The sequence below is a fragment of the Eleutherodactylus coqui genome, chromosome 13 (assembly GCF_035609145.1).
Source record: "Eleutherodactylus coqui strain aEleCoq1 chromosome 13, aEleCoq1.hap1, whole genome shotgun sequence".
Classification (NCBI taxonomy): domain Eukaryota; kingdom Metazoa; phylum Chordata; class Amphibia; order Anura; family Eleutherodactylidae; genus Eleutherodactylus; species Eleutherodactylus coqui.
In genome coordinates this window covers 48070978-48215156 of record NC_089849.1, presented here as the reverse complement: position 1 = coordinate 48215156, position 144179 = coordinate 48070978, and the positions used below count along the sequence as shown (strand labels likewise).

General features: G+C 43.0%; 3 protein-coding genes across 4 annotated transcripts; all 3 read left to right on the top strand.

Moving 5' to 3' along the window:
- The first annotated feature begins 14461 nt into the window (after nt 1–14461).
- Nucleotides 14462–38843, top strand: LOC136588468 (protein-glutamine gamma-glutamyltransferase E-like). Its single transcript, XM_066587691.1, has 5 exons — nt 14462–14666; nt 29205–29511; nt 31246–31406; nt 34396–34529; nt 37815–38843. The coding sequence occupies exons 2-5, from the start codon at nt 29226–29228 to the stop codon at nt 37969–37971; spliced, it is 738 nt and encodes a 245-aa protein (XP_066443788.1). The 5' UTR covers nt 14462–14666; nt 29205–29225; the 3' UTR covers nt 37972–38843.
- Nucleotides 38844–69665: 30822 nt separating this feature from the next.
- Nucleotides 69666–104024, top strand: LOC136588578 (protein-glutamine gamma-glutamyltransferase 5-like). The gene is made up of 13 exons (XM_066587921.1): nt 69666–69852; nt 78813–78992; nt 79162–79404; nt 79947–80065; nt 80955–81083; nt 81604–81781; nt 83890–84028; nt 86065–86168; nt 86245–86484; nt 88001–88384; nt 91380–91540; nt 100764–100897; nt 103505–104024. Exons 1-13 carry the CDS (start codon nt 69843–69845, stop codon nt 103650–103652), a joined length of 2169 nt encoding a protein of 722 aa, XP_066444018.1. The 5' UTR covers nt 69666–69842; the 3' UTR covers nt 103653–104024.
- A 5097-nt stretch (nt 104025–109121) lies between these two features.
- LOC136588576 (protein 4.2-like) lies at nt 109122–138379 on the top strand. Of its 2 annotated transcripts, none has more exons than XM_066587919.1 (17): nt 109122–109198; nt 117583–117765; nt 117872–118105; nt 118851–118969; nt 119684–119812; nt 119894–120056; nt 122042–122180; nt 123900–124003; nt 126123–126368; nt 127241–127531; nt 129619–129785; nt 130302–130435; nt 131147–131307; nt 133358–133630; nt 134256–134410; nt 135608–135741; nt 137847–138379. In XM_066587919.1, the coding sequence occupies exons 1-17, from the start codon at nt 109150–109152 to the stop codon at nt 138013–138015; spliced, it is 2850 nt and encodes a 949-aa protein (XP_066444016.1). In that variant the 5' UTR covers nt 109122–109149; the 3' UTR covers nt 138016–138379. The 2 variants fall into 2 exon arrangements, with proteins under 2 accessions (XP_066444016.1, XP_066444017.1); XM_066587920.1 differs by lacking the exon at nt 109122–109198 and adding an exon at nt 109468–109565.
- Nucleotides 138380–144179: the final 5800 nt, after the last annotated feature.

The window sequence follows — 144179 nt, the reverse complement described above, 5'->3', positions numbered from 1 at the left end:
CCCCAGTACAAAACCTGTAACAGGGCCCCCAAATATAATGCTTTATTCATAGGGCTGGGCTCCTTATATGGAAAAGAGGGGAACCTATGGGCCCCCTAATGCCTGGGTGCAAATGCATCCCCTTTATCCCCTATAGTTATGCCACTGGGTGTAAACACATCTTCCATTCCGTTGGATTGTGGCCACTCTATATATAGGGGTAGCTTTCTGGTCATATGTCAGTTTGTTTACAAGCGAGCACGCCATTGACAAGACACAAGTATAAAACAATCTGTGGCATAACTAAAGGCTCACGGCCTGATACAAAAATTGAGATTGTCCTCCCCCCATTCCCAACACAAAGATTTCCCAACACGGAAGTCCGCGACGGCTGTGGGCATGGGCCCTAAAAGTATTAATAAAGGTTGTTTTTTATTATTGTATAAATTGTTCCACATTCAGTGATTTTTTTTTTATGTGGCACAAATGAATTTTCCATATATACTCGAGTATTAGCTGACCCGAGTATAAGCCGAGACAATACGTTTCACCACAAAAAAACTGGGAAAACTTATTGACTCGTTTATAAACCGAGCTATACTCCAGTATATACTAGGTTAAAAAAAAAACCTCCATACTCACCTCCCACCCGGCGTCTGTGTCTGTGGGACAAGCTGCTTGAATTCTCCCCGCTGTCATCCCCTGCCGTCCTCTCTGCTTGGCTCTGTCAGTGCTGTGTAAGTAAGCACTGTGATTGGATTGAGCGCCAGCCAATCACAGCTGGCGCTCAATCCAATCACAGCGCTTATTTACACAGCGCTGACGGCAGGGGATTTGAAAGCCGAGCAGGGAGATGACAGCGGGGAGAATTCTAAAGCAGCTTGATTGGCTGTGAATGATCAAGCACTGGCTGTGACTGGCTGACGTTTGATCCAATCACAGCTCTTACTTACACAGCGCTAATGGCGGGGGATGACAGAACCAAGCAAGGAGGACGGCAGGGATGACAGCGGAGAGAATTCAAGCAGCCTACCACACCGCCGCCGGAGACACAGATGCCGGCTGGGAGGTAAGAGTGGAGGGGTTTTTTTAAGCCTTGCCTGACTCGAGTATAAGCCGAGGGGGGCTTTTTCAGCACAAAAAGGTGTGCTGAAAAACTAGGCTTATACTCCAGTATATACAGTATTTGTTTTCAGTAATATGATCGATCAATTAGCTGCTAAATACTGTTTTGTAAGAAGGTAGAACAAAGGAGGAGCCCCTCATGAATATTCATCAGCAGTTATGTTGTTATCATACAGAGATAAAATGCAGAATGATTGCAGTGTGCAATGTTACTGGAGGAAAATAACAGCCAAGTAAAGCAGAGTATGAGATATATATATATATCCCTAATTCCAGCCGTATATAGCTCTGGGATTAGACATTTTTGTTCCCCTGAGCAGACACGTAACATTGCACCCCCAATTCCCAAGTGATAAAGTCAATTAAAATTTTTAGTGATTGGGTTGTTGGTAGAGATGAGGTAATGGGGACATAAGTGGTGGCACATTTCTAAATGAGGCATTTGGTGTGTAGTAGTTTATGTACCATCTCAGGTTTCTGCACACGAGCATATGTGTTTTTACGGTCACTCAAACGTGCTGTGAAATCACGTGAATGAAGAAAAGACGCAATCAAGTCCCGAGCTTAATTAGCATTTTCTCATCCATTCACATGACTGGGTGCGACATATTAGTGAAAAAGTATGCCGCAGCCCAGAAATCCCTCACTCGGTATAAATCCTCGGAATGACTTCAAATACCTGAATAGAGGCACCTGTAAGCTTGGACGCCACTAAACTGCCTCCCCCTCCCCATTTTTGTATATCAGTCAAAAGATAGAGCAAGACCTATGTTTTCCAGCGGTATATAATTCCAATCACTAGTAGCGCATAAAACCTTTATCCCACCACAAAATTCATAGCGAAACCAGCCTAACTAGACCCCCAAAGAAGTGCGATCCCTAAAATAAATATAGACTCCAAAATAACACCTGAACGCACCTGAAAATACAGACCTGGACTGCAGAGTAAATGCAGACCCCACAGCTAATACAGACCCCACAAATACGCCGTACCAATCTCCCATATGCTCCCATATTGCCACTATCATGAATTGCACGAAATACGAGTGCAAAAAAAAAAATCACGGCATGTTCTATCTTGGTGTGTACAGAGTAACATAGTGCATGGCGATTGGCAGCGCGGAGCCTGTAGGTATCGCCTTACTGAATATTACGCATATTGGGACTTTTAATGTTGAAACATGAAAAGTGACTCAGAGCTTTCACATTTCTATTCTTTGTTGTTTCAGTAATGTCTCCAAAGGCATTTCCACAAAATACAACAGCAGCATTCAGGATGGGAAATACCAAAAACACTGCTCCCTGATTCAGCAGCCGACAGACACACTGCAGACAAACACTAGGATGAGCGCTGCGCACAGCACTGACCAACATACAGTATAATGGCAGCAGATGGGAGGGACCATTCAGGATGTCAGGCAACTCATAGGCCGGGGGGAGAAACATCTGAATGACAGGATAGTAAAAAATATGCTGCGCCTGGGCGTCGCACGGTCTTTTATGGATAACAGTCCTGGAATATACAAAGTGGGCCACAAAACTGGTCCCTGCACTGTTATCGAAGCTGTTCAAAAGAAAATCTGTGTTGCCCGAACAACCAATCATAGCACAGCTTTCATTTTACCTCAGCAGTATAAGAAAAAGCTACCAATCATAGTGCAGCTTTCATTTTACCTCAGCTGTGTAAGAAATAGCGACCAATCACAGCTCAGCTTTCATTTTACCTCAGCTGTGTAAGAAATACCGACCAATCACAGTGCAGCTTTCATTTCACTTCAGCTGTGTAAGAAATTGCAACCAATCACAGCGCAGCATTCATTTAACCTCAGCAGTATAAGAAATAATGACCAATCACAGTGCAGCTTTCATTTAACCTCAGCAGTATAAAAAATAACAACCAATCACAGCGCAGCTTTTATTTTACCTCAGCAGTGTAAGAAATAATGACCAATCACAGCCCAGCTTTTATTTTACATCAGCAATATAAAAAATAACCAATTCCAGCGCAGCTTTCATTTTACCTCAGCAGTACAAGAAATAATGACCAATCACAGCGCAGCTTTCATTTTACCTCAGCAGTAGAAGAAATAATGACCAATCACAGCGCAGCTTTCATTTTACCTCAGCTGTGTAAGAAATAGCAACCAATCACAGCGCAGCTTTCATTTTACCTCACTAGTACAGATAGTCCCCAACTTGCGAACTTCGCAAGATTCAAACAATCTGTACTGCACAGTATGATGTAATGCTATGGCATTACATCATGCTGTGCAGGGACCAGACCGGCTTCTATCACAGCACAGCTTTCATTTTATCTCAGCTGTGTAAGAAATAGCAATCAATCTCAGCAAAGCATTTATTTTAACTAAGCAGTGTAAGAAATAGCAACCAATCACAGCGCAGCTTTCATTTTACCTCAGCAGTGTAAAAAAAACAACCAATCACGGCCGAGCTTTCATTTTATCTCTGCAGTATAGGAAATAGTAATCAATCACAGCGCAGCTTTCATGTTACCTCAGCAGTGTAAGAAATAATGACCAATCACAGTGCAGCTTTCATTTTACCTCAGCAGTATGAGAAACAGCAACCAATCAAAGCGCAGCTTTTATTTTACCTCAGAAGTGTAAGAAATAATGACCAATCACAGATCATCTTTCATTTTATCTCAGCAGTGTAAGAAATAGCAACCAATCACAGCGCAACTTTCATTTTACCTCAGCAGAATGAGAAATAACAACCAATCGCAGCACAGCTTTAATTTTACCTCAGCAGTATAAGAAATAATGGCTAATCACAGCGCAGCTTTAATTTTACGACAGCAGTATGAGAAACAGCAACCAATCACAGCACAGCTTTCATTTTATCTCAGCTGTGTAAGAAATAACAACCAATCACAGCGCAGCTTTCATTTTACCTCAGTTGTGTAAGAAATAGCAACCAATCACAGCGCAGCTTTCATTTTACCTCAGCAGTGTAAGAAATAACAACCAATCACAGCACAGCTTTCATTTTTCCTCAGTTGTGTAAGAAATAGCAACCAGTCAAAGTGCAGCTTTCAAGTTACCTCAGCAGTATAATATATAACAACCATTCCCAGCTCAGCTTTCATGTTACCTCAGCTGTGTAAGAAATAGCAACCAATCACAGCGCAGTGTTCATTTTACCTCAGCTGTGTAAGAAATAGCAACCAATCACAGCGCAGTGTTCATTTTACCTCAGCAGTATAAGAAATAATGACCAATCACAGCGCAGCGTTCATTTTACCTCAGCAGTGTGAGAAATTATGACCAATCACAGCTTAGCATTCATTTTACATTAGCAATGTCAGAAATAATGACCAATCGCAGCACAGCTTTCATTTTACCTCAGCAGTATAAGAAATAGCGACCAATTACAGCTCAGCTATCATTTTACCACAGCTGTGTAAGAAATAGCAGCCAATCACAGTGCAGCTTTCATTTTACCTCAGCAGTGTAAGAAATAGCAACCAATCAGTGTAAGAAATAATGACCAAACACACAGCGCAGCTTTCACTTTACTTCGCAGTGTAAGAAATAGCAACCAATCACAGCGCAGCTTTCATTTTACCTCAGATGTGTAAGAAATAGCAACCAATCACAGCGCAGCTTTCATTTTATCTTAGCTGTGTAAGAAATAACAACCAATCACAGCGCAGCTTTGTTTTACCTCAGCAGTGTAAGAAATAACAACCAATCACAGCGCAGCTTTGTTTTACCTCAGCAGTGTAGGACATAATAACTAATCACAGAGCAGCGTTCATTTCACCTCCGCTGTGTAAGAAATAGCAACCAATAACAGTGCAGCTTTTATTTTACCTCAGCAGTATAATATATAACAACCAATCACAGCTTGGCTTTCATTTTACCTCAGCTGTGTAAAAAAATTGCAACCAATCACAGCGCAGTGTTAATTTAACCTCAGCAGTGTAAGAAATAATGAGCAATCACAGCGCAGCTTTCATTTTCCCTCAGCAGTATGAGAAATGATGACCAATCACAGCGCAGCTTTCATTATACCTCTGCAGTATAAGGAAAAAATGCTACCAATCACAACGCAGCTTTCATTTTACCTCAGCAATATAAGAAATAGTAACCAATCACAGCTTAGCATTCATTTTACCTCAGCAATGTCAGAAATAATGACCAATCACAGCGCAGCTTTCTTTTTACCTCAGTAGCATAAGAAATAACAACCAATCACAGCACAGCCTTCATTTTACCTCAGCAGCATATGAAATAATGACCAATCACAGCGCAGCGTTCATTTTAACTCAGCTGTGTAAGAAATAGCAACCAATCACAGCGCAGCATTCATTTTACCTCAGCAGTATAAGAAATAGTAACCAATCACAGCGCAGCTTTCATGTTACCTCAGCAGTATAAGAAATAGCAACCAATCACAGCACAGCTTTCATTTTACCTCAGCAGTATAAGAAAAATTGACGAATCACAGCGCAGCTTTCATTTTACCTCAGCAGTGAGAGAAATTATGACCAATCACAGCGCAGCTTTCCTTTTACCTCAACAGCATAAGAAATAACAACCAATCACAGCACAGCCTTCATTTTACCTCAGCAGCATATGAAATAATGACCAATCACAGCGCAGCTTTCATTTTACCTCAGCAGTGTAACAAATAGCAACCAATCGCAGCGCAGCTTTCATTTTACCTCAGCTGTGTATGAAATAGCAACCAATCACAGCGCAGCGTTCATTTTACCTCAGCAGTATAAGAAAAATTGACGAATCACAGCGCAGCCTTCATTTTACCTCAGCAGTGAGAGAAATTATGACCAATCACAGCACAGCTTTCATTTTACCTCAGCAGTGTGAGAAATAACAACCAATCACAGTGCAGCTTTTATTATACCTCAGCAGCATAAGAAATAGTGACCAATCACAGCTCAGCTATCATTTTACCCCAGCTGTGTAGGAAATAGCAACCAATCACAGCACAGCATTTATTTTACCTCAGCAATTTTAGAAATAATGACCAATCACAGCGCAGCTATCATTTTACCTCAGCTGTGTAAAAAATAGCAACGAATCACAGCACAGCTTTCATTTTACCTCAGCAGTGTGAGAAATAATGACCAATCACAGCTCAGCTTTCATGTTACCTCAGCTGTATAAGAAATAGCAACCAATCACAGCACAGCGTTCATTTTACCTCAGCAGTATAAGAAGTAGCAACCAATCACAGCGCAGCCTTCATTTTACCTTAGCAGTATATGAAATAATGACCAATCACAGCGCAGCTTTCATTTTACCTCAGCTGTGTATGAAATAGCAACCAATCACAGTGCAGCGTTCATTTTACCTCAGCAGTATAAGAAAAATTGACGAATCACAGCGCAGCTTTCATTTTACCTCAGCAGTGTGAGAAATAACAACCAATCACAGCACAGCATTTATTTTACCTCAGCAATGTCAGAAATAATGACCAATCACAGCGCAGCTTTCATTTTTCCTCAGCAGTATAAGAAATAGCGACCAATCACAGCTCAGCTATCATTTTACGTCAGCAGTGTGAGAAATGATGACCAATCACAACTCAGCTTTCATGTTACCTCAGCTGTGTAAGAAATAGCAACCAATCACAGCGCAGCTTTCATTTTACCTCAGCAGTGAGAAAGAATGACCAATCACAGCGCAGCTTTCATTTTACCTCAGCTGTGTAAGAAATAGTGACCAATCACAGCGCAGCATTCATTTTACTTCAGCTGTGTTAGAAACTAAAGCTGCACTGTGATTGGTTGTTATTGACATAAAAAATAACAGGGGAAGGAGGAGCGCTCATGCAAACTGTCCCTGATATCGGTCAGAACGGTGGATTTGTACACAACACAAACAAACAGATTTTGCGTTTTATACCTAAAATTAATAGCAGTAATAAAAGCTAATCTGCATCACCAAGCGACAGGCGGAGCGACAAGCAGAGCGTCCGGCGGCGTCACACCTGCGTCCTGGTCAGCTCAGGGTTTCCGTCTCTCCGCTCCATTTTTGGAGGAGGGAAACTAATATTAGGGTTTCTACCCGCCATCAGTTTTTCTAACGCTGCGATATCGCTGTTTTTTTCAATGGGACTTTCTAATGTTAAAATCGCATCGCACAAAAAATCGAAGTTTGTGCTTTTGTGGATTTTTGTACGATGCGATTTTAACATTGGAAAGTCCCATTGAAAAAAACAGCGATATCGCAGCGTTAGAAAAACCGCGAGCGGGTAGAAGCCCTAAAATAGAAAAAACTGATCCGTGTTTTTCAGTTTTAATTCAGTTTCTCTCCTCCAAAAATTGAGCGCAGAGACGGAAACCCTGAGCTGAGCCCGACGCAGGTGTGAAAGTACCATCAGAGTGATGGACGCCACAGTAAACAACATGGCAGCCAAGAAGGCAGCAATCCAGAACCCACTTAGATCCACAGTCGGGATTTCACAATTTTTGCTTTAGTTTTTTGAGCCAAAACTATGAGTGGATTTAAAAGCAATGTGAAACATAAATATATATATATACACCTCGCTCAGTAGTGGGGGGGGGCTAAAGCTGCCTGTCCACGGGCGAGTTGTCATTGTGTTATCTGCGGCGACTATCCGTCCCCGTGTAGCACAGTGAACGCTTTCCATAGGAGAACTATGGAAACACAGCCCGACGTCCACGAGCGGAGAATCACAGCGATTCTCCGCTCGCAGGATTCAAATTACGGCATGCCACAATTTTTCCCACAAATCTCCATGATGAGCCTATCTATTAGAAAGGCTCACCGCAGAGACCTGTCAGCTCTCCCCCTCCTCCCCTGCCAGCGATATTCCGCCCCGGCTGTGGGCAGGCAGCCTAAAGGATGTACATACCATAGAGGCAGCACATATGGCTGCTGTCCGGGCCCTTGGGGAGAGTCCAGCTCTTTGGTCACTTCTCCTACTTGGTAGCAAGAACTTATGGAAAGCAGATCAACAAAGAAACTACATTGTTAGCAAACGGGGTGAGAACTTGTCCCAGGGGTCATTAAAAAGACATGGAGGGGGAGACAGACACTAGGCCCTTGTGTCCCGGTGAGGGAACATAACAGTCCTTCTTTCTTCTATGCACCCCAATGTTTACACCTGGCTAAAGGTAACTTTACATGGCATGACTCAAAAGGGTGAATGCAAACAATTCTCTTTCAGTGTAAACACGGCCACCAACAGGGTGACAAGCGATGACTCGCTCACTAGTCACTAGTCATTTTGTTTCACCTCACCTGAAAGTAATTTGCCGGTCGATCACAAGTCACTTGGAGTAACGTAACAGTCATTTGTATGTGAATAACTTGCAAACTAATTTGTATTAAATTTCCTTCCTACGAACGATGTGTTGGCAAACAACTAATGAACAATCCGCTCAGTGTGAGGCCGCTTCCGCACGGGCGACAATGGTATGGACGATAGAAGATCGCAGCAACATCGCATCAGTGGTTTGTGCCATATCGCTGCGTTGGCGATATCAGGATTTTATGTCACTACAAAGTAATGCATTTTGCGATTTTATAGTGCTTTTTTGCTGGGATTTTGAGGGGGGGGGGGGGGGTTGAAATATAAGCACTATCCTAAAAATAAGCTTTAGCTGCCTAACAAAAAAAAACACAATTACATCACCTAAGAAACGCTGTCAGCTCCGCCGCGTCTTCTCTTAGGTCGCCAGCTCTTGTCTTCAAGCATCTCTTCCTGGTCAGGGATTTGAAAAGCCGCGCCTCCAGGAAGCGCTGCCTCTGATTGGCTCTCAAGCGCCGCAGCTCAGCCAATCAGAGCCAGTGCTCAATGAACCAATCACAACCACTCATACTGTAAAAGTTGCATCAGACCGCACAAAAATTACTTTTCATACAATGCGAAGCAACACAAAGGAAGGCTCCATAGAATAAAACATGGGCTACAAAAAAAAACAAAAAAAAACAAATCGCGGCTCTATAGAGCATGCCACGATTTTGTATTCTCACAATGTCGCAGGCTACAAAACATCACTTGTGTGGAAGAACCCATAGGAAAGCATGGGCTCCACATACATGCGATTTGTAGCACTGTCGCATAGCAACAAAATCGCACAATTTAGTCACCCGTGTGGAAGCGGCCTTAAAGTAAACAACTGTTGATCGTTCACTTCTGCAACTTTTCAGCATGACTATCTGAATTATAGTTGCTCAACATAAATGTCCCTTATAGCTAAAACTGCTTGTATAAGCGATAAGAAAATAGTAGTAGTACCACAAGTGACAGCAAGAAACGTTGGTACAGCCATAAGATTTGACACAAATATCATCCAGAAATCCACTAATGAGGAGAGTTAAGCTATCTCTAACCCAAGCAAGACCCAATCTACGGTATAAGTCTGACGCCAACTGCACCACTCAACTGTAGTAGCTCTACCATAGAATCCATCTTTTACAATCTTCTAAGCAAAAAAATGCTGAAAAAAAGATAGATAAGTAAGCAGAATTTGGGTACCTTGTGTCTACCAGAGGAAAGCAATATACAGAGCCCTTGTATACATATGTAACAAACTTCACTGAAACTACACAAGGGCCATATCATAAAGAAATGCTCATCGGCCATTTGTAAAATAACCCTAGAAATATATCAAATCCATTGGGTAATCTCATGTAGTTTTTGGAAGCAGAGCAGGATTAATCACATTGCTGCGTGAACCTAAAACTACCAATGAATTGCCAAGAACCTCAACAATAGTTGTATTGTTACAATGTTGCAGTTTCATTACAAGAGAATACATAGTTAACAAGCAAGTCTGTTCAAGCTAGAGTAGTTGATTAGCCAAGTTCATCCAGTCTCTGGTGTCATCTGTGAAATATTCTAAGGATGCCCTGCCCAGAATATTTGGGTTTCAGTGGTTTTACAAAGAAACTTTAAGGATTTGTATGAGACTAGAATAAAGAGGTTCTACTGATTTCCCCAGATACAGCATCACTCTTGTCTAAGGGCACTCTTATCTTGTCTAATTACATACTGGCCAAGAAAGCAGAAATGATTCTGTCCAATGTTATAATATTTGGATACAATATGCAATCATGGTATAAATAAGCATTCTATTCCATGATGAACTAAAAGAAACTCACTTTATCCAATCTTTATCAATACAGAAATGTTCAATTATTTAAAAGCTCCAAATTATTATGAACATCAGATCGATTTCAGCTCATCAGGTCGGTCAAATCTGACAAAAAGAACAAAGCGATTCATATATGGTCAGACATGTTTTCCAAAAGGAAAAAACCAATGAAGGACAGCGCTCCGCTCCACTACAGATAATTCTGCATGCAAAGACAAGGAAGAGTATAAAATGGGACTTACCCGGCGTGGGTGGGGGGACCCAAGGTCTGGGCCACCCACCCCACACCTCCACGTTCCGGAAGGCGTATAAATGAAACTTGGTGGCAATCCACGTCCTGGTTCCCTTGCCCCTATACTGGAAGGGGAGGAGAGCTGGCCTCGGCTTGTCACATCCCTGGATGGGGATGCGACCTGGAGAATGTGTGGAAAAAAGCGCGGCGTTCACAGGAAACAATCCGTCAGTAACACACAGTGTTACTGACGGATTGTTTCCTGTGAGCGCCGGGCTTTTTTTCACTTTTTTCCACACGTTTTGCAAAAGGGGCCACAATATTACTTACGCTTAACTATTTGCTCCATGACAACATCTATTTGTGAAGGACCCAAATGACAAGTAGCAATTATTCTATTTTTTCAATCTAAACTACATCATGGTGTCAATTTTCAGTTGGTGGGAAGAAATCTGGATAGAGTTGTTACGTCTGAGCCGGACGCCAAAAGACCTCGTCCAGATCAGAAGTAATAGTTGTCCAAAAAGGATGGATAGGATATACATGTAATATAAAACTCGGAGAACAAAAGAGATAATAATGAAAATAAACAATGAGAAAAGGGAGATCTAACCCTGTCCAACCAATATGAGAAAACCCAGCCTAAAAGCAGGGTGATCACCCTGACGAGAGCAACCCAACATCTTGAATCTGGGGGCTAACTAGACTGTCCCTAAATGGAAAAGGGGGTGGGAATTGTCAGATGTTAATAACATTGTTAACATCACTGTGATGAAGCAGATGTAATGCCAGCATGATAAGTATGAACACCAGGGACTTATCTGACTGTGAGGTGGTACCAGTCAAACGTAGACCGAGCCAGAACTCCATCATACAGGGGAATAACCGGCGCCCTCTGAGAAGAGGGACTGACATTTTTATACTACAATACAGGGTAATTGCCCTACTGACATCATGACTTCAGCCCGGATCAGCTTCCATGTCTCAGCCAATGCTCAGCGATAAGATGCAGTTTGGACCATGTAGATAGATCCTGTGATTTTGCGGTTTCAGAAGCAAAATTTTTAACATACCAGAAGATTTGAGAATTCAGTTGCAATTCTCCACTGCAGACCCTTAGTTAATCAGGTAGACAAAAATTAGTTGTGGAAAGGGGCTCTTTTTTAAGGTAAGAGAGAAGCTTTGACAAACATTTGCAACTTTAAGGAAGTCTTTCGTCATTCTTTGAGCCCATAAACCAATTGTAACCCTAGGCTGGTGCTAAGAAGACTTTTTCAGGTCCTCCTAGAAATTGCAGTTTTGCTTCTATGTGTGCTGTATATAGGTGACCTACAAACTGTTTGATGAGCGTTCTGCTTGCCCAGAAGGATCCTGACTTTCTCCTCTCATTCCTCCAACACATTACCCTTTGCCTAATAATTGACATTTTCAGCTCCCTTGAGCTGTAGACCCTACACGTTCCAAATCGTGCGTGTGTGCCGGACTTCCTGGACTAGACGTAGTAACTTGCTGCGCAAAACATTTTTTGAGAAAGTGGCACAAAGAGAATTCATATTAGTCCAGTGGCCTCTTGTAAAAGAGGGGTTACTGTCATGAAGTTACCTCTCCAAGCTCCAGTACCGCATCTTTCTCCTTCATGATTGAGCGGTACATAAATACTGTGAGCTGTCACCTGGGTAATCAAAATCAAAGGAAATTAATACTGATCTCAGTGCCAATTAGGTATTACGCTCCTGGTTTTGGCTTGTGTTTCTCTGAGACCGGAGTTTGAACTTGCCTTAAAATGAAAATTACTACAATCATCTGCATTATCACAGCATGTAAATCCACCATAACTAATACAATCTGCACACCGAAGGAAGAAATCACAAATAAAGCACAGTTGATAAAATCTAATTGAACTGAGTAATTTAATTAAACAGGATAATAAAGAGTCAGTGGAGTGGAATAGATATAGTAATAGCTCTGGAGAGTTTAATCCAGGTCACACACTATACATCCTGAACTTATGGCTTCATGCAAAGCAATACAATAGGATTAACACTGTTGTCATTCCCATAACTGGCATAACCAGAAGCATTGGTGCCTCACATACTGATCTGTCACTGATCTCAAACATGTTCTACTTGACTGAGATACAACTTCTATGGTGTTCCAAAGATGACATCAAATATGCACAAACTTCATAACTTAGCGCTGCGATATCACAAAGTATATGCAAGGAGAATGCTGTAAGGCTGGTTTCACATCTTCATCGAAACCTCCGATCGGAGGTTCTGTCACAGATGTAGTTGCAAATACCGGGAAAAAAAAGTTCTGCATGCAGCACTTTCTCTTCTGTCCAATAGCCAGGCCAGCTGGGGGTCTACCCAGCGCTGTTCGATTCCATGCAGAGATGGAATCATTCAGCCGCGGGGATTCCCCTTTCCTGTTCCCCCAACTGAGCATGAAAGCGGAATCCCCAGCATAGATTTGAAACCACCCTAATTCTTCCTACTAGTTTATTAAGTTGGTGTCTGAGTTTCATACAAATACTCCTAACTACAGGTGAGCGAGCATACTCGCTAAGGCAAACTACTCAAGCGAGTAGTGCCTTATGCGAGTACCTGAGCATTCGTCTCTAAAGATTCGGGTGCCGGCGGGGAGCGGCGAGGGGAGAGCAGGGAGGAACGGGGGGGAGATCTCTCTCTCTCTCACTCTCTCCCCCCCGCTTCCCCCTGCTCACTCCCGCAACTCACCGCTCTCCCCTGACGGCACCAGAATCTTTAGAGACGAGCGGGCAGGTACTCACATAAGGCACTACTCGCTCAAGTAGTTTGCCTTAGCGAGTACGCTCGCTCATCTCTACTCCTAACATCTTTTGTGCAACTAAAAAAATTATCATTATAGGTTGCATATATCCCCAAGTCAACTGGAAATGCTGAAAATGATATTAATGTATTAAGGGCTAATGATCACATTAACGATGGTCCGTCTTCAATGCAGAGTGCACTGGCCTATTTAAAGGCCTTTTAAAAAAATCTTCAATCTTGTTGATTGCCGCGCGTTACACGGCTCAAATCGAGCTCCCTAAAAAGACTCGGAATCAGCAATATCTATAAAAATATTCACATAACAATATCACATATATAAACTAGTCTAGAGGAAGGTCCCTCGGGTGTCATCTACATATGACTCTAGTTATTTACTTACACCCTTTGTGAGAGACAGCATTATTCTTAGCCACCCACACAATCAAAGGGCATGCAATATTGTCTTTCACCCACATATACCAGTTCCTGTAGCCAGAAGCCTGCCAACTCCAAGCTGTCACTAACACAGCCTTGTTAAGCATGTGCCAAACTTCCACCCTCTCCAGTAAATCATTTTCCAAGTATAAAACCCAGTGAATAGGAATCGGAAGACACTGAACCTAATCCTGCTGGTTTGCTTCCCAATACCTATCCTATCTCAACCTATCATGAAGCCAGTCCGGCCTATGTTGCAGGGCAGCCCGCCTGATTCTGACCTCCATGTTGTACAACTCCATATCTTACAATATAGGACACTAACATTTTGGAAAGCGTTTTTTAACAATACTTAAAAATCTTAGTGAAATAGCTTTCGTTAGATGCAGTAGATTAAAGTCATAAAATGTAAAAAAGGATCATAAAGTTTAATTCCATAGCAGAGATAAATACTCTTTTCCCAGTGAGAGCCATATATCACAAACAACTGAAGTCATATTACTAGCTCATTTATTATGCCACTGCTCGTGTTGTGTATTATGTCGTCAGTGCAGGTTTATGTAACAATCTGCTTATTTTGCTTAGTCATGACATGTTTATCTGATCAATAGTGTATAGATCACCAAAACATGTATTTACAATGCAAATGCTAGAGAGGTCACATGACACATGCCAAAAACTTCAAAGGGAGGGAATTGAAACCTCAGGACAATCAAGATGTTCTTGATTTGATCTCGTCACGTACTAGAGATTCAAGTTAAACAGGGTGTGTTTTCCTCCACAAAAGATGCTCGGCGCTGAATAAAAGGTATTATTAATTTGTTGCTGATTGAGATGAAGACATTGGCTAAGACAAAAGTCTGATTCAACTTTTGTTTCACGCTTTCATCCATCACCATTGCTAAAAGGACAACATCCTCAGTGACCCAAGGACAGTGTTATGCTGGAAAGCTGAGGTTTTTCATCAGACGCCAGTGGAAGCCTAAAGGTAATGAGCACTTCTAGTACTGATGTTTTTGTTTCCACATGTCTGCTGGCTGAAGCCCAACTTTATTCAAAACCAAAAAAGCATACACTGACTGGGGTTTACCCTAATATTCTACTCCTAACCAAATTCATGCTCATCGGAATTTGGGGGTAACTTGGCATGGGCATTAATGGGTGATTGCTGGTGATAGTTTCCCTCTTTGACAAAATATTGTTATATACTGATATTTTTGATCCTTTTGGCCCATGCTCCTCATATTTCCAGAACACCGTGAACCCATGTGAATGAGACACTGGTAAATTGGATATTGAGGTATCTGCACTTTCCTAAATATTTAGGTTTTTCATAGAGTTGAATGTTGAGATGTTATGCCAAAGTTGTTGGTCTGTTATTGATGCCAAACTTAAAGGGGTATTCCCATCTCAGACTTTTATGGCCTATCCACAGGATATCTGTAGTTATCTCTAGTTTTACTTCCCACTACCCCAGGGTCAGTTGTACAAGGGGGTCGAGATTACAGAGCCTAAAAATGACTAATAAGATATTCACCAGATCTGACACAAAGGATTCTCTTCTTCAATAGAAAACATATGTAATCAATTAATAGTTTTCTAGGCTGTATAGGAGGCAATTTGTCGGTGTAAGGTCTTTGGCTATGTTATTGAAGAACAACAGGTAGATAAAATACTCAACATTGGAGATACGTAGGCAGGTGTAGAAAAAATGCTAAAAGTAAGAATGCTCTCAAAAATAGTAGTGTTCCGTTTTTTGTCAATTAACAAAATGCAAAGTGCAGGAACAAGAGAGAAATCTAAATCCAATCAATATTTGGTGTGACGATCCTTTACCTTCAAAATCAGTATCAATTCTTCTGGGAACACTTGCACGCAGTTTCTGAAGGAACTCGGCAGGGAGGTTGTTCCAAACATCTTAGAGAACTAACCGCATATCTTCAGTGGATGTCGGCTTGTCCAAATCCTTCTGTCTCTTCATATATAACAGACTTGAGGATGTTGACACCAGGGCTCTGTGGGGTCATATCAGCACTTCCAGGACTCCTTGTTCTTTTTTACTCTGAAGACAGTTCTTAATAACATTGGCTGGACGTTTGGGGTCGTTGTCCTGCTGCAGAAAAGTCAATGAGACGCCTTCAGTTCTTACTTTTCAGCATTTTTTCTACACGTGCCTAAAGTTTTTGCACAGTACTGTGTATGGAAATATTATACATGCAGAATTTTTTTTTTCTACACATAATACACCTCTTCTATCAAAATGAATGTAAGTTTGTAAAATGAGAAAGTCCAGGGAAGAAATATTATGTTTTTGTAGAGCTAAAGGACAATGGGTAGACAGATTAAGTAGTAGTCAGCTGTTCACCGTCGGGATTAGCATAAAGAAGAGAAGCAGTAACAATGAACCTTATAGAAAGAATTAGTAGGATATCTAGTGTTGAGTATTGAGATTTGCATGTGTGGATGGAAAGTAGAAGTATGCAAAATTGGGATTTAGGGGGATGGTCTGAAGATGCCTAGGGCAATTAAATAATTCAATGACCACTCAAAATGTATATCATGCCGAACAAGGGTGAGCCTTGAAAACCAAAACATCCCCTGCCTCTGTTTTTCTATACAACAGACATAATGCAGAGTAAATTATCACAGATTCTGCGGGGTTATGGAACTGTTTCATACATTAGTGAATGTGCAAGTATAATAGGTATGGAAATATAATTAGTAATGTTAGGGTAAGGAATCATCTGAAGATATATTGTAAGTTGGCGAATACAAAATAACAAATCAGGGATATTTATAAAAATCTTCAGAATGGAGCTTAGAAGAATGTGAGACATTTGCATTGGAATCATTGGGCAATGGGGATCTTCATTTGTACACATTAGGTTTTCTAACTTTTTATCAAATTTAAGACCATACAATGGAAATATCTCCTAATATACGTATAGGGGTTGTACCTGTCATGCAGACACCCCAGATGTGGCTCAGTCCCAAAGTGTATGGCAGCAGGTGGCTATGCATGTGCACCACCACTCCATTCACTTCAGTGGGACTTCTGGATATAGTCAACTCAGCCATCTCCAGCGGTCCCAATGATGTGAATGGAGTAGTGGTGCGCATGTGTGCCCGCCTTCTACCATTTACTTTAGGACTGTGTAGGGGCTGGGGTATCAGCGGGAAAGGTAAAATCTGTTGTGAGACAAGCCTTTTAAGGCTACTCAGTGGACGAACCTTAAACCAAAAATCAGATGATTTTCTACTAAGTTAAATTATCAGAAACCTTTTATATGATCATCTCAACACTACTGAAAGCTATTGGTATGGCCTCTATCAACAGTACTGCACAAGTAATGACTAAGGCTAGTTTCACACAGGCGATCGCGATTATGCAGCGAGAAAATTGCTGCAAAATTGCATTTATGTTCCCGCGATTTTTGAGCGTCAGTGATGCCTTTTTTGGAGAACTATCTTCCATCGCATCTCTGTCGCCCGCGATAAAATCGCGTAATTTTTTTTTGATAAGTCAATAGGATTTTCTAATGTTAAAATTGCATTGCAACGGGTGTTTGTTGCGTTGCTATGCGATAAAAGGAAGCCTCCATAGGGAAACATGGGTGATAAAAAAAAATTTAAAAAAAAAAAATCGCACATCACAGAAAGATAGAGCCTGCCATGATTTTTTGTTCTCTCAACATCGCATCAGTGAAAACATCACAGTTGGGAAGGAATCCATTGTAAATCAGTGGTTCCTAATCTGCTTTTTTACTGGCTATTGAATCAAACGAAAATAGCACATTTTTTTTGCTCCTGTGAAACCACCCTAAGAAATAGAACCCTAATTACAAAAAAGTTGGAATGCTGTGTAAAATGGAAATGAATGTAAAGTGAACTAGAATGCAATCATTTGGAAATCTCATATAACCATAATTTATTCACAATACATTATAGAACACATATCAGAAGGTAAAAATTAGACATTTTTCCATTTCAATTTCAAAAACTTAACTAATTTAGAAACTTATGGCAGCAACACATCTCAAAAAAGTTGAGTCAGGGTTAACAAAAGGCTCGAAAAGTGTGACTAATGAAAAACATCAGGAGGGTCAAGTCTCTACGTCACATGACTGAGAGCATGTTAGAGAGGCAGTCTCTCTCAGAAGCAAAGATGGTCAGAAGTTCAACAATCTGAAAAACGGCATCTGAAAATTGTGGAACAATTACAGAAAAATGTTCCTCAACGTAAAAGTGTGAAAGGTTTGAATATTCCAGCATCTACAGGAGATAATATCATTAAAAGATTGAGAGAATCTAGAGAAATTCATATGCAGAAAGGACAAGACCGATGGGAAATATTGGATACTCGAGGTCTATGGCCCTCAGACGGGACTGCATTAAAAACAGGCATGATTCTGTAATGCAAATACAGATGCTCCCCTACTTGCGAACAGGTTCTGTTCCAGGAGCCTGTTCGCAAGTCCAAACAAACGTTTGTATGGAGCAGGATCCCAGGTGGATCCCGCTCCATACAATGTCGGGTGCAGGCTGTTCTTACAGTGGACACCCGACAGCTGCAGTTCCGATGAGCTGCGCCGCTCGTCGGAACTGTTAACACTTTAAATACTGCTGTCAGAGCGGTATCTAAAGTGTTAACAGTTCGGATGAGTGGCGCAGCTCGTTGGAACTGCTGCCACCGGGTGCCAGCTGTAAGAAAAAGCCGGCACCTGACGTTCAGGGGGCCCGTACAGTGTCCCGCGATAAGTTCGCGGAACGCTATGCAGTTGCTAGGCAGCCTGGGGCCTTCTGAAAGGCCCCAGGGCTGCCTATGCAAAGTGCCTATCAAGCGCACAGCTTGATAGGCGCTCTGGCTTTAATACTATATCTTTCTAGCAACTGGAGCTTTGCTTTTCTGATATAGAGCTCCAAGTCTCCTGCATAGCCATAATTTTAAAAGACATCTGCAGTCACCACTAGAGGGAGCTCAACGCATACTCTTTATATATTCATCTAAACAATAAAGCAGTATGCAGTTATCTCCCTCTAGTGGTGACTGCAGCCAGCTGGAATGTTTGATTTTTTAAATCTATATCTATACAAGGGATTTACAAAAGCGTTTCTCAATGTCAGTCCTCAATTACCCCCAATAGGTCATAATTTGAGGATATCCTATAGAAAAATAACATCTGTGGCAATTTCTGAGGCAGTGATAATTACAATACCTGTGCAATTCTAAAGAAATCCTGAAACTATAACCTGTTGGAAATACCCGAGGATGAAAGTCGGAAAAAAAACCACTGATTTGCCATATGCCTTAGGGCAAAAACACATGAGCAAAATCATGTGTGGTTTTTAATCTTTGGGTTTGGATGCACTTTTAACTGCACTGTATGATTGTACTCTTAGTAGGGCTTTGAACAATGGGTTGTGTAAAGCAAACCCCATTTGCACACCAGTTTTTATATGGAATTTTCCAACTTATAATTTTGCCTCTAGGAGAACATTTTATAGCTTGTTTATGTAAAGGAGCAGTTCCTGTTGAGAATAGCAGCAATCTCAGTAATTGGTGTAATTACCCATACTTATGTTTAGGATTATTACATAGAAGGATTATATGACAGCATGCTCTGACCAGCCAAACTATTTACGAAGATGTTAAAATCTTACAAGGTGTATACTTATTATGAAATTGCCTATAATTTCATTTTTACACAATTTTGTACTTAATCTGTACATAACTGTGTACAAGCGGACAGAGGAAAACAAATTCATAAATAGCATATCTAGGAGTCAGCAAATCATCAAAAAAATAAGTCATCAGTCATGGGCTGGAATATAAAATTATTCTATACTATGGCATTGGTGTAACGGTGTCATATCAATGCAAAATTAACTAGCTCCATGGCACATATATTAAGCTGCATCAATCAGTGTTTCTGAAGAAGGAGGTACCTGACCTCCTTTGTGAGGGGCACTTTCTGCTCCTTAAAGAGGAATTCCAGTTATGGGATGAATTATCAGGTTTTCATTTATCCGCTGGATGGGTGAAAACTGATAGACAGATGGGCGTCTGACTTTTGGCACTCCCACTGATCCCAAGAACAGGAGTCCTGTTTCCCCTGTCATTTGCAATGGAGGTGCCGGATATAGCCAAGTACAAAGTGCTCAAGTGGTGAAGGAGATAGCAGAGGTAACTGCTGAACCACTCATTGTAATCTTTGAAAATTCCTGGAGAACAGAAGTCCAAGAAGATTAGAAAAGGGCAAATGTTGTCCCTATCTTCAAACAAGGAAAGAAGGTGGACCCAGGAAACTAAAGACTTGTGAGGCTGATAACTATAAATATTTTTTAACAAAGTATGAAACAGCATGTATGAAAGTACTTGGATGAGAATAGAGTAATTTTCTCTGAACCTGCTCCAGTTTGTCTATGTCCTTTTTAAAGTGGGGTGCCCAGAACTGGACAAAGTATTCCAGATGAGGTCTGACTAAGGGTTCCTGCACACTTGCAATTTTCTTGCGCGTTTTTTTCATGCGATATCGCTGTGTTTTTTTCACGCGATTGTCAATGTGACTTTCTAATGTTAAAAACGCATCGCAAGTTGGTGCTTTGCAATTTTTGTGCGATGTATTTTTAACAGAGATGAGCGAGCACCAAAATGCTCGTTACTCAAGCCGTGCTTTTTGTAATGCCCAAGAGCTCGTTTCGAGTAATGAACCCCATTGAAGTCAATGGGAGCCTCGAGCATCTCTCAATGAAGCCGCGGCAGCTGCCGGTGGCTCCATTGAAGACAATGGTCTGCCAGCACCCCTGAATTGTTTTTCATGGAAAGGCTTTACATATAAGCCCTTCCCTGAAAAACAATAACTTTAGTGTAAAAAAAAAATTTTTTAAACGTACCTCTCCGCCGCTGCCGTGTCCCCCGCGGGCATGCAGAACACATCTGCCGCATGCAGCAGATGTTTCCTTCATCCCTCTAGTAAAAATAATTCCCTGCTGCTGCACCTGCCACATCTGTGACAGATGCAGCAGAGGAATTCTTCAATTCCCTACCGCAGCTGTCACACATGACAGTTGCGGTAGTGGATCCTGCTGTCGGCTCCCTGCCATTGGATTTCAGGGAAGGGCTTTAAATATAAGCCCTTGCTTAAAAAAAACTGTAAAAGTAGTGTGAAAAACAAAAAAATACGTACTCACCTCCCTTCAGCTGCCGGGACTCAGCCGCGTCTTCTCTCCGCTGTACCTGGCTCTGTAGTGCTGATCTATCTGCTGAAAGAGCTGATTGTGAAATCACAGGCAGCTCTCGCTGAATGAATGACAGTACGAGTACTTTCGAGTATGCTAATGCTCGAATGAGCATCAAGCTCGGACGAGCATGCTCCCTCACCTCTAGTTTTTAACACTAAAAAGTCTCATTGGCAATCCTGTTAAAAAAAACGCAGCGATATAGCGTGAAAAATGCGCCAGAAAAACGCAAGTGTGCAGGAGCCCTTAGTCAGACCTTATCTGGAATACTGGAGCAGGTTCAGAGAAAAACTACCAGAATGGGGAGCGGTCTGCAAATCATGTCCTATGAGGAACAGTTAAAGGATCTGGGAATGTTTAGCTTGCAAAAACAGAAGGCTGAGAGGAGACTTAATAGCTGTCTACAAATATCTGAAGGGTGGTCACACTGCAGAGGGATCAGCGCTATTCTCATTTGTACAAGGAAAGACTAGAAGCAATGGGATGAAACTGAAAAGGGAGGAGATACAGATTAGATATTAGAAAAAACTTTCTGACAGTGGGGGGGATCAATGAGTGGAACAGGTTAGCACGGGAGGTGGTGAGTTCTCTTTCAGTGGAAGTCTAAAAACAGAGGCTGGACAAATATCTGTCTGGGATGATTTAATGAATCCTGCATTGAACAGGGGGTTGGACCCGATGACTCTGGATGTCCCTTTCAACTCTATGATTCTGCTAATCTATTTCTATCAGCCCCACTGAAAAGGAATGGAGCGGCAGTACACAAATGCAATCTGCCCTCCATTCAATGACATTAGAGAACCAACCAGGAAGTGAGGAGGACAGGGGAAACAGGATCCCCGTTTTTTGGATTTGTGAGGGTTCCAGTGGTCAAACTGATCTATCAGTTTGCACCTACCCAGTGGATGGTGAAAACTTGAAAATTCATCCTGTAACTAGAATACCTTTTTAAGGTAGAATCTTTGGTGCACTATGATTTAAAACCCCTCTGAGCTCTGCAGAATAGCTGAAATTGCTCACCTACTGGAGGGTCATCAAATGCTGTAGAGAAGTATTTGCCCCCTTCCTTCATTCTTTATTTGTTACACTCATTGATTTATGACCTCTAAAAAAAGAAGTATTGTTAAAGGCTGAAAAAAGAGTTCTCATATGGTAAAAAGAAAACTCAGTCTTGGGGTGCTAGACAGTATGGTCATCGCTAGTAAATGCAGATAATCATGCTTATATGATCTTGAAATAAATGCATGTCAAATGCATGAAAATCCATTTTTTGAACATTATATAAGTTTCATTATCTCTTTTCTGATGGTGAGTGACCATAATGCCTATCTATCCCCCTTTCCCCAGTAGATGAATTTTCTTTTAACCACATCACAGCTATGATTACCTATCATTATAATTGTATAGGTTTTTTTGACTCCGATATATGAATTGATAGATTTTGTAAAAGGTTTGATTAACTACGTCATTCCACTTCATTATGGAGAGAGTACAAGGAACAGGGACTAGGCCCGACTTTGTGACACTTGACTTCTCATTTTCTAACTGCACACCACTAAGAAATATCTATCAGCCATAGCTGTCCACATAACAGCTTTTTTTGAGGAAGAGGCATGTAGCCTCGAAACATGTTATATATGCTAGTTGTTTCCAAATTTGCCTCTATGCCCTCTCTTGTGGAACGGCATCACCTGAGCCGGCAACACTTTAGCCAATTAGTTGGCAACATCACTCTACCTTCTCCTGGAATCAATATCTCTTTAATTAGGGGTGCACCACTTTTTTGGCTCTAGTTTTTCATTGTACTTCATTGGCATTGTAACACATGAACTGGTTTTTGGGCTTCATCCATATTGCGCTCAGAACTCCATTTGAAGGATTCATCCCAGGACTCCTGGATGGCTGAAAAAGGTGCCCAGATGGAACCCTGGGTGGCTCCATATTCTGCTATTAGTAAAACAAAGACCAATGCTGCAAGCTCTGGACTCTGTTTATTCAGGTTTCCATTCGATTCTGACATTTTGGCTGGACAGAATAGTGTAGTCTGGGTTCGAAATGTAGTATGAATATAGCTTTATATATCTCCATTGGTTTTTTATCGTATTCTATTACTTTATTACACAGAACAGAATCCAAATTATGGGAACTTGAGGATATGTGCAGTAAAAAAATTTCTTCTTTATTATAAACTGTGCATATTAAAATCACACATACAGAGGACGCGTTTCAACCCACTTGGGGTCTTGATCACATCTCCCAAAACATTACCAAAACCATTCCTTAAATAACAAGTGTAATTAAAAACAATACATCACCTGATTTTTAACCCTTTATGTACTTCAATTCATTCTTAAAGGTTATTTGTCCCATTCCCTCCGGACAAACACTATCTTTATATGTAATATACATTTTTTTTCCCCACGGATACTTAACTTAGGATTCAGCACGATGAGTCAATATATAGCACATAATACATATATAATGATACAGGTAGATAGAATGGTTATATCTATAGTTAGCATGGAAGCAATTATTTATGATAATATATTTACGGACCATAGATGTAGCTATCATACCACCTCATTTATAATATATACATTAAAAAAAAATTTTGTTTGCTTAATAAATGGGTGAGGCAAGTCTTTTTGCATTACAGAGGGTGGGTTACCCTCTCTAATACATCACTATCGGGGCATATAATCAGAGGTTGAGAAAAGCAGATACCGCTTTGACCCAAAAACAGTGGAATGTCAAAGTGACTCATACTCTACTTGTATAAAATGTTATGGCTGTAAAGTAAGAAAAATAATCATTTTATAATTATTTCAACCCACACCCATGTCGCCAAACCAGACAGAGTGGTAATATAATCATAGTGGTTTCATTATGTAGGTGACTTATCAATATAAAATAAGCACAATCTGTTTTACTGTTAAAGTGAACCTACGCCTTTTAATTCACTTTAAAGAGGTTTTCTGGGACTCTAATATTGATGACCTATGTCGTATATTAGCCTTTTACTCCCCACTTCTACACGAGCCAACCTAAACAACCAATCACCGTGAATCAGGCAACCCAAATAACCAATCACCATGAATCAGACAACTCACATAACCAATCATCGTGAATCAGGCAACCCAAATAACCAATCCCTGGGAATGAGTAAATCCAAACAACCAATCAGGTTGCGAATGGTGTGAATTTGGGGAGTAATATAGATATATGCACTCTGAATTGAGTTCAAGGCTGACCTATGCGGAAGCCAATAACGAAGCATAGATAAAGCAGTTGTGAAAGGGTTAACATGATCACCACATAGACCACTTTCTATTAGGACCTATGTAATAGATCATAATAGGACTATGCTAGCACATATAAAAATAACAGCACATGCCGCTAGATGCATGTTTCTAAGCCAAGTATCTAACTATATGACATTACAGTACTGTCGCAAATTTTGCCATGCGACTCAGGCTACAAGATATGAAGCGGACACCAGAGCTCCTAGAATTGAAAACTTTTATTTCAACAGCCAAATTGAAATGGAAGATAGTTATGTGATATAGAAAACAGAGCACAAATAAACTGTTACCATACTATAGATAATCCTGACTAACAGCTAAATCTAATAATAGTGGTTGTTAGTGTAATGGACCAATGGCTATATTTCCCTCTTAGTGTACACAGATTACACAATCAGCAATACGCACGAAAACGGAAGAATTAAAGTTCACCACAATTAAGAAAGGTAACAAACTATAGAGCTTAATGCTCACAGTCTATCATAGTTCATGAAACCTGTTCTGCAACGGGCAGATTGCGTGGGAAATTGTAACAACAATTCTGTAATGCAAACGTCAAATGGTCCCAGGCTAGTTCAGGCTAGCAATCAAAATCCTAATACGCGGCCGGATGCTTAGTCCCAATGAAATAGCATCAGTCCAGCATCTCTAACAGCAGACCTGCTAAGTCTATAGAAGTTTGCTTTAAGTGCACACACTGTCCATTGTTTCATGAGGCCACTCTCACTTACAGTCCCATTGCAGGAGTACTCCTGGTTCCAATCCGGCTGTCCTGTAACCACTCTGTTGCTATCTCCATTTGTTTTCATTCATCTGGCTCTTAATGTTGGTTCCACCAACAAATGCCCTACAGCAGCAGCAGCTCTTCTCAATTCCACTCACTTTGGGCGCTCTGCAGATCGTTGTACTTGATACCCAGTCAGTTCTTCAGCTGTCCCCTTCTGAAGGCTATCACACCCAAATCTCAGACAGTTGATGCAGCAGGACTATTTTCTGTTTACTGGATGCTCATACACTCTGTGCACTTTACAATCATTGCACAGTCGTGTCTCTTCCCTTGGGTACCTCTCTGTCACTGGATGCAATTCATTCACTGTGCAGCCCCAGTGACTTTATGCTTGTTGTACAGCAACAAATGCCCTTTTATCGGTTGGATAGTGGGAATTCCTGGTTTTCGCACTCGGCCAAATTGTCGCATCTCCGCACATCACCAAGGCAACCCACTTTCCTTTCAGGTAAACCCCTTACAGTAAATCTATGCCTATGATTATACACTGTGCTGCATCTATTAAAGCATAGTCTGAAAAGATCGGGAGTACTTCTACAAACATGGTGGTACTCCTCGGGGTAAGCATTTCACAGTTTGAGAACCTAATGAGACCATACAACTCATACAACTTCAATAGCTGTCATCCATCAGCTATGTCTCCCAATCTTCGGTTTGGCTGAGCATACCTGTATTCTCACTAGGGAGAGAAAATATGCCGCTGCCAGACACATGTTTTCTCCCTTGAGAACTGTAACAAGCATTTTAAATTCTACATGCCTGAACCTTTTGTTCCCCAACATCTCAAATCAACATTGAATGAATATCTTATACATAATAGATGGTCAGCTTGATACCACCAAAATCATCAGGTTCAATAAACCATATAGCCTAATGTGCATGACCACCTGCAGTTTTGGTCTCCATCTTTTACTAATAGTAGCATATTCTTCCATCCAGGGCTCCATCTGAACACCATTTTCAGCTATACAGACCGGACCTCCGATCAGGGTTTAAAATGCTATTAGATGGAGTCTGAATGGAGCAGCAGTTGACAATGTACCCTGCCATGTGGTATTGATGGAAACAGTGGCAGTCTTCTTCCTTTAGGTCTGATATCATCAACCTTCTCCCTACCATTTCTGCTGGGTCCACACCCTAACCTCTCCTTCTTATCCTGTTCTAGGCACTATCCCAATTTACTCTAACTCTCCCCTCTACATATAGCCAATTTGAGGGTCAGTTTTACAGAAAATGTGGCCCTAGGTAACAAGCAAAGTAGGGAACCCCACTTCATTTATTTAGAAAGTTCTTGTAATTTCATCTGACATAATATCACCATATAGTGCCAAAATAATAGTCTACCATGTGCCCTTATAAAGCACCCAAATGATATGCAATTTTCAAAAGTATCCATAAGCGCAGGCATAGCCAGCCTTAGCTACCTGTGTGTTCACACAAGGAGCTGGCCGCCAGCTTACGGGGAGGGGGTGGCAGAACCAGTTGGATGTAGGCTGGAGCTGATCACCTCCTACAGGTTTGCCTGGTCAGATGATCTTCCTGCTCTTTACAGTAACATGTTGTGCAGTTTCATGATTTAGCTTCCTCCTGGCTTCGTCTCCTCCCATCTAACATATCAAGGTGCTGTTGTCAACTCACCAATGGAACCCATGTAACATGATTGCTGAGCTCTGCTACTGCATTTATATTATAAAACTTGGTTCTCGAGTATTTATATTGTGAGCTTATTATGTATTTATATTATGAGCTTGATATTGGTGCTGTATTTATGTCATGAGCTTTGTTCTGGTGTTGTATTTATGTACTGCTGTTGTTTCTTGTGCTGTATTGATGTTGTAAGCTTGGTTCTAGTGCTCTATTTATGATATGAGCTTGTTTCTAGCGCCAAATTCATGTACTGAGCTTGGCTCTGGTGCTGTTTTCATGTACTGAGCTTGGTCCTGCCACAGTACTTATTCACTGAGCTGTTCTAGTGTGGGTTAGCTGCTATCTTGCTATCTGCACAGAGTGCCTATCAAATATATAGTTTTATTCATATGATGGGGAAAGAGGGCTTGGCAAAAAAAAAAGAAAACACTCTAGGTGTTATCTATGCTAAGGCTGGCAATGAGAACAGATAACCATGCATAGGAAATTAAGAAATAACTTTGATATTTTACGCCAACTACACCCAAGAGCTGTTTATCTCTTGGGTGGAGACTGTCAAACTAATTAGCTGTTCTGGTTTCTTTTGTTTATTTCTAATCCAGTGATTTGGTTGAAACAATTTATCAAATGTGCTGCATCATGAATTATTTATCTTTATGCTAAATCTGCATATATAACTTTTGGTGAATATATGGTTAAAGTAATGTGAGCACTTCAGTATCTTCCAGAACTCATTTCCATTTTGAATGGGCAAAGACAGTGCATGCTCTGCCACCCCCATTGAGAACAGCTAAAGCAACCCCCTTATACTCAAGACCAATATCAGCCCAATCTTCTGAAGCTAAAGGGGTTTTAATCCCCTATGGGAATAAATCTACAGCATTAGAAAAAATATGCATCTTATTTTAAATTCCTCAATAAGATGTAAGTGAACAAAAGCATGCATTGTCTACACCCAGTCTTAAAAAAAAAACCTGTCTTGAGCATATCCATAAAATGTGTTTGGGGACAAAATTGTGTCCCAGGACAGAATGGGGTGTATATTACCCGCAGTCGTTCTTCCTTGTAGTCCCACTGATTCACCAGTTCCAGGTCCCTTTCAGCCATACAAGATGCCCACACAAACTTCAGACTACCTAATCCCCAACAGTGCATTGGTAGTGTTAGACTCCCAATATACTATACCTGCTCTTTGATTGGCCAGAATTGAACATATGATCAGCAATGACCAATCAGAGAGCAGTGCACAGTTTGAATTAGGTAGTTAGGAAATTGCTGCAGCCATCTTGGGAGGTGGTAATCAGGGCCCGAAACAGGAAGATGGTTCAGAGGGGTGGCAGAGGACAACTACAGGTAATATGCTCCCCCCCATCTTACAGCTATGTGAAATTTATTATTGTTGCATTGCTTCTTAAAAGGGTTTTTTCAGCTTTAGAGGGGTTGTTCAAATATGCAGAACCATTGCTTGAATGCAGGGAACAGAGCGAAAAGCTGATTGCCCATGGACCCATCTCGGAAGCCTCAGAAATCAGCAGATTTTACACTGTGGCCATCCAAGCATTTCTGCTGCAGGGAAAATATAGTTTTAAAGGATGGTCATTCGATGAATTTGCATCCTGTAATACCAGAAGGATGTAATTCAAATGGATGGTTTATTGATTGAATTTGTGTTAAAGGGGTTGTCCCATAGAACTATGCTATGTTCTATGCACAGAATAGGAGAAAGGTATCTGATTGATAAAGGTACAACTGCAGGGATCTCCGTCGATCACAAGAATGAGGGTCCCGATGTACTCGAATTAATGGAGTGGTGGTCATGAATACACATTAATTCCCCATTCATTTTAGTAGGACTGCCATAAAAAGCTGAGTCTTCTGTAATATAAATACCATATATTTGTACACTATCCTGTTAAAGGGGTTGTCCCGCGCCAAAACGGTTTTTTTTTTTTTTAAACCCCCCCCCCCCCCCGTTCGGCGCGAGACAACCCCGATGCAGGGGTTAAAAAAACACACCGGGTAGTACTTACCCGAATCCCGGCGGTCCGGCGTCTTCATACTCACCTGCTGAAGATGGCCGCCGGGGTCTGCTCCCTCCGTGGACCGCAGCTCTTCTGTGCGGTCCATTGCCGATTCCAGCCTCCTGATTGGCTGGAATCGGCACGTGACGGGGCGGAGCTACACGGAGCCGGCATTCTGCACGAGCGGCCCCATTGAAGACAGCAGAAGACCCGGACTGCGCAAGCGCGGCTAATTTGTCCATCGGAGGGCGAAAATTAGTCGGCTCCATGGGAACGAGGACGCCAGCAACGGAGCAGGTAAGTATAAAACTTTTTATAACTTCTGTATGGCTCATAATTAATGCACAATGTACATTACAAAGTGCATTAATATGGCCATACAGAAGTGTATAGACCCACTTGCTGCCGCGGGACAACCCCTTTAAGTAATAGATGTATAACTTTGTTTAGCGTCATAGTGGGATAGGTGAATTGTTATGTCATCACTATAGATAAAGTAATCGCTTCATGTTTGTTTTCTGTTTTTGTAGGTGTTTTAGCACAATATAATCATGGCAGATAATAAACCAACCCGGGAAAATAAACCAACCGTGGATAATAAACCAACCCGGGAATGTACGTTTCCATGTATTAATGAGCAGCTGGCAGGAGAATTTAAGCTGGTCAGTGGCCAGGCAATCGGCAAGGATGTGGTTCTGAATCTAATACTCACAAACCTGACAACTGAAAAAAAGCAGGTAAATGCTGAGATCAGAGCATGCTCAGTCCTGTACACCAAGAAGGAAGTCAATGAACTCCTCAAAGAAAGCAAGGCTGTCACTCTGGAAGCCTGTAAAGGTAATTATCATCAAGAACTTTATCCATGTGAATTATGGAAGAGGAAGCCACCTCTGCTAGAAGAGGGGTTAAAAAGCCTCTGCCAACCTAAAATTCAAGCAGCTGAGTCATGCCGATTCCTATTCTCACCTGTAAAGTTTTACAAAAGGTAGACACACCCCTAACCGAACATAGGAGACATTGACAAATCTTTGGTTCGTGAAAAGTTGTCAAACATAATTGGTCCTTGTCCAAAAATTTACACACGCATGTATTTATGTACAGATGTAATGGAGCCGAGTTTGCCATTTGACCCTCCTCTTATGTTTATATAGACTATCAGTGGAATTTACCAGTCCTGAAGCTCCTGTATTTATCATTGACAGTCTAATATTTATCCACAACCACTTCTTGAAATGCCCAATATGTGTTAGAAAGAGATTACTGTCAAAAGAGAAACTGTCATAGAGAAATGTCAAACGTTTTAGTGCTGAGACCCCTGCTGCTCCTTGAGGTGAGGGGTCTGCAGCGCTCACTCCAGTGCTGTGCCACTTCGACTGTCATTGTTGCCTGTCGACTCATCTTGGCTACTGAAGATGGATGTATAGATACATCTCAGTGGCTGCAGCCCCTTCATTTTAGCTATTAGCAGGGGGGCTTGGCACCTGGACTCCCATGGATTAAAACTTTTGACATGTTGCTCTGACATGTCAAAAGTTTTTGAAAGTGCTGTTAAACTTTAAAGAATTTAGTGCACCCCAGGCATTGTTGGCTTATTGCTATGGTGGACAACAGGGAAACCTACAGATGATTAAGGGCTCATGTCCACGGGGAAAATAAGAATTAAAATCCGCAGCGGATTTTAACTCTTCTCCCGCGCGCGGATCCGCACCCCATAGGGATGCATTGACCACCCGCGGGGTAGATAAATACCCGCGGATCGTCAATAAAAGTGATTTTTAAAAAAATGGAGCATGAAAAAATCTGGACCATGCTCCATTTTCATGCGGGTCTCCTGCGGGCTTCTATTGAAGCCTATGGAAGCCGTCCGGATCCGCGGGACACAAAAATCATATTTTACTTACACGCTCCGGTTCTTCTCTTCGGCGCCGCGCCATCTTCTCTCAGTCGCGGCCGGATCATTTTGCCTCCGCCCGGCGCATGTGCGGGGCACGTCACCGACGTCATCACGCACATCCGCCGAGCCAAAGAATGAAGATCCGGCCGCGAAGAGAGAAGATGACGCCGCCGCGAAGAGAAGAAACGGAGCGGATGGGAGGTAAGTTTATTCTCATTTATTTGTATTTTCAGCGCTCATGTCCGTGGGGCAGGAGGGACCCGCTGCAGATTCTACATGTAGAATCCGTAGCGGGCCCGATTTTCCCCGTGGACATGAGGCCTAAAAGAAAGAAATGGGCGCTGGAAAGGCACTGCTTTGACTGCTTTAGGTTCTGCATAGTATTTTCCATATAGACATATGGAAAAGGCCAAGGAGAGCTGAAAGCAGACAAATGGACATACCACTTTCCTAGTACTCCTGCAACTTTCTTTCAGTGGTTTTCAATTAGGTACAATTGTGTATTTCCATGTGAAGAACTGTGGAAAAAGAACAAAACTGTAATACAATAGGTGATCATGTTGCCCCTGTATCAAAAGGGCACTAGGCTTTTGCAATGTGTATCCTGTGGGTAGCACAGACTGGGTACAACTTCAGTCTTTGAATTTTCATTTTACTACTTTGCTGTCTTTATTCAGGGACAGAAATCCCGGTGGTTATAACCTACGCTGTGTATGAAAATTTGATGACCCCCGATAACTCAATCGAGTTTACAGCCGCATGCTCCTGTGATCCATATGATGGAATGCTGATTGTCCAAACAAATGTTGTCCTGGATAACCCGAAATTTGAAATTAAGGTAAAACGTTTAACTTTAGAATCTCCGCATTAGAGGCTCCATCAAAAATACAGAAAAATGAAGCTATTTATTCTGGCAAGATGACAGACAGAAAGCTGACGAACCCCAAAATAATCAGTGGTGTCTATCAGGTGCCCTTCGGGTTCATAATGTGACAGATCCATCTAGGCTTACATTCCAGTTTTCTATTACTATGACAAAACTGGAAAATAGAATGTCTTATGCAGATGTGAAAAATGCCTTTTCTCGCAATGCAAGTACATACATGATATTACTGTAAGGGCTCCCACCCACTTGCGTTAGCGCTTTGCATTTTTATAACGCTGAGACAGAGCGCTAAAACTTTCTAGTTTGAAACAAATGAGTTGTAGTGTGGCTATGCGCATTTGCGATTTTTTTTTCGCAGTGCGGGTGCGATTTTTTATCGATTGCGACTGCCCTATATTAGTGCGATGTCCGACTTTTCCCTCGCCCATGCAAGTCAATGGGTGCTGTAAAAACGCATCGCACATCGCAGAATCACATGCGCGACTGCGTTGCAATGCGATACTGGGATTTTTCTCTCAGGCAAGGAGGAGGGGAAGGGTACAGCAGTCAGTGTCAAAAACGCTGCGATAAAAAAACGCAGGACAGCCACAATACATAGAGCTTTGCGATGCGAGTTAAGTGGGGGAAAAAATCGCAGCGCAGTCGCAAAAAAATCGCCAGTTGGCAACTGCGATATCACAGCGATTTTAAAAACGCACTATCGCCCTCGCAAGTGGGTGGGAGCCCTGAATGTCAACTATTGAGCACTAATTCATGGTTTTTATATGAAAATCCAGGCAAAATAATCTGTTGTCAGAGATACAATTGTGACACTGTTACACCACTGACTTCTAGAGTGACAGGAGAAATAATGAAGGAAAGTTAACCGTTGGTTTGAGTTTCTGGCAGAAAACTGCCCCAAAAATATTGCAAATCATCATATGTGCCAAAATTGCACAGAAAAATTCACTTTTAGGCCTCATGTCCACTGGCAAAATCGAATTGCCGATTCCGCTGCAGATTTTCGCTGTGGAATCCGCATTCAATTTTGCCCATAGGGATTCATTGGCCATCCGGCGGCAATTAAATTGTAATTTAGACTCGCGGATGGCATTTTAATGGATTTGCATTTTCTCCCGCACGTGAGAGAAAACGCAGCATGATCCATTTTCTGCGGGTCTCCCGCAGGCTTCCATAGAAACCGGTGGAAGCCATTTGGTCCCGCGGTACACCCGCAGCTGAATTTCTGCTCTCCAGCGCGGGATCGCGGGAGAGCAGGAGTTCAAAAAGAAAAAAGAGTGCCGAGCGCATCCGCCGGGCAGAGAGAAAAAAGATCCGGCCACGACGGACAGGAACCCGCAGCGTCCGGACAGGTAAGAAAAATCTATTTTCAGGCCTCATGTCCCCGGGAAAGGAGGGTCCCGCTGCGGGATTCTGCATGGAGAATGGCCCGAATTTCCTAGTGGACATGAGGCCTTAGTGTTGCACTTACCAAAAGTTGAGACAAGGGTGTGGCTTACTGTAAGGGACAAAGCCTACATTTTAAGACAGATTTATTAATACTAAAGTCAAATACATTTTTAGGAAGTAAAAGCCCCTCTTACAGAAACAAGGGAGTGGCAGGAGAGATGTATACTGAGCCTTAACTTAATTTATAGCTTAGCACTACATTACAGCTGTTATTATATCTCTCACTATTTCAATAAATTCCCCACCACCTAATAATGAAATGACTCTGCTCATTCAATGCAAGTCTGCACAGCAAAGCTAAAAGGTGAGTTACAAAACCACAGTTTTCAATGCAATGATAAAGCAAATGAGTAATTGTCCATTTTCAAGGTACATGGCAGAGAATAGAGTTGTCTTAGTCTGGGCAGAACACCCACCAGAATAGTAAAAGTTTCGGTTTGGATCACTGTCCCAAAATTTTGGAAGCTGAAGATTTTTGAGCATTTTTACTGCAATCCCACTATTGTACACTAGGACATGCTTCTCTACATTTCTATACGATTCATGTCAATGACAGAAATGTTGGCAGAGCAAATCTACATTCAATTCTCCCATAACTAGGGTGCCCTAAATAGCAATAGTGCACATCTGCATTTCCAAACGACCTGGCACCGCTTCAGCTGCCACAGCTCAGAGGCAGTAAGTAAATATATTCCTGGTTGTCTCGATGGTAAATACTGGCTTTGCTTTTATAACTACACTAACAAGAATTTAATTATGGCTTAAAAGTAGGACTCCACCATTCTACCCTAAGGGCTCCTCACGGCCATATGACAGCTGCTAACAACCCCCTTAAATATATATTAACCTGTAATGTTATCATAGTTAATGATTTAGGCTGCAATCTGAGGGATGTTTGATGATCTGTACAACATCCTGGACCTGTCGGCAGCGAGCCAGGGTAAACAGTGTTCGTTCACACGAAAGAACATCAGGATCTCTCCATAGTTTTCCTGTATTGATAATACTAATCATAGGCTTTGCCAATAGCTACATTGGTGACAAAAGAAACCTGTTATCCCAGTAAGGGTGCGTTAAGACGCAACGATTGTCGTTTAAAAAAATCGTTCAAACGAGTGAAAAAAACGATAATCGTTCAGCCTAAACGTGAGCCAACGACTGAATGATGAACGAGAATTGTTTGCTTTTCACTCGTTGTTCATATTACGCACACATAAAAATCGTTGGCTCGTTCACTTCTCGTTCAATATTAAACAGCACTTGTTCAGTCCTTCTCAGTCACTTATACAGCCAATATGAAGGACTGAACAATGCTCTTTGGAACGAGCCAACGATGTGTCTGCCTGTCTAAACAGGATGCACGAGAGTGAACTAGATAGCGGTGACGTCACTCGCTGGTTCATGCGAGCATCGGCTTGTCTAAAAGGACCCTGTGGATCTGTCCGAAGAGTTACTCTCATGTTGGTTTCATGTTTTTCTTTTTTTTTCATAGCCAAAGAGTAAAGCCTGCGTGAACAAACCAGCTGAGGTAGAGATCATCTTCACCAACCCGCTTAACAGAGAAATCACCAATATAGTAGTGACTGCAGAAGGCAGCGGACTGCTCAAAAATCCAGTTTCAGTGAAGTAAGTGGTAGACTGGAATTACCTCTGAAGCCTTCTTTATGGCCCCCACACACCAAGGTATTTGGGGCTGTGTATTCTCCAGGTTAATCGACAGACGGTGCTACATTAGAAGCCCGGTGTGGGTCTCCCATGTCAGGGGAGCAGGTGCTCCGCGGTTGGATGACAGCTGAGCACACAACCCCATTATACCCTATGAGGTTATGCACATCATCGTTTTTTTCCGATGATCCGCGAAAAAAACTAATAGCATGTCCCATTCCGGTCCTTCTTATGAATGCGAAATACAACATGCCAATGTATGTCAATGTGCCGAGTCTGCATATATTGGACGATAAACATTTGGAACTCACATTACGGCTAGTGTGTACTACTGATATTATTATACAGTAGCCAAGCCTGTTGGGTCACCTTCTTTGCAATACTTCTTTCAAGAAGTTGAAAAGTCCTAGGATCTTATCCATGAGTCTTCACAGCGAGTAACTAAAGACAAAACATGCAAAATTCCCACTCATGTAATTTGGAACGGTAACGCAGCACCAATATCCGGCTATGAGCCCGTAGGGTCTTCTTTTATATGGAGGCACACAGAGGTTCTTTCACATGGATTGCATGAGAATCCACAAAAAACATACTCAAGGGACATAGCAGACACTGGCAAGTCATTTGCCCAAGATACTGAGTTCCGAAGAGGGTGCTTCCAAGCCACACCATTCATGTATGGCAATAGCTGTTAGATTCAAGAGCCTACATACCATAGAGGCACTCTATGTGACTGCTATGGGGTCCTTGGAGAGAGCGGGCTCCATCCTTTTGCTACTGAGTAGCGAGGATATATGCTGGACCTTGCTCCAAAGAGGAAGCGTCTGTCTTGTTAACAAACAAGGTGGTAGAGTCATTTTAAAGCGCATGGAATGGGAAACAAATACCCAGCTCTCCTGTCCTCGCTGACCAAATTGGAAACCATAATGGAAGGCCCATTAGAGATGAGCGAGCACCCAAATGCTCGGGTCCGCGTTATTTGAGTCGATCTTTTCATAAAATTCGAGAGCTATACTCGAGTAACGAACACCATTGACTACAATGGGAGACTCGAGCATTTTTGTATGTGGGACGCTGGGTCCCGAGCATGTTTTTTTTTTTTTTCTTGGTTTGTGTCTCTCTCTCTCTCTCTCTTCTCCTTGCTGCCAGACAAAAAAAATTTCAAATGACGCACGCTGCATCGCGGCGAGGAGGGGCCAAAACAGGAACATCACAGCAGGGAGGAGCCAAAAGCTGGGGCGGGGTCAAACATGATTTGATGCTCGCTCGAGTAACGAGCACCATCGAGTACACTAATACTCGAACGAGCATCAAGCTCGACAGAGTACGTTCGCTCAACTTTAATCGTCATCTCTTCTAGGTATACCAGTGGTTAGATTGTTGGTGTCTGGCTACTGGGATTCCCACTAATATGTAAAATGTGGGGAACCCTTCAGTCTCAAAGTAAAAACACATACTGATTTGTACAGCATTGGGTGCTTCTTGCAGTCATCAATATTGGGTCATTGTAGAAAGTTCCTGTGTATACCCTACTAATTTAGTTGCCCCATTGTCAATGTTGTTGGCTGCTAGGGAGCATCTGAAGCAGTTTTAGGTTTTCAAAAAGAATTATCCATGAAAGGTAATAAGTTGAGTTTTGAAAGTCTATTAAAAATTGCAGCACGGAAATTTTTGCAGCTGGGTGCCACTCACCATCATGTCAGAAGATGGCAGTGTTGTCATAGATATAAAGAAGGGGAACCGTCACCTCTGATTCTTCAAAATGTGATTGTTCCCAGCAAGAGAAACCACGTAATCTTGTAGATATGATACCTTTTAATGGCTAACAAAAATACATGATGTTACAGCAAATCTCCGAACCAACGCAGGGTTCTTCTTCAGGCTTAAATGGAATAGATCTGAAGAGGCATGAATATTTATACACACTTATAACATACATACTTATGACAAGGTACAGATATGGAAGTGATTGGTTCGCACTTAAAAGGAATACTGCAACAGCAAACAAACTTGTTTTGTCTAGGCACTGATAGCGGAGAGAAAGTTTTATAGTCCCTAAATTACTGTTGGGGGGGGGGGGGTGGAAGGTCCGCAGGCTAGAAATGCTGCAAGAGGTACACAAACATTTTTAACTAAACACTGATAAGGGAGTGAAAGTTTATGGTCCCAGAATTACTGTTGATGGGGGTCTTATCTGTGCAATAAATGTCTCACACTTCCCATTCACGCATAAATCCTCCCTTATCAGTGTTTAGTTAAAAATGTTTGTGTACCTCTTGTAGCAATTCTAGCCTGACGATCTTCCACCATTTTTGTTAGCCATTAAAAGTTATCATATCTACAAGATTACTTGGTTTCTCTTACTGGGAACAATCACATTTTGCTCTACTGGCTAACACGGTACCAAACGTTTGTTTTTATTATAACCAATCTGATTCTTCCACATGTTGAAACTTACAGGATTAAATAGGTTTTTCCATTCTCAGGATAGTTCATTGGCCAGGTATGCTAATTGGGAATTTGTCCGATCAGGTTAGCGGGCGCAAGCTGTCAGCATCACTATAAATAGTGGCTGTCACTTGTAACTATAGGCTGGGGTCTCATTGAAATCAATGCGAGTTGTGCTTGCAATTACAAGCTTCTGCCACTAAAAAGGAAGAGGAGGAAAAGTACAACAAACACTCATTGGCACCCAGTTACATGAAATGGGGCTGAGGTCATGACGTCAACCCGACTCCACTTTCTGCTTACAACTAGTGTAACAACCGAAACAATAAGTCTCTAGATCCATATCCTAAGAAGTTCTGCCCAGTGTGGATTGAAGCAGAACTATTAATCCTGGACCTCAGATGCTCAAGGGCTCATGCCATGGTTATATTACAGCTCTATACACGTTCTAAGTTGTACCATGACATATGGTGTGCTCCGTCGGATGCCGAATTAAGAAGATATTCTTCACTAAAAGCTTTATCAGTTGTACTGCATAGAGTCACCATAAAGGCAGCGAATGGACTACATATGACTTGGAGCCATAAAGCATTCCATGTGCGCCATACATGTGAGTTGTGATGTGCATGGAGTCAAGGACTCTCTCTGATGCCCACACCTCATGAGTAGGGAGTATCAAATCTAAACTTCTGAGTTCTCATAAGATATTAGTTGCTAAAACATTGCGGCTTTTTCATTTATTGTGTTCCTTCTGCATTTACATGTGAATTAATATGAACGTATATTGCTTTTTTTTAGGACAAACCTAGTGGTGAAGCCACATGCAACCATTAGAATTCCCTTAACAATATACCCATACAAGGATGGCACCAAGCATCTGATGGTGGATTTTACATGTAACAAGTTCCAGAATGCCAAAGGATATCTGGAGATAATTGTTTGCCATACCGCATAGTTTATTCATAACTATTACACGTTGAACACTGCTAGTTAATTTATAATTTACTCTGTATGTAAGCAGGTTTCCACACATTATGTAGAGCACCATCACTTCCCATTCAGGCAGTGCATGTCTTATCACAGTACACTTGTGTTCCCAGATAGTAGGACAATTCCCAGGATGCAATTTAGTAAAGTTTCCACTATGTTGCCAAAATCACTATGGGTATGTTTTGTAGACTGGTTACCGGATTCTATCAACTTCATTAGGGTCGCATGCTGTCATGCAACAGAAAAACCCTCTACTGCTTTTACTATTTAATCACGACCATTTATAAACTACATACATTGAGGAAAAACCAACATTTATTTTAATAGGACTATTATATGCAAATGCAAGATGGAAAAATTCATCTATAATGCCACCTATTGGAAGGTAGTTAACCTATAAGTCAGTCAGACGCTACATCTGACATACATGTACATCAGTTGTGCGCGGACTTTGTATAGAGTCGAGCCCCATCCATACACAGCTGGTATTGGGTGTCTTTGACAGCTGACACCCAGCTACACCAATCTTGAACAGAGTTTTTTCTGATCACAGCTGTTAATCACTTAAATGCCACTGCTAATTGTGACAACGGTATTAAAATGGCCCGATAGGCTTCTAGAAGTTCTGAACAGCCCACCTGTAATGAGATCACAGGATGCCATTTTGGTGTTATAGCACTCAGGGGCATTGTGAAGGCCCTGAGAGCTGCCATGAATGTTTGCCTATTAAGTAATGCCTGTGGCATGTTTAAATGCAATGCCTGTAAAAATATAGTATATTGCAATTAGAGATGAGCGAGCATGCTCAGATAAGGCAGTTACTCGAGCGAGCCTCACTCTTCTCAAGTAACTGCATTCTCATCCGAGCAGGCTCGGGGGGGGGAGGGGTGTGCGAGGAGCCGCGGGGGGGAAGAGAGAGATCTCTCTCACTCTCCCCCTGCTGTGCCACGCCACCCCCCCCCCCCCCCCCGAGCCTGCAGTTACTCGAGAAGAGTAATGCTCGCTCGAGTAACTGCCTTATCCAAGTGTGCTCACTCATCTCTAATTGCAATACTATAGATTGCAGTCTACTGCATAGGCATTTAAACTATTGCAAGTTCAAGTTTTCTTGAATGTTTTTTTAAAAAGTAAAAATAAGTGAAAAACGTTTTTAAATAATTAAAAATGTAATACATCTTAAAAGCTCTAAAATGTTTTTCCTATATTTCTAATTTTAAAAAAATTACTGCCTGCATAAAAGCCTGATCTATTAAAATCATGTATAATTTATACCGCACGGTGAGTGTTCTCAGAAAAAAATGCACAACGCCAGAATTGTTCATTTATTGGTTGCCCCATCTCAAAGAAATAAATTTAGGAAAAGGTGATCAAAAAAATGGTATATGCCCAAACATCGTACCAATAGAAAATACAAGTTGCTGTCAAATGTATATTAATCAGATGTTATTAAATTGTACAGTGTAGTTCGACTTTGGATTGTGTGTCTGTAGCCTTGTAAACCGTCACCTTCTCCTGGCACTTCAGAGGTGTTTATTCACAGGATGCCTGTTGATAAGACCTGTAGGCATTCTAGAGCTATGGGTTGGGCTTTCTCAGTTGGAACGATCTAGGATGGCTTTTTTTTGGCTACCGGATTTCTGACCAATAACAGGGCAGCACTTAGCAGGAACACACACAGGAAGTAAGTACAGAGCACGGAATTGTGGGAAATGTAGTTTCATGCTGCATGTTAGCAGGAATGCAGCAGGTATTTCGAAGAATAGGGATGCGATGCAGGGAAACATCAGAAATGGAGGGCAGAAGAGGGTAATGGCTGCATAATATATACCCATAACCAGCTGTGCATACAGATGGTGTAAAAACCTTTCATATCTGGAATTCTTAAAAATTCTCATCACAACCAGAATACCCCTTTAAAGATATTTTGTTTTTTAACTATAGTACATTAAAAAAAAATTTTTAAAAAAGAGAAAAAATATATATTTATATTTAAATTTGGAATCGTCATAATTGCACTGGCCCACAAAAAAATAAAATTATCCTGTCATTTTTGCCAAAGTCTAAAGGTAGTAAAAACAAAACCACCCAAAAAATGGAGCAAATGCAGTTTTTTTTGCCCATTTCACTCCACTTAGAAATTTTTCAACGTTTTGTAGAGCATTATATGATACATATACGATCAGCGGGGTTGTTCTTCTGGGTCTTACATTTAGGTAGGAACTATAAAAGGTTGATCCAGGGATTTTTCTGATTGCCATTATGGAGTCGGGAAGGAATTTTCCCCCAAATAGGCTAATTGGCTTCTGCCACTTGGGGTTTTTGCCTTCCTCTGGATTAACTAGGTGTTGAAACAGGCTGAACTAGATGGACATTGTCTTCATTCAGCCTAACATACTATGTTACATTAAATGGTACCATTGAAAAATACAGCTAGTCCTGCACGAAAACATACAGCTATGTCGATGGATAAATAAAAAAAAGGTATTAGCAGGCCTTACTAATATGATTAGAAGTGTAAACAAAACCAGAATCTTCCATAGGGTTGCTACCTTCCAATATTTGGTGCTATTGAGGCATTTTTCCATCTGCAAGTTGCATATATTTTTCCTGAAAGATCATTGAGTGCGCTATAAGATTCCCTACAACATCTTAACGTTCTACTCCTTAGGCTCACTAAAAACATTATAAAGACTTCCTTAACACATACTTGTGGTTTCACACATAGCAATTTTTTAAGTAAATGCCTGGAAAAAAATGATACATTTAGGCCAGCTTCACACAAGAGATAAAATTGCACGAGCTTTGTGTGTTGGGAGGCACACAGATATGAGCCCCATTTTTTTTGAATGGGTTCATACACATGAGCAATGTTTTCCCGCATGGCACCAGAGTTCACATGGTGGGGAGAGAAATATGGGGGCTGGATTCACAGCCCCATATCGCACTCGCCCGTGTGTAGTAAGCCTTATGCCGCTTTCACACGGCCAAGAAAATCTGGCACAAATATGAACCCCATTCTTTTGAATGGGTCATATACATGAACGTGGCATATCCTATGTTTGGGCATTCCCTCGGAACACTTCACTCATTGTTTTCAATGAGACCGGCAAAAACATTGCACAGTGTTTGAAGTGCACGTGAGTGCAATGTGATGCGAGGTTTTCCATTGAAAACAATCAGAAACACTGGCCGATCCTCCGGAGGATTGCTACTCCCCTGAAACAATGCCTCAAATTCGCAGGGTATTCGCATGTTTCCGTGCAAGATATCGGACGTGTTTTATGCGCTCGTTCCGTGGGTAATTAGCCTTAGAGTTCTCGGCAATTTTTAATAATTTCTGTTGACCCAAAAAAACGCATGGGCTTAAACAGATGGGCGTGATTTAGTCCTATTGAAAGTGAGGAAAAACTCATAAATCACCCTGTTTTTAATGTGTTTCATCACTCCCTAATGCCCTACAGCTAACATTTGGATACAGCATTTTTGCAGCAAACAAAAAGTCTGAATAAACGCCCAATTTTGACAAAAAAAATGCTGCGTGTGAAACCAGCCAAAGAGGACACCTCCTTCATAGACACTAAAACTTGGCCACTGCTTTATAGATGCTTTTACAGTATTTGCGGAATAATGCCAATTTATTGTTTCAGAAATGGATGTGGTATGCAATAAACAAAACAAAATTTCACTGAAAAACAAGTTTTACCTTTGGATATATTTTGCATTAAAAAAAATTAAGTAACTTTGTAAATAGTCCTAATTAAAACTCTCCTACCTGTTTGTGTCTACAGCTTCTATGCACACCAATATGTTTCCATAGTAACAGACTACAACTCAGTGAAGTCTGATCCTGTAGACGAATTCTCTTCCATCTGACTCTTATTCTTACTCACTTACATTTGGTAGACTATCAATAAGTAGGAGACGGGTGGCAAATTGCTGGAGACACAGAATGATAGGAGATTTTCAATTAAGTCTATTTGCAAGGTAGAAACAAAATATTAATCCATTGCAGCTGGAAGATCCTTTGCAGCCGGATCTTCTTTCTTCAGCACAGCGTATGTGTCCGGGCTCACCGGCTGACGCTCCCGGTGCATGCGCAGTGCTCCTTTTTTTTTCAACTCTCCTGCTTTCCCGCGGATCTGCAGTACATCCACAGTGACAGCTGCAGGCGGTCCGCGGATCAGACGACTTCCATTAACTTCAATGGAAGCCGCCTGCTCAGGATCCACAGGAAAGTGGAGCATGCTGCCATTACTTCCCATGCATGTGATCCCACACTGGGGAAAAAAATCACATCCGTATGCTTTTTTTGCTGTCCTGCGGACACTAATGCATCCCTATGGGCAGCTTGATTTGCGGATTTCCCGCACGGTTTCCGCAAATCAAGTCCGCCTGTGGACATAGGGGCTAAAATAGAGGCAAAACTGCTGCAGAAAAGAACCCAGTAAACATACAAATTTGGGCAACATAATCTGCAGCAGAAATTTTTCACTACACCTGAATGTTGTCGGTTTTGACGGTCATCCTGAAGCACTGCAGTGAAAGTGAGCTTTACAATAGATCCCCTAGGGGGCATCACAACCGATAAAATGTCAGGGTAAAATTTATTAAAATTAATCAGACATTTTATTTAGACGCTAACTATGACCTATATACCTAAGGCCTGAGATGCATAACCTGTGATTGTCTTGTTCTTTTGATGGATTTTTAATGGAAACCTGAATAAAGCCTAAGGATTTTAAAGTTCCAATATTGGGTGTGGATTCTGTTTAGTTCTATCGTAAAACATAATGACAATACTGTAAACCAGCACTCACCTCCACTTCATATAGGCGGAACTATAGTCTAAAATTATCCCCTACACTATAAAGGTGCATGCTTATAGGACTAATGAAAGCACATGGTCCTGGAGATCCAGCGCAGGTATTATATAAAACTGCATTCAGACAGTTGTAATATCATTCCATGTGGGAGCTGTATTTAGAGCCAAAGCTGCACTGAGCGGTTTTATACATCTGCAGTATGGACGTAATTCCATATCTATATTATGGTGCAGCTCCCAGATCCCGTGCCGCTCATCTGAACCAAGCTTAACTCACCATAGGACCTATTTAATTTCAGATAAATGCAAGAGACAAAGAGGGTTTGAAAAGGTTAGCTCCTTCATCCTGCCCTCTTTCTCACACAGTCTGCTCCCCATGCCTTCCTCTTTTTCATGCAGACTGCTCTCCATGCTGTTCTGATTATCACACAGACTGTTCTTCAACCCTGTCCTCTTTCTCACACAGACTGATACTTATGCCCCCCTCTTTCTCACACAGACTGCTCCCCATGCTGTCCTCTTTTTCATGCAGACTGCTCTCTATGCAGCCCTGTTTTTCACACAGGCTGCTCCCCATGCTGTCCTCTTTTTCACACAGATTTATCCTCTGTAGTGGCCCAGTACATGCTTTCCATGCCCCCTCCACAATGTCATACATGTCATGTCTTATGTTGGTACGCTGTGCAAATCTGTCTAGTCATTCTGTTATGTGTATTACACAGGTGCAGCATATGATGGGTTAAGTGTTTGCAAAGCCTGGAGACTGCCTGTGAATGTATCAATTTATGTCCTGTCACGTGGTATGAGTGAGAGTATAAATAGGAGTGTCTGAGAGCGGGAAGAGGTCCATGTCTTCTGGGCTCATGATGAGGAGTGCCAGTTACATGAGGGTACTTTTAACCCTCACGTAGGGAAGAATGGAAAAGGAGGAGAGGTTCCCTGGATTGCCTGATCTAGAATGAGAGAAGAGTGAGCCCCAATTGGAGAGAGAGCGTGAGAGAGAAGTAAGTAAAGTTTTCCCCAAGGCCCAGTGCAGAGGTACTCTTGTCAATTGTTCACACTCGAGTGTCCTGAAGTCTGGGAACGCTGAGTGGAGGTACTTTTCTTCAATTGTTCACGCCCAAGTGTCTTGAAGTCTGTGACCACTGGGTGGAGGTACTCTTGTCAATTGTTCACACACGGGTGTCCTGAAGCCTGGGATCGCCATGTAAAGGTGCTGCTAATCAAGTCTGTCTAATTGTCTACTTTGCCTTGTACTACTGAAGTTTGTCTAAGTAAATTTGTTCCAGGCCCTGACTGTTCCCAGGCACCTGAGGTACGTTATATCTGTTTGCGGCTCATTTATTCTCTGCCGAAGGTCATTCCAGTGTGTATCGGAACTGTGGCATCACACGTGACAACTACTATCCCTGTTCTACCGTTTATTGGGTATCCCTCTCCTGGGGTTGTCCGGAAGAGGCCCAGTGCTGCCCTGGCCTTGGCTACGTGTGTCCCTCCGGTAGGGAGCGTGGTAAGTGCCGCCGTGACAAGCCAGCGTCTTACCCTCCCTGCTCCTCAACGTATGTCCTGTGTCCGGGGTCACCCTACGGGACACTGCACTTCTATCCCGCCCTCTTTCTCAAACATGATAAATGCAAAGGAAAAAGGTGCATCACAACCAAGAGGGTTTGAAAATGTTAGCTCCGATAAATTTGTGCTCTTCCAGTGGTTTGCTAGGTGGTTGGAAGGACAGAGATAGTAACTATGATGCCAACACAGGAGAATGTAAGCATCATATGAGTCAACAGTAAAACCTGCCTATCTAGTATTTTTTTAAAAACAGGGAGTAGAGGACGCATTTTGAGACTTACGCCTCTTCCTAAATGCACTGGAGAGTCCATAACTTTGGCGGGGGGAGTTTTAATTGTGGCCTTTTCAGGTGCAGAGAAAAGTTCAGAAAATGTGACGGCTTCTCTGCAAGTAATGTATTAACACAGTAAGTACCAGTGACCTCAGAATGGGAATTTACTGTAGTAAAGAGACCATCTAAGATTAGTAATTCTCAGGATTTATGATCTAGCCACTATATGTGAAACATGTCATCTGCTACCTTACATAAAAAAAATAAGCAAAAGCAATAAAGTGATAATGAAGAAGAAACGAATAACATAAATAAACACTGAAATCCTGCAACCAAGGGTGTAATTAGGAAGGACTGGAGGAAAATATGCCTCAGATGTCGGGTGCTAGGGGAATGCCAAGAAGCCACTCTGCCTTGGCCCGATTATTTACTATTGGATCAGGCTTAAAGGACCACTCCGGTGATTTGTTTTTTAGTGCATGCATTATTCATCTAGACACCCACTACACTAGTATATAAAAGTTGATTAGTGCTACCTTGGTTAGCTATTTTTTCTGTCCAAAACTTCCAGCCTCCTTTTCCTCATTTGGTCATGTGATCTCAAATTCTGACCAGCTCAGATCTGCTTGGGGGTTATATAATCATTTTGTAATCAGATTTTCAGTCTGTGTAATGTGATTTCATGATCTATCACTGAAACTAGTGTAGTGGCCCAGAGTTAGCGGGCCCCTCCAAAATATGATGTGCCTGTCTTGTACCATTCTCTTGTCAGTGTCTTATGTGTAGTATGCATCTGGATTGTGTCTATTACACCTCTGCAGAACTGAATGGGTTAATGGCTGGGTTATGTCTGGAAAAAGGATCACTTTGTGTGTCATGTGTCTATGTCATATATACATATTTGTGTTTTGCAAGGATGAGGAGGTGGAGTTGGGGAGAGAGTTCGAGTTCTGTGCTAGTCCAAGTGTGCGTTAGTCTGTGCAAGCCAGACAGAGAGTAAGCTAGTGAGCCACACAGACCCTGATCGGTTGTGTGTGGAAGAATGGAGGAAGTTGAGCGACTTTCTTATGCTTGGCCTGGGACCAGTCTACCCAGGATGTGCCAGTGCTACCACTAAGCACTAAGTGAAAGAGAAAGACCACTGCATGGCAAGGAAAAGCACAAGTACTGTGAATGTGGACTGGTAGAGAGTTAGAGAGAGAGAGTCGCCAGGAGCAGGATCACACAGATAACTGGGACTGTAGATCGTCCAGAATACCCCGAGAATTCTCCCTGTCACACCACCTTATTTTGTTGTACCTATGCCAAACTGCTAATGGGAGTTAGATTTTGATAAAGTTACAGTAAACGGACACTACTGATCGTTCCTGGTTTTGTCCAGAATGTTTTCCCTGTGTGTGGACTACTTTATTCTATTGTCAAGATTCACCGCAGAGGATGGAACAGTGGCGTCACATGTGACATTTGGATTTCAGGTAACCTCTAATTACTTTGCCCTGGGACCTACCCCAGCAGTAACTTGGTCAGGTCTCGTGCTACCCCCAGGGGAGGAGATGGTAGAGCCCGGTGACAAGTCCTTTATCTACCTCGCTATCTCCTTGGCTGTGGGCCCACTTCTCAGACGCTGCACCAGCTTACAGAAGGATACAGGAATTACTTTCACAGTTACTGATGATGATCAGATATAATAGAGGAGATCACAGTTCATTCTCCTGACTGTATATACTTATGGTCTGTAGCTTATTTAGGTGAATATATAAGGTAATAATAATTAAACTGTCCTCCCAGCAGGCAGAATCATATAGCCTTAGCTAACTAAGGCTTTAGGAATGCATCATGGGATTGATGTGAAACTGAAAGTAAATAATCAAGATGATGCCTGATAAGCATCAGACAGGGAGTGCACTTCAGGAAAGTGGCTGCAATGCACAGAGGAGATCTCTAGAGTGTGGCAGGCAATCAGGAGAGGGGGGCAGAGATGTGTTTTTGCTGAAGTGGCCCTTTAAGGGAGCAAGCTGAATCTTTTCCAATAGTGTCCCCATAAGTATGAGGATAAGTGCACTGCAGATTCACCACAAATTCAACAATGTATTTTGCTGCAAATCTGTTATATTCTGTATGAGGATTTTCTTCAAGTTTCACTGCAGACTTTACTATCGGAATAGACTTGTAAAGGAGAGCATGCATGGGACTCTAAAAAAAATAAGACGTTTGTGCTGTGTGCGGACTTTAGAGGGGGCGCTGCTGGAATCAGGGAGGTGGTGAGTATAAAAAATACATCACCCAACTCCCTATCATGTCCTCTAATAGTACCATAACTTAGTTTATGGTGCTATAGGAAGGTGACAGGTTCCCTTTAAAATTACACTCACCGCTCTAACAATAGATATGAAGAGATGGTGCAGAAAACACCGCAGAATCACATCGATGTGATTACATATAATTAAGCTGATGGTTCCAATCTACACAGGATGCAGAATTTTAATTGGCAGGAAATGCTAAATAAAAGGATCACAAATAGTGCAGTATATTCCAAACTTGCTTTCACATAAATTTTTTAATCATACTCACAAACGTGAATTAAAAGGCCCTTCAAAAATAAAGGCTTCACACCACCATTAGCACCCAACCCAGGGTTTCACCAACAGGCTTCTTTTAGGGCATGGTGGCAGCAACATAAATGATCCATAAATACTCCACACTTAAAATGCCAAAACACACAAGAAAATCACCAACCATCTATCTATCTAAACTCTAATACACATCATTTGAAATATATAAAAAACATCTAAAAGTTCATGATGCGAGTATAACGGAGTCGTCCTACTGTAGCCTTCCCCCTTTGCCTTCACCTCTGTAAATTACCTACATAACCACGGACACCTTCTTTGGATTAAATTGGCCACAGCAGCCATTTATTACAAACAACATAAAATTAAATCTCAAAACATACTATAACGTTCCCAATCCCCAGAGAAAGGGAGATGCTTGGAGTCCCAAATAATTCTGTCGCCTTACCAACCAGGGAAATATTTGTAATGCCTCCCGCCGCACACCAACCGACTCAGGAGACCTTATTTCCCAAACCACGTCTCCCGCCGCAAACCAACCGACTAAGGAGGCCCAACTCACCAACCAGCCCCTAGTTGCCAACCTCCTGACACTGAGGCCCACTAGCCATACCCAGGCTAGCCACACTAACCAACTTTGCAGGGACTCCGGCCTGTCAAAACAAAGAACCGAGGGACCCACCTAATGATCAATCAAAGGAAGGAAGGTAGCTATCCAGCCCCTGCCTCCCCCCCCCCCACTCCACTTTTGTGTTGACTCCAGGGACCCCCTTACCAGCTGTCATGACGAGAAAAATAATCTCCACCTCCCTTCCAAACAGGCAGGTGGGTGGGACTCTTCACTGCTCCCTCAGCAAGTCCTTCCTGCTTCTTCACTGTTGTTCTGCTACAGGTCTGGATCCTCCCACTTCTTCCCGCACTTTTCCCTCTTTCCAGCGCAGCCTCTTTTCATTAACCCTTTCCGTCCCCATTAACCCTGTCATGCCTGCCTCCACTTACAGCCCTTGGGCTGCAGATCAGGTATTTCTTGACCTAGGTATTACGGAGTTGTCCTACTGTAGCCTTCCCCCTTTGCCTTCACCTCCTTAAATTACCTAAGTAACCACGGACACTTTTTTTGGATTAAATTGGCCACAGCAGCCATTTATTACAAACAACATAAAATTAAATCTCAGAACATATTAATAGAATCATAGAATGGTAGAGTTGGAAGGGACCTTCAGGGTCATCGGGTCCAACCCCCTGCTCAATGCAGGATCACTAAATCATCCCAGAGAGATATTTGTCCAGCCTTTGTTTGAACACTTCCATTGAAGGAGAACTCACCACCTCCCGTGGTAACCTGTTCCACTCATTGATCATCCTCACTGTCAGAAAGTTTTTTCTAATATCTAATTTGTGTCTCCTCCCTTTTAGTTTCATCCCATTGCTTCTAGTCTTTCCTTGTGCAAATGAGAATAGGGCTAATCCCTCTGCACTGTGACAGCCCTTCAGATATTTGTAGACAGCTACTAAGTCTCCTCTCAGCCTTCTTTTTTGCAAGCTAAACATTCCCAAATCCTTTAACCGTTCCTCATAGGACATGATTTGCAGACCGCTTACCATCTTGGTAACTCTTCTCTGAACTTGCTCCAGTTTGTCTATGTCTTTTTTAAAGTGGGGGTACCCAGAACTGGACACAGTACTCCAGATGAGGTCTGACTAAGGAAAAGTAGAGGGGGATAATGACCTCACGTGATCTAGACTCTATGCTTCTCTTAACCCCTTGAGTGGCGGGTTTCCTACCACCCTGTCGTGCCCACCAGGGCAGGTTTTTTAAAATGGTCTAATCATTGAATTTCAACTAATTTTGCAGTTGCGTCTCAAGAGCCATAACTTTTTCATTTTTCCATTGACATGGCCATATAAGGGCTTGTTTTTTGCGGGACAAGTTGTGATTTTTTTAAACAGGGGGGAGGAAAAAAAGAAATGGGGAAAAAAGAAAAAAAGGGGCCATGTCATTAAGGGGTTAAATAATGTATTAACTTCCTTCTCTGGGTCATTACGACGCATGGATACCACATGTGTGATTGTATTTTTGATTTTTTACAAAGTAAAGGGAGACAAGTGTTTTTATAATTTTTTTTTATAATTTTTTACCTTTTTTTTATTTTTATTTTTTTAATTTTTTTTTTGTCCCTTTAGGGGACTTCCACAGGGACCCATCAGGACCCCTGATCACATTCCAGGGGTCCGATGGTGACAGCCCTTTACATGCTGCAGTCACATAGACTGTAGCATGTAAAGGGTTAACACAGCAGAGATCGGAGGTTTTCTCTGATCTCTGCTGTAAGAGCAGGTACCTAGCTGTCTTCTCACAGCCAAGCACCAAGCTCTCCCTGCCACAGAGACCATCGGCTTGCTTCTGACAAGCCGATGGTCTCTATGGCAACCTGTAAACAAAGCAGGAGGTTGCGACATATCGGCAATATCTTCTGCTGCTTTTTCAAAGCCCTTGCACTGCTCTGTGTGGGTCTGTGCAGGCAGAGCACAATGTCACAGCTTGTGGCATTGTGCTCTACAGCTCCCATAGTCATACATAGCCCGGAAATCTTCCGGGCTATGTCACTATGAGCAGTGAAGCTCCTCCCGGAAAATTTCCGGGCGTGCAACTCAAGGGGTTAATACATCCCAGAATTGTGTTTGCCTGTTTAGCTGCTGCATCACATTGTTGACTCATGTTCAGTCTATGATCTATTAGTTTACCCAAGTCTTTTTCACGTGTGCTGCTGCTTAGCTCAATTCCTCCCATTCTGTATGTGCTTTTTTCATGTTTTTTGCCCAGATGTAGGACTTTGCATTTCTCCTTGTTAAATACCATTTTGTTAGTCGCTGCCCACTGTGCAAGCCTTTCTAGATCTTTTTGAATACTCTCTCTCTCTTCCCTAGTGTTAGCTATCCCTCCTAGCTTTGTGTCATCAGCAAATTTGATCAGTTTCCCATCAATTCCCTCCTCCAGATCATTTATAAAAATGTTGAACACCATATTATAACATTCCTAATCCCCAGAGAAAGGGAGATCCCTGGAGCCCCGAATAATTCTGTCGCCTCACCAACCAGGGAAATATTTGTAATGCCTCCCACCACACACCAACCGACTCAGGAGACCCTATTTCTCAAACCAAGCCTGCACCGCACCCCACAATAAGGCACGCTAAATTACTTCTTGCGCTGCCAATAACCACAAATCTGTTCAATAGCCTTTAGATGAACTCCATGATCTCTCCAATAGTTACCATCCTGCAATACCTGACACTACAACATTACCCTTACCCATATCCTCCGGTTCACCACCATACTCCTATCAAAATTCAATTACCAACCATATTCCCTCCTCCCTTAACTAAGGTCTGATGTAAAATTTGCATTGGTCCGATTCCCACCTACCTATCTACTTTACCGTCTCCCCATCCAATGCCTTGTGTAATCGCCTCCGTGGCTCCCCCCACCTGAACGCATGTTTCCCACACTGCGAACTGTCAAAGACTACCTTTCTCAACACTTCCTTAAAACCCATTGTAAACTGGACCTTGATAAAACCTCCCATCCTCATGCCTCAACAAAAGCAGAGTTTCCATCTTTGAAACTCTTACTTTCTCACCCCAAGACTGCAACGGGCACTACTCCGCCCCACTGAACTCCTTGCAATGCTATCCTCTGTTCTTTACCCCTTTTATCAGTCTTGGAGCGCCAAAGGAAAAAATTTCCAACCAACCCTCAACCATTCTAATATCCTCAGCCGACAATCCCCCCCCCCCTTTTCCTCTGCTAGGTGATACCAACTCCCTTACCCTTTGAGCCCCAAAAAGGCTAATGTGAACTCTGTCCTAAACAATAACCTCTCAAACTAATCCTCAACAACAGTTTCTATCACCACCTTCATTATCTGCAGCAAGCTGAACAAAATCGGCCTACACATCTCCCCCTCCAAAGCTTTCCCCACTACAAAGTTCCTTGAATGACCATCTCCCATCTTAACTTGCATCCAAAACCTACACCCGCCATAAGTCGGTTCACCTGTCCCACATAGAATCTTTAATTTTTTTTTAAATAAACACTTTACCCAACCCACTCAATAACACTCCCCACTCGATCCTCCTCTGAACTATCATCTGAATCTGCACTATCCATACCTTCCATTCCCACCAAGCAGCTATGAAAGCCACTTTGATACCCCGAACCTACTGCATCTGTGAACAATTCCTAAATCCCATTCTCACAACCTCCTCCTTCACTCTTGACCTCCCCTTAAACTTTTCCAAGAAAGTGGACCAGACTGCGAAATCTCTTTGTGGCTTCTTCTTAACCGAATGAAATGATGTGGAGCCCGCACCCCCGATGTAGCTGACGCCAGGCTCTTGCAAAACACCCTCACATCTGTTTTTTTCTGTAATCAAAATTGAGCTTTTCCCATAATGACTGTAAATCCCTCAGCATGATCTTATTGATACCCCGAGCCTTCTGCACCTCTGCCTTCCAATCTTACAAATTCTTCTTCGGCAATCTACATTCCATTGCCTCCATGTCAATAGTAATTCCCAAAAATTCAAACACAACTTGGGCCCTTCCATCTTGTCTGGGGTCCAGGAGCACCCCAAATCGATGGGTGACCCACTGCTACGTTCCCAACGTTATCTCACGTATTGGCTACCCCCCAGGCCCTACCAGCAAGGAGTCATCAATGCAGTGACTGAGCGTTTGTACTAATGCGGTATCCTTCACCACCCATTCCCGAAAAGACTGAAGGCTTCAAAGCACACACTTGAGACAGAGCATCCCATGAGCAAACACCAATCCATGAAATAGTTTCCGTCCCCAAAAACACCCCTTTTTAATCAGCTAATGCTTTCCGGCACCACTGGCCGACTCAGCATTGCTTCTGCCAACAGCGCCCCCTCCCCATATTTTTTACCCACCGAAATGCGGAGTCAAACGAAGAGTACACCACTGACCAAGTTCAGGGTCTATACCCTCCTTTACTGACACCCCCTTTTGGGTATGATAAGTGATGAATCAACCAAATTCATTTGGTTCATTGATTTGCACTACCCCCAGTGGCGACACTAAGAATTTCTGCAAAGGTTCCTTAAATGGTCCTGCCATGCGACCTAAACGAACCTCCTTGCTAAGTCTTTTAGGTTACAACAGTCAGATAATTTAGTGTCGACTATAACTTCTTTTGAAAATGTAACTACCTCATCCGGATTTTCATTTTCTTTTCAATTTTAAAAGCATCCCGGAAACCCTCCAATAACAGATCCACCTTGCTCATATACTGGTACTTTCTTAGTAATGGCAGCATCTTACCCAGCCTCACCGGTGTCCTCCTTTTCAGAAACTCCTGTACCCCTTCCTTATTCCTTCCTTAAACACTTTGCGGCTCCATATGAGCTGCATTATAATGGGAGCAGGCTTGTTTAAAACTGCAGCCTCCCCCGAATTGGCATCGGCCTTCGTTAAATTACCAACAAAACCAAGCCTGTTTCCTCCTCTCAGACCAAACTTACCTACTCCCCTGTGTACTACTTTCCGAGGCTCCAGGCCTAACACTCCCTAAAAAAGCTGTCCATATCTCACCGGGGCCATAACCCCAAGCCCCCGCCTAATGGCCTTTTGATTCAATCTCCTAGTTACATGAATTGCTTTCCGCTGCCTGTAGTGCTCGCCATAGCGCAGTCAAGACATTCCCCCGTAACCCCCATATGCCTCAACTATGCAAACTGAATAGCAAAAAGACCAGTGCAATTCTCCAAAGTCTTCTCCCAATAAGCCTTCCTAAGATGGCGAACACGTACTCTTCCTAAGATGGCGACCGTATACCACCGATTAGTAAACATCTGCCCTTCTCCTCATTTTTTTTCTTTATATTCCAACTGTTCACCCATGTCTAAATTAAACTACACGAGTGGGAGAAAGCAGAATATCTCCACATACTCATCCCACCATATACACATGTATACATTGTTTTTACACTCCTTGAAATCGTGCCCCCAAGAGCCCTTAAAAATCCTGTAGACTTCACTTGGCCCAGTCAGCCAAAGTGATACCCCATCCCCCTCCTCCGTCTGCACAGAGACTGCTACCCCAGTCACCTCATCGACCCCCACTCACCCCAGCCAAGCTTCCCCCATAACACTCCCACTGCCAGTTTACACACTAGATGGCGTGGCCCAAGCCGCCACCAGCAACGGACCTATTCCTTTTCCTTCCTGTCTTGCCAGGACTCACACATTTAACCCCAGTATCACCCCAACATCCCCCTTTCCCACCACGCATGCCTTCAGCTGATCACTCACCCCAGCAACTGCCACCCCTCGCTAACCTTTGCAGGCGCAACCTGACTAATGAAAGTAGACAAACAAGCCATATATGTAGACTTACCCAGCTGCATAGGGGCTGTGAACCCACCAGCTGCTGATCCTTCTTCCAGCTGTTCCTTTTCCTCCTGTCCAACCGATCCCATTCCGACTGCAGCCGCCTCTCTGTGCCTGCAGCCACCTCAGATCTTCTTGTGGCCCCCTCTCTTCTGCCCACAGACTGGACCAGCCGCCTGCTGTCCTCAGCTCTCCATCCCATGGCTTGTATAGCTGCTATTCCCTGTGGCCCTCCCTTTTTCTCCTCTGGACCTCAGACATCCCTGACTGCTGCCAGGCTGCTCTCTGACCGACACCACGCCAGGTGAGCAGCCCTCAGCTCTGTTTCCACTCACTGTTGGCTGTCGCACTGCCCCCCTCTCAGCACAGGGCCTCACACCAGACACTGTGCTGTGCTGCCTGGCAGGATTTCCCCAGGCTTGCACTCTCCCCTCCACTGTGTCTCTGGAGAGGACAGGACCTGAGGGACTGGTGACGGGTTCCTTATGCGGTGGCACGCAGGACTGTGCTCTCGGCTGCACCGCGCTGGCGTATGCGCCCTCCATGGCCTTCTCTTTCTCACCGTTTCAACTGCGGGCTCTGTCACCGCTGTCCCCCAGCGCTGCTCCTGGCGTGCCTTCCAGTCATGGACGTCGTCGCTCCTCCGCTGCTATTCTGCTATTCTCCAGGAAGATCTCCATCCCAGGTCAGGTCACGGCTCCTCTGATTTTTTGTCAGACTCTTCACTGTTCCCTCAGCAAGTCCTTCCTGCTTCTTCACTGTTGTTCTGCTTCAGGTCTGGCTCCTCCCACTGCTTCCCGCACTTTTTCCTCTTTCCACACCTCCTCTTTTCATTAACCCTTTTCCTCCCCGTTAACCCTGTCATGCCTGCCTCCACTTACAGCCCTTGGGCTTCAGCTCAGGCATTTCTTTTTTAAATATCCAAACCCAATAATTACCCCAAATCAATCAAAAGTATACATGAATCCCCATTCATAAAAATCAATGGGTCACATGGTAGCAGCCATCCAATAAAAAAATAGAATAAAGATTTCTATGAAGGGCCAAGAGCTGCCTGTGATTGGCTGAGTGTTGTGACCAATCAAAGACAGCACTTAGCTGTCAGTCAATGAATGGCTGAGGGCTGTATCTGATTGGCTGAGTGCCTGCTGAAGCACAGTCAGAGGAGTGCAGGGAGAAGACCCAGCTGGACGCGCCTGAGCTCTGGCAGCTGAGGAGAAGGAAGTATATATTTTTTATTTTTTACACATTCTAGGGATGATTTTCAGGTAAGGTCTTAAATTTAAAGACCTTCCCTGAAAATACCCGCAGGGCTTGCTGGCCGCCCGTTGCTTTCAATGGGACAGCAGAAGTGCCAGTACCATTGAAAGCAATGGAAGAGCATTGCGATCCTCTGACACAGCTGTGGCAGCTGTGTCCCTTTGTCACTGAACACTGTGACAGTGCTGTTACAGTGTTCAGTGATAAGGGGACTCCCCGCTGGGGAATATTTACACGGCAGCAGCAGAGTGGTGAATATATATATATATATATTTTTTTTTTTTTTTTTTTTTTTTTTTTACACAAACAGGGATGATTTTCAGGGAAGAGCTTATTTTTAAAGCCCTTCCCCGAAAATCACTGCAGGGGTTGCTGACAGCCAATTGCTTGCAATGGGGCCGTCGGCAGCAGCCGCAGCCCCATTTAAGGCAATGGGTATGGACCTGCATTCATGCGTGTTTGTGCACTTTTGTGCGCACCTATGTACGCCACATGCTCGTGTGAATGCACCCTTAGAATCCAATACCCTTCATGTTTACTTCTCCTCTCCCCACCAATGTTTTCTCACCAGTTCTATACTTCAGTATTTTAAACCTCTTGGAATTTATTATGCTTCTCCAGAAAATGCGCAGAAACACTATGATCTACTTTGCCTTTTATTATGATGTTGCAGTGCTCCACAAAAAGTGTATTTAGTCCCCAACATGGCACCTCAACCTACAAGGGCACTCCAACATATATTACCCTGTGCTATTGCATGTAATAAAATCCTTGATATCAAAGGGTCTATTGTTTTTTACATCATTAAAAAAAATCAGTCTCACAAATATTTCCCCTCACTTGCGTGGTTTTACACCTATAGGCCTTAGTAAGACGGGCGTTTTTTCGCGCGATTTGCGGATCGCATGACGGATGCGCATCCGCAAATCGCGTGACGGGTGCGTGCAAGTCCCCCGCAAATCGCCCGAAAATCTGCTCCTAGCCGCGTTTCATTAGAAACGGGCCGGAGCTGTCCAGCGCATTGCATTCAATGGAGACGGCAATAGAGCCGTCTCCATTGAAAGCAATGCGCTGCGGGTGAGCCCGGGATGAATTGTCGGTAAGGGCTTAAATATATAAGCCCTTCCCTGCAATGCATCCTAAAATGTGTTAAAATAAAAAAAAATTGTATACTCACCTTCTGCTGGGAGCCGGAGCTCCGAGCGGCTGTCCTGCAGTGGGTGTGAAGGGGGTGTGAGTCAGACCTGCCCCCTGATTGGCTCAGCGCTGAGCCAATCAGAGACATGCCTCACACCCATTCATGAATTCATGAATGGATGTGAGTCAGACCTGCCCCTGATTGGCTCAGCGCTGAGAGGCAGCAGTCACTCACCCATTCATGAATTCATGAATGGGTGTGTGAGTGTTTTCAGCCTCTGATTGGTCAGGGCTGTGACCAATCAGAGGCAGACCATTCAGCAGGCGGGGATTTTAAAGCCCCGCCGGCTGAATAGTGCTGAGAAGCAGTTCAGGAGAACTGACAGCGGCCGCGGCTGGACTCCGGCTGCAGCGGAAAGGTGAGTATACAATTTTTTTTTATTTTAACACATTTTAGGATCAATTGCAGGGAAGGGTTTATATATTTAACCCCTTCCCGACAATTCACCCCGCGCACGCCGGCAGCCCATTGCTTTCAATGGAGCGGCTGTATTGCGCTCCATTGAATTCAATGGGCAAACATCGTTCTTCTCTGCCACAGCTGCTGTTACAGCTGTGGCAGAGAAGAATGATTTGTCTTCTATATGTTCTCAATGGGGTCGGCGCTGCTGCCGCCGGCCCCATTGAGCGCATATAGAGAAGAGAACAGGAATCGCAGATCGCAGATAGGTGCGATCTGCGATTTTTTGTTCTATAATTTATCGGACGAGCGCATAAAAAGCGCTCATGTGTCCGATACCATTGCAAAGCAATGGTTTTATAAAATCGCCGGACGCATGCGCATGCGCAAATCGCAGCTAAAAACGCCCGTCTGACTAAGGCCATAACATGCAAAAAATTATTCATATTCATTTTTTGAATATCTCTTGGTACAATAGAAGGGTGAACTAACTTATCCTTATTGTTAGTACTTCTACAATGTACAATAAATAGTTTTTCTGGAAGGTATTTACCTATTACAGGATTTTGTTTTACCCCTTAGGGTGGCTTCACACGAGCGTGTTTTTGTGCGTGCATACGCGCTCACAAAAACATGCTTCTATTAGAACCAATTAATAGATGAAGGCTTTTAAAAACACATATTGCACCATGGGAATAGGAGGTGATCAAGATCTAAAGCAAAGATCGAAACGCGTACTCCATAGACACCTTAAAACCATGATGTTGGGAACACAACAATTTAATAAAGCGTGAAACTTACTTTTATGAAAGTCCGAAGCTCCTGAGAATTATTGCATACTTTGTACAAGACGCCGGTTAAATCGAGTGGCAGCAGACTGAGGAGCACTTTTCATGAGGAGCTGCTCCCATAGAGAAATGAAGGAAAGGAGACATTGCCTGGCGTGGAGGTGAGCGCTTTTATATTATACACTGCTCCATTGCAGACAATGGTCTGCCGGCACCCCTGAATTTTTTTTTCATGGAAGAAAGAGCCTTACATATAAGCTCTTCCCTGAAAAACAAGAATTTTAGTGTAAAAAATAAATTTAAAAAATTACTTACCTGTCCACCGCTGCCGTGTCCCCGCAGGGACAAAGAACACATCTGCCGAATGCGGCAGTCATGTGAAGTCATGTTACCTAATAGTACTAAAACTTAGTTTATAGTGCTGTTGAAATATGACAGGTTCTCTTTAACCCCTTCCCGCTCCATTACATATAGGTATGTCATGGAGAGGCGGGGTATGTATGCAGAGAGGTCGCGAGACGACCTCTCTGCATACAGTGCGGGCGTCAGCTGTTCGGCCGATCGCGGCTATTAACCATTTAAATGCAGCTGTCAATTCTGAGATCGGGGGAGCCATGCAGGTGTCATGGCAGCCGGGGGCCTCTCAGGGCTGCCTTAGCAAACTGGCTATCAAGCCATCCCATGGGGTGGCTTGATAGACTGCCTGTCAGAATGCAGTATGACGCTATAGCATTACCTTATACTGCAGGAGCGATCAAAGCATCGCTGCTTGTAGTCCCCCAGGGGGACTTTAAAGTAAAGTAGAAAAAAAATCAATAAAGTTTTTTAATTGTAAAAAAAAAAGTTATAAAAGTTTAAATCACCCCCCCTTTTGCGATATCTATTATTAAAAAACCTAAATAATAAAATAAAAATATGTATTTGGTATCGCCGCATCCGTAAAAGTCTGATCTATCAAAGTAGTGCATTATTTTTACCACATGGTGAACGTCGTCCGAAAAAAATAAAGAACGCCAGAAATGCATTTTTTTAAGCTACCCTGTCTCCCAGAATAAACGCAATAAAAAGCGATCAAAAAGTCGTATGTATTCCAAATTGATACTATCAGAAACTACAGAACATCATGCAAAAAATGAACCCTTACTCAACTACGTCGATGGAAAAATAAAAAAGTTATCGCGCGCAAAATAACCACAGAAAATAATTGAAAAAAATTAAATGTCTTTGAAAAAAAAAAGAGTAGTACAGTAAAAAAAAACTATACAAGTTTGGTATCGTAGTAATCATACTGACCCATAGAATAAAGTTATCGTGTCGCTTTTGTTGCCATTCGTGCGCCGTAGAAACAAGAGGCACTGAAAAATGGCAAAATGTCGTTTATTTTTTTCATTTTACTCCACTTAGAATTTTTTAAAGGTTTTTCAGTACATTATATGGTACTTTAAATAGCACCCTTGAAAAATACAACTCGTCCCGCAAAAAACAAGCCCTCATACAGCGACGTAGATGGATAAATAAAGGAGTTACGATTTTTTTGAAGGGGAGGAGGAAAAAATGAAAATGGAAAAAGAAAAAGGGGCTGCGTCATTAAAGATTAAAGATATTGTACCAGCATCACAAGTTATTCCTCTCAGGGTGAAATCAGACTAGCATTTTTTTGCGTGCGCCTATGTGTCTATTAGAACCATGTAGTGTTCACATGTCTGTTTTTTACAGGCGCCAAATCTTTGCACCTGCAAAAGATAGCACATGCGTGCACCGCGAAGGTCCATGCTGCTCGTAAAGAATCCCCGCGGGGAGTCCCCTCCTCACTAAACACTTTGACAGCACTGTCACAGTGTTCAGTGATGAGTGGACTCCCCGCGGGGGCAAAAGAGTCCCCTGCCACAGCTGTGGCAGGGGATCGCAATCTTCTGCTATTGCTTTCAATGGGGCCAGTGCTGCTGCTGCCCCATTGAAAGCAATGGGATGCAAGCAACCCCTGCAGTGATTTTCGGGGAAGGGTTTGAAATATAAGTCCTTCCCTGAAAATCATCCCTAGCTTGTGTAAAAAATAAAAAGAATATGTACATCACTTCTCCGCCACTGTCGAGGCTCCGGCGTGTCTTCTCGCTGGCTCTCTGGCACTGCTCTGAAGCACTTTCTATTGGCCAGGGATTTAGTAATCCCCGCCTCCTGAAAGTGCTGGGTCTGATTGGCTTAACGCTCAGCCAATCACAGTCAGTGCTTAGCCAGTCATTGAACGACAGCAGACCGCTGCCTGTGATTGGTCACAGCGCTCAAACAAATAGAAGCAGCGCTCAGCTATTCATTGAATTCAAATCACGATCTTCTCTATGTGTGTTCAATGGGGCTGGCGTCGACCCCATTTAAGGAAATGGACACGGAGATACAGTCAGGCGCATTTTGCACATCCATACAGCGCAATTTTGTTTGCGCACATAGGTGCGCAAAAAAAACGCTTGTCTGACTGAGCCCTCATACAGGACAGGGAATAACTTACTGATCGGCAGGGGTCTCATCGCTGAGACGTCCACCAATCCAAAGAACAGGGGCTACAGTGCCTCTTGTCCTCTTCATTGCAGACTTATTGCACCCCTAACAGCGAGGAGGAGACTGAATGAAGCGCAGGTTACACAAGCACGCTGCTTCTCCATTCACTTTCAGTGGGATTGCCAAAGATAGTTGAGCGGCCAGCACAGTATTTACATCAACTTTACCTGAACCCTCTTGAAATGAATGTAGTGCCAACCGCACATGCTTGGCCAACGCTCCAAGTATTCTGGTGTCACTGCGGGGGTTGCCTCTTCCCCTTTGTGATCCTGGTACAACGTCTTTAAAGTAGGGCCCCATAAACTTTTGTGGGTGCATTTAGTATGGGTTTATTCCACTTCGGGGTTGTACACAGTCAAGTACATGAGCCCTTACTCTTAACTAGAGATGAGCAGGCATACTCGATAAGGCAAACTACTCGAGCGAGTAGTGCCTTATTCGAGTACCTGCCCGCTCGTCTCTAAAGATTCGGCTGACAGGTGCATGCCTATTGAGTGTGCATTTGCACACCTCCTATAGACTTCTATGGGAATCTTTGGGGCACAAATGTGCACAAAAATAGAGCATGCCGCATGCAAAAAAGAATGATGAGAATAAATCCCTTGAAATCAATGGGTTATGTTCTCGGTGTATTGGGTGCGCAAATACGCTCATATGAAGGGGGCCTTAAAGGGAATGTGTCATCACAAAATTACCTATTACATTTTTTTGTGTTAGGGCTCACTCACACGGTCATATGGCCATTGCATATTATACAGTGCTAAAAGCCCATTGATTTATATTAGGCCACTCACACCTGCATTTTTTTATATACGTGGAAAAAAAGTGAGATGTCTTATTTTGGCGTGCAATATGTACCAATATAGGCTATGTGGATTTAATATACGCAGCAAATATGCATGTTAAGGGCTTATTCAGGCCATCGTATATCGGTTGGGTTTTCACGCCCAACCGATATACACTGCCCCTCTCTGCAATGGTAGGAGGCGAGACAGGACGGGAGCTAGTGCATTGAGCTCCCGCCCCCTCTCCACCCTGTCTCCGTCCCTCACCACTTTTTGCAAATTGAGGGGCGGGAGGGGGTGGAACCTAGCTCTTCCCCCCCCCCCCCCCCCGTGCTGCCCCTCTCATTGCAGACAGTGGCGAGGGGCAAAGAGTGGGTGGGAGGTCAATGTACTAGCTGCCGTCCTGCCTTCTCCCCTTGCAGAGAGGGGCAGCGTATATTGGTCGGGTGTGAAAACCCGAAAAATATACGATCGTCTGAATAAGCCCTACATGTGTATTTGCTGTGTACTACATATTATATGCATGAAAAATAAGCACTAGAGATGAGCGAGCACCCAAATGCTCGGGTCCGCGTTATTCGAGTCGAGCTTTTCGTAAAATTCGAGAGCTCTACTCGAGTAACGAACCCCATTGACTACAATGGGAGACTCGAGCATTTTTGTATGTGGAACGCAGCCCGAGCTTTTTTTTTTCTTGGTCTCCCTCTCCCTCTCTTGGTTTCCCTCTCCCCCTCCCCCTTCCCCTCCCTGCCAGACCAAAAATTTTCAATGACGCTGCGTCGTGGCAGGGAGGGGCCAAAACAGGCACTTCACAGCGGGAAGGAGCCAAAAACTGGGGCAGGGTCGAACGAAGCTCACCAGAGTATGTTCGCTCAACTCTAATAAACACACAATAATGACAATACGCCCATGTGAGTGAGCCCTTAAGCATAATTTTTAAGAATTTTTGGTGAATCTTAAATTTTTAGATCACAATTAGAGATGAGCGAGCATACTCGATAAGGCAAACTACTCGATCGAGTAGTGCCTTATTCAAGTACCTGCCCGCTAGTCTCTAAAGATTCGGGTGCCGGCAGGGGGCGGGGAGCGGCAGGGGAGAGCGGGGAGGACTCTCCCCCCTGCTCACCGCCGCAACTCCCCTGTCACCCACGCCGGCAGCCGAATCTTTAGAGACGAGTGGGCAGGTTCCCGAATAAGGCACTAATCGCTCGAGTAGTTTGCCTTAGCGAGTATGCTCGCTCATCTCTAATCACAAGCTATATTTTTTAAAAATCCTAAAATCCTGCATTTTTTCCTACTGACCACAGAGCCTAATAATAAGCTGGTACTTCCTGTTCTGTAGGGAAAACTTTACAGCCATCATCTCACTGAGGGCCCTTTTACATGCAACAAATATTGTTCAAAAAAATCGTTGGATCATGCAAATTTGTATGAATAAATGATAAACGCGGCCAACTATTTTTGGTGTAGGTCTTACTTTTGGGGAAATAGGCTATCTCCGGCAATCCTACTGAAGTGAATGGAGTGGTGTTGTGCATGTGGGGCCACTGTTCCATTAATTCAGGGAATCTTGTTCTAGCGATCATAGGGTCGGAGCCCCACTGATCTATCAATTTTCACCGATCTATCAGTTTTCAGTGAATAGGAGAAATCATCAACTAACCAGAATAGGAACATTATTGCAACTTTTGTGCCTGAAGCAATGACTTCCTAGTACTGCATCCAACCCTTATAAATTAGCCATGATACAGTGAGACAATACATGATGCAGTAACTTGTTCTCACTGAAAGAAAGACTAGAAAAGCAATTATCAGACAGGTTGGAACAGAAGAACTTTCCCTGGAGGCGTTTGGTGGGTCTGCATGAAGCCTGTCGCTGAGAGTGCAACAGGAGGATGTTGCTGAGCAAACAACATACAACAAATTACACCCATGGTATGAGTCAGCTCCAACTATACGTGACCTGCTTCTTCTAAGGACCTATTCACACAAGCGATATTCTCGCACAAATATGAAATGCATTCTTTTGAATGGATCTATTCACATGAGCAATGCTGTGATGAGAAAAAAAACATCGCATGTAGAGATGAGCGAGCATGCTCGGTTAGGGAAATTACCCAAGCAAGCATTGGCATTTTTGAGTGACTGCCTGCTCATCCGAAAAGATTCGGGGGGCGGCGGGGGTGATCAGTGGGTTGCAAAGGGGAAGCAGGGGGGGAGAAAGAGAGATCTCCCCCCCCCCCCCCCCCGTTCCCACCCCGCTCTCCCCCGCCTCCCCCCGAATCTTTTCGGACGAGCAGGCAGTTACTCGAAAATGCCGATGCTCGCTCGAGTAATTTCCCTAACTGAGCATGCTTGCTCATGCCATGCGATGTGAATGCAAGTGTGATGCAATGTTTCCCATTGAAGTCAGTGGGAAATACTTGTGATTCTTTCACACGCATGAAACACCTGCACAAGGATCACACAGATATGTTTTTTAATCTGAGAAATGCGTGTTGGCAAGAGCGATATCGGGCTCGACTGTGTGAATGTAACCTTAAGGACAGGGGTAGGAATAATCCCAAGCATGCAGACAAAAGTCTTCTTATAATAGTGCTGATCACTTCCAGGCAATTTTGGGGTTAGTATAGGTTTAACCCTTGTAATTCACCAGAAATGAAACATATTTGTCAATTCTAAATTTTTTCTAAAAAAAAGCAAATAAAATGTATGAGCACGTATTGAATATACTGCTCCTCTAATTATGTTCTACTGGTTGTCAATAATGGTCAAGAAACCACTTCTATTATGTTGGATGAGGCAATAAGGGATAAAAAGTCAAGTATCTAAATTTTTCATGTTCTTACAAAGAGCCTCCAGCATAGAGTACGGTGCAAGGGTATGTTTGCATGTAGTGGAAATGATGCGGATTTACCGCAACAAAAAAATTCCGCGGCACAATCTGCAGCATTTCTGCAAAAAATACAGTCAATATCCACAGCATTGGTGTGGATTTTGACTTGAAATCAGCTGCACATCCGCAGCTGGCTTCAGAAGATACGAACGCTCCCCCTGCACAACAGCATCAATTCTTCTAGGAACACTTGCACGCAGTTTCTGAAGGAACTCGTCAGGAAGGTTGTTCCAAACGTTTTCGAGAACTAAAAACAAATCTACTGTGGACGCGATTTTTGTGGGAAGCGTTTTTAACATTAGAAAGTTCCACTGACATTCGCAAGATTTTCGCCTGCTGCGATAGTCCTGCCTAAAACGTTTGCACAGTACTGTATTTGTTGCTGTTAAGGTTGTGCGTCTGGGACCTGTGGTTCTACAGGTTTCCATGAGCACACCTTCACAGGTAGGGGTTAATTGAGCTGGCTGGGTGTGGTATTGTCCACCAGCCAATCCCTGTGGTCTGCAGCAGATAAATACCAGCAAACTGTTGTGAGAAATTGCTGGTCATTTTAGTGTTTTATGTATCACTGTTTCTCCCACTCAGGGCTGGTGTTTGCATGCTTATCTGTAGTGTCTCTCTCCTCCCCTGAAGACAGTCTGGACACCTGTAGACCTTGTCTATATCATATGCAGACCCCCCTCTTCCTTTCCCTTTGACAGGTGCGGCCTTCAGACGTCTGATGTCCTATGTGTGTGTCAGATGGGTGATGCCTGACACTGCCCCCTACATCAGCACGGTGGCTGACTCTCTATTTCCCTGGTGTGAGGACACTTGGACTGGCTATGGTTTATCATCTGTATGCATGTGAGCTCTGGGTGGGGTTCCTGTTATATGTTGTATGCACAACCTGATATGTTGGTGTGAACAGTGAAGTATCTGGCATGTCTGTGCAAGTGGCCAGACATGTGCTTTATGTGCAGTTCTGTTCTGTGTTCTATGTGGTATGTGTAATCTGGTATATTGGTGTGGATAGTGATGTATGTGGTATGTCTGTGCAAGTGGCCATACATGTTCTTTATGTGCAGTCCTGTTTTGTGTCCAGTGTGTGTGAACAGTGTTCTGTCTTACATGTGTTTTGTGCTCTTCTCCAGGTTCCTAATCAGGGATAGCCAGGTCCTAAATGAAGACAGTGGGGCCGACCTTATTAGGGCAATTACCCTGCTTTTAGGCAGAGGTGCCCCACTTTCCCTGATTAGTAAGGGACATGGGTCCTTCCATCATGGCCTAGGGAGGTACAAGATGAAAGTGCAAATGTGGAAAATAATATCACACAGGCTTAGACTGGCCGACAGGGGAACAGGTGAATCCCCCGATGGGCCCTTAGCTAGGGTGAGCCCCTAGTCAGCCCACTCCCACATGAGCTGCACATATTGGGGCAGATTTATCAATAATTGTCTTTGTTGCCCAAAACAACCGATTAGAGCTCAGCTTTCATTTTACCACATCAATTTAAGAAATAAAAGCTGACCTCTGATTGTTCGCTATGGGCAACAAACACAGATTTACTGTTAAACAGTTCTGATAAATGAGGCTTATTTGGTAATTGGGAGTCTACCAATTCCTGCCCATTTCATTATTCATATACTTCAGTTAAAAACGGCTGCTCACAAATGCTGCCAACTTTCTATGCTTGCTATGGAAAGTGCAGCCCCGATGTCCATGAGTGGAGAATCATAGCGATTCTCCACTCACGAGATTCAAATTGCGGCATGTTGCGATTTGCCACGGTGAGCCTATCTGTCAGATAGGCTCAGCGCGAAGATCCGGCAGCTCTCCCCCTGCTCTCCACGGCGGAATATCGCTAGCGATATTTTGTCACGGCCGTGGACGGGGAGCCTTAATTGTAAGCTCTTTTAGGCAGTGCCATTCTCCTTCTGTGCCAATTTGTCACACAGAAATCTCATGTTTATTATACGTGATTGCTTTCATAGTTGTTTATGTTATGTAGTATTTCATATGTTCTGTGCCCCATAAGTTAAATGGGTTATTCAGCCTTTAAAATTGATTGAAGGGGGCATGGCACTGGTGTACTGCCTCTTCAATGTTTTCATCTGAGTACAATCCTGTTTGTACTCAGAACGCCGTATTATATGTAGCAACCATACTTAGGACTACAGGCTTCTCCCATTGAAATGAATAGGGCAAGCCTGTAGTACTCAGATCGGCTGGTGAATTGGTTAAAATCACATTGAGAAGGCTGCACATTTAAATTTCTATTTTGTATTTGTTTTCTCTCAGAAAGTAAATGTAACATCAACTGATTTTCCCTGGAATAAAAGAATACAGGCTATCTATAAGCAGAGAGAAGGTGAGGGGACACTTAACTATAATGAATTCAAGTCTCCAGGCCCAGATGAATTACATCATAGGGTACTGAAGGAAGCAGCAGAGGTAATTGCTGGACCATTCACCGTAATCTTTGAAAATTCCTGGAGAACAGGAGAAGTCCCAGGAAACTACAGGCCTGTGAACCTGACTTCTATACCGGGAAAGATCTTTGAACAAATTATTAAACAGCATGTGTGCAAGTACTTGGATAAGAATGGAGCAATTAACCTGAGCCAGCATTGGTTTGTAACAAACAAGTAATGCCAGACAAATCTACTTTCTTTCAATGACAGAATCACTGACTGGGTTGATCAGGAAAATGGAGTATAAATAGTATATCTTGACTTTAGTACAGCATTTGACAAAGTATCTCATACCTTCCTCATTGAAAAAATGAATAAATATGGGATTAACAAGGCAACTGTTAAGTGGATTCACAACTTGCTGAGCGATAGTACTCAAAGAGTTGTCATAAATGGCTGCACGTCCAATTGGAATAATGTATCAAGTGGGGTACCACATGGCTCTATCCTAGGCCCAGTGTTGTTCAACAATTTTATAAATGATCTAATTAGGGAATTGAGGAGAAACTGATCAAATTTGCCGATGACACAAAGCTAAAACGCATAGCTAACACTAGAGGATTCAAAAAGAACTTGACAAGCTTGAATAGTGGGCAGCAACTAACAGAATGGTATTTAACAAGGAGAAATGCAAAGTCCTACATTTGGGCAAAAAAAATGAAAAAAAACACATATGGAATGGGAGGAATTAAGCAAAGATGCAACACATGTGAAAATGACTTGGGTATAATAATAGATAACAGACTGAACATGAGTCAACAGTGTGATGCAGTAGCAAAAAAAGGTAAACACAATTCTGGGATGTATTAAGAGAAGCATAGACTTTAGATCACGTGGTCAGACCTCATCTGTGTCCAGTTCTGGGCACCTCATTAAAAAAAGACATAGACAAACTGAAGCAAGTTCAGAGAAGAGCTACCAAGATGGTGAGCCCTCTGCAAGCCACGCCCTATGAGGAACGGTTAAAGGATCTGAGAATGTTTAGCTTTCAAAAAAGGCCGAGAGGAGACTTAATAGCTATCTACAAATATCTGAAGGTCTGTCACAGTGCAGAGGGATCAGCCCTATTCTCATTTGCACAAGGAAAGACTAGAAGCAATGGGATGAAACTGAAAAGGAGGAGACACAGATTAGTTATTAGAAAAAACTTTCTGGCAGTGAGGGTGATCAATGTGTGGAACAGGTTGCCATGGGAGGTGGGGAGTTCTCCTTCAATGGAAGTCTTCAGATGCTGGACAAATATCTGTCTGGGTTGATTTAGTGAATCCTGCACTGAGCAGGGTGTTGGACCCGATGACCCTGGAGGTCCCTTCCAACTCTACCATTCTATGATTCTATGAACAGCTGTCGGGCAAAATAATGAAGTAATTTGACCAGATATAAGCTATTCATTCTGTGCCACATGCACAGCTTTATAAATACCTACAACTGCGGCATGCCTATCAGACAGAATTGGTCTCTCCACATATGAAGACAACTAATTTTGCATTGGCTGATATAACACGCATAGCGTCTTCACCATCCGGGAAATATCGCTGTCATATTCTCATTTACAGGACCATTTAAACTCACAGATCTCAGATACGTGCAAGGGCAAGTGGGAAACAGATATTAAACCTATATAGGACTCGGAATGGGTTAAAATATTACAGATGATCCCTAAACTATCTTTTTGCGAATCTCATAGATTATCACAAATATATCTGCTGCATAAGGTGTATTGCCCACTCCTGCTTTCCCACGCAAAATAGAGATAAGGGCTAACCTTTATGTATATGTTGCAAAACCCAATTTGCAGGTCTTATACACATGATGTGGTGTTGTCCAAAGATAAACAGATATTGGACTGAGGTATACTCTCTGATTAATAGTGTATACAAGGTTAACCTGAATTTCGCACCACAAGAATATGTCCTTGGATATGTAAGTTATCTGCCGGTGGAGAAGCAAGAGCAGATTTCAATAGCAAGACTAATATATCACAAAGAAACTAATACTATAACATTGGCTAAATGACCCCTCCCTACACTGTGAGAATTCAGAAACAAAGTCAATAGGTTACTGCCCTGGGAAAAATGGATATATTTTAAAGGAAAAATAGGCCAAAAATAATATAGCACATGGTCAAAATGGCAGAGTACTCTGGGGTTAGCACCACTGAACCTGGTCAGTAATATTCCAATGGGCTAATCATTAAAATGTTTTGAGAGGATCAGGAGTAACTGTGGATAGACTGACATAGAGGAGGGGCCTGACACATGGGAATAAATATGATAGTGATACAAGTACTAGCTACAAATTGCTTACATCTTTTTTTGTTTAGACATATGATTGTTACCTTTGACGTAACAAGTTATATTACAGTGAAGATTGGGACATAGATAGGAGAAGGAGACGAAGAGGAATCTGTTCTCACATTGAACTTGCGAAATGCAGAAACTGACAGCCTTTTGAGGGAACATGTAAGCTACAAGAGAAGAAGTAACCTATATGAATTCTATATATCAATATCTGGATGTAGATATGGACACCATATGAGACTGACGCATGGGGAAGGGAGGAGGGTTAAGTTGTGTAACGGGGCTTGTGTTTGTTCTGTCTTTGGAAAACAAAGAAGGAAAACTGGTAAAAGAGTTTTAATAAAAATCATTTAATTAAAAAAGAAGAAAAAGGAAGAAAAGAAGGAAAGAAAAAGAAAAAAAAGAAAGAGAAAAAAGAAAAGAAAGAAAGAAGCAGTTAGGTTGCCTGTCTACGGGCGTTTTTGAATTGCGTTTCCTACGGCGATAATCTGGCTGTGGGGAACACAATGCACACTTTCTATTGCGTTGCTATGGAAATTGTTTCCCTGCTGTCCATGAGCGGAGAATCATAGCGATTCTCCGCTCGCGGCTGGCAATTCGCAGCATGCTGCAAATTGCCGCAATTCTCCACGGTCAGATAGGCTGACCGCGGAGATCCGCCTGCTGGCTCTTGGTCACGGGCGCTGGATCTCACGGGCGGCGGAGATTCGCCATAGGATTTCGCAATGCCCATGGACAGGAGCCCTTAGAGACTGTTCCATCCCTAAATCTGAGGGCAGGTTCTAGATACAACGTGTTATATTGTGGGCGGTATCTTCAGTCATCAAGCTCAAGATTCTGATGTGCAGGATTTGCACTGTATAGGATGTTGCCTTGTTTGTCTGGAACTACAATAAACATGAGTTTTGCTACTCTTACCCCGACTCCAGTAGCTTCTTCCCACTAGGAAACACCTGGACACCAACTTTCAGGAGCAGGAACCACAACCGCCATCATCAATAAACTTTGTAAAACGACCGGGTGGGAATACAGCTACCCAGCTGCCCCTCACTCTGGCCTGCTGCAGACTGGTGTCACAAACTACAACCACCATCATTCACCATAACCCCTTTTATTTGTAACATAGCATATGGGAGTCAGAGTACATAGTAACCATGAACCCAAGCTGATTCCCAAAATCCTTGCTCGCTGCACAGGGGGTTGGACCTGATGACCCTGGAGATCACTTCCAACTCTATGATTCTATCATTTAAAATAGTGTTAAGTTAGACAATACGAGAGAAAGTGCTACCTGTGATGAAAGTGATGAAATCATGACAAGACCCAGTAATGTGTTACCACACCTACTGTCAAGCGAAGTTGGCAAGTAAAAAGATGTTTCAAGTAAGCAAACCAGTTGTGATTTAGGAAGTCAGAAAGTCAGCAATGACTCCTGCCGCCCCACCTCGTCTCCTCTGTTTAATATTCCATCTAGCAAACAAAGCCATCAGTGTCACCTCGTAACTCACCTGGTGGATGTGCTTCCAGCGGAGTGCAGGAGGAAAGAAGACAAAAGGAGAATGACGCTAGGTGGGTCACATAGGGCACAAGTTGAGGTCACTGTGGTGTGGGAATAGACTGGGCATTGCTATTATGTATCGATGAGGTGAAAGAGGAACTAAAATGTTTGTAGGTGGAGCTGCACCTGCATTCGGTGCAATAATCAAGCAAAGTAAAGCCGTGTGACTGCTGTCTTAAAGATTTCCATTCTTCCAGGAGTGTAGCTATAGAGGGTGCAGAGGTAGCAGTCATATCCAGGTGGCCCTGTGCCACATAAGAAGACATTAGTATTCTTAATGCCACGTGGTACTATAAGTAGGGGGAAGTCTGTTAGAGACCTTGCATTGCGGCCAAGTTATGTCTGTGCATTCAGTGTTTTGCTCTGATCTGCTCGTCTTATTTTAGTCACTTGGTCTTATTCTACTGTTGATCTTAAAAGGGGTTTGTCCAGGATTAGACAAAAAGGTCCGCTGTTTTTGCAGGAACAGCAACACGTCTGTCTACTGGCTGCATCTGGTGTTTACAGTAAAGCATCGTTCATGTGAATGTAGATGAGATACAATAGCAGATATCATTTGTAATTGATATTTGTCCCATTAAATATGGGTCTATGTATTCCCATAGACTGCAAGTGTGTGACAAAAAGTGTGTGGAGAGACCCAGCAGCATGACAGCTTCAGTAAGAACTGGGAAAGTTGCAAACACATGGTTCACGTGGACTACATCGGTCATCCTAAGGAAGCTGCTATGGAAGGTGTCACATCATGTGTCATGATGGATGGGATATGATATGACTAAAGTCTGTGCATGCACTTTGGATAATTTGTTTCCCATATTGCTGGTTCTTTATTTAAAACCTATGCACACAATTGGCTCCAAATGGGGGTGTTTTCTGCTGGACCTTTGGGGCTTTTTTGCATTGATGCTCCATTATTTTGTCTGGGCCTACACGAAAATTCCTTGGTAGTCCGGTGAGCCAGTTTGACCCTTTGTATGAATAATGGGCTTTTCAGTTCTTTCTAGCCATTCTTAAATATATCTTACCTTTGTTCACACCTGAAAGTAGTCACTCTCCATTCTCTATGACTTTTGCTACAAAATATTGAAAGGACATCTGTAAAAATATGTGTTTATATGGGGAGGTTTTGTATGTAACCCTCTTTGTCCAACAGGGATGAGGTCTTCTGTATAATAGGCGTGAACAAAGTCTGACTTGCAATGCATCTTGGGAATGCATGGTGTATTAAGGTTAATTAAGATGAATGTAATGTAACTAAGATCATTATTAATGTTATGTTAATTAAGAATTGTCAAGACATTTGCATAATAAAGATTAAAGGGGTTATATGAGGCTAGAAATACATGGTTTCAGTCTTCCAGAAAGAATTATCGGTCTTATGGCATATACATGTCCCATCCATTTGAATGCTGCAATACTAGACACAGCACATGGACAAGTGTGGGGTTGTTCCTGGAAGAAAGAAGTTTTTCTAATCTCATGTAACTCCTTTATAACGCTGGTGATTTTTTCCCATTAATTATGTAACTATCACCCCAGTATGTATGTCAGCTAGTATTACCTTCATTAGTTATTCCTTTCTATCTGAAATTTCTGAAGTTCTTCTTTAGAGGTGGCTCATGTGATCTCATTTTGACCACCTGAGAATAACCTGTATTTATGTTCTATCAAGAAATCAGTTTTTCACACAGCATAATTTTTGTATGATGATATGACATGGACTCTACCACACATGCTCTTCATAGGGGAAAACAGAACCTCCTGTAACAGTTACAGCTAATGATAAGAGGCTCCTGTCACACAGTTACAATGAAGGAGATCAAAGCTCATTGTCCTGACTATATAATTATGATCTGTAGTGTATTTAGATGAATATAGACTATGGAAGCTAATGACAGTGTCCTCCCAGCAGGCAGAGATGGTACTGACTCTAGCTGGTCATGTGATGCTATGCTGATGCATCTTGGGAATGTAAACAGAACATAGAGAAAATAAGCAGGGAGAACTCTCAGCATCAGGATGGGGCCTGATAAGAATCAGACAGAAGGCTGCATTGCATGGAAGTGACTGCAATATACATAGGACATGTCCAGAATGTTACAGTTAGTATTATTGTTGATCTTCATCATCAGATTCAGAATGAACTGCTTCGTTTTTATCTATCCGTTCCAGGTCACCAACTTCTGCTTCCTTGTGAGCCATTTGCAATGTTCCTCGTCGGGCCAACGTGAACGTTTCTCTACCCCCAGAACATGCTTGACCATCATAAAAGCAGTGAATCAAATGGTGTTTTTTTCCTTCTTTTGCCGTGTTGAAAGTGAGGCCTGATATAACCAAAGCAAAAAAGAGGATTTCCCGAGACATGACAGGCATCTTTTTGAGACCAGTGGCTCGAGTAGATGCCAGGGGTCCGCGCCTACTGCGCTTTGCAGAGCCACCGATGTCAAATAGATGCCATGTACCCAAGTTGATTTTGCAGACAGCAGCTGTTAAACAGGTCCCATTTGCAGATTGCCACTGTTTTCCAATGCCAGGTCCCCAAGTTAATTTGCCAATAGCGCCATTCCCCAATAGACACCATTCCCCAAATCCGTTTTGCCAATAATCTCCGTTCTCCAATAAACGCCAGGTCTTTGAGTATATTTTGCAGAATGGGCTCAGAGACCCCATGTCTTTATTAGAGGTTTTACGGTACACACCAGACAGAGCCCTGTGGTTAGCATAGATAGAAGGTTAAACCTAAGGTATATAGAAGAATTTTTATTCTACAGTTTTCACAGTCCTTCAAACAACAGAATAGTCTGAGGGATAATAGCTTTTAGAAACGTAGAAAATATTATAGAATTTAAAAAAATAAGAACCTTTCTTACTGGTTCAATTCCTTGATACTTCAGTGCCGCCAATGGGCTTTATTAACATGGCTGCAGTGACAACGTACTAATATACCTACGTAACTGCTGCAGCCAATCATTGGCCTTAGTAATATACAGACTGCTGAGGCCAGTGATTTACTGCAGTGGTGACATGGGTATACGGGGACATTAGTGCTGCAGCCATATAAACAAAGCCCAATGGGGAGGGGGGGTGGCGTTGGAGTTGGGGGATGATCAAACTAGTGAGTATATCTTCTTTTTATTTTACAACAGTCTCTAGTTTAGGAAAACATGCTATATCTTGGACAACCACCTAAATTAATGTTTGAGGATTCTGCAAAGATTTTTTTCTCTCTCTCTGGCAAACAGAAGACCCGAGCACCTGAGTGATGATCTCATCCAGCAATTATTTCTAAGCTCTAGAACTGGCTTTGTGTTCTCTGCTGTGTTGCAATAATCCATTCTCTAACTTACTACAGCAGTTTACAGTGAAATTCTGAACCACTGTCAAAATATCTCCACGCTCATGGAAAACTACACAGGTTACATGTCCTAATACCATATAAGCACCCTGTAGGTAAAGAAGTCCGTGGCATCCTTAAATGAAAAATAATACCGCTACGTACTCCACATGAGAGGCTATAGTAATAATGCTCACCATTACTGGTGGATTGGCAGACCCCTCAGGGACTTTTCGGAGAGGCGTTCTATGATTTGCAGCCCTCTGTCATCAAATTAGCATCTGTAGAACACAGGAGTCCATGTTTTCATAGTATATGTTTACTTTTGATCACTCTTTTATAGTTTACAAATAGATTTAAACTACAGATAAAAGTCATTCAATATCGCATAACTAGTAGATTTAATCAACAGATAAAAGTCCAGTCACTCAATATTGTATAACTAGTAATTATTAGGAAATTATAGCACTAGTGTTTCTAGTGATGCGATGACCACACAGCTCTGCCACATGCACATCCCACACCCACAGCTCCCCTAAATGCACACGTCACACACACAGCTCTGTAACATGTGCACGTTACACACCCACAGCTCTCCTAAATGCACACGTCACACACACAGCTCTGTTACATGTGCACGTTACACACACACAGCTCAACTACATGTGCGCGTGACACACAAACAGCTATAATTTATACATGTGTCACAGACACACACAGCTTTGCTACACGTGTGTCACAGCCACAACTCTGCTACATTACATGCGCTTGTCACAGACACACACAGATCTGCTAGATGCATGTGTAGCACACACAGCTGTACTACATATGTGCTGGTTTAGGATCTGTGATGACGTCACCGTCATGTGACCCCGGACTCTTCCCACACAGGTGACTGATCACGATAGGGACATCATCAAAGTTGGACATCGGCTGCTGTCTGACTCTGCAGGTTTTTAATAAAGTCAAGCACCAATGATGATGTCACCGTCCTGTGATCAAGGGCGGAGGTCAGAGCCCCGGTGACTGATCACATGACGCTGACATTATCGCAGGTCCTGTGAGCACACGGCTGTTCTCAGACTCAGCATATTTTATGGTTTAGGACCTACGATGACGTTCCCATCATGTGACCAGGGGGCGAAGCATGAGAAGCACTCACACACATACTCATGGACAAGTGGTTATTAGCACTTTTATTCTGTAGTGATCCGGTAGTGATCAAGAGTTAAGGCCCTTTTACACACAACGATTATCACTCAAAATTTGCTCGACGGCCCTCTTTTGAGTGATAATTGTTGTGTGTAAATGTGTGCCCATCATGCACTTACTGTGCACTTTTCGTCCATCGCTGACTTCAGGTCAGCATGAAATCCTCGTCCCTGATAAGAATGACCGCACACTGAGTTCTCCACAGGCAGCGCTGATAACATTCTTTAACAGCTGCTGTCCCGCTGGAGAACAATAGAGATGTATTTAGAGAAAAGATCACCCACTGTTCTCTAAATACATGCAAGGGAAGTACTAAAGGGCTGATCACTCAAAACAGTCAGTTTCAGACGAATTTTGAGCAATCATCTGTGTGTGTAAATGCAACTGTACAATCCGTACCTGAATAGCTCCTGCTGTGCTGAGTACTCTACGATTCCATGTTTTGCTTATTCTGTAGTATTAAACCTTTGTTGCTCTGTAATTTCCCATAGCATCTAACAGAAGGACTAACTTGAAGGTGCAAAGAACTTGAGGAATCAAAAAGTAGACCTTCAAGATCTCCACATTGCAACCCAAGTTTGTACGATACTATGAGTGGGTGACTGAGAAACAAATGTCTTTAGATACACTTTACACTGTAAAATATTAATAGCTATACAAGCTAAAGCCCATAAACCTCATAAAATGGAAGAGGCTCCTAGAAAAATTCCCACTGTATAACTACTCATGTAGATAGTAGAGTCACATGCTGAATATGCTCCAAGTGCAGAAAGTAACTAATAATTAAATGTCTTGCATAAAGCTTTACAAGCTGCTACAATTTCTTGTTGCCTCAGCTCAGTCTTTAAATATATTATTGTTCTGCAGACTATACAAATACTCCACGTAATTAGGAATAGGAGTATTTCAACATGTTCATTGGCGTTGGGTATTTTAACTATTGTGTAGCCTGTAGCGTCCTTGTTATGCCGAAAAAATACTGCAAAGGAGCTAGTATTGCTGGCTCACAGTGAGGCGGCTGGAGGAGATTTCTCTCCTCGCGCTCCCCCGCCCCTCTCCATTGACTTAACATAGCAGCCGTTCAGTACTGAACGGCTGCTATTTACACTGAACGATCATCGTTCAGATCATCGTCCATCATTTATGCATCATGGCCTCCCTGCCCCCCTGCTGGCCGCTCTGTCAGAGAGCCAGCGATACTAGTGCCCGTGCAACAGCACAGGAGCAAGTGTATATGGGGACGAGTCACGGGCATCATTTGCCCGACATTCATCCCGTCTAAATAGGCATGCAAGGTCCATTTACACACAAAGATGATAGCTCAAGGTTCATCAGAAATTTAAGGCATTTTGCATTAGGTACTAATGATGTTAGATAATTGCTAATGTCCAGTAGCAGCTAATTAACATCATTTGCATGTTAATCAGCTGCGAGGAGATGTATTTACAGAACAGCAGGTGGTCTGTTCTTTAAATACATGTCCATTGCTCTGCCTTGGGGCTGCTGGCTAATAACTATGATATCAGCACTGCCCGCGGAGAACTCCGGATGCATGGACGATGGCTTTTATGTTGAGCTGAACTCAGGGATGGACAAAGAGTGCATGATGGGCACACATTTACACACAAAGATGATCGCTCGAAATCCGTCATTTGGATGAATTTTGAGCGATATAATCGTTGTGTGTAAATCAGTCTTTCTTTACACATGGTATTTGAAGGAACTCAATAGGGAGGCTGTTCCAAACATCTTGGAGAACTAACCAAAGATATTTTATGGATTTAGGTTCACTCAAGTCCTTCAGTCTCTTCATGTAATCCCAGACAGACTCGATGATGTTGAGATCAGGACTCTGTGGAGCCATATCATTAGTTCCAGGACTCCTTGTTATTCTTTACACTCAAGACAGTCCTCTATGACATTGTATGTTTGGGGTCATTGTCTTGCTGCAGAATAAATTTGGAGTCAGTCACCACTCTGATGGTATTACATGATGGATAACTATCTGTCTGTATTTCTCAGCATTGAGGACACCATTAATCCTGACCGAATCCCCAACTCCATTTGCTTAAATGCAGCCTCAAACGTGCAAGGAATCTCCACCATGCTTCACTACTGCCTGCTGACACTCACTATTGTACGGCTCTCCGGCCCTTTGGTGAACAAACTGCCTTCTGTTACAGCCAAATATTTCAAATTTTGACTCTGCAGTCCATGGCACCTGCTGCCATTTTTCTGCAGCCCAGTTCCTATGTTTTCATGCATATGTGAGTCACTTGGTATTGTTTCTACGTCAAAGTTATGTTTTTTTGCCACAATTCTTCTATGAAGAGCACTTCTGGACAGACTTTTATGAACAGTAGGTGGGTGTACCTGGGTTCCACTGGTTTCTGACAGTTGTGAACTGATGAAACTTCTGGACATCTTTAAATTTTGAAGGGAAGCAAGTATGAAATGTCTTTCATCTGCTGCACTAAGTTTCCTTTGCCGAGCATTTTTTCTGCAGTCCTTAATGTTGCGACTTTCTTTGTGCTTCTTCAAAAGAGCATGAACTTGAAACCCCAGTCTGCTTTAAAATCTTTGCCTAGAAAAGACCTTGCTGATGCAGTATAACTACTTTGTGCCTTGTTGCTGTGCTCAGTTTTGCCATAATTTAGGACCTGTGACATGAAACTGTCTTCCACAACCTCACCTTTGTTTTAGGAAGAGTTGGCTGTTGATCACCCAGTTTTAAGCCTCCTACACAGTTGTTTCTGTTTCAGCCAATGACTTTATTTAACCTTTCATATGAAAATGATGATCATTATCGATTGTTTGGCATAACTGGTTAATCGTAAACCTGACTATAATCCTACAAAATCCCTGACTTTGTGTAAGTGTACCTAAAAGAATTTATGCTGTTTTGAAGACAAAGGATGGTCACACTAAATGCTGATTTGATTAAGACTTCTCTTTGTATTCATTCACTTTGCATTTGGTTAATTGACAAAAATACACTATTAAAGGGATTTTTCAGGCAGCACCCACTGTCACAGCCGGGATACAGCGGGGTTGGAGCAGAAGATGTTGCTCCGACCCCTTTGTAAAGGCCAGTGTTCGTAATTGCTATGATAACCCAGGTTACAATTTATCCCTTTTTGTTGGTCAACATTGTGGTGCCCATGGAGCAAGGGAGTTATGTACTGGAGTGAAGCTATAGTGAGCTTGGTTGCCATGTATAATGGCTCCATGTAATCCCGTGGCTGATTCTATAGTATGTCTGCACTTGGTCATAAATATTAAGATATTAATTAGGTGTCTCATTATTAGAGAATGCTGCAGGCTGGTGCTTTCAGTTTTTTGAAAGCTTTGATGCATTTATGTATTGATAATAAAGCAGCAGCACTTCCCAACCCATTAACATTTTATATGGGTTTTCTAGACTCAAAGTTGGAGGACTGCAGCACATATTTTTATTTTTTAACTGCAAACTCTGGAAAACATGGAAATGCAATAAAATTCCATTGGTAATATACAAACAGGATCAATGGATTGAAATTCTGGCATTTCTAAGTAAGTGATGCTTTTATAGAATCCATCTAAAGCTCTTCCCAGGTAATTTGAAATGGTATTCCAATTTTTGATATTTTTGGAATATTAATAAAGTATGCCAGAAATGCTTGATAGTTAAGAGTCCTAGAGGTATAACTCACAACAGCCGGGAGAATGGGTCTTAACTGACCCATATTTGCTAATTCCCACCTGCCATGGTCTCCATATACTTCAGTATAAAAACAAACCCTCCCCATTGCAGTAGAGGTTATAGAAAGCGCTGAGTACTGCCTCCACGGATGCCAAAAACGAGAATTAAAATCAGTCAATATTATCACCCATGGTTCCAAAATTCTGAGCCCATTTACCTCAAAGGAGCACATAAAAGCTAAAGGCATAATTCAATGACAAAAAAAGTTGGAAAGCTGCTTAGGCTGCTGCAAAAACCTTAAAAAAAGGGTTTATTCGCCTCACTCAATCACCCGCTGTTCCTGTTCAGATGGTGGCCAGTTTCCTGTTCCTCTCTACTTCCTGTTGCACCAATCAAGTCACCAACAAAGAGACAGGTCACGGCTGAGGGTAATCATCAGTTAATTTATGCCAGTGACTAATTGCAGCAGTCACATGTCTCTATCTCCGGACATCACCCCTGGTGCACAGGAAGTAGAGCAGCAGGAGAGGCGTGGGATCAAGAGAGGTGAGTAAGGCTTTTTTAATTATTTTTTTTTAAATAGCATAGTGAGCAGGCTTAAAGAAAAATTATCACTGGATGTCCCCTTTAATATTACTTTTAATATAATTTATCAGAAAAGTTTAATCGAGAGTACTTGACACACTAGAATATATGATATTAATATAATAGCTAATATGTATTTGCCTTTTGTTTTCGTCCAGCACTTGAAATTGCCTACTGTGATCTGCAGAGCCAGCAAAATAATTCTTTACATCACACAGAGGAAATCAGTGACAACCGTCTCATCGTTCGGAGAGGACAGCCATTTTTAATTGCCTTGCAATTCAAAGCAAGGGAGTTTCAAGAAGGAAGGGATGACATAGTCTTCTCAGTGGAAACCGGCAAGTGACTGAATCTTTATCTCTAGGAAGTAATAAGTGATCTACAGAATAAATATTACTATATTAACAAAGATACGACATGACATACAAAAGGTTTATACGGCCACTTTGATATCAATCATACCTTTGTTCTTCTCTAAGGCATTATCCACCTGCTTTGTATTAACAGGACCCTGGCCTGATGAAGAATACGGAACTAAAGCTGTATTCCCCTTAAGAAAGGCTTTAGTAAGGAGGGCATGGAGTGCTGCAGTGGAAGGCAGAGGACCCAACGCCCTGATGGTGGCCATCATGCCTTCTTCTAATGCTATAATTGGGCAATATACTCTGAAGGTTCAAATCTCCAGAGGAAATACACCCATAAACTATAAGCTGGGAACGTTTGTTCTACTATTCAATCCATGGTGTACAGGTAAATATGTTAAGGAGGTTCTAAACGATGTCGGAAGTACTGAACTTAAGGAGGAATTTTCATGTTCTCACATCAGACGTGGCCATGCTGACTGTATCACAGCCTTTCTTTTGTTTATACCCACCTCCGTTCCCCAATATGGGTCTTCTTAGATTCAGCTCCCGATGCGGCGAATGTGTCAAATGCACGATCCCCCCTCACTCACTGTTAATGAGTGACATTAGACATGATTGACTGTCAGCAGTGGGTACCACCCACTTGATACATTCACAGCATTGAATGTAAACTGAGAAGAGTCCGTATAGGGGGGAAAGGGGTGTGTATAAACGAAAGAAAGGCTATGATAGAGTCAGTGGGCTGCGGCTATAAAGCTATCCAACACTAACATGAGGACATGACAGGTCCTCTTTAAACTGGGGGTTCTAACAAAGAATGGGAAGGATCTAGTAAGCATTATTAGTGTTGCGTATGCTTCTTGCTAAAACTGTTGTGATACACATTATATATTATTTATCTATTCATATCCTGCCTGAACTTGACAGATGATGATGTGTTTCTGGATAATGAACCGATGCGGCAAGAATATGTTATGAATGACTATGGATTTGTGTATCAGGGCAACCAAAAGTGGATTTCTCCCTGCCCATGGAATTATGGACAGGTAATTCATGTATTTCATTTTTCACATTTAATATCTAAAAATGCATATATATTAACCATATAAAAAGGCAAGGATCTTAAGACAAGTGTAAACTGGTAAATTAATCCTCTTCACAAGCATTAAAACATAGTGCACAGATAAGAACCTGAAACAGTTTATAAGAGGATGATCCCTCCTTTAGAACAATCAGACAAGCATGCCAAAAAGTGAATGTAGATTGATAAAATTTGACAGGGTCTATGGACCCACATACACATTTGGGAAAAGTCATTTGAGTTCAACGATTTTGGCAGGATTTTCTGACTATTCTATGTGTATGGGGGCTTCCCAACTCCCCCATGACAATGTTAGGGAGAAGAAGGGACAGATATAATGAACTTCAACATCATTGCTGCTGTTCTTCTCCTGAGATAAGTCTGGTGGCAACTCTCTCCACTCTACTTATTGCAAACACATAAATGCTTAGCTGAACCAAGCACTCATGTATATGGAGAAACTGGGAGAAATCGCTTGTGGCCGAATGAGTGTTTGGCCAGCAGCTATTGAAGGTGCATGGACCTTTCAATGGTCTGCCTTGAGAAATAAATCAACTGTAGGGTCATGCCATGCCTCATTCCTAAAATTAATGGGAAAGGAAAAGTTAAGAAGCTCCATGCCTTTCTGTCAATAGTTTTATGGGTGTATTTAGTTAAGAACCAGCACCAGGACAGTGCCCAATTTTCATTTTTGCTTTGGGGACACCTCTACTCTGTGTACAGTTTAATCTGCAACACTGAGCTGAATGTCTCAAGGTAAAAATGTTTTTGTGTTTTATGTCATTTTTATTTTATAACCTGTCTTATATTACATTAGACATAAATGGCTGCATTAAGTTGACTTTTGATTGTAGTTGGAAGATGACATCCTAGATATCAGCCTGAAGCTTCTTGATAAGAATCTGAATTACCTACAAGATGCATTTCAAGATTTATCTCACAGAAACAGCCCTGTGTATGTCAGCAGAGTAGTGTGTGCCATGGTGAGTAGGTACAGAACTATCATACAGTTTTGCATATAATTAACTAAAACATATTGTAATATGTACAGGAGGACAGATCCTTGAGAGAGCTTACAATCATTTATCATTATAGATGATATCAAACTACCTAACAAACTGAATTGTGAATAGGAGAAGGTTATGAAGAACAACCTTTAGAATGATAAAATTGTATTAGTTCATCATAGTCTGATCTAAAACTGCTTCCTCATTCTTAGTCTTGACTTTCGTCCTAGTTGCCCCCCTGATGGCTCAGCCATCTTTTTCCTAAGCTATGCAGATACTATATAGTCTACCGAGTCCATCTCTTACTTTGGTTGCCCAACTCTACTGCTGCACCAACTCTGGTGCCCAAAACTGTACACAATTCTCCACATATGGTCCACCTAGTGAATTCTGATCGAGCCCCTTTAATGCTTTGACTGTATAGGGTGTTGAGTATCACCTTTTTCCCCAATCTCATGTACAATATTTCTTTAACAACTGATTCTTAAAATTATAGATAAACTCTAATGATGACAATGGGGTCTTACAAGGAAACTGGAGTGAAGATTATTCAAATGGAGTCCCTCCCTCTGAATGGAATGGGAGTACTGCTGTTTTGCGACAGTGGTATAAGAGGGATTATAAACCTGTTAAATATGGCCAATGCTGGGTCTTTGCAGCTGTAATGTGTACAGGTAAACAAATAATGATGTATGATCAAACAGAAATATTATATATTTGCAGTATATAAAAAATTCTAGTATTGTATTGGTTTTCAGATACACAATGCAGTATTTTGGCTTTACTGTATATAGAGCTGGGGTGTTAAACTCATTTTCACTGAGGGCCACACGGGCCTTATGGTTGCCTTCAAAGGGCCAATTGTAATTGTAAGACTGTATAGTAAGGGCTTGTTCACACGAGTGTTTTTGTGAATGTAATAAGTAGTGAATAGAACGCATTCATTTAAATGGGTTTGTTCACGTGAGCATATTTTTCACGCAATGTGCGATCCTGTAAAAAACATACACAGCATGACCTAGTTTTTTGCATACTACACACCTCAATAGGCTATTGAAGCGAATGGGCTGGTGCAAATACATAGTGAAACCTGCATATTCGCTGCATATATGTGAACCATTGATCTGCGCTCTTTTTTGCGTGTGCAAAAATGCAATGTACTTGAACACACAAAGATGTGCCAAAGCAGCCAAAAAACGCGGTTGCAAGCAGTTTTTATTAACGCAAATGCGCAGTGTACTTGCGAAATCAAAATGCACTTATACCTATGTCAGCAAACTCTAATAGTGACCCCATAGTGGCTGCAGTAATAATAGTGTCCCCCATAATGGCCGCAGTAGTATTAGTGATCTCATTAATAGTGACCCCCATAGGGGCCCCAGTAATAATAGTGACCTCCATAATGTCCCCAGTAGTAATTGTGTACCCTGTATTGTACCCACTAGTAATTAGTGACCCCCATAGTGGTAGACGCCGGGAAAGAGAGGTCAGCAGTCAGGCTGGGTTAGTGGAATGCTGCATGGTTTAGTGCACAGCTGTCGGACCACATAAAATGAGGTGGCAGGCTGAAATCAGCCCTCAGGCCTTGTGTTTGACATGTGTGACACAAAGAAAAGAATAGACCACTTCAAAATGCCTTTCTGCTTTTCTTATGGTTCTGGATAATGCCAGTGAGTACAGAAGGGGCTAGCCTAGTACCCATTTGCCACCTCTACTCCCTTTCCATGCTCTTGTACTAATTTTCTATCTCTTGTTTGCTATAGCGAAAATAGTCCTTCACAGGCTCTGAACACCCAATACAAACGGGATGGGACTAGCCTTGACAGGTTCCTATCTTTCCAAGGATCCCAAAGTAGTCATATCATATGTACTGTATACCATTGGCTCAATGCAAACATAGGTCTTATAGGCAAATTGTGCTGCTAATCCCGATATTTCCTTCCGCTTTTTCTTCCGGTATTTTCAGCCACATCTGTGACAGTACCTTCGGCCGGAGGTTTCCGACACAGATGTGAAACCATCCTTAATTATAATGCTAATTAATTATAATTAAAGGTGGTTTCACATCTGTGTCGGAACCTCCGGCCGAATGTACTGTCACAGATGCGGCTGAAAATACCGGAAGAAAAAGCGCAGCATGGGTGTAAGTAACATACCCATTGGTAAGTAACCAATGGGTGTAAGTAGCATAGCCTCGTCATCCTTTTCTTTTTAATCTGCCATCAAATGCTCATTTTATAAGTATTTTAGATATATAAAGTTATAGTGTTGCCAAGAAAAACAGACATTGAGATGGTAGAGTGGCTGTGAAATCACCAGTGCCCCCAATCAGTGATCGGCAGCTTCAAAGCATGTTCGCCATTACCGCTCGACCACTTCAGCACCCGCACAATGTATAAGGTTATTTGTACTGGCAACCTTCTGCACCCCAGAAAATTAAAGCAGGAGGGCACAGAACCCTATACTTCTCTTCTGAGTGGGTGGGCACCAGAATGGGCAGGCACGGAGACATCATTGCTCCGTACCTACAGTTAATAGCTGCAGCGCGCTGACTAACTTAAGGGTGGTAATTAAACTGCCCTTGCTTCGAGGTTATACAACAGTAGTTGTTTTTCCTGGCAGCCTTGGATAGACGTGTTTTTATGACCTTTACCATTAAAAAATGTATTTTCTTATATTCTCTGTGGTCGTAGACACGTACCTGGATGTTCAGGTAGATCATTAAAAAAGCGCTATATAAATAAGTGGACAGAATAATCCAGCTTTGCCTTTTTTTCTCCAGTAATGAGAAGCTTAGGAATTCCAACACGTGTCGTCACAAACTTTAATTCTGCTCACGACACAAATAACAACCTGATTGTTGATGAGTATTATGACACAACCGGAAAAAAACTTCCTCAAGAAAGTTCTGACAGCATCTGGTAAGGCACTCAAGATAAAAGACATCAAAGTCTTGTACAAGAACGTTGTTTGAGTAAATTTACCTATCAGATATTCATAATTATGTGCCTACTGTCTGCATTTCCAAAAGGAATTTATACAAATGTTTCACCTTTCTAGGTAACTATGGGAATCCATATATCTACTGCTACCTGTTGGAAATGTGTAGAACATGTACATACAATATTCAGGGAGAGCAAGTTTTTCCTACATTGGGCTACTATTGTGTTTCCCTGAAAACAAGACCCTGTCTTATATTAATTTTTGCCCCCAAAAAGGCAATTTTTAATCCTCGCATTGCAGCTTGCCCTTAAACAGTGCTAGTGGAAAGGTTGTCATAGAACAACATGTGTGGGACTTTCTTCCGAGAGCTCGCACTCTCGCATCGCACTGAAAACGTGCAATTACCTCACCAGTGGAAAGGAGCCCGTAGGGTGAATGCAGATGGCCAGGTCGGATTCCGACTGCGAGATTCTCGCAGCGGGATGCGACTCATGCCCCTGCATTGACCTCTCGCTTACCCGTCCGGCATCTTCTCTTTCTGCTCTGCGATGTTCCGGCTGGCGCACAGCCGCACATGCATAATGCAGAGCCAGCGCATCAACACTGAAATAGGGCATGCCGTGATTTTGTTACCGCACGAGTACAGTGTAAACAGCAGCCATTCAGTATTGAACGCTGCTGTGTTAAGTGAACAGATAGGGATGGGGGAGCACGAGAAGTGAAATCTGCTCAAGCCGTCCTGCTGCAAGCCAACGATACTCGCTCCTGTGCAATGGCACGGGAGCGAGTACATGCGGAGACGAGTGTCGAGCATTGTTTGCCCGACAGTTGTCCCATGTAAATGGGGCTTTAGTTAGCAGACATGGGGGCCAGTGTTAGGCCCTAGGCTACCATAGCAATTATTGATATCCAGTGATCTAATCACCTGGGAGCCCAGAAGCCCATTCTTTCTGCAAACAACGTAGTAGGCAAGGGCTTATATAGTCAGGATCTGACTGAACTTCTTCCCACTGACAACATAGATCAGGTGTATATATTTTACAAATCCCAACACCTAGGAGGCTTATTGCATTACAGTCAACATCCCAACCCATTGATAACACAGTAGTGTGATGGATGTCCTGGACTCCAAGCGTCGTAGTTAATACATAGTAGGAAAAAAAAAGTAGGCAAACATCCCAAACTTCAGAGGAGTGCTGAATCTCAATCATCTTTACTACAGTAGCTCACTGACTAGTAGCCCGCACAATTTCTCTACATGATGTGGATCTCACCCTGTTTAGTCAATTTGCAACTAAATAGATGCTGATTGGTGGTCTGGGAATTGCTGCCTGTATGCATCACATCGATTGGTTGAAATACTGAACACTTCTCCCCAGGTGCTGTTTGACTCATTCGTTTCCCAACAGACATATGGCAAGTTCAGTCGCAGAACAGTGACAGGAGACTAGTTGCAAATGGCAACAACGATGTAAATTCTTGTCGGTGTTTGGAGCCATAGTATATACATGTCGACTGCTGGTTATGCCCACGACTTAGCTAATGAAAAAGGCCCTGGACAGAAAAGTTTGAAAAGCCTTTAGACTATTGTTTATGATGTAAACAAAGATTATGTGAAAACTTTTTTTTTCAGTGCTTCACTGAAAGAGATGAAAGTTATATAAAATGTTATAACAATGGGGCAGATTCACACAAACTGAAGCAGAAAATTGTCCTAATACTTTGCACCATATTTATTTTGTTTTTTAGACACTTTCTGACACATTGTTCGCTAAATCAGTCAAAGGGGTATGGCTTCATGAAGAAGTCTGAATACAACATGGTACCCCAAAAATTGTGCCAACATTTTGGCTCAAAATTTGGTATAAGCTAAGCTAAAGATGTGCCAGATTTGTCATCCAGCATGAGCCATAAACTGTGATAAATTTGGTGCATTTTAAGACTGTCTTAGCTTGCACTCGATAATTATTAGATAATATTAGTAAATCTGCCCCATTATGTTTTTCTTCACTAGGAATTTCCATGTATGGTGTGAATGCTGGATGGCAAGAAGAGATCTACCACGAGGCTATGGAGCGTGGCAGGTCGTAGATCCAACGCCCCAAGAGACAAGCAATGGTGGGAGCTGGATAACATCAACCTTCAAGTCATTACTAAGGCTCATGTGTTAACTTCTTTTTTTGTCTTCCAATAGGAATCTATTGCTGTGGCCCTGTCCCTGTGAAAGCCATAAAAGAAGGAGAGTTGCAGTTCGGCTATGACGGTCCCTTTGTGTTTTCCATGGTGAATGCAGACTGTGTGACGTGGACAATATACGGCACAAAGAAAGAAAAACATTTCCGGGACACACGTTGGGTTGGGAAACGCATTAGTACAAAGCGCGTAGGAACAGATGAACGTGAAGATATCACACAAACCTATAAGTATGACGAAGGTATGACACATATATATAGGAATTATTAAAATGTATACCATCAACTTAATCAATATTCATGAAAATCCAGCCCATCGATCTTATGATATGTTTTTGCTTGATAAATTAGTAGGTTCAAAACAGCAAAAGTTACATTTTTGGTGCCCCTCTCTAGATTGCAAATCTTCCAGACTGAAGTTGATCATGGGAGTCCCAATGCTACTCCATTGTCTTCCTGCATAGGAATGGCCACTTATCATATTCTGTGACTCTGGATAAGGCATGAGGGAACCAATTGGACCTCTCCCCATTATTATGTTATTAAGCTCTAAAAGTGCATTTTACACAGGAACCATGGCCTCTCCTATTACATATATACTTCTATCATACTATATTCATTGGAGATTTTTACATTATTCTTAGGAGTTTGGTTATTTTCTTATTGAACTGGCACCAGTTGCATTTCGGCAGCAGAGCCATATAAGGCCTCATATCTGCACGCCCTTGACCTGACAAGCATGAAATATGGTTACACGGTTAGCAAAAGAGCCCCAAGCCCAATGGACATCTGCACATGCTGGCCCCAGCCCTGCCCTGGGCATTGACTAAAATAACTGATATATGCATGGCTATTGTTAGTAAATATATGTTTATTTTTTATGTGTATTTTTGTTTTAAAGTATAGGAGTTGGATGTTGGCATTAGAAAAGTAATGTGGAGGTACTCTGAAAAACATCTAGATGTGTAGTAAGGATGCCTAGATGTGTGGAGCCAGTGTTGACCAAATGGCAAACCAAAATTAAAGCCAACCCTAATTTGGCCTTTTAGATAACACAGCAATGAACCTGAAAGCCAGTAGAGCAAAATGTGATTGTTCTCAGCGAGAGAAAGCAAGTAATCTTGTAGCTAACAAAATACATGAGGTTATAAGCGAGCTTTTGAACCTACTCAGGGTTTTTTCTTTATGCCTTAGGAAGAACCCTGCGTTGGTTCGAAAGCTCACTATAACATCATGTATTTTTGTTAGCCATTAAAAGGTATCATATCTACAAGATTACTTGGTTTCGCTCGCTGAGAACAAGCAATAAACATAGAATGACTTTAAGAATTGCTAATGTACACAATATTATTAATTCAATTTTATGCCACTTTTGCCAATTTTCAAAAACGTTGGGGGGGGCAGAGTATTTTCAGCCTGACAAATTTATATAATAAATACTCCAGAAATGGGTCTAAATTGTATCACAAATCTATGGCAGCTCATAGCTGGCGCACAGGAGCCAAAGATGCGTCAAACTTATTTAAAAACGTGGGTTTTTTTCTTTTCTTTCAAATTTGGCCTATCTTCCTCCAGCACACTTCTGATTAAGGCTGTTGTATAAAACACTCATCTTAATAAATTCCTTTCGAAGGAGTTTCTTGAAAACCTAAAAACTCATAACCTGTACATAACCCTAGAAGGGATCAGATCAGGATGTGTAAGAAAATGCCATTTGTTATTGTCGACTTATTAAGTATTATTTACTATATTAAAAAGGAACGACTGAAGAAAGGGAGTCTTTCCTGAAAGCTGTGCAAAGCTTAAAGAAAGGAAACGTAATGTTAACTTCGAATGGAGCTTCCCACAGTAACACCACCAATGGATTTTCTTCTAATGGCATGTCATCTCCACATGAACCAGTTCCAGATCGTGATCATCTGAACCATCCACTGACAGAGGCTAAATTACTCATGAAGTTTAGGCTGACAGAGTCTCCACAGATTGGGCAAACCATCAATTTAGCCTTATTGTCTGTTAATTTGCTCTCTGTTGCCAAAACATTAAAGTTGAGCTTTAGTGGACAATCCTTGAAGCACACGGGGAAACCTGGTGTCCAGTTCTGGAAGGACTCCAAGTATATTGACCTTGGACCTAAAGAAGGTAAAGTAAATCAATTCTACCTATTCAATACATAAATGTCTTACATTCGCCAGACATGTAGATGGACTTCTGTGGACGGGACATATGTCAAAAAAGTATCGGTTTGGCATATATTTGGCTGGATGCTGTTGGCAAACCTTTTTTCAACTGTATTTAAGTGTACAACTAACTCTTCCAATACAAGGGCATTTAGCTACAAAGTAACAAACATATTCTGAGCAGCACACATTTGTTTCCAATAGGAGTTAATGGCAGATGTATGCAAACTGTTAAGCCTACAGTTGCACGTGTCGAGTCTGTACATGTAGCAACTTCTGAACTGAACTCAATAGAGACAGAATATACAAAGGCATGATTTCTGCAAGTAGCATACATAAGACTCCCAGAAATGGAATAGAGGGAAAAAAGACAGCAGAGAGTGCATTGCATTAAATCTGGAGACAAAATAACCCTATAGCCTCCAAAATTGTTGTCTATTGTTGCCCTCAATCATACCACTCATCACAAAATAAGGCTGGTTATACAGAATTATGGAGAGTCCCCAAGGAATCTGACTTAAAATGTCCTTTAATTAAAATGTCCTTCTACCTGATAAGCAGCATTGGGATGTGGGGCTCAGTTAAAGTAGGAGAAGCAACTCTGAGGGACAAACTGGTTCCCTACACGTAAAATAGTGTACAGAATTTTAGAAACAACACTCCTCTTGACCCACGTCACAGGCCTATCACCAACCAAGCCAGAAACCTACTGCACACTGATGAGGGGCAAACACCCTGAAACAGCTGTCTGTGCATGGTTTTCTGGCTTGTTTTCCTATTCCCAATCATTGTTTTACAGACTTGTTATAAAGTCATACATTGATTTGAAGGAAAAACCAATAGGTGGCGCTGCAGAAGTATTGTTCCATCTTCCTTATTTGCATGAATTTTAGAAAAGAATATTTATAAGCACATTGTTTATTACTGGTCTAAGAGGTGCTTTAAAACAGAGAGCCTTATCTACAAGACATATTGATTTTATCAAGGACTAGCACTAAACATGATTGGTATACATCACCAATAGACTATACAGCCATTAGTAAATGTACATAACCTGCAGTCCAGGAACACATGCTAGCTGCGATGCCATTCTTTGCCCACCTAAACCATCTGGAAATGAAAATGCTTTTCTGTAGGTGGTTGCTCACATGTAGTTTCCATGTCAGGGAGGAGTGGTGGCACACAGTTCAGGAGCAGGGATGGGTAACTACCAATGGTGCACTATTTGGCCATCCCAGAGTCCTCATATATCAGGAGAATGGGGTTGCTTGACTGCTGTTCGGCTCTTGAGAAAGCAGTAGGAGTTAGAGGTGCCCGTCGTCTCTGCATATTGTAGATTATAGGAGCTGTAAAATGTTACATTGTTCCCCGACATCCATAATCTACAATGGAGAGAGTAACATACATACATCTCTTTCTCTGCCGTGCTAATTGAAAAAGAAGAGGACCCCAAATCTCCCAACAGGTGGGGGTGCCTGGGAAATGTTACCTGCACCTATCAGACATTTTTGGTATTCACATTAGATATGCCATCATTGTCTGAGTATCATTGTCCAATAGTTACATTGTAACGTAGCATGAAAGGCTGAAAATATTTCAGCCTGTTACCCTTCAATTTTGGCAAAACCCCCTAATGAGGAAGAAGCCATTTTTCCTCATTTTAGGGGGATAGATTTTTTTCCCAACTCCAATCTGGAAATCAGAATAATCCCTTGATTAATAACCCGTGTGTGTTTTTTGCAACCCTTGGGAGTCATTCAATATGGCCAGAAAAAGTTGTGCACCCCTGCTGTAGACTGTGAACTATAGCATGGGAATCAATAAGATAAAATAAGGTAAAAAAGTAGTTAAGGTGCAAACACAGTCTTAGGAAAAGTTATCTTGGGCCCCTACATAAAGGTTTGAGAATACAACCCTTTCCCACTCTGGGTCCCTGACGTTTTGAAAGATAGCTGACATGTGCAATCAATTATTTACTTTCCCCGTTACCTCCTTTCCCCATCAATCATTAACATTTGTATTTATAATACACACTACTGGTTTTCCTCAACCCCCATTCTCTTCACATGTGCACCTCTCAATGCAGGACCTTGGTAGAAACTCTCCCTCATATCTGTAGAAGGGTCCACCAACTCTTGAGGCTCCTCAACTGCCTCCATCCCTTACTTTTCTTACTTAGTAGGATAAAGCTCTGTTTGGTTACAGTTGGCTGGCGCCTGTTACATAGTAAGCGTCTTTTTACATGGCAAGATAAATTGGAATGACCACGCAGTTAATAATGATGTAATGATCGTATATCATTAATTTGCCATGCATTTACACTGAGCAATTATTGGGTAGTTTCAGTCGGTCATTGGAACATGACCGCACCTCTAGTCAAGTCCCTTAGACTTGCGGCAGACAAACAGTGATTTTAGGTCCACATGCAAGACCCAGTCAGCATGAATCTAACATTTTATCACTGATTGTTCAGTCGCTGCACACATTTACACCTAGCAAATATCGAGCAAATCAATCAAGCTAACGATTATTTGCACAATCACTGTGCCATGTAAACGCACCCTATGACTCTATACCTGTGCGACAGTCACTATTTCCTTAAAAATGCAAATACAAAAGAGCTCTTTATACACTTGTACCTCCAGAATGGTAGCAAGGATAGAAGAAATTCTGCTATACCCTCACCTGTTACAGCCATTTCTGAGGAAAGGGCTGCGTCCCCGAAACACATTAAATATTGGCTGTTTTTTAACCTTTAATAAAGAAGTGGGTAAAACTACCTATTTGAAAACCATTTTATAAGAGTTGCACCTTTATGTCCTTTATGTCCACACATTTTTATGATTCTTTTCAATCTACATACTCCATAAGAACCCTTGAATGTTGCATTATAATCTGACTAATAAGTTTCTGTTTGTCTGAACTGTTATTGATGATTTGGTCCATACTATTTGCAGAAAAATGGCTCTTGTTGCAAATTCCATATTCAAAGTATGGAAAGTACCTTGAAGATGATAACTTGATAAGAGTGACTGCCGTGGGGGAGCAGAACGTAACCTGGGAGAAAGTTCTGGTAGAAAAGGATATCAACCTAGCAATGCCGCAAATCCTAATTAATGTAAGATGTTTATGTTATTAGATATAATCTGTACGGTGAACCAGATGGAATTGGACTGTGCACAAGAGTACGTGTAGGTTCCTCAATAATGTCTGTATTGAAACAACCATCCGGGGCTATACATACGCTGTAAAGTGATGCTTGCAGTCATAGGAATACACTGAGTACAAGAGACTTTCATCAAATTTTCATATAAATGTAATGTAACAAATACATTCTTTGTAAAAAAAAATCAAGCACCTAGAAGGAGTTGTCATTTGGCTGCAAAACTTAGCATGCGTTTGCATCTCAGACAGATATGCAAATGATGAGAGTTGTGGCGTGGTTAGATGAACGGTCTTGCCACCTGAAGCCCTAAACGTGGTTCCACCCTTGGCCTATAAAAGGCTCTCAGAGGCTACTTGTGTGTAGTGACCTCTTCTTCCGCTTGTGTAGAGCTTGTTGATCACTAGACGCCTCTATGATGCAATAGAAGAGATTTCGTCCCAGTTAGCAGAGTTTGAGAGGGAGGCATTATTGGAATGCAAGACTATGGATAGTTGTGTCAATAAATTGCCTGGCCCCTGGGCCATTCTGACCAGGCCAAGAGAGAGGTGGCACCATCATTACAGATCTCTGAGTCTGTCGGAACCATTTCCAGGCACTTGGCTGTAAGACAATTAGTCTCTTACATGCACTGCCTTCGACACCCACCATCACCTCCATTTGGACTGGTGTCATGAACAATAAAACTGGACTTTTATGGGACTTTTACAGAGTGGAAATGGGCTGTCTTTGGCGACAAATTCAGACTCATTTTGGGCACTGACAATGGCCGCGTTCGTATTTGGAGGCTGAGTAGTGAGCACCTCAATCCTGTCTTTGCTGTGAAGTGGCACACTGCCCTCACTGCTGGTGTTATGATCTAGGAGGCCATAGCATACGACAGTCGGTCCACCCCTAGTAGTGGTACAAGGGACAATGACATCTCAGCGATATGTTCAGGACATCCTGCAGCCACCTGGGTTCCTCTTATGGCAGCTTCCAAGAGGCATTTTCCAGCAGGATAATGCTCGGTCGCACACACAAGGGGGTTACAGGAATGTCCCCACAACATTGTCACACTTCCATGGCTGCCTGGTCATCAGATTTATCACCAACAGAACATGTAATGGACCATCTGGGATGATAGCAAAGGTGGAGCAATATGCCACAGGATAACAAACGGAAGTTCTATGCCTCCATGTCCACCTTTATCACATGTTTTATCCAAGCTCAAGGCGGCCCTACAAGGTATTAGAACCCTTCATGGCCACCCGTATCACATCTTGTATCCAAGCAAAACGCTATCCAACAGGGTAGCAGAGCCTCCATGCCTGCCCGTATCACATTTTGCATCCAAGCTAAAGGCCACCCAACAGAGTACTAGAGCCTCCCTTCAAGTGTTCAGTTTTCTGCAATTAATTAACCTTTCTCTCTGATATTCTAATCGCTTATGTTGTCTGGTCAGAACAGCCCAGGTGGTGGGCAGTTCGTTTATACGACCATCCAGCTTCTCGCATTCTAATAATGTGCCCCCCTCTAACTCTGTTAACTATGCAAAGTCTCTTCGATTGTGTCATAGAGGGTTCTAGTGGTCAACAAACCCTAAAGAAGTAGAAAAAGCGGCTAACCACAAACAAGTAGCATCTGAGAGCTTTTTTATAGGCCAAGGGTGGATACACTTTTAGGGCTTCAGGTGGCAATACCGCTCATCTAATCACACCACAACTCTTATCATTAGCAGATCTGCCTGAGATGGAACTGCATGAGTTTTGCAGCAAAATGACAACTCCTGTTAGGTACTTGATTCTTTTTGACAAAGAGCGTATATCAATTCAAAACATAAAGAAGTATAAAAATAGTAACCAAGGGTACAGAAGGTAAAACGTATATAAAAAGAAATAAAAACAAATGAACATTGAGCGAGACAAAGGTCTTGAGAAACATTCTTTTTGAGGCGGCTCTCACACAGGCGATAGTGAAAACGTTGTTTGTAAACACAGAATGTTTACTAGGGCAGAACTGTTTTATATAGCGTTTAGGCTGGGTTCACACATGGCGGATCTGCCACAGAAATTTCGCAAGAAATTTTGCTGCGGCAAATCCGCCTGCTGTCACTTATCTGGGGATTAGCCAGCCATGTGGACGAGATTTGTCAAAAATCTCATCCACACTGGACGGCCAATCTGTCGCAGCAAAGCCAGCATTAGCTGGTGCTGCAGAGCGCTTTCCCCGGCCGCAGCATGTCTATTTTTTTTCTTCCATTGCAGCCACGCTTCTCTCTATGGGAGCGCCAGCCGCAACAGGAAAGCATGCGGCAAATCCGCTCCAAAACCCACAGCTAAGTGCAAGTTTTTAAGCTGCGCTTTCCCAGCGGAAATCCCGCGTTTTTTTGCTGTGGCAGAACCGTGAGATTTCCTGCGGGATTCCACCCTGTGTGAGCCCAGCCTTAGTGTCACAGTGTGAGCATTTGTCTGCATTGGTACTTCGCTTTAAGCGCAGTAACAACACAGGCAAAGTAAGCCGATGATGTCACCATTTAAATTTTCCCTCCCGCTGACATAGAGCGCAGCATTCAAAAACGGGGTAAAACACTGTACACAGCATTCTACCGTGTTTTTGACATAGTTGAAAACGCTTCCCATCGATTTCAATGGGGGACACATCGTGTTTCAAAATGCTGAAACGCCCAAAAATAGAACAGACAGAGCTCGAAAAACGCATAGGTGGAAACTCTGTGTTTTCAATAGGGCTTCTCAGATGAGCATTCAATCAATGGAGGCATTTTACTGCAATTAGCGTGGCCTTTGAAACACTGAAAAAATGGGCTGTTTGAGCGAGGCTTAAGGCTATTTGCACACGGAGTGAAAAAAACTTGCATCTGAGCCCACACAGGAGTCCACATATGAACATCTGCTATTTTCATCCAAGAATCGGACAAGAATAGGTCATGCTTCAATGTATTTTTTTTTACTCTGACTTTCTTTCCAAGTAAAAAGAAGCCCATATAACCTTTTTGGGATTTTTGGAACATTTTTGCAGTCCACAAATCATACAGAAAAATTGTACATGTACCCCAAAAAGAACAAAAGTCTAGAGCTTTACCAGGAGAGATGCATAGGGGTGGTGTAGGTGCCTCGTAAAGCTCTGGACATTGTTTAACCCCTTAACGACCAGCCCATAGTGTTTTTACGTCCTCCCGAAGTGGGCTCTATTCTCTGAGGACGTAAAAACATGCTTCCTGCAGAGAATAGTGCCCCTCGGGCTGTGGACGTGACAGCTCCATGCTGTCGGTGTCCGGAGGTAGCTGACAGCATGGAGCTGTCATCCCGGGCTGTTCGGAGCCCCCCCCGGCATTGCGATCGGCGCTATGCAATGGATAGCGCCGATCGCAAAAAAAGTAAATAAAAGTGCCCAAAAAGTTAAAGATTCAGCTGCTCTGATGGATCGGATCCATCGGAGCAGCTGAAATTACTCACCGAGGTCTGGCACGCTGCTCCCCGCTCTCCTGCCGCTCCGGGGCCCGAAGCCGGTCTTCTGCGCATGCGCGCCAGGCGGCATTACGTCAGCCGCATGCGCAGAAGGCCCGGCGGCGCGGGAGATTTAAAATCTCCTGGCTCCCGGCTCCTGTAGGTAGCCGGGAGGCAGGAGATGTCAGCGGGGACTGCGGTGAGCGGTCCCCGGTACCGCGATCGCCGTTATCCAATGGTTAGCGGCGATCGCGAAAAAGTTTAAAAAAAGTCAGTTTCACCTCCCCTCATGGATCGGATCCATGAGGGGAGGTGAAAATACTCACCCCCAGTCCTCAGCGGTGTCCCGATGTCCCGGGACCCGAATCCCCGTCTGCGCATGCGCGCCCGATGATTGACATCGGGCGCGTGCACAGACAGGCTCGAGCCCCGGGAAATTTAAAATCCCTCTGCTCCTGGCTGCCATGTGTAGCTAGGAGCAGAGAGATTATACCGGGGACATGATCACTGTCATCCAATGGATGACAGTAATCATGTAAAGTGAAAAAAAAGTGTAAAAAAGTAAAAAAAAAAAAAAGTTAAAAAAAAGTTTTTAAAAGTTTAAAAAGCGTACGTTTCATCTCCCCTCATGGATCATATCCGTGAGGGAGGATGAAAGTACGTACCTAAGGCCCCCAGATTTATCCGCGGACCTTACCACAGCTTCTGCACACGCGCCCGTCGCCAAAATGGCGGGCGCATGCGCAAAAGCTGTGGATTGCCAGGATAATTTAAATTCTCCCTGCTCCTGGCTACAAAACGTAGCCAAGAGCATGGAGATTTAATGGGGGTCCGCGGTGAGCGGTTCCTGGTCACGTGTTCGCCATTATCCAATAATGGCGATCACGTAAAAGTAAAAAAAAAAATTTGAAGTTTCATCTCCCCTCACTGATGCGATCGGTGAGAGGAGATGAATCTTTTTACCGGAGGCCTGCGTATTTGAATCCCGACGCGATCTTCCTCCGTGGACCTTCCAGGATTCTGCACATGCGATTGCCGGCAAAAAGCCGGACACATGCGCAGGAGTCAGGGAGCCCAGGAAACTTAAAATCTCCTTGCTCCCAGCGACCAATGGTCACCGAGAGCCTGGAGCAGTGACGGGTGGCCTCGTTGAGCGGTCCCCGGTCACGTGATAAAAAGGTAGCGATCTACCTTAGGCCGGTCTCACATGACCGGATAGGAATGACGGATTCCGCATGCGTCTGATCCGTGGTATTATGCAGATCAATCGCATTGGATTACACAATTCCGCTCACATTAGCGGGTCGGAATTGCGTAATCCACTCGCAGAAAAGAGAACGCAGCAGGTTCTATTTTACTGCGGATATCGGCAACATGGAGCCCATTGTGCTCCATGGTCGGGGATATACCCGCTGCCCATACACAACTACATTGTATACGGGCTGCGGGTACCCGCGTCATCGCTAAGCGATGGTGCGGGAAATACAAACAAAAAAAAGGTGTATTGTGCATGACCGCCTGTGTGAGTAGGCAGTTATGCGCAGTACATTACGCAGCCGTACGCAGGGTCACAGCCGGGCTCACAGATGGGATCCGCTGTGGGCCTCCGCAAGCGGATTCCGCCTGCACCCGCGTGAGCCCGGCGTTATTCAGACCGCTACCTGTGATACGTATTTTACAAGAAGCCCGGGAACGCTCGCTTTCCTGCAGTTCCAGGAGCACCTTGTTGAGCGCCTTCTGTGTGAGACCGCCGCACCTCATCAAGCTTACGGAGACTCACGGAACGCCACTTTTTACACCCCATACCCGCCACTGAGGTCATGAAATACCCCCAAAAAGCATGAGAGTAGGGGGGGGGGGATACCCGGTTTTATTGCCCCATGGGCCCATTCCAACCAGCCTCCGTAATTACCCCTGTCTTCGGAAATACTACACAGTTCACATTTTTACTTTTATCTAAGATTTGCGAAAGCCAAAAAGGGCGTGGAGGGGGAGGGGGGGAATTTTTAGGGAGTCAATCTTTATTCTGTACAAATAAGCAATGGGGCCTGGAATTTATTCAGTTGTGCCCTAAAATCCAACAGGTGTTCCGTCCTTTATAGGCCTTGCCATGCGTCCTGTAAGTAGATTAGGGCCACAATGGGTATGTTTCTGAACTCGGGACAAAAGGGGGTATCCATTTTGGGGTGAACGTCTTCATTCCTATGTGCACTGTACAAAAAAACTGTTTTTAAATTGAAAAAATTGCCAAAAAAATTGAAAATCGTAACTTTTTCCTTCTGCTTTGCTTAGATTCATTCAAATACTGTGGGGTCAAAATACGCAGTACACCCCTAGATGAATTCGTTAAGGGGTCTAGTTTTCAAAATGGGGTCATTTGAGGGGGTTCTTTATAGTTTTGGCCGCTCAATGGCTCTACAAGTGGGCAATGGGGCCTGAAATTTATTCAGTGGTACCCTGAAATCCAACGGGTATTCCTTTCATTGTAGGCCTAGCCATGGGTCCTGTAAGTCTATTAGGGCCACAATGGGTATGTTTCTGAACACGGGACAAACAGGGGTATCCATTTTGGGGTGAAAGCCTTCATTTATATGTGTGCTGTACAAAAAAACCTGTTTTTAAATTGACACAATAGCCCAAAAAATGAAAATCCTATTTTTTTTCTTTTGCTTTGCTTGAATTTATTCAAAAACTGTGGGGTCAAAATATGCAGTACATCCCTAGATAAATTCGTTAAGGGGTCTAGTTTTCAAAATGGGGTCATTTGTGGGGGTTCTATATGGTTTTGGGCGCTCAAGAACTCTACAAGTGGGCAATGGGGCCTAAAAGGACTTCAAGCAAAATCTATGTTCTGAAAGCCACCGATTACTCCTTTTATTTTGGGCCCCGTTGTGCATGCGGACATAAGATTAGGGCCACAATGGGTATATTTCTGAAAACAGCACAAACAGGGGTATCCATTTTGGGGTGTAGGTCTTCCTTCATATGTGTGCTGTACAAAAAAAGCTGTTTTTAAAATGACAGAATTGCCAAAAAAACAAAAATCCAAATTTTTTCCTTTTGCTTTGCTTGAATTTATTCAAAAACTGTGGGGTCAAAATGCGCAGTACACCCCTAGATAAATTCGTTAAGGAGTCTAGTTTTCAAAATGGGGTCATTTGTGGGGGTTCTCTATGGTTTTGGGCGCTCAAGAACTCTACAAGTGGGCAATGGGGCCTAAAAGGACTTCAAGCAAAATTTGTGTTCCGAAAGCCACCGGTCGCTCCTTTCATTTTGGGCTCCGTTGTGTATCCAGACATAAGATTAGGGCCACAATGGGTATGTCTCTGAACACGGAACAAACAGGGGTATCCATTTTTGGGTGCAAGTCTTCCTTCATATGTGTGCTGTACAAAAAAAGCTGTTTTTAAAATGACAGAATTGCCAAAAAAACGAAAATCACAATTTTTTCCTTTTGCTTGGTTTGAATTCATTCAAAAACTGTGGGGTCAAAATATGCAGTACACCCCTAGATAAATTCCTTAAGGGGTCTAGTTTTCAAAATGGGGTCATTTGTGGGGGTTTTCTATGGTTTTGGGCGCTCAAGAACTCTACATGTGTGCTATGGGGCCTAAAAGGACTTCAAGCAAAATTTCTGTTTTGAAAGACACTGACTACTCCTTTCATTTTGGGCCCCGTTGTGGACTCAGATATAACAATAGGGCCACAATGGGTATATTTCTGAACACGGGAGAAATAGGGGTATCCATTTTGGGGTGTAAATCCTGATCTTCATGTAAACTATAGGAAAAAAATATGTCTTTAAAATGACAGATTTGCAAAAATATGAAATTTTACTTTTTCTCCTCTAAATTGAATTAATTCCTGAAAAAAAACTGTGGGGTCAAAATACTCATGACACCCCTCAGTGAATACATTAAGGGGTGTAGTTTTTAAAATGAGGTCATTTGGGGGGGTATCTATTATTCTGACACTCATGAGCCTTTCCAATCTCGGCTTGGTATAGGAAAACAAAGTGTTCCTCAAAATGCTAAAAAGTAATGTTAAATTTGTACGTCTCCTAAATAGTTAAAAAAAAACAAAAGTTTTTCCAATGTGCGCCCAAAATAAAGTAAACGGGTGGAAATATAAATCTTAGCAAAAATTTCTATATTATGTTTGCACATATTTAAGATATTGCAGTTGGAAATGTGAAAAAATGACGATTTTTTCAAAATTTTCCCAATTTTGGCGCTTTTAATAAATAAACACAATTTCTATCGGTCTATTTTTTCCGCCTAAATGAAGCACAACATGTGGCGAAAAAACAATGTCAGAATCGCTTGGATATGCAGAACCTTTCTGGTGTTTTTCCATGTTAAAGTGACACATGTCAGATTTGCAAAATTTGGCCTGGTCATTAAGGCGCAAACAGGCTTGGTCACTAAGGGGTTAAAGAGTATATTCCCCAAGACGGCTTTCTTATTCAATTTCAAATGTTATCATTTCTTTGAGATATGTTTTACCTTCAATAACCTTATGTCACTAGTAGAGATGAGCGAGCATACTCGCTAAGGGCAGTTACTCGAGCGAGCATTGTCCTTAGCGAGTACCTCCCCGCTCGGAAGAAAGGGTTCGGCTGCCGGCGCAGGTGACAGGTGAGTTGCGGCGGTGAGCGGGGGGAAGAGAGGGAGAGCGAGATCTCCTCCCCTCCGTTTCCCCCATACCCCCATCCACTCCTCGTCCCCCGCCAGCACCCGAAACTTCTCTTCCGAGCAGGCAGGTACTCGCTAAGGACAATGCTCGCTCGAGTAATTGTCCTTAGCGAGTATGCTTGCTCATCTCCAGTCACTATCTTTATATTTATTTATGTTTTGAATTGATATATATTATTGACCTTTATATTGATTTGTATTTATACTATCCGGCATGTACCGAGTGCCACTTTTTTTATTTTGAATGTTCCATTTTATTTTCCGTTCTACTTTTCCTTGTGCTCTACTTTTTCCCATTCATTGTACTACCCAGCCCAGCATGACTGATGAAGAGTTTCACCCTGAAACACTTTTTTTGGCAGGTTTTTAATTAATTGAATAAAAAAGTTGGATTAGACTTTTCACTGACTTGTCCTTGGAGGCTTGCTTCATGATACTTGTGCTTCAGTCTATATCCTCTGTCTCTCTACACTCATCTAATTGGCAGCACCTCCATTAATAGTTTTATTCTCACAATTAGGGCATTTACCCAGGGCTAATGCCTGGGGTCCAGGTCTTTTCTCGAATTAATAGGTCTGCTCCATTGCCTACTTTTTCTGCCTTCATCCACCTTTAAAGGGAATCTATAACCAACTATGAGCACCAAAATTCTTCACATGTGCACACACATTTAATATATCTTAGTCTGCTCATTTATATAGCACATACATATTCTGCAGGACTATACATCACTTGGTATAGGACTTTGTCCTCATTGGGGCTCACAATCTAAATTCATCAGCTATTAGTATGTTTTAAGAGTGTGGGAGAAAACCCATGCAAATACAGTGAGAACATGCAAACTCCATGCAGATGTGATCCCAGCACTGCAAGGCAACCTCTGAGTTACCATGCTGCCCCAATCAACCAACTCATGTTTGTGCATGCAATGGATATATTGGTGAAGTGAGATGGAACGGCCATTGAGCTTTGCATTACTGTACATGCAGGTTGCTGAGGGGTATGATTGCTATAACCTCTCTTTCTTATGTTCGGCAGCCTATGGGACCTGTAAGAGTAAACAATCCGTGCAAAATAGAACTGACATTCTCCAATCCCCTTACTGAAGATGTGACCGACTGCCTGCTGGCCATTGAGGGCAGTGGACTTGTGAAGAGCCTGCTGAAAATATAGTAAGTGAACGAAGACCATAGCAAGAAGGCTAAATACTAAGAATTTATCCTAGAAATACAGATCAAAAATCTTTAGTAAAGATTGCGCAGATTAAGGTGGTTTACCCCAGATTAGAAAAAAAATGTTTGTTATTTTTATCCCCAGTGCCTCTTCGGTCCAGGGGCTTTGTCTAATATTGCATCTCAACTCTATTCAAGTGAATGGTGCTGCACTGCAATACCAGACCCAGCCTACAGGTGGCACTATTACTAGAGGCACGAAAAAAACAGATCCTTTTCTTTTTGATCTCATACAACCACTTAAAAAATAGTTTTACCGGAGAGCGCCTTGCAATAGATATTGATCCAATGTGAAGAAACTATAGACTTCACTCACCTGGTGCTAAGCAGGTCTCCTAAAAGGGGACCCGCTTGCACCATAGATCCGGGAATAGCCTTAATAAGATTTCTATACAGGTCCTCCAAGATCCAGTAATGTGGAGAGCTGCAGTAGTAAAGTCACCCAGATTGTATGTGCCAAACGGGTAGATCAAAAATAAAGAAATAGAAGAAACAAAACTTTCTGCGCTCATATGAAGATCCCTCGTTCCATGGACTATAGAAAGCATATATAGAGTTGTTAGGAGGAGATAATATACTATGTTATGGATTATACGACCTTTATTTTGCGTAAGTTGATTTATAAATGAATTTAAATTTATTATACCCGTATTTAAGGTCTCACGATCTAGTGTGAAACCAGAATGAGAGATACATTTTGGACAAGTCAGCAGTATCCCTGAAAGATCAACTAGAGCAGTGTTCCCCAACTCCAGTCCTCGGGGACCGCCAACAGGTCATGTTTTCAGGATCTCCTCAGTGTTGCACAGGTGATGTAATTATTGTCGGTGCCTCAGACATTGCCACAGGTGTTCTTACTATAGGAGATCCTGAAAACATGAGCTGTTGGTGGTCCCTGAGGACTGGAGTTGGGGACCCCTGAACTAGAGGGTATATATGTGAGGACATTCATCACTAAAACATAATACCACTTGTGGTCCCTCGCTGGACTGGGAGTGACCTGCAGGTTATATAATTGGAGGCATTTAGATGATATGTGACGGACGGGATGGCGTAGTCACGATGTCACATGGTACGCCTCTGTGGATCGCAATATGCGTTCCGTAGGGATTGACGGGTGGTGAGCGGGATGATGTCATCATGTTAGGATGAGAGATGCCACTGTGGAACGCAACGTGCGTTCCAAGGCATGCGGAATGAGGACGCTGGGGCACCGTCGTCACTCCAACAACGCCTGGACTGCATGTGCTACAGCTGGCGGGTTGTTAATGGTGATTTACGGAGGATGAACATATGGTATGTAATAAGAGAGTATATAAAAATCCATGTACTTGCTTGTAACTCATGCTTGATGAGGGCGCATGTTGCGCCTAAACGCGTTATATCTATGAGTAGGGGTACTTCCTGTATTCCGTTGTTTTATTCTCTTTTTAGGAGAAGCTTGCAAGCTTCTATGGATTTTATTACTTTGTTTTCTTGTTAAATATACGGCATACGTTTTGGATTGGCATCCATATCCTTTTATTTTGGAACGAGGGATCTTCATATGAGCGCAGAAAGTTTTTTCTTCTATTTCTTTATACAACCACTTAAATGATTTATCTCCCACAAATCATAATCCTTACCTATCTGGAATCCTGTAATACAGAGATATGTGGGGTCTGTCTGCGCTGTCCAACATGTGGCTACAGGATTGCATTTAGCCTGTGATGCCTTTTTATGTGCAACCCACTGTATTTCGGGCAACCACATATGTTCTGCATAGTCCCTGTGCGTAGACTCGGGCAACAAGGCGTACAAGCTAATACTGGGACTCATTAAAATCAATTGCAGCTGCACCTGCAGTTTCAAGCTCTGGAAACTACAGAGGGATCAGGGCAGCAGCATCTGCTCCGTACCCCTGTGTGTAGCGGCTTTGACAGCATGCACCCACTCAGCTGATCGGTGGGAATCCTGAGCGATGTACCCCAGCCATTGAACTACTGATGACCTATCCTGAGGTTGCATTATCAACAGTATCTCTCTGGAAAACAACTTCAAAAATTTAGCAAACCCAGCTCTACAGCATGCTCCATCCCTTCCCAAGCTATGAGAACTTATTGATCTCTTCATTGCAAGAAACCACATACAACCTCATGCATATAGTTTTACTGCCAGTACATTGTCCCTATAGTTCTGTATAATTAACATTTGCCACCATATGGCATTCAACAGAATAGGCCACTTGCGTAAATATAGGGGATGCAGTTGCACCCGGGCCCAGGAGCCTTAGAGGGCCCATAAGGCCTCTCTTCTCCATATGGAGAGCCTAGTACTATGTATAAAGCATTATAGTTGGGGGCCCGTTACAGGTTTTGCGTTGGGGCCCAGGAACTTCAAGTTATGTCTCTGGAATACGCCATATGTTTTTTTTATGCACAAGGCCTAAGCAACTTGACCTTTAATATTATTCCATATTTGTAGGCTATGTTTATTACTACAACACATTTATGTATTGTATGCATTGTTAGTGCTCAATCATAATTAAGCCATACTCTTATTTTTAAGTGTGGGTCACATGAAGGCAAAAGAAAGATCAATCCTGGAGTTTGAACTGGTTCCATACAAAGTCGGCCTGAAACAGCTTCAAGTGAACTTCAGCAGCAACAAGTTCCAAGTCATCAAAGGCCACAAGACCATTTTAGTTACCAACTGATGTCACTCATTGAAAGTGGATGGGACTGTAGTATTTAGTTGACACCATTGACATTGAGGTTTGACCAATCACTTGGCTGGTGAATGAAGACCGTGTGAAAGGCCCTACTGATAATCCTTGGAGACTCTGATGAGGATGTTTTGACTGAGATGAATGGCACATTTTCCAACATTTGCATATAAGTTTTGAGTAATTTTGAGTTCTTTAATAAAGAACTAATGAATAAGGACTTTTCTATCTTGTTTGAAATAGGTTGTGGTCCGGCTTAGTTTGGTCATTTTTGCTTTAATGTTTTTACTGCTTGAATGTAATAATTTTTCTAATGAAGCTAAAATTGGATGAAAAAATAAATAAAAACACATGGAATGACAATGGCTAACTGTAATATTAAGTGTCTGCGTTTCCACCACCCATGGCTCTGAAGGATCTGATACAAGAAGAAGAAAGAGAAACTTCGCAAGCTGTTGTCATATGGTCTCGTTCTACTCACGTGGGTTCTCCTGGCATACATCTCTAATCATAACGATTGCCATCTCCTTTCAGTACTGTCATGATGATCTTAATTATTTGTAAGGTGTCAGTATCTTGAAGAAAAAGACCAAAAGGACATCTGAGAACTTTACTTACCCTTTCCAATCCACTGTCGGACGTCTTCCTACATTTTGATCGAAGCTTGTACAGCTCCAATGTCAGACGACATCCGACAGGGTATTCTTACCATCTATAGCCAGCCACTCCGCTGCCGAAGCCTCTCTGGTGCACACACACTTGCTTTAGCCAGCAGATGGCACCGTTGTATAACAGCAAAAAGAGAAAGCCTTTTAGGCAACCCTGAATCCAAACTTGGATTGGAAAGGGTTAACAGGATCTTAAAGGGTTGTGTGGTTTCAAATTAAATGTTTTTGCCTGCTGGGCAAGGGTTAATTAAAAAAAAAAGAAGCATACGCACCTGTCTTCGCCCCCGTCTCCCTCCCTAGGCACCACTAACTGGTCCTGCTGCCCTTTCCCCATCAGGTGACCACTGCAGCCATCATGCCAGAAGTTCAGATGGGGGACAATTTGCTGATTGGTAATGGCTCACCGCTGAGGTCCCATGTCCCCTGTCCTCCTCACTACAGGCTGAGGGGGAGACTGAATAGAGCACTAGTGACACAATTGTGCTGCTGCATTCACTTTCGATGGGACTGCAGAGATATCCGAGTGGCAAGCACTTGGGTATTTCCATTGGGCCTACTGAAATGAATGGAGCGTTGGCTGCGCATGCTTGGCCAAGTGCTGCATACATTCTGACATTACTGTTGGGGGAGAAGCGACCTTTGCAGTGACAAGCAGAGGTGGACACAGGACCCCCTTCTCAAGATCCGCCGAGGTCTCACTGGTAAGACCCCACTGATTAGCATGTTATTCCCTGTTCTGCGCATAGGGGATACCTTGTAACCTTGGCACAACCCCTTTAAGCAGTTATGTAAAATTTTCCCATATAGAACAATCATTCAGATTTTATAATATGAATACTGGCTGCGAAAGGAGTGAAAACACAGACATTTCCTACAATGGGAAGGATTTTTATCCCATGTAAAATTCTTGCATTACATCCCTAAGATAACAATAAACGCAATTTTATTTTTTAACACTAACAACTGAGAAATATATAGAAGCAGAAACTATAAATGTTTGGACCTGTAGAACAGAGTTCATTGATTAGAACCCAACATTACTACCAGAGACATAAGCTTATCATCATACCTATGGCTGTTTACATTTCCTGTATCATATTAATTGCTATATTTATCTAGAAAGTCACTGGTCAGATCACACATGGAATATTGTGGACAGTTTGGGGCACCGGTACTCAAGAAGGACATATCAGAGGTTGAGCAGGTATAAAGGCGGGCAACTAAAGTAATAAATGGAATGGGTGGACTACAATACCCAGAGAGGTTACCAAAATTGGGATTATTTAGTTTAGAAAAAAGACGTCTGAGGTGCGACCTAATAACCATGTATAAATATATCAGGGGGCAATACAGAGATCTCTCCCATCATCTATTTATACCCAGGACTGTGACTGTAACAAGGGGGCGCAATCTATGTCTAGAGGAAAGAAGGTTTCTACACCAACATAGAAGGGGGTTCTTTACTGTAATAGCAGTGAGACTGTGGAACTCTCTGCCTGAGGATGTGATGATGGCAAATTCAATAAAAGCATTAAGAGGGGCCTGGGTGCCTTTCTTGAGAGTTACAATATTACATGTTATAGTCAATGATAACTTTAGAAGGGTTGTTGATCCAGAGATTATGCTGATTGCCAGACTGGAGTCGGCAAGGAATTTTGTCCCCTAAAATGAGAAAAAATTGGCTTCTACCTCACTGGAGAAATATTCACATAATACGCAGCCTCCATAACCTTGTATAAGTGAGCCCTCAGAAAAACAGGGCTTCATATATCAAAACTGGTCATGTTTTCAAATTAAATCCTGTATGTGCTGCCCGTTATCATGGCTTCCAGTGCCAATCTTTGTCCCTGCTATAGAAACAAACTCGTTCTGAATTTTTTTTAAAAGTTAATCTAGTCTGCCCCTTTTCTGCAATAATTTTGACTTTTTCTATTTTTTTTCTGTTATTTAGACAGAAACACAAGACAATATTTGAAAAGTAAGTTGAATGAAAAGCTTAGTTTGCCGTAGCTCCACAGGTACATGCCACATTATTCAGTTCACAATACTCGGTCTACATTTGACATGATTTAAATTGTACATTCATGAGCGGTTCAAAAAAAGTCCTAAAAGACATTCTGTAGAAGTTGTTCTGTGAGTACTAATGGAAAGAAACCATTCGGTATCTTATCTATAACATGCAGCAGCTTCCAGTCCAAAGTCATTATCAAGAGTCTCACATGGTTCATTCCAGATACTGGAGACAACTTGTGTAATCACCATACGGAGTAACATTGCTCACTGGATCTCTAGTTCTAAAACGGAGGTGTGTACAGTAAGCAGACTTTCCACAAGACAATTAGTCTAAATAGTCACTTGAAATAGTCACAAACATGTATGAACGACTGTTGTGTGGTTGTAGGAGAGCAATTATTGCTCACTGGTTGCTCAATTCCATGAATGCTGAACAAAATTGTTGGGAGCATATACATGGACCAAAATATTATTTGTCGGCTAGTTAGGAGGGCAGAAGGTTCTTTCGCAGGCATGTATTTGAAGTTTTGACCCCTCCTCAACATGTTCATTGGTTGCTGAGTCCACTGAATGCACGTAAGCAGGCAGTCTTCCAGTCAACAGCAAGAAACCTCATCATAGAGTGAATCTTCGAAGACCAAAACCAGCCAGAAACCGTAGAAGTGACTATTCTTGCAAAGACCAGCAGGGATTATTCAGTTGAGGATCATACACATGTATTTATTCGTTTTCGGGAACCAATGAGGGTTAAGTAGAAGGTCAAAAATGTTAATAAAAAGGCAGAAGCCAATCAGCATGCAGCGCCTTGCATCCGCAGCGAAATCGTGTGTTCCCGAGCGTGATATTGTGCCAAGTTTCATGGCCCGGTATCGCACTCGCTCCTGTGAAATCAAACTAATTACGATTTTTTTTTTACTGGCCCGAAGTCCATGTTAAAAAAATAAAATCACAGCATATCCAATTTTTTTCCTGTATCACGGAGTAGTCCATGCAATGTCCAGTGTCTTGCTGCTTGGACAGCATACGGACACATGTCCACATACTGACCGCTGCAAGTTGCACCCAAAAATCTTGTGTGCAACTTGCACACAGATGTGTGATTCTCAACTTAGAGCAGCTATAAAGAGCTGGTCCATGGCTACATTCACACTGTGTTCCCTCCCTTAGTGGCCTTCGGCTCAGGGGTCCATCGGGATAGTCAAAAACCGTATCCAAACCGAACCCTGGATGATTCCATAAGGGGCTATAAGCAAAATGGAGACTAAAACTGCAATGTTAGGTCTCTCTTTTAGCAGTTTTCTGTTCAATTCTAGCATTTTGTCCATAGAGAACGTCGGAAATCGACTAGAAACCATCTAAAATAGAGAGAAAAGCTTGTAGCTCTTGTCTTTATTTTACTAACAGCCTATGGATATGTACAGGGATCCATCTAGATGCCATTTTCAGCCATTCAAATGAACCCCTTGGAGCAGCTCGGGAGCAGGGGTGAAACACCATGTGAATGTAACCTTGCCCTAGAGGACCTGCCATGTCTGTACATTACACAAACAGCTTATTGATTTAAATGGGAACTGTGTAATGCTTCATTTTCCCTGTAGGGGCGCTGCAGGAGACTGGAACGTTTGATGGTTTCCACAACAGAATACAAGTAATTGATGAGAGTCTCTGTACAACCCATACTTGCTAGTTAGTGGTTTAAGCCACTTCCCTGCTTTTTGTCTACTGTCCTTTAATTATTGCATATATTTTCTAATTCTAAACCTATATGCAGGTTAATATGGTATATATCAAACAGTCAGTGAAACTTCCTACAATGTTAACTGTATGAAGATTATTGTTACGGTATACTACTAGAGTTGAGCGAACATACTCTGCCGAGCTTGATGCTCGTTCGAGTATTAGCGTACTCGATGGTGCTCGTTACTCGAACAAGCATCAAACTGTGTTCGACCTCGCCCCAGTTTTTGGCTCCTCCCCGCTGTGACGTGCCTGTTTTGGCCCCTCCCCGCTGAGGCGCAGCATGCGTCAATGGCAAATTCTTTGTCTGGCAGGCGGGGGGGGGGGGGGAGAGGGAGAGAGAGACCTAGAAAAAAAGCTCAGCACCCAGCGTCCCACATACAAAAATACTCGAGTCTCGCATTGTAGTCAATGGAGTTCGTTACTCCAGTAGAGTTCTCAAATTTTACGAAAAGCTCGACTCAAATAATGCGGACCCGAGCATTTGCGTGCTCGCTCATCTCTATATACTACCCTTGATACGCCAGCCCTGGTGCCCTAGATCTCACCCACAACCCCTGTCCCTGCCTACTTGCCTCCACTCCTGGCTAACCCCAGGCAGGCAATTGGGCAGCGATCCCTACTCTCACTAGGGACCGAAAAAGGGATGCTGGCATACCTGGATGGAAAGGGTAGAATACTGACAGAAAAAGCAGATGTAAATAACCAACACGAGCAATACTAAGCAGAACTGAGGCAGATGGAAAAACCTGGTGGATAATAGCAATGTATAGCAGACAACATGACAGAAGCAGGAGACCAACAGAGGCAGAATAGCTAGCACACTGAGGGAAACCAATAACTGGCAGTGATTGTCAGTCTCTACTCAACCTTTAAACAAAAGCCTCCGCCCAGGGGCGGAAAGAGGGAGACAGCCAACTCCCAACAGAACATAATAAAAGGGAACACGTGCATGGCAGCTGCACTCACAGGTGCGCGCGCACACGGCGCCGCGCGCCACCAGCACTACGCCAGCCAGGCACCCGCGTCCCCAGCAGCTGGACAACAAGCCGGGGGGACGCGCCCCGACCATGGGACCCTGCACACCGCCGCCCCGGGAGGACCAGCAACCGCCGCATGGTAAGAATTATTCTGCAGATTTTTGTATAGACTTGAACAAAAAAGTACATACGGTACAAATAAAAAGTGCATCTAAATGCATGCTTGCTGGCTAGAAGAAAAATGGCCAAAATATGAACATATGGAGGAAAAAAATATATAATTTCGACTTTACATGTCATATCTTCAAGAGGATTCCCTAGTGTCGCAGCTGCAGTAAGTACACAACTCCACCCAGACAGAAGTCAAGAGGCAAGTGTAGTAAATGATAACACAGTGTGACTGACAGATAAGAATGCCAACCTCTGGGAATTAACAAAATGCAAACAGTCATCTGGTGAGCTGCAGCGCTGTTGAGTCCTGGGCTCCATAGGAAACATGAAGCAAGGTAAGAGGTCAGGTATTTACGGAGAGGCAATGCATACGACTGTTTAATAATCGCTCAAAAATGATATCTGTAGAAACTTTTTCAAAAAAGAGAGTAATACCAATTGATGCTTTAGCCATTTCAAATCTGAATTGTAATAATGGAACCAAAATGTCCATATGTTACTGGTTGGAGAAATTAAATGTAGAATCATGACAGCAGAACATCCACATTATCCTCATTTGTGTCACTGATGCCACCTTGTCCTGGATTTAAAAAAAAAAAAACAGTACCCTATTAGGTCATTCTGAGTTAATCATGAGGGTCCAGTGTTCAGGATCCTCATCTTCTACTAGCCACATACCTCCTAGGTGCCCACCTTTTGAAGGGGAAGTTAACCGATGTCCCTCTTTTTGACCTTGAAAATAGATTTGCATGAATTAATTTATTATATTGCTCCAGAGACTAGCTGGTCCCTAACTTTATGTTGAATCCCAACGTGTACATTATTTTATTATTTGGTGCAATTTTGATCTCAAAATGTTTATTTTTAGATTTTTTTCTAAGATTTACAGTAAAAAATTAATCAAATGTATAATAATCATGAAAACTGAATCTTTCACACAATGAACCATAAGTCTTCATTTTTACAGTCCAAAAAGTTGGAAACTACAGTTGCAATCACACACCATGGTCAACAAAGCTCTAGCCAGGTATTTGATGTGCTTTATTTCAAGCACACCTGAAGCAAATAATGAAGCCCTTGATTAGTTGTATCAGGTGTAGAGATGAGCGAACGTGTTCTTCCGAGCTTGATATTCGTGCGAATATTAGGGTGTTCGGGATGTTCGTTATTCGTAACGAACACCATGCGGTGTTCTGGTTACTTTCACTTCCTTCCCTGAGACGTTAGCGCGCTTTTCTGGCCAATTGAAAGACAGGGAAGGCATTACAACTTCCCCCTGTGACGTTCAAGCCCTATACCACCCCCCTGCTGTGAGTGGCTGGGAAGATCAGGTGTCACCCGAACATAAAAGTCGGCCCCTCCCGCGGTTCGCCTCAGATGCCGTGTGAGTTAGATGAGGGGCAGTGCTGTTTGTACCGGAGCTGCTGTAGGGAAAGAATTGGTAGTTAGTGTAGGCTTCAAGACCCCCCAAAGGTCCTTATTAGGGCCACTGATAGCTGTGTGTTGGCTGCTGTTAGCAGTGGCAATTTTTTTTTTCTCAAAATCGGCTCTGCAGAGCGTTGCACCCGGCATTAGGGACAGAAGTGCTGCATAGGCAGGGAGAGTGTTAGGAGTGAGTGTAGCCTTCAAGAACCTCAACAGTCCTTTCTAGGGCCATATTTAACCGTGTGCAGTACTGTCCAGGCTGCTGTTAGCTGTGCTGCATTTTTTTTTTGCTTCTCAAAATCGCCTCTGCAGAGCATTGCACCCTCCATTGATACTGCAGGGAAAGAATTGTATAGGCAGGGCCACAACACAGTTATTATTCATTGAATATACGCAGTGCTGCCTTTTGCTTGTAAAACAAGTGAAAATAATTCTATTTGTCCTGCCTCTGTCCGTCCTAAGGGCGGTGGACACGTGTCGGCTGCGTGTGCAACCTTTAAAAATCAGACGCACCCAGCTACGTTTTACTCCTGGCTTTGCCATTTGCTTTCCTTAATTGGGAAAAAAAATACCTGCTCTGCCACAGTTAATAACTCTGCTACCCTCACGTTCTGTGACACATTAGCAGGGACACAGCACAGTTATTAAACTTCTCATGTTCATAGAATATACGCAGTGCTGCCTTTTGGTGCAAAAAAACGGAAAATAATTCTATTTGTCCTGCCTCTATCCGTCCTAAAGGCGGTGGACATGTGTCGGCTGCATGTGCAACCTGTAAAAATCAGACGCACCCAGCTACGTTTTACTCCTGGCTTCGCCATTTGCTTTCCTTAATTGGGAAAAAAAATACCTGCTCTGCCACAGTTAATAACTCTGCTACCCTCACGTTCTGTGACACATTAGCAGGGACACAGCACAGTTATTAAACTTAGATTATACATTCACTAGAGGCAGTGGGGCCTTTCGTTTTCAAAAAAGGGAAAAAATTATATTTGGCCTGCAGTCTTGCGCCAATTTATTAGCTGCCTGTGAAATCAAATCACTGGTAATACAGCATGCTGAGGGGTAGGGGTAGGCCTAGAGGACGTGGACGCGGCCGAGGACGCGGAGGGCCAAGTCAGGGTGTGGGCACAGGCCGAGCTCCTGATCCAGGTGTGTCGCAGCCGACTGCTGCGTGATTAGGAGAGAGGCACGTTTCTGGTGTCCCCACATTCATCGCCCAATTAATGGGTCCACGCGGGAGACGGTTATTAGAAAATGAGCAGTGTGAGCAGGTCCTGTCCTGGATGGCAGAAAGTGCTTCGAGCAACCAATCGTCTACCCGCAGTTCTGCGCCGTCCACTGCTGCCAATCCGAATCCTCTGTCTGCTGCTCCTCCTTCCTCCCAGCCTCCTCACTCCACTACAATGACACCTGCTCAGGAGCGGGAACACTCCCAGGAACTGTTCTCGGGCCCCTGCTTAGATTGGGCAGCAGCGGTTCCTCTCCCACCAGAGGAGTTTATCGTCACTGATGCCCAACCATTCGAAAGTTCCCGGGGTCCGGGGGAAGAGGCTGGGGACTTCCGCCAACTGTCTCAACAACTTTCTGTGGGTGAGGAGGACGATGACGATCAGACACAGTTGTCTTGCAGTGAGGTAGTAGTAAGGGCAGTAAGTCCGAGGGAGCAGCGCACAGAGGATTCGGAGGAAGAGCAGCAGGACGATGAGGTGACTGACCCCACCTGGTGTGCAACGCTTACTCAGGAGGACAGGTCTTCAGAGGGGGAGTCAAGGGCATCAGCAGGGCAGGTTGCAAGAGGCAGTGCGGTGGCCAGGGGTAGAGGCAGGGCCAGACCGAATAATCCACCAAGTGTTTCCCAAAGCGCCCCCTCGCGCCATGCCACCCTGCAGAGGCCGAGGTGCTCTAAGGTCTGGCAGTTTTTCACAGAGACGCCTGACGACCGACGAACAGTGGTGTGCAACCTTTGTCGCGCAAAGCTCAGCCGGGGAGCCAACACCAACAGCCTCACCACCACCACCATGCGCAGACATATGATGGCCAAGCACCCCGCAAAGTGGGACGAAGGCCGTTCAGCGCCTCCGGTTTGCACCCCTGCCTCTCCCCCTGTGCCCCAACCTGCCACTGAGATGCAACCCCCCTCTCAGGACACAGGCACTACCGTCTCCTGGCCTGCACCCACACCCTCACCTCCGCTGTCCTCGGCCCCATCCAGCAGTGTAGTTCAGCGCACCGTCCAGCCGTCGCTTGCGCAACTGTTGGAGCGCAAGCGCAAGTACGCCGCCATGCACCCGCAAGCTCAAACGTTAACCGTCCGCATAGCAAAATTCATCAGCCTTGAGATGCTGCCGTATAGGGTTGTGGAAACGGAGTCCTTCAAAAGTATCATGGAGGCGGCGGCCCCGCGCTACTCAGTTCCCAGTCGCCACTACTTTTCCCGATGTGCCGTCCCAGCCCTGCACGACCACGTCTCCCGCAACATTGTACGCGCCCTCACCAACGCGGTTACTGCCACGGTCCACTTAACTACGGACACGTGGACAAGCACAGGCGGGCAGGGCCACTACATCTCCCTGACGGCACATTGGGTGAATTTAGTGGAGGCTGGGACAGAGTCAGAGCCTGGGACCGCTCATGTCCTACCCACCCCCAGAATTGCGGGCCCCAGCTCGGTGGTGGTATCTGCGGAGGTGTATGCTTCCTCCACTAAAGCACCCTCCTCCTCCTCCTCCTCCTCCTCTGTCTCGCAATCAAGATGTGTTAGCAGCAGCATGTCGCCAGCAGTCGGTGTCGCGCGGTGTGGCAGCACAGCGGTGGGCAAGCGTCAGCAGGCCGTGCTGAAACTACTCAGCTTAGGCGATAAGAGGCACACGGCCCACGAACTGCTGCAGGGTCTGACACAGCAGACCGACCGCTGGCTTGCGCCGCTGAGCCTCCAACCGGGCATGGTCGTGTGTGACAACGGCCGTAACCTGGTGGCGGCTCTGCAGCTCGGCAGCCTCACGCACGTGCCATGCCTGGCCCACGTCTTTAATTTGGTGGTTCAGCGCTTTCTGAAAAGCTACCCACGCTTGTCAGACCTGCTCGTAAAGGCGCGCCGGCTCTGCGCACATTTCCGCAAGTCCCACACGGACGCTGCCACCCTGCGCACCCTGCAACATCACTTTAAGCTGCCAGTGCACCGACTGCTGTGCGACGTGCCCACACGGTGGAACTCTACGCTCCACATGTTGGCCAGGCTCTATGAACAACGTAGAGCTATAGTCGAATACCAACTCCAACATGGGCGGCGCAGTGGGAGTCAGCCTCCTCAATTCCTTTCAGAAGAGTGGGCCTGGTTGGCAGAAATCTGCCATGTCCTTGGTAATTTTGAGGAGTCTACCCAGGTGGTGAGCGGCGATGCTACAATCATTAGCGTCACCATTCCTCTGCTATGCATCTTGAGAAATTCCCTGCAAACCCTAAAGGCAGCTGCTTTGCGCTCGGAAACGGGGGCGGGGGAAGACAGTATGCCGCTGGATAGTCAGGGCACCCTCCTGTCTATTTCTCAGCGCGTACAGGAGGAGGAGGAGGAGCATGAGGAGGATGAGGAGGAGGGGGAAGAGACAGCTTGGGCCGCTGCTGACGGTACACCGGCTGATTGCCTGTCATCCTTTCAGCGTGTATGGCCTGAGGAGGAGGAGGAGGATCCTGAAAGTGATCTTCCTAGTGAAGACAGCCATGTGTTGCGTACAGGTACCCTGGCACACATGGCTGACTTCATGTTAGGATGCCTTTCTCGTGACCCTCGCGTTGCACGCATTCTGGCCACGACGGATTACTGGGTGTACACACTGCTCGATCCACGGTATAAGGAGAACCTGCCCACTCTGATTCCCGAAGAGGAAAGGGGTTCGAGAGTGTTGCTATACCACAGGACCCTTGCGGACAAGCTGATGGTAAAATTCCCAGCCGACAGCGCTAGTGGCAGAAGGCGCAGTACCGAGGGCAAGGTAGCAGGGGATGTGCGTAGATCGAGCAGCATGTACATCCCAGGCAGTGCAACAGTCTTTAAGGGCCTGGCCAGCTTTATGGCTCCCCACCAAGACTGTGTCACCGCTCCCCAGTCACGGCTGAGTCGGCGGGAGCACTGTAAAAGGATGGTGAGGGAGTACGTAGCGGATCGCACGACCATCCTTGGTGACGCCTCTGCCCCCTACAACTACTGGGTGTCGAAGCTGGACACGTGGTCTGAACTAGCGCTGTATGCCCTGGAGGTGCTTGCTTGTCCTGCGGCTAGCGTCTTGTCGGAGAGGGTGTTTAGTGCGGCTGGGGGAATCATCACAGATAAGCGTAGCCGCTTGTCAACCGACAGTGCCGACAGGCTAACACTCATCAAGATGAACAAAGGCTGGATTTCCCCAGACTTCTGTTCTCCACCAGCGGACAGCAGCGATACGTAAGCAATACGTAGGCTGCACCCGCGGATGGAAGCTACGTTCTCTCTCACCATCCAAAACGGGGACATTTCTGCTTCATCAATCTGTGTCTAATATTCCTCCTCCTCCTCCTGCTCCTCCTCCTGAAACCTCACGTAATCACGCTGAACGGGCAATTTTTCTTAGGGCCACAAGGCTCACTCCAATAATTTTTCTGAACAATTTTTATAAGTTTCAATGCGCTTAAAAGCGTTGGAACTGTAACTTGAACCAATTTTTCGTTACACTGGGCTGCCTCCAGGCCTAGTTACCACTTAAGCCACATTAACCAAAGCGATTAATGGGTTTCACCTGCCCTCTTGGCTGGCCATGGCCAATTTTTGGGATGTACATTAGTACTGTTGATACAGCAATTTTTGTGGGCCCTCGCCTACAGTGTAATCAAATTAATTTTTAGCCCACCTGCATTACAGCTGACGTTACCTCAGCTGTGTTGGGCAATGCAATGGGATATTTTTGTGTACCGCCGGTGGGTTCCAGGGAGCCACCCATGCTGTAGGTGCACACGGAGTTTTTAATACATCTGTACACTTCTAAAGAACCCCAGTCTGACTGGGGCATGCAGTGTGGGCCGAAGCCCACCTGTATTACGCACGACATTACTACCTCAGCTGTGTTGGGCAATGCAATGGGATATTTCTATGTACCGCCGGTGGCTTCCTGGCACCCACCCAGGCAGTGGGTCCACAGGGAGTTTAACCTACATGTGTCCACTTCTAAAGAACCCCAGTCTGACTGGGGCATGCAGTGTGGGCCGAAGCCCACCTGCATTAAGCACGACATTACTACCTCAGCTGTGTTGGGCAATGCAATGGGATATTTTTATGTACCGCCGGTGGGTTCCAGGGAGCCACCCATGCTGTAGGTGCACACGGAGTGTAACCTACATGTGTCCACTTGTAAAGAACCCCGGTCAGACTGGGGCATGCAGTGTGGGCCGAAGCCCACCTGTATTACGCACGACATTACTACCTCAGCTGTGTTGGGCAATGCAATGGGATATTTCTATGTACCGCCGGTGGCTTCCTGGCACCCACCCATGCTGTCGGTCCACAAGGACTTCACAATAGGGAGTTGTACCTGCCTGTGTCTATGAATTAAAAAGCCCGGTCTAACTGGGGCATGCAGACACCTTGACAGAATGAATAGTGTGTGGCACATAGGTTCCCCATTGCTATGCCTACGTGTGCAGCTCCTGATGGCGGTGGCACAGGATTCTATTTCTCATTGCTTCTGTACAGCATTGTGGGCTATCGCCCCGCCCCTTTTAAAGAGGGTCGCTGCCTAGCCGTGCCAACCCTCTGCAGTGTGTGCCTGCGGTTCCTCCTCATGGCAGACGCACTTCTAAATAGACATGAGTGTGGCGTGGCATGAGGGCAGCTGAAGGCTGCGCAGGGACACTTTGGTGTGCGCTGTGGGGGGGAGGGGGGGCGGTTGGTCAGCATGTAACCCAGGAGAAGTGGCAGCGGAGTGTCATCCAGGCAGTGATTGTGCTTTGTTGTAGCTAGTGTGGTGCTTAGCAAAGGTATGCCATGCTAATGAGGGCTTTTCAGAAGTAAAAGTTGTTGGGAGGGGGGGGGCCCACTCTTGCCGGTATTGTGGCTTAATAGTGGGACCTGTGAACTTGAGATGCAGCCCAACATGTAGCCCCTCGCCTGCCCTATCCATTTCTGTGTCATTCCCATCACTTTCTTGAATTGCCCAGATTTTCACACATGAAAACCTTAGCGAGCATCGGCGAAATACAAAAATGCTCGGGTCGCCCATTGACTTCAATGGGGTTCGTTGTTCGAAACGAACCCTCGAACATCGCGGGAAGTTCGTTCCGAATAACGAACACCCGAACATTTTGGTGTTCGCTCATCTCTAATCAGGTGTGTTTAAGGCAACATATGATTTGCAAATGGGTGCTCTTAGAGAGCCTCGTGTGGGGCAGAGTGTTACGGCAGCAGAATGCAGTGACCCAAAGGTTGCGGGTTTAATCCCTGCATGATTCACGCAGCCAGCTCAAGTTTGACTCAGCCTTCCATCCTTCTGAGGCCAGTAAAATGAGTACCTAGCCTACTGGGGGGGTAAAGATGACCAGGGAAGGCAATGGCAAACCACCCTGCAAAAACAGTCTGCCTAGAAAACATCACGATGGGACATCATCCTAGGAGTCAGTCACAATTCAGTGCTTGCACCAGGGAACTTTACCTTGCTCTTATGGGGGATTCTGTTTAGTGGGGGTTCTTTTAACAAACAATTGAACCTAATTTACAATAGCAGTTGAATCATTTTGATTACAATAGTAAATGGAAAACTGCTCTGACTGCACCATTCAAAGGTCAATGATTTAGAGGAGATTAGAATGATAGATCTTTGTTATATTTACTTAATAAGTTTCTTGCACATGACATTTAGCTGTTCTTTATTTTTGTGGAAGATTCTTGAATACCTTTTTTTGCAGATCTGCCTGTGAGATGTAACCTACAAGTGTTTAAAAACAACAGTGCACATCGGACCAGTGCCCTCAGTAAGGCAACAAGCCTTTTTCTCAGGCGAGGGCAAGAATTCACCATCACTTTAAAATTCCAAGACCAAACTTTAAGACAGGAGGATCTGACCAAATTTACTCTCATCACAACAACAGGTATAATATACAGTAGCAACTAATCCAATATCCCATTTATTCTATGTGGACCTAAAGAGCCTAGTCTGAGAACGGTGTTAACTTTTTTGTATGGGTTTCTCTTCAGGTCCAAATCCTTGTAAACTAAATAGGACGAAGAACAATTTTAAAATAACCAGCCTCTGTGACAGAAAAACATGGAGCGCCAGAGTTGTTGATTGCGTCCAGGGCGTATGGAAAATATCCATCACTTCACCAGCCGATGCCATCATTGGATATTACTTAATTTCAATCAGAATCAGCAATGGCATAGTTGAAGACTTGGGGGAATTTATGATGCTATTTAATCCATGGTGTAAAGGTAAATCTATTCTCTGAGACATGGAGGAGTGGAATTAAAAGTACCTTTACACCGAGTAACTATCGCTCGTATAGTCACTAAAAAAGTTGCTGAAGTGTAAGAACGACAGTTGTTTGTTGTCTATTAGTTGTTTGCCGACATATCGTTCATAGAGGGGATCTCCATACAAATTTGTTCGCATGTCGTTCAAATGCAAATTACTGTGACTTTACACCAGACTACTAGATCAACCAGCAACTATTTTTTAGGTGAACTGAAGCAAAATGACTAGTAAACAAGTCATAGCTCTTCATCCTGTTGATGGTTGTGTTTACATCCAACAATTATTGTTTGCATTCGCTCTTTCGAGTGACTATTTAGCTAATAGTCATCCTGTGTAAAGGTACCTTTAGATACATTAGTCAATAGTACAATGGCCTCTGACTAAGAACATGCTATAGAATGCTTACAAATCATGCATCCATGCATCATGGGGATCACCTCTTTGCAATGGGCACCATGCAAAGTTTTATTTCTCCTGTGTTGGCAGAACAAAGGAATTGAAGACTTGTCACCATGTTCTCCCTCATATTACAGCTGACTTCTGAGGGTACCAGCAGAGTAATAACTGCTATTATATAGCTTATTTTCGGTAGATTCTTCTGCCAAGAAGGGATAATAGACTCTGGAAAACTCCTTCCAACTGCATACTTGTGTTACATACCGATATGTTGTGGTTTCCGATGGTTTTCTTTGCCTTTTTTAGATGATCACGTGTACCTCCATAATGAAACGGAAAGACAAGAGTTTGTTCTCAGTGAGGACAGCATTATCTACCTGGGCACAGAGAGTTCTGCTCAGCCTCATCCATGGCACTTTGGGCAAGTAAGTTTCCCATTTTGCTAGCACACTAAGCTCTCCACCTTGCTAAATGACAATTATTTTAAGTACCCCTATAAATAACACAACAGTGGCAGTAGATAAGCTGTATGAAAACTATCAAAAGTTCCACAAAAATTGCTACCTCAATCAAAGTGATCAGTCAGTAGATGATAGTCTAGGGCAATGGAATCTACATACAAAATTGTAAAAAAAGAAAAAAGCTCATACAATTCCCGTCACAGTTTTGAAAATCGAAACATTTTGTTTATGGTGTACAGCTACACAATATAAAACCATTCTCTACCCAAAATCTAAACTTGTTTTTGGACTGATTTGGGCCTCCATCACTACTCTATCACCAACATGCATCTTTCTTGTCAAGTACTCAAATGAAGTTTAACTAGCAATCCTGACATAATGCCAAGTGCATGACTGCCTATACTGGATGCCATCATAATGCCCTGCTTCTATGAACCAGTCTGTTTATCCCATGCAATTGAGAAACACTAAAGAGGAAGACCTTGAAGATGGTTCATCTGAAGGAGGTTCTGGTGTCCGATATCCATCCAAAATAGTTTTTTACTTTTTAGACCGTAAACTATTATAATGCTTTCTGGATTTCATGTGTGGTTATTAAAGCTAAAACTATTGGAACTGTGCATTAGAAGATGTTGCTTTTTGGAATAATCAGATAGACATGTCCACTTTACTCCACAGTTTGAAGAAGACATTCCCAATATTTGCCTTAAGTTTCTCAATATGAGCCCAAGATATCAGGCGGAACCAGAAAAGCACTATTTGAGAAGAAATGACCCAATTTACATCACCCAAGAGATTGGTGACATGGTAAGGAAAAAATAACAGAAGTTTTCCCATTAACCCAGCATACTGTACATAAATGTATACATGCCTTTATATTGTGTGCAGATTGGTAGGTGGGATGAGACAGACAGAGTGAATTTCATGTGTAAGAATGGAAGGCTATCCTATACGTTGGTGAGCAGTGTTCCAATTCTACGACTATGGTTCCGAGGTGAAACTGAGTCCGCTTATGGACATCACTGGGTTTTTGCAGCTATACTCTGCACAGGTAAGGGTTTTAAAAACTTTCACAAACTATAACCAATCAATTATTAACATAACGCAAACGTATTGGAATTATTTTTAAGTTACGCATTGTTAACAAAAGATTACATTTAGAAATAAAATATTCAAAGATGAAATATCTTGCAATGTCTCCATGGGTTAAGAACAAGCTGCCCAACAATGTTTGATCAATGGGGGAACTCACCCCCAAGGACTACCACAGATCAGCAGAACGATCAAGGGCAACACAACCCCTTTACTGCAGTACCTGATACATCTAAGAATGGGCCAAGTTGCAGTGAAGAAGTCACAACACTCTAGGGCAGTGTTTCCCAACCTTTATAGCCTTTGCGGACTCCTGGGGAAAAAGTTTTACCTTGAGGCACCTCTGTAAAAAAACATTTTCCGAAACACACACCTAAAAACAAGTAATATCCAATACATATTAACCACTGTCCGCTATTAGCGCCTGAATTTTACTTAAAATAGAAAATACGAAGGCCTACCAGTGGCAGCCTTTGCCCCAACTTTCTTCTCCCTTTGCAGCAACAGCCATTGCGCTCACTCCCCCCTTCAAAGCAGCAGCCATTGCACCCGCTTACTTTCCCCGGCAGCAGCTATCGCACCCACCCACTCTCCCTTCCTAATAGCAATCATTGCACTTACTTCTAGTGCCATCCCCAGGCTTATGCGGGCCCTTGGGCGACAAAGTCTCAGTGGACCCCTTTGCAGTGTGTCACGACACATGCAGCATTAAATCTGCAAGCGCATACAGTGATCATATAACGGTAGATACCAGCTCTACACGGGCACTGACTTTTACAAGTGCGGTTAGGATTCGACTACAGAGATCATGTGCTTGTTACATGACCACACGATGCGGAAGGCATTGGGGACAGCATACCAATTACAGCTGCCGGTGAGTGACAGAAAAGACGAGAATAGACTGTTTTTATTTTTTTTTTATTAAAACGCACTTCAAACTAAAATTAGGTGGGGCCTGACTGCCGTACCTGACCCAGCAGCCCAGCCCCACTTTGACCCATCTCTCAGACTAGTAAGTGGAGTTGGTATGCCCTGTTTCAGTGAGCCCTTGCATCTGCCTGGGTGTGCTGGGTGCTGACGCCAGGCCTGCTTACTCCCCCCTTAAACAGCAACCATTGCACCGCCCTTCTCTTCCCTTCCAGCAACTCTAGCACCCATTTCTCCAACCTCTAAGCAGCAGCCATTGCACCCACTTGTTTCCCAGCAGCAGCCAATGGCACCAACCCCCTCCCAGCAACAAGCATTGCACTAATTTTTGACCCCCCTCCCAGCAGACATTGCACCCACTCCTACCCTCTCTGTAGCAGCCATTGAATCCACGTGCCCTCCCTCCCGGCAGCAGCCATTTCACCCACATGCCCTCTCTTAGCAGGAGCCATTTGCCAACTCCCTTCAATCCCAGCAGCAGCTATACTACTCACTTTACCCCGATCCTCAGCAGCAGCCATTACTGTCACCATAACGGTCACTTCTTTACCTCTAACACCAGCCCAGATGAAAAATAATTTGCCAGCCAGCTCCCCGACTCAGGTAATCAGGCAGTTTATGCATTTTCTTACTCTTGGGTGGAAGACACAGCTCTATCTTCCTCCTCCTGCTCCTCTCTGGCAAGGCAGCTTCACTGTAAGTCATGGGCGGTACTTACATCTGGTTCCTATTGGGCAGCAGCATTGGGGAGGGCAAGGAGACTGGCACCGATTCTCATAACGGTCTAGCCTGGGAGCCGCAGCATCCCTGGCAGGTTCTCATGGCACCCCGGATAGGAATCAGTGCTCTATGACTGCCAACTCCCACTGGTTATATATTAATGGCCTGTCCCCAGAATAACTTTACATCTTATAAGCACTATATCACAATATAACAAGCAATGCCCATCATATCCGTTCATTGGTCTGTTGCTTCGCACTGATAATATTTCAAAGGTTTATCCTGGATTTTTTTCAGTGTTACGCTGTCTGGGGATTCCAGCCCGGGTCGTCACAAACTACAACTCAGCCTACAATACAGAGCAGACTCTGCATAAAGAGATATATTATGATAAGAATGGAGCTCGGATTCACAGATCAAGGAATGACAGTATCTGGTAAGGCTTTGTCTTAATTATTATATCGACATTCTGGTCACGAACAAACCAAGATGGCTGAAATGATTCTCTGACTACTTATCTATGTATACCGTGCATTGGTAGTGCATCAGTAGTCTAAGACACTACGCACTGCTTTGATTGGCCAGTACTGCCCTTGTGAGCAAAACTGTCAAGTCTTAGACTACCAATGTATATTAATACACAATGTGCATTAGGTAGTCAGTCGGCCACTAAGCTTACTAGATACAATACCACAACCAAGCCTATTATATAGACACAATAGCAAAACTGAACTTACTATATATCAGTACCGAGCTTACTGCACAGTTGTGGTATCATAACTGAGATGAATACTTAGTTGCAATACCAGAACCAAACTTACTCCATAGATATGGTAAGAAGATTTTGACTCCGAACAAAGCTCTGGAGTCGTAGAGACAGCCCGTGCCAGCTTCTGCCCGCCCATATCATGTAGACTGACAGCTCTCTTCCTTTTTGTGTATAGGTAGAGAGCCTTCAGTCTGCATTATGTGGGTATGGAGAGGCTGGTATGACCCGCCTCTGTAACTTGGATCTCTATTCCAGCTCATGCGATTCCATTCAGAGTTTGTACACAGCTCAGAGGAAGGAGAAGCGGAGGCCCGCCGCTGTGTGGTGTTGCCTAATGAGATCTCTTTCTCAGCCCAGGGCCCACCAAGGATCCACTGGTTCCCCAATGGGCCAGTCCGAGCGTGTAATAGATGATAGGACTGCATCATTGTCAAAAATGCATGTGATAACTAGTAGAAGGTCAGTTTACTGACTCCAATCTCCAGTTACAACTTCTGATGAAACAATAACCAACACGACATATTACAAAATAATGGCAATGTATGTGACCAGGAATAAGAATTATGGGGAAATTTATCACATACGTTTTTAAGTCATTTTTTCTGGAGACTACATTGCCATTATTTGCAACATATCTATCAAATGATGCATGCTCATGATAAGGTAATCACAATTTTAAGCATGCATAAAAATGTTGAGTCATTTTTTTATGTCACCCTGCTACTGGAGTGATATTAAGAAACATTTTCTGACTTTTAAAAAGTCACATTTCTTAAATCTGTCTAAAAACCTCCCTCTGCTCACACCCCAACCCCTTTTCTTTTGAATTTGAAAAAGTGCAGTGAGAGGCGTACAACAGCTGAAAGTCTTAAAATTTTTGAGCAAAACCTTACTTACACAAAAATTTGTGATTAGAATGGAAAAAAAACTACCGCACAATCCTTGATAAATTTACCCCAAATTTGCATAAATTGCAAAATTCAACAGCGGCTTCTTTCATCTGGTATTCACATGTATGGAAACGAAGAGGCTTCGCAAAAGAATTAATAAAAGACTACTTTGTGTACAAAAGCAGCAAACCCCATTTAATATCTTACTACTTCGCTGAGATAGATTTCATGAAGTTAGGGGCCCAATCATGAATCTGCACTAATACCTACCAGGATATGGGGGTGGAGGCCCTTACATCACGGAGGTCATGGGGTATTTGCCCCTTCTGCCCTGCCTATAATCAGATTGGTAGGACAACAGAGACACCACTCACCAGTGTCCCGAGTACCCCATCCTCTTTTTGAAAATTGACTGATGTCACTGCATACTGTAATGTTGATAGATGGTGATATTGTGTTATATAATTTACCTAAAATAGTCAGTGTTATCTTTCAGGCATTACCACATCTGGAATGAGTGCTGGATGAAAAGAAGAGATCTAATTCAAGAATATAGCGGATGGCAGGTTCTTGATGCAACTGCACAGCTGAAATACAGTGGTAACAATATCAATATCTTCAACTTAAAAAGGAGTTCTCCAATTGTAAACTATTGATGATCTAGACTTATAAACAGGCCATCAATAGAAGATTAGTGGGGCCTACTGCCTGAGGATCACCGCTGATCAGCTGTTTGAAAGGCCAATGTGCTTGTGCAGGAAGCAGGCAGCTCCGTTCCCACTGCAATGACCAGGCTTGTATTAGAGGCAAAATTCCCATGAAAGTGAATGGCTTGTAATACAAAACCTGGCCACTACAGTGAGAACGGAGCTGTCTGCTTCCTGCAGATATCAATTCAGTGCATGAGCACTGCAGCCTGATGAATCGCTAATCAGAGAGGGCCCCAGGCGGCAAACCTCTGTTAATCTTCTATTAAAGATAAACCATCCACAGTTTACAACTGGGTAACTCCTTTAATTCTTATACGTCTTTGTATTATCTCCATGCAACATTTGAGAACAACTTTTATACCTATAATAAAGCATCCAAATTTGTAGGAGCTGTGGTTTTGGTACATTTCCTGAATGCCTCTACTTGGTAGTGGTTCGACTGCTAGTTTAGATATAAACTGAACTAATATTAGTCATGGCTCCCATGATTACAAGGATCATCATGGATAAACTCTATATAGTTTGCAGTGCTTTACAAATAAGAGGGTATATACAGAGATGAAGTCAAACATTACAAACAATAGAAAACTAATAAAGAAAACAGTAGGGATGAGGGCCCTGCCCACAAGAGCTTACAGTCTCTAAGGAAAAGGGTTGACATATGAGGGACAAGTGCTTGCTTAGTTCAATGGCCTGGCCACCTTATATAAAAGGTAGTATAAATAATGCTAGGTGAGTCAGGATTAGGGGTATGCTGGGAACAAGTTTGGACAGAGAATGTAGAAAGAATAGATAGGAAAGCATTAGATTAGGGGATGGGATATACATCCTAAAGAGATGCATTTTTAGGTCTCGCTTAAAACTTAGGGTGTTGGAGATTAACCTGATTCTCTAGGGTGGCACATTCCAAAGGACTGCAGCAGCTCTGAAAAGGTCTTGGAGATGGAGGTGAGAGGTTTTGACTATAGCTGAACTTAGTCTGAGGTCATTGTGTCGCAGATTGAACCTGGGACCTCCTGTACTATAGCTTTTCATGTTGAGCTATTCAGCTCTCTGGATAAGCTCCCTTGCTGAATCCTTGTTTCTGGTTCCTCACTCCTGATCTACTTTCCACCTGAGGCTCCACCCAAACCGCTACACATTGACTGAACATTGGTAGGGTGGCAGACAAAAATGAGGAAGGAGATATTGGGCGATGCAGCAATGTAGAGAGTTTTATAGATGAGGGTGAGAAGTTTAAAAAGTGTGCTCCATAGTACGCAGGCAACCAGTGCAATGACTAGCACTGGGTACGGGCATCGGTGTAATGACTGGCACAGGGTGGAGGCATAGGTGAAGCAGTTAGACAAAAAGATGAGTCTGGCTGCTGCATTCAGGATGGATTGGAGAGAGTTTAGAGAGTGTAAGACTGATTAGTGGCTGTTTCTACAGAGAGATAGGGACGGTTTCAGGAGATGTATTGAGGTGCGGGTGACATGAGCAAGTGATTGAATATAGGGAGTGGAGGAAACGTCAGAGTCAAAAGACAGCACCTAAGACACCTAAGACAGCAGGTGTGCTGCAAAGGAGTTATCGTGGTATCACACACAGAGATGGAAACTTCAGGATTAAGAAGGCTAGATGGCGGAAACACAAGAATTTCAGCCTTAGAATGATTTACTTTTAGAGGGATGATGTAATGAAATCTTTGTGTAATGGATCCTAAAAGAACCCAATAGAACCTATTGAGTTTTAACAGATCATTAGGTTTCCAACTAAAGGAATGGCGCAGCAGACTACACCATTCTATCAGAAACTCAAAATAGCCTAATACTAGTTTAATACTGGTAGGTGCTGACATATGGTTTTTGATAGAGAGGACATCTTAGAGCTGCTACATGTAAAGATTTTATCTTATTTTTTCAAGACTTTTGATTGATTTATATTGCATTCAGTCCTCATACTCTACATATGTAATCAATATCTCACCGTAAAGGTCTACTTCACCATTAGCTATACTTTAATTGCAGGTGCGCTGTATTGTAGTGGTCCTGTTCCAGTAAGAGCCATAAAGGAAGGTCATGTGGAGCTGAATTATGATGGAAAGACAATCTTTTCTAAGGTCCATACAGACACCACGGTCCTGGTACGAGATTCTAAAGGACATTTTAGAAAGGCATATAGCAAGATTCGATATGTTGGAGATGGAATCAGCACAAAGAGTGTTGGAAGTGATGTTCAAGATGACATTACCCTTCACTACAAGTACCCAAAAGGTGTGTGGCATTTTTCTTCATTATAGAATCCAAACGTATCATGTGTAGTGATTGCACCGTCTAACTTACGCATTGGGTGCCAGGTACATGATAAGTCATGTTAAATTATAATCATCAGGAACTTTACAAATGCTCCTAAAATCTAATTAACATATCGGTTCAGATCTTAATTGTCTTCAAAATATATATGTCAGAAGATAGCATTGATGGAGGTCTGTGAGCCTAAAGTCCCACCGATTGGCAGAAAGGGGCTAAGCCAGTATACCAAGCACTGTTCTCATTCAGCTTTGGGTATATGAAATTTCTGTACCTCTCAGAGGCTATTAAAGGAAGTTACCTTTAATGTCGTTGAACAATACTGGGATAAAAGGGCTACCTCATGGCCTCATTATGTGGACCTAAGAGTAGGTCATCAATATTTATCCTAGTTAACACTTCTAATGCTTGATGACCTATCCTTAGGTCTACATAATGAAGTCATGGGGTGGCGCATCCCTCCGCCGGGACTTGTGCACATTCACACCCCAAACTGCTGACAAATACCAAGGTAGTAATGTGTAATAAATAACTGGGAAAGGATATAACAATCCACGACCCTTCTCTTTTACTGAATACATGGGATGGGCTTGTGTGTCTAAACTGGGCACTAGTTATGTTTGGTACCCCTGAAGAAGCCAACACAAAACGCACAACAGGGACCCACACATATGACATATGGATATGGATATGACATAATTTGGTACTCTTGGTATTAATTGGTTTACTACTATATAAAAAGTAACTCCTTTAGTTTGATCACAATTGTTTTCTGATAAGTTTGTCTCTTTTTGGTACTTTTTCTGGACTAATATTTAATCTTGTATTCATACCAGGCTCTAAAGAAGAATATGAAGTTGTAAAAAGAGCCAAGCAGCTAATGCTTCCAACCCCACAGGACATCAACGGCAACCTCATGTCCATTAGCCCAGTTGTAATGTCCATTAACTCCAGGAATGAGCAGGTGTATGGAGAAGACATTAGTGTCAGTGTGACAATGAGCAATGTGAGCGGAGAGAAGAAGGCCCTGGAGCTTGTGCTCAGTGCACAGTCTGTGCATGACTTCGGCATCACACGGCCACAGTTCTGGAGTGAGAAGTTTCACTTTCATCTTTCCTCAGGGGAAGGTAATTTGGATATGTAGATAGATGAACATCATGTCTTTGACACTACTGGCAACAAAGAAATCATATATACACAGAACACATCTACACTCTTTCCCTGAAAATAAGACATACCCTGAAAATAAGACATAGCATGATTTTCCAGAATTTTTGAGGATGCAGAATGATTTTTCAGGCTTTTTGAGGATGCTTAAAATATAAGCCTTACTCCAAAATTAAGCCCTGCTAACAGTTAATTTAAAAAGTCAATTTAAATAGTGTCCAGGCAGCTATATATGTAAAAAAGTTAAACCTTTTTGAACAAAAATTAATATAAGACACTGTCTTATTTTCGGGGAAACCCGGTATATATAAAGAATTTATAATCCACTTACGTTCCCCCTGCTCGTGGTGAATGCCGGTGTGGAGGCAATCATGGCATCATGAGGTCGGAAGTGTTTTCTGCTCATGTGACCTAGTGCGTCACTTTCTTTCTTAATGGAACGCACCTTGAGTACCATTTACAAGTTCATTCATAAAAATCGTTCATACATGTCTGCGTATACTCCGTTATAGTAAAGAAATGCCTCCACACCGGCATTCAGCACGAGCAGGGGGAACGTACGTGGATTATAAACTCTACATATGTAGATATGTTCTGTGTATTTATGTATTGTATGCTTGATAAAGGCAAAATTGCATTTGCTGAAACGTGTCGCATAATAAAATTAAATTTATGGACTAAGAAGTCCATAACAGATCCCTTTGTGTTCCGGAGCGTGGGGATTTTTTTTCTACATACTGTGCCTATACTTGAGTTATGCATCTGGACACATTAGTTGGCCATGTCACATTTGGCTGCAATTTGATTGACTGCGCACAGCCTGTTTGTCAAAATGACTCTTGACACCCTCCTCTGACCCCTTTCATTGACAAGTTGTTCATATCCAGAAGATCCATTTTCACTAGATGTTTTTCCTCGATTACACTATTCTCAGTATACTCCTGAGGGCTCCTGCACACCGGCGAAAGCGATATCGGGATGTGATTGACGCCCCGATATCTCTCTGACAATCCTTCTTGAAGCCCTGGATGTGAGGCGTTTCCGCAGGGAAACAGCGTCCCATCCCTGCAGGGCTGAAGGAATCTCCTGCTGTGGCTGTGACAGCCACAGCAGGAGATACTGTTTTTCTTCCATTGCTTCCTATGGGTCCGGCAGCAACAGCTCCAGTCCCATTGAAATCAGTAGGAGATGCTCGCGATCCTCTGCCATTACTGTCACAGCCACGGTAGGTGATCGTGATCTTCTCCAACTGATTTCAATGAGGCCGGTGGCAGCAGTGCCAGTCCCACTGAAATCAATAGGAGATGCTCGCGATTCTCACCCATTGATTTCAATGGGGCTGGCACTGCTGCCGCTGGCCCCATTGGAAACAATGGTCAAGATCTCAAAAAGAATGGACATGCTGCAAATTGTGTTTTAATGCTGCATCGAAAGCGTTAAAACATCGTAAATGTGCATGGAGCTTTTGGAGACCATTAGCTTCGTAATTTTGTGATTTCTCGCAGCTTTGCAGTGCTGGGAAATCGTGTGATTCCCTCGCCAGTGTGAAGCCACTGTTGAACAAAGAAACCCCACAAGGTTGGCAGATTTTGAAATCCTGGTCCCGGCTAGCCTAGCACTAATGACCTGGCCTCTTTCGAAGATTGCCCAATTTTCCCACTCTAATGTAGACCCAAACTGAAACTCATCCACAGAAACCTTGCTCACTTGATTTTGTGCTGGTCTTCATGTCCAATTTCATGGAAATTCCAATTGTGCAAGGGCAGGTGCATCTAATAAAATGACCATTCGGTGTATTAGCGCAATGGTTGGTAATCCAGTGATACTATCATTATATAGTGATATATACATGCATACATTTCTGAAGCTAAAAGTAAATTCGAGAATTTAAGCCACAGTTGTCATTATACGAGCATCACAATTTGTTCTTGTAGTATTCTGGCAGCACTAAAGCTTTGTTTTTTTGTGGTGAGTCCCAGAAAATGCAATGCAGGCACTTGAGATGATAAAATAGGTAGAAAGTTTCCTTTCATTCATGATCTTGCAGAAAGAAATGTCTCAGGAAGAATTAATTATTCTGCGTACAAGAAAGAACTTCTGGACAACAACCTGATAAGAATTAATGCTCTGGTGAAAGAACAAAAACAAGACAATGGCTGCTACGCCCTGGCCGATCAAGATGTGACCCTCTGTAAGCCATCCTTGGTCATTCAGGCAAGTCCACATTTATAGCAGTAAATAAGGAAAGTTTTTTAGATCATTGTCGAATCACTTCCACTTGGACTTACACATCAATAAACGCCAAATATTGACTTACATCAACTATGTCCACCTGCAAGGCAATGAGTAGAATATCACTTTGCTTTGGCAACGTCTTATATAGTGGGATCTTGAGGTCTTTCTTTGTATCCTGCTACAAGGAGAAATTTATGATGGCCGAGAACCCCCCTGATCAATGGAATGGGTGCCCCAAATCTCCGTTCCTCAAGAGTTTGAAAGATTTAACCAGCTGCACCAGTCAAAGTCTTTAGGACTGGCATAAATAGCAAAGTACAGTGCTGGGCTATCTGTGCCAGTCCAACAACTGGTACATCTCCTCCAAAATTGGAACTCACGACTCCCATTCCAATGATTGATGCACCAGTGATCATGTTCTTCTCTTCTATCCTGTGTATTGATGATAAATGTTGTTCATGGGATTTAATTCTAGTCTTTACTATCCTATAACAGATGCCAAAAGTAGCCGTGCAGTTTCAGACAATAACAGCAATGGTGACATTACACAACCCCCTGAAGGAGACTCTGAGTAAATGTATAATAAAAGCATCAGGCAAAGGGCTGCTGCACCGTGAGAAGATCTACAGGTATTCAAAAAATGATGACTTGGGACAACCAGACTCTCCAAAAAAGACCAATGCCCAACTTGTTATATATCTTCATATGATAACTAGTCGTCTTCTTTCTCTTTATTCTCCTTCTTAATAAATGTATGCACTATATAAATAAAGGTGATTATTATGGGGAAAAAACGCATAGAAACATAGGGAGAACATACTAACTCCATAGAACATACAAACTCCATGCAGATGTTGTCCTTGGTCAGATTTGAACCCAGGACCTCAGCACTACAACGCAACAGTGTTAGTCACTGTGCCACCATGCTCCTACTTCCTCCTTCTGCATCACTGAGCCACTGTGCTTCTTCCTTTATCCTCCTTCAGAGGAGGAACAGAAAAGGAGGAAGAGGCATCATGGTGGCTCTGTGATTAGCATTGTTGCTTTGCAACGTTGAGGTCCTAGGTTCAGATCTGCATGGAGTTTGTATGTTCTCTCCCATGTTTGTGTGGGTTTCTTCATCACAATATTAACCACCGTTATGGCTCTTAGACAGTGTTATATACCAGTTTTAGGGGAATTGGAGAATTTTCAGATCGGTTCAAATTAATTCGGACTGAACCATTTTGCCAAAGTTTGTAGAAGCGGTCAAACCAAGCTTTTGAAAGTTTGCTCAACACGATTCGTGATCATAGCATGTACAAATACAACACCTACTTACCATTTCAACTACTTTCTAGATGCATGGATGTGCTACCAGGAGACAACTTACTCTGCCCACTTACCTTCATTCCAACACAAGTTGCTGAGTGCAGGCTCTACGTGCAGCTTCAGAGCAACAAACTCGGTATCATCAATGGATTCCATGGCCTAGAAGTTTTATCCAGTGATGTTCAAGAATGTAAGAAACTCCTCACTTCCCTGCAAAGATATACTTAATGTAAAAGACACATTAAGGGTGTTTTCACATAGAGTGGGAATGCTATTTTACAGTACAAGCAATGTGGATGACATTTCAAGAAATCTCAGTCACATGCTGAAAAAAAGGTTCACTGCGTAAATTGACCTGTGGTTTGAATCAGTGGCGTAAATGTAGGGGATGCGGTTGCACTCGGGCCCAGGAGCCTTAGGGGGCCCATAAGTCCTCTCTTCTCCATACAGGGAGCCCAGTACTATGAATAAAGCATTATAGTTGTGGGCCCTGTTACAGGTTTTGCATTGGGGCCCAGGAGCTTCAAGTTACGCCTTTGCAATAAGGGGTTAAGAGAAGTTGGGGGGCCCCAAGATAAACTTTTGCACCGGGGCCCATGAGCCTTCAGCTTACACCCCTGGTTTGAATTTTAAATCTGCAGGACGTCAATTTATGCTGTGGAATTTCACCAGGTATCTCAGCCCTTCAAACGAGGGGACACAATCTGCATAGAATCCACACCACAATTCATAGTGCATGCAGAATTTGATGCAGATTTTCTCTGTAGAAATTAAGTCCTGTGTGGCCGTAATCTTAAAGTCATCGTATGCATTAGATGAATGCCACCCCAAACAGTCAATTTTTCTGTGGAACTGATTTGATAATGTGATGGATGTATCCTAACTCTCACCCCTTGGTACATGTTGCAGGGGGGTGGAGAAGGATCAGGCAAGTTGGTTATGAACACACATTACCCTTTGTTGTCACAGAAGATAAGCCACCACCAGAGATGCCAGGAGGATGCTTATTCAGGTCTCTCTATCAAAAGCACGTGTAGCATGAATTCAACTGTTGTGCAGATTTAAATGTCACCTCTTTAATCGAGGGCATGAATCGTCACCAAAATTTGTGTCAAAATGCACCTGCAACACATTTTAACACAGATTTTGACATGCATCCATACTGGAATTCAGTTCCTCTACAGGTGTATGTAAAGTTACCTGAAGGTGGTTTCACACACTGTTTTTTGGCACGTGGCAGCCAATCTCCCTTTGGCTAGGTGCACACTAGCATATTTTGGGGCTGTGTATTGTCCATTTAATTCCAAGGTCTACACATGACCCCATTATAGTCTATGAGGCTATACAGATGGGCTTTTTTTTCATGTGGACCAATGGTTCACATGAAAAATCACATTGCATCTCCTACTCTTGGCCATTTAACAAAGACAAATAGGACATAGCAGTGCATGTCAATGTACTCTGTCTGTATATCACACAGCACATGGACTTGTGTCCAATCTGAGTCTTGCTAAAATCTCTCACACCAGCAACTAGTGTGCATCTGGCCTTTATCTGCTGGTCACTTACTGCCTCGCCCAGGACCCGCACAGTCTATCAGTGTTGGCTCTCCGCAAGGCTGAAGTTTTGGACAACCGACACAAAAAACAACCTTCAGCCAACAATCCCAGGGCCCAACTTCTACTCAGGCACACAGTCATCTGTTTCAGCTACTAGTCAACTAACACTCCTCATTGTATATGAACCTACTCCAATCACCCTTACATGACATGTGGCTTCAGTCACACACACTGACACCATTTCCTGCTACCAGCTCCTTACATACTAACCCTCTCCTGGTTCCTGCAATGACAGAGCCATCTAGTGGTAACAGTTAACATTACAGCATAAACTTTTACATATTAGATTTCACAAGCAATAACAAATGAGAAAACACAAACAAAAGTCCCACCACTAATGGAAATAATAATTCCCAGTTTTATACAAGACAAATCTAATTAAGTTCAAAGAAATGTATGGAATCTGCCAGGTGATTAAGGACGCAGCAAGAAGTGTCAGTCTCCAGAATATAGAGAAGTGGATAGAGATGCAAAATGGAAATGCAAGTGGTTCAGGTCATGAAGTGTGATTGAAGCCTATTGTTTCCCAAACAATGCACACATACAGTATATGCCCATCATATCATGCAGAAGTACATCACTGTAAGCAGAATAACTGTAAAGAAATGTTTGTGCCAACAGGGTCCACTTACCACTTGGAGCAATTCCACAAATGTGCAGAAGACAAGTCCAGGGATGAAGCTTCTGATGATAGTCTTCTTTCTCTCGGCATCCAAACATCAGATACAGTCTTATTTGGCCGAGACATACCTATTATTCTGAAAGTGTCTAACTACAGCCAAATAAAGAAGGAAGTGTGTGTGTTTCTCTATGCCCAGTATCTGGATGACAATGGGATTGGATGCCCATGTTTCTGGAAAGAACAGTCTAAATTGTCTCTACAGGCCAAAGAAGGTAACTACTCAACAGGATGCGTGAATATGCATGCGGTACAACTTGTGAAATGCAATAATCTTCATCAGTCATAACACAGTTGCTCACAGTAAAGGCCCATTTAGACACAGCGATTATCACTCAAAATTTGCTCTAAAGCCATCTTTTGAGCGTTAATCGTTGTATGTAAATGTGGCCATCTTTCACTGTTTGGCCAAACGATGTAATTCAGTTCTGGCTGAAAACCATCATTCAGCAGAGCAGCTGATATGCAGGACCGCACGCTGTGTTCTGCTGGCGAAGAGCTGATAACAGCTGATTACTTCGTCTCAGCTGTCAGCCCCGACACAGAACAAAGCGAAAGTAATCAGGGAACAGAGGGTGATCTGTTCCCTGATTACAGCTCCCAGTGGCTCACACGCTGCTACTTGGTACTAAAAGGCATTAGTACCAACTAGTAGTTTATGCAAAATGATCGCTCAAAAGCCATCTTTTGAAGGATCATCTTTGCAGTGTAAATGTACCTTTAGGCTTAAATTGCACTGCAGATGCCCACCTCCCAAGCTTTGACCAGTAAATTCAATTCATTGCTAACTTTTTACATGCATTAACTCTTTATTTTCAAACTACAATTTTCTGCTATTAGATAACACAGTGAAAGCTCAGATTCATCCCCTGAAGTATCAAGCCTCTCCATCAGAAGCCAATGTGATCAGAGTCCTAAGCCTTGTTAAAGATGTGATTGGCACACATTGTATAAGCAAAAAGTTAATTGTACTCAAACCGAAGGTTGTAATCAAGGTAAGCCTGTGCATAAGAATATATCAGGGTTCAGACTGTGGAAATCTCAGATATTAGCCTGTTAGTCTTTTGTGACATACACGTACGTCACATAGGTGTAGGTTGGGTATGAAGTGGGCTCAGGAGCTAAAATAACTGACACCCACTGCAAATTGATGGACAGCTTACATGCACTGTCAATGCTTACCACAATATGTTAGCTGTCAACCAGAGGAAGGGGGTGCCCTTACAACTTACCATTACCCCTTCCTTCGGTGCCAATGGTTGCCATGGTAGCTGTGGGCCTAGTGAAGGCTCCCAGGGCTGCAATGTATTTAAGACTATTGAGCCCAACCTATAGCAAGGTTTAATGGACAAAATGGTAAAAAAATACAGTATACTGCAATACTGTATTGCTGTATATTGTAGCTGTATATTGCTGTATATTGTCAAATAATATTTTTAAATTCAAATGAAACATTCATACCCCCCTATTCACATTTTCCCACAAAACAATCTAAACAATAAATATAATTGGTATTGCTGAATCTGAAAAAGCTTGAGCTAAGTATGGTTTTATTAATCCCACACGGTAGGATTAATAAACATGGTGGGATTAATGAAACCATTAAAAAAAACTACATATTGCCAGAAGTGGGTTTGCTTAGTCAGTCTGTCCCTCAATAAAATCTAACTAAAAAGTGATCAAAAAGTCAAATGTATCAAAAATAGCATTAAAAGCTACAGTTTGCCCCATGAGAAACAAGCCTTCAGACAGCTCCATTGACTGAAAAATAAAAAAGGTTATGGGGCAAACCGATTCTTTTTTGAATAAAGAGTTGTTGGTTTTCTAAAACTAGTAAAACATAAAAACTATGAAATTAGTATTTTCATAATTGCACTAACCCATAGAATAGGCTTACCATGTTTTTTTTTTATCACAATATGAAATTCACAAAAGCAAACGACCTAAAAATAGTGGAACTGCATTTTTTTCCACTTCAACCCACTTTAAATTTTTTTAATGTTTTTCAAATCCATAGCATTCTATATTAAATGGTTCTATTAAAAAAAAACTTATCTCACACAAAAAACAAGCCCTCAAATCACTATGTTGCTGACAAATGTTTAAAAAAAGTTATGGTTCTTGAAAGGTGAGGATGCAAAAAAATGAAAAATGTCTGAAAGTGAAATTTTAAAACTGGCACTTCTTTACAGATGCCAGAGGTGGTGTTACAGTACCAGCTCGTCACAGTTACCGTCAGCATCACAAACCCACTGGAGGAGAACCTAGACAGTTGTGTTATAATAGTTTCCGGAAAAGGCCTTATACACAAGAAAAGGTCATATAGGTAAGTGGATCTGGTTAAATTCTGCAGTGCTCACAAGCTGCTTAGAAGTCCAGTGAGTGGTCCTATTTAGTCCCACAGAGAAGTCTGTCAATCACTGATAAGACCGCCCAGTGGACTCCTAACCCCACAGAGAGCAAGAACTTAAATGAATAATATACAAGCTATACTGATTCTTTTCCCACAAAGCTATATACCAGTCTGCGCAGCTCCCCTCTCTTTAACATGCTGCCCACAGACAGGACTCCATGTACAATAGGATAGGTTCCCCTTAACACTTCACGGAGTACATTTACATCCTGGTGGTTCGGGCTTTGTATGGAGGGAGATCGAAGGTCGATCCCGCTCCATACAATGAGGGAGCCAGCTGTTTCCTACAGCTGACACAAGCCCGCAACAGCTCAGATTAGTGCTCCCACTGATCGCAGCTGTTAACTCTTTAAATGCTGCAGGGTCAATTCTGCGACGCCTGTGGCGTGGCTTGATTGCCTGTCAGATTGTGGTGTAATGTAATACTATGGGATTACATCATACTGTAGGAGCGATCAAACAAATGCAAGTTTTTATCCCCTTATGGGGACTAAAAAAAAATGGAAAAATCAGTTTATTATTTATTTAAAGAAAAGGTAAAAAAAAAGTTAAAATAAAACCTTTTGGCATATTTATAATTTAAAAAATCTAAATTAAAAAAAACACATTTGGTATCGCTGCATCCATAAACAGCCAATCTATCAAATTAAGGCATTATTTATCCCGCACGGTGAACATTGTTAGAAAAAAAGAAAACAACCACCTCCAGAATTGTGGGGTTTTTTCGTTACCCCGTCCCCAAGAAAAAATGTGATAAAAGTGATCAAAAAGTCGTATGTACTCCAAAATAGTACCAATAGAAATTACAGGGCGTCCCACGAAAAGCAAGTCCTCCTACGACTGCAATTAAAAATGTTATGGCTGTCAGATGATGGTGACAGAAAATGATTTTATTTTTTTCCAAAGATATTAATTTATATTTTAAAAGTAGTACAGCAAAAATAGACAAATTTGGTATTCTAGTAATCGTACCAACCCACAGAATAAAAGTTATCATGTCATTTTTGCTACAGTGTGTACACCGTAGAAACATTTCTCTCCACTTAGAATTTTTGAAAAGTTTTTCAGTACATTATATGATACATTAAATGGCACCAATGAAAAATACAACTCGTCACGCAAAACGTCGATGGATAAATAAAAGAGTGAGGATTACATCCTGGGCGCATGGTACTTAATGCAACAGGATGTATATCTACGTCCCGTGCTTGGCACAAGCTCATCCCGCAGCAGGAATCAGCTGTGACTGACAGCCAGCCTCCCGCAGCAACAGCAATCTCTGCTGTTGAGCCATAATCAATGTAGAACACGTCATGTAAATGGTTCACAGAGGGTGCGCCCTCCGCTATGTAATCATGGAGGATCAATTGGTTTTCATGGCATCTGGGCCTGCCATGGCCTGTGATCGCTATTGTAAGCGATAATGCATTACAGCACAGAAGTATAGCGATTAGAGATGAGCGAGCATGCTAGGATAAGGCAGTTGCTCGAGTGAGCATCGCTCTTCTCGAGTAACTGCATTCTCGTCCAAGCAGGCTTGGGGGGACGGCAGGGGAGAAAGAGAGAGCGTGCTCGCTCATCTCTAATAGCGATCATAGCTCTTATGGTTCAAGTCCACTATAGGGACATTAAAAAAAATGAAAAAAAAAAAATAAAGACGTAAAAAAATACAAAAAACAACGGCAGAATTCATGTTTTTTTTTCTCCCTGTCCTACCCAAAAAATTACTAAAAAGTTTTATAATACATTATATGTACCAGAAAAGCAGTGCATATAAAAACTACAGTTCACCACACAAAAAACAAGCCATGTTGACGGAGAAATAAAAAAGTTCTGGCTTTTGAAACGTCGACACAAAAATCCTCAAAAAAATTATTGCGTCCTTATGGGGTGAAGCTGTAAAGCCAGTAATATACAAATCAGTTCTATTATTTAAAAAAATGTTCCTAGTACATTTACATCAATTTGCTGACAGTATTCAGATATTTCCTAAATTTGTGTTGTCTGTTCCGATTTAGGTGTGATGCTATTGGCCCAAATGAAACTGGTCGCTGCATCATCACTTTTTCTGCAAGCCAAAGTGGTGCCAGAGTGCTGCAGGTCAGGTTCACCTGCAGACAGTTCCGCGATGTGATAAGCTGCCACAGTGTAGACGTTCTGCTGACTGATATTCCGCCTTTCAAGTGACGACATGAACAATGCAATTATAGAGAACGCTTCACACAAGCTTCTAAAATACTCTGCCTATATAGCGCCTGATGTGCATCCATAGCACTGAAATAACTGATATTTAGAGACTTTGTCAATTCATTCACTCATACAGGAGCTGAACTCAGTCATCAAACTCAATTAAAGGACGTCATACTTAAATGTCAGTTTATATATACAGTAAGACAGCTACCAGCAACATTCAAAAATGTTAATAAAAGCTTGAGATGCTAATGTTGCATGTATGCTGTCCTCACTTACGGCAGTATATAGTAATGAGACATTCAAAAATGTTAATAAAAGCTTGAGATGCCAATTAAAGATGAAGGTGTTTGTAAAAGAAGTTCGGAGAAGTCTCTAGTTTGACTGGTTGGTATGAGATAGTATGCAAATTCGCTCTACTTCAAAAGGAAGAAAACTTTTTTCCCCTATGGAGCACTGCCTGTAAATAAGTCTCCATACACTCCCATCTCTTTAATGAGGAAGCACCCCCGCTTCCCAAGCTGAATACTTCCTTGTCAACTAATCCCAAAGACCAGTCATCTGTTCTATAGCCAACAGTGGCTGATTTGTACTCCATTAAACAGCAGTCTTGGTATATTGCTATGACATACCAAATGGGGTCCAAAGAACGAACCAAGAAAGTTCCTTCAGCCTTTCTCCTGCCCATCAGCTGTGCAGCTAACTAGGACACAGCTCCATTCACGCAAATGTCACAGCGCTGTAAATTCCTGTAAAGCGGGTGGCCTGGGACATCTCTATGCAAGGAAACCCTGAGACGAAGCTGCAGTACTCAAAGGCAATGTCCAAGATTAGAAAATCACAACTTCATTCTTCCAAACAGCGCCACACCTGTCCATGGATTGTTTGTGGTATTGAAGCTCCATTCAATTCACTTTAATTGAGTTTTTCGAATACTGGCCAATCCCTTTAAAGAGAACCTGTTGCGTCTTTTTTGCTGTCCTCACTTACGGCAGCATAAAGTAATGACAGACATGCTGATTTCAGTTGTCCATCACGTCACTTATGGGATAGAGTGCAGTTGGTCTTCAAGAACCTATAGCTTGTTCCTGTAGCTCCAAGCAAGAGAAGAGTCCCGCTTATTCATGAAATGACACTAACTCCACCCATCTGCCCTGATTTACAGTTCTCTGCCTATTATGCGGCATATTGAGAAAACCGTCAATCCAAGTATGGGTGGGCTACCATCACCTCAGGAATAAGTGTAACTCATCTCTTGCTGGGAACTGCAGGAACAACTTGTAAGTTCTTAAAGCCACTGCACATTATGCTATAAAATCATCATGTCTGTCCCTACTTTATGCTTCACTCAGTGAGGACAGAATAAAGGACATGATAGGCTCACTTGAACTTTTCATTCTGATAACCAGTGGGGTCCTGGCCCTCGGACACTTCTAGATCAATGAGTGATAGCATTATGGTGTTATGTGGAGTCAAATTATGAGAATCATTATGAGTGAATGTATAATTGTAAATGAACGGCTCCATGACATGTTAATTTGTGTTTTAGTGGAACATTTAATGTGCAGTTCTACTGATTACACTTTGCAATATGTATTAATAAATGGCTTTTATAGCAACTCATACGAAGAACATTTGTTGATCTGTCTATATTATACCATGTTTTGCCAATAAGACACCCTACCCTGATTTTCGGGGTGGGGGTGAGGGGAGGGGAATGGGAGGCTTGAAATATAAGCCCTGCCCAGAAAATAAGCTCCAGCTGGGCTACATGTAAAAAGAAAAAACAATACTCGCCTAGCAACCGGCGTTCGGGTCCTCGCGCTGCTGCAGGCTTCCATGTCGTCTTTCACGCTGACAGAGCAGTTCTTCCTGGTAGTGGGGCTTGAGCAACCTGCTTCCTGCAAGCTAATGCTCCGATTGGTTAATCCAGCGCCGCATCAGCCAATGAAAGCTGGTGCTGGATTAACCAATCACAGTCATTTAATGATGTCATACAAGACTGTTAGAAAGTGTTGGGATCAGTGGATGTGTGAGGGCACGCAGCAAAGGGGACCAGGCTCAGAAATTCCTCGACAGACCACCAGTAGAGAGGATCATCTGGCCATGTGACAAGCATGAGCAGCTCCAACTGTTTTATTGTCCGCATCCAAAGACAGGTGGCACCAATGTTACAGGCCCCTGTTTCTGTTAGAATTATTTCATGGCGCTTGGCTGAGGGACTTTGGTCTCACAGTGCCCATTAAGTGTACTGCCTTTGACACCCACTCACCATCCCACCATTTGCAGTAGTATGGTGCATTACAAAACTGGATGCTACGGAGTGCAAGCAGGTTGTCTTCAGCAATGAATCCAGGTTTAGTGTGGGCACTGACGATGGCCATGTTCATAGATGGAGACCTAGGGGTGAATGCCTCAATCTTGCCTTTGCTGTGGAGCGACACACTGCCCCCTCTGCTGGTGTGATGGTCTGCGGGGCCACCGCATATGATAGTCTGTCACCCCTACCAGTTGTTTGAGGGACAATAACAGCTCAGCGATATGTTCAGGACATTCAGCAGCCACATGTGTTCCTCTCATGGCAGCTTTCAAGAATTATCTTGTTGGAAAATGCCTCCTGGCCACACAGCCAGGGTGTCACAGGATTGCCTCCACGTTACCACACTTCAGTGGCCTGCTAAGTTGACAGATTTATCGCCCATAGAACATGTATGGGACGATCTGGCATTCCTACATGTTGGCACAATCTAAAAGCTCAGTTACAGCAAATATAGACAGATATACCGCAGAATACGATACAGAACCTGTATGCCTCCATGCCACCATCTTGCAACAGGGTACTAAAGCCACCATGCCCGCCCGTATCACATCTTGTATCCAAGCTAGAGGCAGCCCAAGAAGTTACTAGAGCCTCCCTCCATTCCCGCCCGTATCACATCTTGTATCCAAGCTAGAGTCGGCCCAAGAGGGTAGTAGGGCCCCATGCTTGTACGTATCCCATCTTGTATCCAAGCTAGAGGTGGTACAACATGGTACTAGAGCCTCCATGCCCACCCGTATCACATCTTCTACCTAAGCTAGAGGAGGTACAACACGGTACTAGAGCCTCCATGCCTGCCCGTATCACATCCTGTATCCAAGCTAGAGGCGGTACAACAGGATAGTAGAGCCTCCATGCCTGCCCGTATCACATCCTGTAGCCAAGCTAGAGGCGGTACAACAGGGTACTAGAGCCTCCATACCCGCCTGTATCACATCTTGTATCCAAGCTAGAGGCGGTACAACAGGGTACTAGAGCCTCCCTTCAAGTGTTCAGCTTTCAGTAATAAATGATCCGTTTGCTCTGATTTTGTAATCACTTATATAAACGTTACAATCACACAGAGAAATTTTAATTCAATTCCGACAACAACTTCTTGGGGAGATATATATATTTTTGACAATGAGTGTATTTATGTGAAGGTCCTGAGCCATTGACCACTGTGCAGAACTTTGTAGAGCAGAGCCTCACTGGGCGCTGCATGACAGGATTCAGGGAAAGCGAGAAAAAGATCATCTTTTTGTCTAGCAACATTTTCCCAGTTCTGGTACAAGGTGTAAGGGAAGGTTCACACACAGGGGAAATGCTGAGAATACAAGCTGAATAGAATGGGAAAAGGCTGCATTGGAAGAGAGTCATGCTGTAGATTTTCAAATCTACAGCCTGCCCTATGTATTGTGGAAATGCTGCATTGGCTAGCACTAGCCAAGCTCCAGTACTCCCATTGAAATGAATGAAGCGGCAGTGCACAAGCACAATCTCTGCTCCATGCATGTGGGGGCCTTCAGGATCCTGTTCTCAGGATTGGTGTCGGTCTGAGAAATCAGACCCCCACCGATTATAAAGTTATCCCCTATCGCAAGGATAGGAAACAACTTTATATCTTGTCACAACAACATTATCATTTATTTTTGTTAGCCATTGAAAGTCATCTTCAGGATGATTTCGGTTCTCCTAGGCCGGCTGCACACTACTGGATTTGCATTGTGGAATCCGGTAGAGTAGAAATCAATTGCGATTTTTCGCTCACAGAGAAAAAAAAAAATCGCAGTATGCTGTATTTTAGTGCGGTGTCCGCACGAACGGCTTCCATTGAAGTCAATGAAAGCCCTTCGACCCGTGGCCTGTCTACAATTAACATTGCGGACAGATTGCAGAATTCCACGTCATTGCCTGGCAACAGCGCAGGAAAAAAGAAGACAGGTACGCGGGGTCACCAGCTGGGCATGGGGTCGGATTCCGGTGCAGGTTTCCGCATCCGAAATCCGACCGGTGAAGTGCAGCCAGCCTTACTGAGAACAATAACAAGAATTTAAAATAAATGTAACATAGATCAGCTTTGAGTTTGTAAAACCAATGTTAAAAAAATTGCATTTTGCCATGGTGTTACAAACAGCGAAACACAAGAATAAGTCGTTTAAAAAAAAGAGTAATTCCACTTTTCAAAAACTTTTGCCATGACAAACGTTTCAAGCAGTCCAGGTGTTGAAGCCCAAGCTGATCACTTAAATGAAGGAGCTGCATTGCTCAGCTGAGCGCTGTGCCCCTTTGGATGTCTTCATTGCTTGTCGGCTCCTATCAGCAGCTGAAAATGGGCGCGCAGACTTGTATAGACATCTGAGTGACCATCTTCAGCAGCCAACAAGCAAGAATGACAGCTGAAGGGGCACAGCTCTCAGCGTGAGAGCTGCAGTCCCTTCATTTTATTGATCAGGTGGAGTCTTACCCCATGACATTAAACACCTGCTAGAACATAAGGATCAACACTTAGACTTACCAGCTGAGACAATAGTATCAGCGTTATCCCGCTGAGAACTCACGCACGGCACTGATAAGGCTCATTGTTCTCTCTCAGCTTGCTGAAAGACAACGATGAACGACTCGTTAACGAAAACTGCCCTATGTCCGTGCAGTTAGACCCAACGATTCTGGCTCAAAAGACGGCTTTGAGCGAGAATCATTGGGTCTAAATGGGCCTTAAAGGGGTTGTCCCGCGGCAGCAAGTGGGTCTATACACTTCTGTATGGCCATATTAATGCACTTTGTAATGTACATTGTGCATTAATTATGAGCCATACAGAAGTTATCAAAAGTTATTCACTTACCTGTTCCGTTGCTGGCGTCCCCGTCTCCATGGTGCCGTCTAATTTTCACCGTCTAATGGCCAAATTAGACGCGCTTGCGCAGTCCGGGTCTTCTTATCTTCTCAATGGGGCTCCGTGTAGCTCCGCCCCGTCACGTGCCGATTCCAGCCAATCAGGAGGCTGGAATCGGCAATGGACCGCACAGAAGCCCTGCGGTCCACCGAGGGTGAAGATCCCGGCGGCCATCTTCACCGGGTAAGTAAGAAGTCACCGGAGCGCGGGGATTCAGGTAAGCGCTGTGCGTTTTTTATTTTTAACCCCTGCATCGGGGTTGTCTCGCGCTGAACGGGGGGGGGGGGGGTTGAAAAAAAAAAAAAACCGTTTCGGCGCGGGACAACCCCTTTAACTGTTGCCATACATTGAGTAGCCTTATTATTAGACTCACCAGCCCTTTCACTATTGAGTTTTCTTGTATGGAAATTAGTAATCTGACCCGGCATCATATAATCAAGCGAGCAAGTTTTCTTGTGTCAGTTTCAGTGTGAATCCACATTAATTGGGAAAATCGAGTGATCTGAGCAACTTCGAGCAAGGCTTGGTCATAGGTATTTAAAAAACTGCCAATCTTACGATCAAAAGAGTAGATCAAGGATTGTTCTGATGAACAGGCGCTGTGAAAATCACAATTGGTTATAATGCTGAGCTCCAACTAAGATGTCCGTGCTAGGTACGGACATCAGAAAGGGAGCTTGTCGTGCACGAAAAGAGCAGCACTGGCCAGTGAGCACTTCTATAGTCAAGCCTGACCAATGGATGCTTCAGTAGCCTGAGGAAGGACACTCTTATTGGCCAGTGGGCCTCTTTTACTGCATGGCAAGCCCCTTTCTGATGCCGGCACGCAGCATCACGGTCGTAGTAACTTTGCATATTGCAGGCAGGGCGAAGGCACATTAGGGTGACCTCTGACCAAATCATTGCAGTCATAAGGAGGCAGAACGAGATTGATTAGACCTCTGTTCTCTACTGCCACCTTAACA

Bases quoted from the DNA above. Each gene is read 5' to 3' on its own strand.
- LOC136588468 (XM_066587691.1), top strand. From the start codon at position 29,226: ATGGCAGATAATAAACCAACCCGGGAAAATAAACCAACCGTGGATAAT. The intron at 29,512-31,245 runs GTAATTATCATC...GTCTTTATTCAG, and splicing joins CACTCTGGAAGCCTGTAAAG to GGACAGAAATCCCGGTGGTT. The intron at 31,407-34,395 runs GTAAAACGTTTA...TTTTTTTCATAG, and splicing joins ACCCGAAATTTGAAATTAAG to CCAAAGAGTAAAGCCTGCGT.
- LOC136588578 (XM_066587921.1), top strand. The intron at 88,385-91,379 runs GTAAAGTAAATC...TACTATTTGCAG, and splicing joins TGACCTTGGACCTAAAGAAG to AAAAATGGCTCTTGTTGCAA. The intron at 100,898-103,504 runs GTAAGTGAACGA...CTTATTTTTAAG, and splicing joins AAGAGCCTGCTGAAAATATA to TGTGGGTCACATGAAGGCAA.
- LOC136588576 (XM_066587919.1), top strand. From the start codon at position 109,150: ATGGGACCCTGCACACCGCCGCCCCGGGAGGACCAGCAACCGCCGCAT. The intron at 119,813-119,893 runs GTAAGGAAAAAA...TATTGTGTGCAG, and splicing joins CCCAAGAGATTGGTGACATG to ATTGGTAGGTGGGATGAGAC. The intron at 135,742-137,846 runs GTAAGTGGATCT...GTTCCGATTTAG, and splicing joins CACAAGAAAAGGTCATATAG to GTGTGATGCTATTGGCCCAA.